The 133,620-nt window shown below is 35.0% G+C and overlaps 1 long non-coding RNA gene and 1 pseudogene across 1 annotated transcript; one reads left to right on the top strand and one right to left on the bottom strand.

The window, feature by feature from the left end:
• Nucleotides 1-39,180: 39,180 nt before the first annotated feature.
• Nucleotides 39,181-43,774, bottom strand: LOC129926744 (uncharacterized). The gene is made up of 2 exons (XR_008778465.1): nucleotides 43,562-43,774; nucleotides 39,181-41,462 (listed from the first exon to the last, which is right to left on the bottom strand). It is a non-coding gene; the product is annotated as an uncharacterized LOC129926744 (long non-coding RNA).
• A 2,156-nt stretch (nucleotides 43,775-45,930) lies between these two features.
• Nucleotides 45,931-108,011, top strand: LOC129926653 (dynein axonemal heavy chain 6-like; annotated as a pseudogene).
• The last annotated feature ends 25,609 nt before the right edge of the window (nucleotides 108,012-133,620 follow it).

The following is a 133,620-nucleotide window of genomic DNA, read 5'->3' as shown; positions in this document are numbered from 1 at the left end:
TTATTTTGAAGATATTGACTTTATTACCAAGTTAGTAAGGCTAAACCTGAGTTTACCTATCTCATAAATAATACATCAATCATAATCAGGCTTTTCTAATATGCATATATTTAAAACAGGTTTCCAAAAACTAAGATAACAGAAAAATATACAAAGTGTTATGTTAATATTAAAAACAAGTTTAATTAACATGCAGTACAAAGTCAAAAAAACTATACTATTACTTACTGTGCTGCTCAATATCTATATATACCAACTGCCTGCCTATTCTTTATTAAGCAAGCATCAAAAGAAACTTAAGTCTAAATTACATAAATTATAGCATTTGAAGCAATGTCTTTGGAAAAAAAAAATTGATCATCTTATCTTCACTACTTTCCATCACAACACCCTCACCTGTTCCTTTGTTGAACTGCTGGGGCACCACACACAATCTGTCAACTGTCCTTCACTTCGCTCACAAGGCTGTACACCTTAAGATCTCGTTCTGAACATTTTTAATGTGATATGAAGCTTGTGTTGAAACTTTGGCTAACAAAAAAAAGTTTGAATTCATTATTTCGAGATGCACATCAAGCATTATGAAATTCAACCATTATTATGCATATATTTTTAATTACAAAATGTTCTATAAAATCAGAAAATTATTCTTTAAATGTTATATAAACATTAAAAATATATTCTCAAATTGCATGCAAAAAAAAAAAAAAGAACATAACTGAAACATTAAAAAAAAAAAAACAAAAAAAAAAACAACTTGCTAGATCAGTAGTTCCACAGCTTTCCTGTTCCTAATTAGCATACTTCAAATGAAACAATGAATTTAAATGAAAAATGCATAAATCGCAATGAATGGATTACTTGCCTTAAATAACACTTTGTAGCATAACAATTTTCACATGTTTTAACTTCTGACCAGTTCCTCACAAGTGATGGTTATAATCATCTGATAACTAGACATTGATCTGAAAATGTTCACAAATTTAATTATGATAATGAATAAATAAAACATTGGACTATGAAATCAGAGTTGTTAAGTTTTTTTGATGATAAAATTTCAACTTAACTATTAAAAATAGATCTATAAAAACTATATGAAGCTTAATGAGTTATTAATTAACATAATTATTCTTTAAATAACTTCAATTAAAAACATGCTCAATTTGCATGCAATAACACAAAAGATAAAGCAACACACAAAAAAAGAATGAAACTTACAGATATTTGCTTTGCTAAATCAGTGGTTTAATAGCTTGCCCTTGCTTATTAGGAAAATTTTATGACAATGACATTAAATTTAAAATTGTTAAATTCTACCTTTGTCAATGACTACTTGCCTTAAAGAATGCCAGCATCCTTGATACACCAATTTTTTTAGCGTTTTTATTTACTGTCTGCTTCTCAGAGGCAATAATTTCTAGCAATCTGTTCCCTTTTTATATTACAAAGAAGAGATCTGTGTTTTGATCTGAAAAGAAAAGTTAAAAACTATTCATTACAACCATGGATGCAAGCAACAGAACCCCGTTTTGCCTGCAAGGGGGGGTCGGCAATCCCAAAAAACCTGCAAGCATGATGCCTCTTATACTTCTCGACATAAATAAAACATTGGACTATGAAATCAGAGTATAACAGAGTATATCAGAGTATATAACTATTAAAAATAGATCTATAAAAACTATATGAAGCTTAATGAGTTATTAATTAACATAATTATTCTTTAAATAACTTCAATTAAAAACATGCTCAATTTGCATGCAATAACACAAAAGATAAAGCAACACACAAAAAAATAATGAAACTTACAGATATTTGCTTTGCTAAATCAGTGGTTTAATAGCTTGCCCTTGCTTATTAGGAAAATTTTATGACAATGACATTAAATTTAAAATTGTTAAATTCTACCTTTGTCAATGACTACTTGCCTTAAAGAATGCCAGCATCCTTGATACACCAATTTTTTTAGCTTTTTTATTTACTGTCTGCTTCTCAGAGGCAATAATTTCTAGCAATCTGTTCCCTTTTTATATTACAAAGAAGAGATCTGTGTTTTGATCTGAAAAGAAAAGTTAAAAACTATTCATTACAACCATGGATGCAAGCAACAGAACCCCGTTTTGCCTGCAAGGGGGGGTCGGCAATCCCAAAAAACCTGCAAGCATGATGCCTCTTATACTTCTCGACATAAATAAAACATTGGACTATGAAATCAGAGTTGTTAAGTTTTTTTGAAGATAAAATTTCAACTTAACTATTAAAAATAGATCTATAAAAACTATATGAAGCTTAATGAGTTATTAATTAACATAATTATTCTTTAAATAACTTCAATTAAAAACATGCTCAATTTGCATGCAATAACACAAAAGATAAAGCAACACACAAAAAAAGAATGAAACTTACAGATATTTGCTTTAATAAATCAGTGGTTTAATAGCTTGCCCTTGCTTATTAGGAAAATTTTATGACAATGACATTAAATTCAAAATTGTTAAATTCTACCTTTGTCAATGACTACTTGCCTTAAAGAATGCCGGCATCCTTGATACACCAATTTTTTTAGCGTTTTTATTTACTGTCTGCTTCTCAGAGGCAATAATTTCTAGCAATCTGTATGATGTTCCCTTTTTATATTACAAAGAAGAGATCTGTGTTTTGATCTGAAAAGAAAAGTTAAAAACTATTCATTACAAGTTACAACACTCCTGTTTAAAATATAATTGGTTGCTAAATTTTTTAAACACTATTATTATAGCTTTTATATAGCGCTACTTTCATGCCTATAGCATGCTCAGAGCGCTTTGGTCCAATCTTATTTGTGGACCAGTGGGGGGGGGGGGATCTAGGAATTGGTTTTCCGTGCTGCAAGGTCAAGCACACTTAGTCTCTCAACCACGCTTCCCACTAGATCTAAGTTATATTTCTAGCATAATAAGGCACCATCTTTAATACAAAGGACTGTGAAGGTTATGGATAAGCAGACAGTCTTTAATACAAAGATTATGGATGAAAGACACCATCTTTAATACAAAGATTATGGATGAGTGATACCATCTTTAAAACAAAGATTATTATGGATGAGTGACACCATCTTTAATACAAAAATTATGGATGAGTGACACCATCTTTAATACAAAGATTATGGATGAGTAACACCATCTTTAATACAAAGATTATGGATGAGTGACACCATCTTTAATACAAAGATTATGGATGAGTGACACCATCTTTAATACAAAGATTATGGATGAGAAGCCTGCAGTATTTCACATGGCTATGCAGACCAAGTCGTCAATGCATATTTCGACACAAATGAACAACTTAAGACCTAAAATCTAAACTAAGTAACTAGTTATGTTATTAAGGCAGCATTTTCTTTTCACAAATATGATAAGTACAAAGTAAGACTAGGCCTAGGATACACTTGATGCAGGTAACAATAACACAACAGTAGTTAGATGTTTACTAGATCTAGAATTCTCTCTCTCTCTCTCTCTCTATATATATATATATATAAAGTAAAGTTCCCCTTTTAGACCTTGTGGTCTATAGGGCAGATGATGTAAAGGTCATCTGATTCTGTGGCCTACGGTTAACGAGGGTGTCATGTGGCCAGCACAACGACCAACCGCCTTTACTTTTCCCCAACTAATGTCAGGTACCCATTAGAGCTGAGTGGACTCAGAGGCGCCCAAGGATCCCGATATAAAAATCCCAGCCTTCACCGGGATTCAAACCCGGGACCCCAGGTTCAGAAGGCAAGCGCTTTACGGCTCAGCCGCTGCGCCTCCATATATATATATATATAATATACTATATATATAGATCTTTAGCCTAGAAATATATAGTAATAAATATGTAGATCTAGGCTTATAGACCACTAGAATCTCAATCTAGATTAGAGCTAGATCTATCTAGACTTCTAGATACTAAGAGTCTCTAGATCTAGATACAGATGAGCCGGTTATCGTTATCGTGACGTAAGCAAATTTACTTTATCTAAAAGGCCTATATTCCCTATAAGAGTGAATAGTCTATATCTATAATCCATATTATAGTCTATAGCCTATACATCTCTAGAATCTAGACATAAATTAATCATGTTATAAAAGTTATTTAATCTTTGACAGAATTACCATAAAGTTGATAAAGAGTTAGTTGCCAAAGCAAGTAAATATTGACTAGATAATAAGATGGCATTACTAAATTTAAATTAGATCTAGAAGACACTGCAAACATACCTGGAACCGAAGATTAGACACAAGGGACATAACGAGATAGGCAATAGATAGGATTAGCCTCATAGGAGCGTCCCATTTCATTTGAATGCTGGCAACACACTGAGCTCTATTCACTTCGACCGCACGTGACCAATAGGCTTCTGTGTCAAAACTTGACCGAGATTAGGTCTAATAGATTGGGATTGGCCAGTTTATCCAAGACATGTGCATTTGTTACATCCGGAACTAGATAGACCCACACTTTGACGTTTAGTTGCTATGACACAATAGATCGTTTAAATTACTCTGACCCGTGACCCCTCAATACACATACACACAATATACTAACCAGTGGTCGGCAAACTCGTCATCCAAAAGAGAGCAATATAAACAATACAAAATTGAAGTTTGATCAGAGTTAGTAGCCCTGGAGACACTTTTATTTGAAATAATTAGGATTTAAAGTACAATCTCGCGACTACCGTTACCTTTGTCTTAGGTTGGGGGGGGCTACATCAAATTAAACTTAGTATTATACCAGGGCCGGATTTACCTATAGGCAATACATGTTAGAACTATAACTTCCTCACAAGCTACGGTCTGCGGGCGATTTCTGTGCACGGACCAAAGGTTTGGAACTCACTCCCCATTGATCTCAGACAGACATGCTACACTAAATTCAAGAAGAACATTAATAAGACATATCTGTTTAAAACTTTTTATTTAGATTAGTTTGTGTCATTTTAGCTCTCCTGTTAAAGTTTGTAATGGCCTTGAGCCTACATTTTTTGTTTGTTAACTGCTCGAGTCGGGCATCGAACCTCGAGCCCCTTTTATAGGTAGCCAAGCAAAGTTAAGTTCAAGCGTTCTTAGTCTCTCGACCACGCTTCCCAGATGTGCCGACAAATTCGATGGTTAGATTACACAAAGGATTGCGTAATAACATGTCCTTTTTTTTCACTAAATTATTATGTTTGTTTGTAAAATGTTTTACATGTTTCGGATGTTCATTCAGAGTTGAAGATAAATTACTTCCTAGTCCAAACCGTCCTCAGGACGACGGGAGAGGGGAGCGGGCTGGGTTTGAACCCGGGACCATCGCGAACGACAGTCCAGCGCGCATACCGCACTACCATCCTCGTAAATAATCCCCCATCGTAAATAATTAATAACCATTCCATCAAATATTGACTATGTTTATGACGTTGTTGATCTTTTTTAAATTAGCATTACACGTTCGTAATAAAAATAAAAGAGCTGTCATCTACAGATCGTTCGTTATCTCTGCACAGTGAATAGTGAATAATAAGATGTTTTTTTTTAATCGGTAAAAATTGAAGCTTAAAATGTTTCTCTCTATAACCAACGAACTTTGTCATAGAGCAGAATATCTGCATCATAGATACACACACACACTCTCTCGCTCTACTTCAATTAAAAATTCTTAAAATGTGCGAAGATAAAGATCACTAGATACAATTCAAGTAGGCCTACTTTGCGAATTTCGGGAATTGTTTGCGCACTTAGTGATTCCTAATTAAAAAATCTCGTGATATATTTTTTTCTTTCAAAATTGAGACAAATCACAGACCTATAGGCCTTTATATTAACACCAATTTCTTCCACCTTTCTACTGTTGAAATGTAAACTCTTATTTTCCTAATGGAATTATTTTTGTAAGCACTTAGTTATAAAATTTGCTAAATCTACCTCACGTATTATTCATTCAATTGGAAATTAATCCCAAAATTATTCTATTATATATGAGTATTGTGTATTGGAATGATTGCATGCCAAATGCAATCTTTAAATTAAGCGTAATGAAGGATGGCGTAACAGAGACCCACCCCCTCCCCCATGCGCTATAAAGATCAGATGAGGCGCCATTTTGATCGAGGCGACAGAGAAAAACAACTGCCAGAAAAGAATACATTTGATTAGAGTAGCACAATGATCAAAATCACTCAGAAGGTTAAAAAGTAAAGTAGCAATACTACATGACACTAGCTGTACCATAATTTACAAACACGAAAGGTCATCTGTCTTCATCGAGAAGTCCATACAAGTCTAACTTTTAAAACGCTGGTTGTGAAGTCAATAGAAGTCTAATTTATAAAACGCTGGTTGTGAAGTCTATAGAAGTCTAACTTCTAAAGCGCTGGTTGTTAGGGTGTATGTGTTCCGTGTGTGAATGGTGTTCGCATTTGCATCTATATTGTTATTGTTACAGTAGTTACTTGAGGTGGTCAAAGACAAAGACAGTTCTAGACAAACAATTTCCATTTGATTGGATCAATAAAAATTATCTTGTCTGAAAGTTTTCTGAAAACAAAATAAAATACTCAGAAAGACAGCAGGGTAAAGCACATTACTTGTTCCACGTGCTAGGACAAATGTGTACAAGTGCTCCTTCTTCAATGGTGCTATTAGAGCATGGAATGGGTTGTCTGAATCAGCCAGGAAAAGCAATGACTTGGAAAATACTAAATCACTAATTAACTAGATAACTGGATTCTCAAAGGCCGCAATTTTCCTTTGAAGTAACGTCTGTAATTCATCAGATAAGACAGGCGCAGTCGACGAAAAAAAAAAGAACGTAGGCCTCAGAGAACCTGCTTTTTATGCATAAGTTGTGGCAAAATATGCAGGTCGCAACTGGGTCTGCTTTGCCACGTTAAATGGGGCATTCATCTTTAGTCACACTATCTTCGGAATCAAAGGCAAAGAGATGAGTACGTATAAAGTTACTATGAAGCAAGCAGCTGGTGATCTCGTATGATGTAACCTTTTCTCACTGCTCGCTGCCACAACCATGACCTCCGTGACCCCACAACACACCTGACCAGAGATTGATGTGCTGTTAATGAACAGATGCCCACTGTTGCAATAGGCCTACTTATCCATTCTCGCCCCATCTCTTCATTTGTGTGTGTTGAAAAAAAAGAGGGTGCGAGTCAACACCTACGAAATAGAGACGGAGGTCGATCTGCACGACTGGTTTAAAGTCCCCGAGATTGTGGGCGCCTGGCTGGATCTCAGAATTCAGGGTCAGGTCTAAACTTGTATCAACTACATGTTATAATAATGGGGAAATGAACAAAAGTAAAACATGTAGAAAATCGTTAGGAAGCATAATTAGACTTTTTTTTTTTTAAACTGAATTTGTGGAACTACTCAATGAAAGCAAACATGCTTTCTCTCCCTTGTTTTTAGTACCGGTATTATAAAAAGTATCTTTTCAGACCTCACCATTTGTAGGTCAGATGATGTAAAGGCCATTGTTTTCAGGGCCGGATTTAAGTGAGATCATGCCGGGCTATAGCCTCTATAAAAAAAGAAAAATATTACCGAATTATGACGGGTCTGAACTTTTTTTTTTGGTCAAACATTCTATTTGTATTTTTGCCACGACAATCTTAAGTCGGTTGGCAACATTGTCGTGATTAACTAGTGCCCGCTTGTTGCATGCTCATGAGTCTTTAATAATAATAATAATATGTAAATGTAGCTCCGGATTTAAGTACCGGTATTGTTATTCATAATAATCATATAAGTCTTTTTAAAGCTTTTCGAAAAAGTGTATGGGACAAAATCCTGCCCCGGGGCCTGGACGCATTTTAATCCGGCCCTGTCTGTTTAAAAAGCCAACGCTTAACGATAGTTCCATGTGGCCAGCACAACGACCAACCTCCTTTACCCCGCCCCATTAATGCCAGGTACCCATTAGACCATAGGAAGCCAAGTGCTTCACCACACAGGTATTTATCCCCCCCCCCCTTTAGGAGTTTTTAGAGCGGATAAAACAAAGTGGAGCTGGGGTTGTAGCTCATAGTGCACCCACCCACGTTCACCTGTGGCGACCAACTGACATTTATACTGTTACGAAGTGTCCAGTTCGGTTGACCCATCGAACAGTTCCGTCTTAGTCTTACAGGTCTTCCCGCGCCACAGACGTCTGCTAGTCTACCATCACAACCGTCTATGAAGTAATCTTCTATGCTTGAGATTTTTTTTTCTGGTTGCGCTACATCGAAGAAGGCGTAAGTCACGGAGAGTTCATAAGGCTGTCTTTCCACAGCCAACGTGATATGACACGGAGGTCACGGTCTTTCCCGAGCGGGTCCTTCGCGATCAGTGCAGAAGTCGGCTCAATGCAAAACATCGTGATTTAATATAGACCACGGCGACTCGTGCCAATAAGTTAATGGTCTGACCCACTGCTTTTTATTTTTGTAAAAAGAAACTAGATGCCGGCACTCAGTGATGGATTGCCTTACTTTTAACTATTTGTAAATTAATAATAAACGTTAAAATACAAGAAAAGCAATTTTTGCCCACATTGAAAAAGGTGCCGGTACGTCGTAGCGGTGCGTACCGTCAAAAGAAAAGTAATGGTCATACCATATCGCCCCCTTTCCCAAAATAAACTATTCCAAATCAAATCAAAATAAACTATTCCAAATCAAATAATCTTTTACCTACAATCACTGACTGGTATATTGTTAATTACCAACACTGATTCATTGCTACACTACTGATTACCTACAATTGTGTAATCATCCTCTTTTTTGAAGCAACGACTGTATTAGATAAGATAAGAAAGATATTGATTGGTACATTACCTAGTAGGCTATTTACAATCATTGATTGGTACACAGCCATAAATTATGAGCCGATTTTTTAAATCTATGTTTTTAAAGACATTTATTATAAACTTGTTATGTTGTCTCTGATTAGATATTCTAACTCCCCCACCCCTAGCGGCAAGACTAAAACTTGACACCCAGACATGACAGGAAGCAAGAGTTGTCTGCGTGGGTGTGCAGACGTCTGGTGGCCTTATTCTTTTCCCTACGTGTACTAGCACAAGGTCAAGGTTATTAATGGTTGGAGATGTCGTTGCATACTTGGTGTTGCTTTGCAAGAGACATGGAATCTTTCCAACCCAATAATATTACGATACCGCTACTACAAGAAATTGTAAAAATGTCCTATTTTAAATAGATCTATATTTCCCGGTGTTGAAAAAACGAAAACTAAATTTCTAATATGTAGCTTATTGCTATAACAATTAGATCTATAATATCCCCACACCTTTTTTCAAGTCTAGATTCTAGACTAAATCTAGGTCCATAATTTCCCGGGTACGCTGTTCTGCCCCATCGTGGCACCTGGGTGGAAACGGCTACTTGAGGGGGTAGCTAGGCTAAATGAATGGCGAAACATAACTCCTGTGGGGATGCCCACGGGTAGACGAGAGTCCACCTCTTGAACGGGCAGGGGTTGTAAAAAAAAAGTCCCCACAAACCTGTCACACATATATGCGCTGTTCATCAAAGGGACCGTTACATAAATGGTGAGTCCCCCACGGTTAGCTTGGTATAAGGAAAGAAATGGCGAAGGCTCCCGGTGTCATCGGCCTTCGGCCATGTGCAGCCAAGCATGCGTCGGGGGCCAAAGGCATTGGAAACAGCAATGCTTTACATAGGCATTGACTCGGGTCTCTCTCAAACAGAACTGTGTTCTCACAGGGGTTTTTTTTTGGCGTCCAAACAGGTTTTTTTTTTCAAACTTAGAGCTCGAAGAGCCTTTGGCTCAGCCCTTGGACATCATCAAGGTCCATAACTTAACACATAAATCAATCTTCCTAGCTTGCCATTATAAGATTCTAAATAAAGTGGATCTTGTTGCGCAACCTTATATTATCTTATATCTCAATATCTCAATCAAAACTAAAGTGTGCACGACCGATATTGAACTACTATGTAACAGTCTCAGGCTATACTACCTGCCGAGAGAGTTTACACAATTTTACGTCATACTTGAGTATATAAAACCCACAGCCAACACAGAGAAAGCAGAAAAACATATACCCGGTACTAAACATTGTACATATAATTGGGACAAAAAGTGCTGATGCTGTCCGACTAGTTATGGGAGATTTCAATCATCTTTCGTTAGCTCAACACTTGCCAACATAAAGTCAATATGTCAATTGTCCCACAAGGCACGATAAAACCTTGGACATGTGTTATAGCAACATAAAAATGGCCTACACATCTCGATTTTTATTTCCCCTCGAAGAGTCGGGCCACACTTACACCCGTGTACAAATCGGTTTTAAAAACAACAAAACCCGAAGTACAGTCCATCCAGTCATGGTCTGACGACGCTGTTTTACAGTCACAAAGTTGCCTGGAGCAAACAGATTGGGACATGTTTGTAAACAACTGCCCAGACAGATGAACTTACCACAACTGTTAATTCGTACATCCAGTTCTGTGGAAACTAATTTATCAACGAAGCAAATTAAAACATTCAGTAATAATAGACCCTGGACTTGGCCTGGATGACCAACATAAAACAAAACATTCCGTCATCGAGAATTCATAGAAGTCTATTTATAAAGCGCTGGTTATGAGTGTGTATGTGTTTTTCGTGTGTGAATGTTGTTCGTGTGTGCATCTATATCGTGCATCTATATTGTTATTGTACAGGAGTTGCGCTGAGAGTGTCAATTAAAGTCAAACTGAATTTCCATTCGATTGGATCAATAAAGTTATCTTACATATTAACAAACGTTCCTCAAAAAAGGAAAATAATTACGTCATATCACGTGTCAATCTAGTACCAAGCGTCTGCAGTCAACCCCGCAACGTGTCATACAGCCCAAAAGTATCTCCGTGCTTCAACACAGCCATCGCGTGTGTCCATTAGCGCACGAGTTTCTCGTCAAAATAATGTCAACATTGGCAAGACTGCACTGGGTCGGAAATAAGGGAAGTAATTCAAGACATTATAAGCCTGCTACCACTGTAAAAAAAAAATATGGCAGACAGAGAGAGCGATTAGAAAACAACAAAAAGAATGGACGTGCCTGTCTTTGGAAGAGATTTTATACAAAGCAAAGGACAGAGATGGAAGGAGGAAGACGCTTGACCGATCATGAGTGGTGCCCCAACGGGCTAACAAACCAAGGGATAGGTTGAGGTCAATAAAGGCGCCACGACAAATGGTGCAGAGACAGCTGGTTCAATGACACCGAGTTAATTCCAGATCCCCCTGAAGGTGGCGCCTCGGTAGAAATGTTAGTGGAAGCAGATAGGCGAACATCGGGTAGTGAGCCTCGCTTCTGTCCGTTTTTTTGTTTTGTTTTTGTTATGTGTTTTGTTTATGTTTTTTTTACTCTCCTTTTACTCTCCATGTTGAGAATGAAAGGTACACCTGACACACACACACCCCAGTCCCAGTCCAAAAAGTCCGACACGCCGTTCCACAAATGGGGCCGTCATCAGAGACACGTGGCTGGAGTGGCGGTCCCCGTGGTCTGTGAACGTGTGCAACTGGAGCTCCCATGCCTGTCCGTCAAATATAAAACGTATGTTAACTCTGAAGAAGATTCAATGACAATTCTTTGAAAACAATAATTAGTTCACTGGACAAAGAGTTTATCGACAAATGGCTCACGTGACAAATGGTGCGAAAAGCATACCAGGTCAAGACTACAACGAGAGAGAGAGAAATAGAGAGAGAAAGAGGGAGGGAGAGAGTGGGTCAAAGAGAGGAAAAAGGAGAGAAATAGAGAGAGAGAGAGAAAAAAGATAGAGCGAAGGAATGAGAAAGGGGGGAAGAGATAGAGAATAAGAGAGAGATTAAGGCTTAGAGGGAAAAAGAAAGAAAGAGATTGGAGCCCCACCACAAAGAGAATCTTTCGACACCTTTAGTCCATCGTACAAATATTCGTGTCCCTTTTGGTACTCGCCCAGGGTCCCATGCAATGCTGAGACGCCATTGATTAATTGCTCTGTAGTAAAGTTTTGTAGAAACAAAGGGAGGATAGTAGAATCAAAGCATACCGAACGACGAGAGAGAGAAAGAGAGAGAATAAGAGAAAGAAAAATATAAAGATGTTGACATTGTGTTGATGTGTTTGTATATAGAGCTATTCCCCTCGGTAAGCAAGCTCCTATTGTGTGTTATGTGTTATTAAAGAGTTTGATGTACCCAACATCGAGTGTTAGCGTCGCATATAGAAAATCTAATCGACCACCGGCGAACTATTGTTATGCAAAATATGTAGGTCACAGCTGGGACTGTGTATCCACGAGAAATGTTGCCTTCCTCGTTAATATTCGGACTCGAAGACAAGCCTTATTATTTTTATTATTATTTAAGCTAGCATGGATGTCTGGAAATTTAGGCATCGGATATTTAGGCACCCGATAATTAGACACTTTTTGACAAGGCGGAAAATTAGGCACTCTTTATTTAGCGACCTTAATTTTTGAACATAATTAAACAATTTTAACGGATATTTTATCATTAGGCTATGGGCTATCGTTGACCTAAAAATAAATATAACGATTCTTACTACTTTTCATGATACAAAAGAAAACCTGAAACAAAACGGGGAAAAAAAAATAATCATGAGAATGTGTGGCAAAAAAAAAAAGACTCCCAATTAAGAGTCATTATATAATATAGACATCACATGATTCAGGGGAGGGGAGGTAGAGATGATTCTCCGCTCATTGCTTCACCTCCATCACCAACCCCCATGGTTGTCGGATGAGTTTTTGAAATTGATAATCACGCGATTTGTGTACATGTTTAGTTACCAATGTAAATACGTTAGATTAAATAATATTATAAAATATTTATTATATATTATGTCGGAGAGTGTTGGTGATAAATATAATCGCTCTCTCCTCATCTACTTTAACCCTTAAGAAGTGCTCCTGAAAAAGGAAAGGGGGGGTCGTACTTTTGAAACGGGGAGGGGGCGGTAAAAATGTGGATGTTGATGATCGGCACATAAACCTTTATTTCTTGTGAGATAGTCGCCTGTGTAAGGGAGCCTGATTCATTAGTTATTTTTTTTTAAGAACTCAAGGTAATACTCATAGTAAGAACTCTACCGCTGAATGAGGTAGTTCCTTATTTCTGACCTACTTTAACCAAAGTCACGTGATTGTTGGACAACAAAGAGGAGAATAGCCTTGTCTTCTTATAATTCCATTGCTGTTGCTCCACTATTTTTACGAAATTTTACACTTACAAACATTTTAAAATATATAGAGTACATCAACGAACTCCCTGAATTTTCAAATAACTTTACAAATTTCATAAAGGGCCAAGAACTGTTTAAGGATGGGTTTAAATCAGGGGTGGGCAAATTACGGCCCCCCGAAGTGTTTTATGCGGTCCGCCGACGCCTAATTCGATCAGATGTTTCCACACATTACACATATAAAAATGCAAAAAATATTTAAATAAATAATTGTAAATATCTATAGATCTAGAAATTATTGAAACTTTTGATTCCTATCACTTATCACGAAGGGGCAAAATAAACATTGTCTTTAAACGTCATTCTAAAAAGTTTAAAGTAAGCGAAGATTATTTAAAATGGCAATATTTCGAAGCATTCAGTCAAAGACAAACACGGGCCAGTATTTATTCAATTCTATCAAAAACTGTGTTGAAAGTGTTGGGTCGGCTTGTACAAGATGGCAAGTGTAACAACTAACGGAGCTCGTGCTTTGACTAAGAAAAACAGGCTTTTTAATTAAATAAAGCATTGAATATCAAATATATTGTTGGAATTGATTTCTCAATGATCTTATTATTGGCACAGGGCCAGCCTTAGGCATAGACAAACAGCTTAGGGTCCCCAATTGGTGAGGGCCTTGCACTAACTACTGTTTTATTATTTAGAGAAGAAATAGCGAAACTTGTCCTCAATGTTATTGTTGAAGAACAATAGGTTTTTAATAAATTGAATATTTTACTGTTGTCACTTTGCCAAGGGCTTCCAATTATCTGCCGGCCATGACTGGCAGTTCCGAGAAGTACTTGACGATTTGGAAACAAAACATTCCGATGTTCGGTTACATCCGCTGGACTAGAAGAATATGGAATCTCAAGGAAGAAATAGTTAGGTTCATTGAAGGACATTGACTGTGTTACTAATATTTCTAATGAAAAGTTGAAGACAAACTTCATGCTTATCATTGGAGACATTGCAATGTTTTGTTTGCAAAGGAAATGAGTGAAATCGGGTCTTATCATTTTCCTTAGCTGAAAGGTGAAACTATTTCTACTGAAATGGTTGAAAGTACAAGACTTATTTGGATTCCTTTATTGTGGAATTTAAAAATAAATTTTAAGAATTGGAACTAGTTTTTATACCATCAGCTCACCATTTAATGCAGAAGCTGATTTAGCGCCAGATGACATACCTCCAAGCAAAATATGACATGAAAGAGTAATTCCAGTGAGTTCTTCCACAGAAGTTTCATGATTGCCAGAAGCTGTATTCCTATACTTATGAAAACTTTGCTGCGAAGCTTTCACATTATTCTGAACCTGATTTATCTGTGAACACGCTTTATTTCGTTTGTTTCAAAATTATCAAGTGTTATAACAGGCCGATGCTCACTGACTGTAATTTGACAGCAGTCGCAAGAATAAAAAAAACTAGTAGGCTAGTTCTACAGTTACAGATGCACGGATGTAAACAGTTAAATGCTTCACATTAAGTACAATTGTACATTTGTGGTGAAATGTTGTGATGTAAAAGGACAATACCAAAATTTAAAAAACTATTCATCAAATTAATTGAAGATATTGCTAACTTTTTTTGTAATTCCTCAATTGAGAGTAAAAAAAAAAAATTATGCGGCCCGCCAGTCCCCAATTGTTTTTAATGCGGCCCTCGGTAGAAAAATGTTGCCCACCCCTGGTTTAAATTATCAATCATTCAATGATATTTCCTTTATAGTCCACAGCAAGCGTCAACACATTGCCGATGATACATACAGAAAAAGATGTTTTTACAAACGTTCTTGTAAGATTAAAAAAAGGCTTGGTATAAACTACACAAAACACACACACACACACACGCATGCACGCACACACACACACACGTATATTTTTTTTTATTAATTTTTTATTTATTTATTTATTTATATTTATAGGCCTATATATGGGATAATATGCATATTAGTTGAAACATTGTTATTTTCATAAACTTCAGCTATTTTTTAACGTTATATGTATTTCATATTCCGCCAATCGTTAATACATTATGCACATCGATAACATTAAGAATCATTTTTTGTGTTGGCGGATACATGATGCATTATTATGTTATTAAAAGTTCTAGCATTTTTAAGAAATTCACAAAATGTTACATTAAAGTTTCAAAAATGCGTCGACGAAATAGATCTAGATCCATTTTATTACTTAGAAACCAAATTTAACAATGAAAGGGCGGGGTAAGACACATTTGACCTGTGTAACTGTAAGAGTAGATCTAGATTTATCCTTGACTATCACATGTGTTATTTGTTCGCTAAACAACTCAAGCCTATTACGCACAAGGAAAACTCATGGCAGTCTTTTTATCTTTTATAACAACTAGTCGACATATCGACTACATACTAGCCCTAGAGCTATCTGACCAATACACATTGGTCTGCTGTCCAACTTTTAGTGTTGTACTCAAGTTCAAGCTTGTTTACTTTTGGGCAGAGGAAAAAAAAAGGGGGGGAGATGAAAGTGTTACTTTTTTTTTTCTAGGACTGGTTACCCGAATGCTAAGAACTGTAAGTGTAGTCATTCATTGTAGATCAAGAAATCTTGATCTCAGTATGGCAGATTATAGGCCAACGTAACTATTTGTTTTAGTTGAAACTATGTAAAAAATGTATCTCTAGATTCTCCTGTTATTAACAAATTATAGTTTAGCGCTAATGAGTAAATTGAAACCACTAAATATTGACTTAAAACGCTTCAGAGTCCCACTACAAACTAACTAAAACTAAGCACGGTGCGCGTTGTATACACACAACCACGTGACTCGGGGGGAATTCGGAACTACCTCTTCCAAGTAGAATTGTTCATTTTTAATTAATATAAAAAGAGAGAACTATAGATATTTGGATTACTATTGTATATAAACTAAATACTTGTATTAGTTTATTAACATAAAAACCGAGACATATTGCCTATTGTTATAGCGATAACAACGATTGGTCTTGTTTAAACCTCGAAGTAACGCACGTAATGTCCTTTAGCCCCACCCCCCTTTTTTCCACGCACTCCCACTAAAAGGAGAGGATTAGTCGTGGGTAGATGTTGAACGTGGCCGTGAAAATTACGTAATGAGTCTCAAGGCTACACACTGGCGATGTAAGGAAAGTAGATCAGCATATAGTACAAATGGACGTTTGGGGAGTTCAATTTTATAGGCTTTGCAGAGCTTTCAAAAACTTTGGTAGACGAATTTCAGTTTTAACCATCATAATGTTAATAACAGTAATACAAGTAATAATATAAAGGAAATGCAGATAGTTAAATTTCATTGGGCAGTGTTGAAAGGGAAACGAATGTTTTGTTGTTGTTGTTTTAATCATATATATATGTGTGTGTGTAAGTGTTTGTTTAATAATGTGTGTATGAAACCTTTTTTGACTTTTTTATTTTTCATTCTAAAGAGCAAAAAAATTGTATGTGGTACTGAACATAAAAGGAAAATTGTAGTAAATAGGTCATATATTAAATTTGGTTTATGATAGAGAAGGCGGGGTTAAATTGGAACATCAACGATCTGCTATAAGCAGATTAAGTATCTACAAGAGACCAATATTCCATTAAAAAAAAACATGACATAGAAATGATTAACTCATCTGTCTTTTCGAAACATATTTGATCGTGATTTCTAGCCGTTTAGCAATTTCCAAACATATACATTTTATACAAATATTATATTACATAAATTTACATATATATTCAATAAAAATTAATTACCACAAATAATATTTGAAGGAGATAACACACCTATACACTCACACAATAGATCTTCACAAAGGGCCTACCCATTAACAATAGAAAGAAGGAGTTTTCATAAAAGAGATTAAGACTGTTTATAAAATATGAATACTACGTAAGTTGATCAGTATATTTTAATTCCTATAAGTAACGCGCATAAAACCTTCCTCCCCATTCCCACTCTAATTTTAACACCTTGGTATACAATGCTGTTCCCTGCCCTTAATTTCAGTGTGTAGCCTTGAGACTCATTGCGTAATTTTCACGACCTAGCTCAACATCTACCCGCGACAAATCCTCTCCTTTTAATGGAAGTGCGTGGAGGGGGGAGGGCTAAGGAGGTGAAGAAATGAGAGGAGAATCATCATTTTATAATGGCTCTTCATCCGGAGTCATTTTTTCCACACATTCTCGTGATTGTCATTTTCCCCCGTTTTGTCAGCTTTTCTTTTATATCAAGAAAATTCAGAAAGAATCGTTATAGTTGCTATTTTTTTTAGAACGTCACCGATAGCCCATGGTCTAAGGATGAAATATACGTTCAAATTTTAAAATTATTTTCAAAATTAAGGTCGCTAATTAAAGAGTGCCTATATTCCAGTGCCTAATTTTCCGTATTGTCAAAAAAGTGCCTAATTATCCGGGTGCCTAAATTTCCTAAATTCGCTAAACCGAGAGGGAAATAGAAAACCAGAAAGAAAAAAAAGAGAAAGAGAAAGATTGAAGCCCCGCCTCAAAGAGAATCTTTTGTCACCTTCAGCCCATCGTACAAATATTCGTGTCCCTAATGACACTCGCCCAGGGCCAGGTCCAGTGATGAGACAGTCTCTGATTATTTGTTATTGTAGTGATGCTATTTTAATTTTTTTTAAACAAATTTTTGTAGGAACCAAAGGAGGATACAAGAATAATTGCATACTAAACGACGAGAGAGAGAGAGAGAGAGACAGAGAGAATAAGAGAAAGAAAAATATAGAGATGTTGACATTGTGCTTATGTGAATGTGTTTGTATATAGAGTTATTCCCCTTGGTAAGAAAGCTCCTATTGTGTGTTGTGTGTTATCTAATATCGACTACCGGCGGACAATGAAGTGGCAAAATATGTAGGTCACAGATGGGACTGCGTATCCACGAGAAGTATTGCATTCCTCGTTAATCTTGGGACTCGAAGACAAGCCTTATTATTATTATTTAAGCTAACATAAGAGGGAAAGAGAAAAAGAGAGAGATTGGAGCCCCGATGATACTCGCCCAGCGCCCCGTCCAATGTGTTATTGTAGCAATGCTGTCCTCATTGTTTTTAAATAAATTTTATTAGAAACCAAAGGAGGATATTAGATTCAAAGCATACCAGACGAGAGAGGGATAGAGAACGAGAGACAGAGAGAAAGAAAGAGAGAAAAAAATAGACATGTTGACATTGTATTTATGTATGTGTGTTACGTTTTACGTTATATGGATGTATGCAAACGCGACATGAAGTTCAAAATCGACACTGGCAACTGGAAAGAGGTGGCACTGGACAGATCCACATGGAGAGAGAGCATAAAGAAAGGGTCACAGATTGCAGATGTCATACACAACAGAAGCAGAAAGAAGGGTGAAAATGCAACGGCGCCTGGTGATTATATATGCCCAACCTGCGATCGCAGCTGTGTATCAAGGATTGGCCTCTTTAGTCACACAAGAAGTTGCAAAGGGAAAAGATCGTCTCTCGAGACGTAAAATGCCACATGTAGTTGTTCCCCTTGGTAAGAAAGTTCATACTGTGTTGTGTGTAACCTGTGTTTTAGAGAGTGTGTTATGAAAGAGTCTCGTGTATCTAGCGTGCAGTGTTCTTTAGTGTTATATTAGGCTAATGAGTGTACCATTATTTTAAGCTAACAAGAGAGGGAAAGAGAAAAATAGATATAGAAAGAGAAAGATAGAGAGGGAAAGAGATAAATATATATATAGAGAGAGATAGAGAGAGAGATCGGAGCCCCGCCACAAAGAGAATCTTTCGTCATCTTCAGCTCATCAAACAAATATTCGTGCCCCTAAAGACACTCGATCAGGGCCTCACCCAATGCTAAAGTCGTCTCTGAAGACTGGCCACCCTTGAGAAATAAATTACAATTTACTTATTTTAAAGATTAGAAGTAGTAATAACATCTCCCAATAGAACTAGGCCGTCGCAATAGGACGAATTATAAAGACTCAAGAGATGCCTACATGCCAAAATGGAAATGTGTATTCCCAGACCTGGAAATGTGTATTTTGAGGGGCAATTGTGTATTTTTCTAAATATAAAGAAATATACTCAGGAAAGACTAAAATCCTTCAATCTCGTAAGATACACTAATACAGGCATGCAGCAATCAAAAAAAAAAAAAAAAAAAAATAACACAGTATAAGAGTTATATAAGACATGCTGTAAAGTTTTCAAAATATTAACACTTTTAGTCTTTGTCGTAGTTCATAGACTTTTCTAGAATATGAATAAGTTCTTTACATTTGGCAATGATGTTATGATCATGGTGCTTCTAGTGTTTTATTCCTGATTCCTTAATGGCACCAACAGAAAATTCATTTAAAAGAATATGACTTTATGCTAGAAGTGCATTTAGACTTAAACCAGATGCAATGGTTTGTTTGTCTGGATCTAGTGACATCTAGTTTTGTTTATGAGCGATTTCTTTGCAAGCTACCAGTAGAGTATGCAGACACCAAGCTACCAGTAGAGTATGCAGACACTGGACATTTTTTTCACATTTTTAAAGTATTCAAATTTTAATTTTCAAAATATTATTTGCAGACTCAACAATGAAAGCTTTGGCATGCTTTACTATCACCAATAAAAATAAATAAAGATTTGTTTTAAAAGACATACAATCCTAACTAGTCATTGAACTTGTTTCTAATATAGTCTGCTGAATTATATAAGCTCCCTAGCTGTTGCAAGATAAGGCTATTTATTCTAGGTTCTTATGCTTGAAAACAAACAGATGTGTTGAAGAAGGGCACATGAGATAAAAAAGTTAATGCTTTTTTCTGCATAAGCAAAGGCTTTTCTTTTGTGATCAAAGTAAGCCTTGAATATTCCTGATGTTATTTTTTGAATTCAGGCTTTCATAAGTAATGGAACACAGTTAAGATACTAGTGACTATAACTGTAGCTTTAGATCTTCCTACTTTCTGTAATTTTTTAATCAGGGCACATCAGTTTGATTCCCTTTGTCATGCTAAGGGAGAGAGAGATTAACCACCATTTTGTCCATTAAAACCTCTGCCCTACTCACTTTCATCTGCTGTATTATAATAGCTTACAAAAATCATATCTAAATCTAGAGCAGTGGTCTTCAACCTTTCTTGGCCTACCTCCTCCCTTTTTTTTCTTTCAAAAAATCTGCCAGCGCCCACTCTCTAAGAAAAACACTTATAAAAAAGGTTAAGAAGGCAAATTTGAACAAAATGTCATTTTTAATTAATTTTTATGCTGATGAGAGATGACCGCATGCCAAAGGTGATCTTCTTTGTTGCCCTCACTGGCATAGAGGAAAAATACCTGGTAGCAGATGTCCTCTGAGAGAGACAGTTAAAGAGCTATCACACAAAAGCTGCGGAACAAACATTTGAGACCTCAAGAAAAGCCATTATTGAAGACAGGCGCAAAAGACGGGAAGAAAACTAGAATAGACCGCCAGCAGACAATGGCTTTGTCTGCACAAAATTCTGGAAAATATGCAGGTCTCAACTGGGTCTGCGTAATTATGTGAAACACTGCTCTCACCCGTAATCTTCGGAATTGAAGGCGAAAACAGCCAATATTATTATTATACAAAAATGATGTCAAATAATTTGCAGTGATTACACACAAAAGTTAATCTCACTGTCATGACTTTCTTTCAAATCCTTAAGAATAACCCCCTTTTAAATATTTGGGCCTACTGTTTTTAGTTTAATTGTAAATTTAGTTTTATTCTTTTAATATAAACATTATTATTGCTGAATTCACTACAAAAAGAAATTAAGCTAATGGGAAACTTGTGCCTCCTGCAGTCTGACAATATTAGAAATTTCAAGCTTTAAATTAGCCAAAGCAAGGCAAAGGTCTCCTCTAGTCGCTACATCCAGTCTATTACTTTGCTTATTCATTAAGTTTTGTCACCCACTAAATCTTGGTTAACCATGTATGTTGATGAAAAAGTTAAAACATAACTCCATTTTTGACCACAGTTTTGGAACTTTACTGAAACATTTAAATGCAGCCACATCTCAGTTGTGGCTGCAGGGGCGAAGCTAGGAATTTTCCATCATTTGGGGGCCAGGAAGGCTTGAACTCTTTGGGGGCCCCTGCATTTTGCGTAATATTTAATTTATTTAATTAAAAAGACACTCATTTGGGGCCCCACAAAGTGGGGGCCCAGGAGATTTTCAAATTGTTCCCCCTCCTCCCCCCACCATAGCTACACCACGTGTGTGCCTTCTATGTTAACATCCCAGCGAACTTAAGTTTTAAGTCTAATCTCTTTTTTTATCATTTGTTTCACAAAACTGTTGAAAGATGAGATTATTTTTGGCATGGGTTTGTATTTTATTTACAATTTTATTTAATTAGATTCAAATAGAAATGAAATTGCAGGCTTAACTTTTTTGTGTATTATAACTTACTAGGTGAATAGTGTGAATAGGTCTGTTCTTTATTCTATATTACTATGAAGTCATTGTTGCGTTCAACAACTGATGGTTTCCTATATGTGGTCATTTATAAGCTACATAACTAGACAATTTTAAAATAATATTTCATCACTAACAGATGTATAACATGTTTTTTTTTTAAAAAATTTGTTTTAATCAATTTTCAAACAGTATCATAAGACTTTTAAAAAAGCTATGCATTTTTCTAAGAGGCTACCAAAACATATCCAGCTTTGCCGTTTTATGTTTTTAATGTTGTTTTAATAGTAGATCTTTATAATTGTTCATGAATATTGTTTTTAAAATTATTTTTTATATTGCTATATGTTCGTGAAGCCGACTTGGTTTCATAACCTCATCAGAAAATGCCGTCATTCAAAGTAGAACATACTTTTTATCTAGTGGCAATTCACTAAAACTCTTAGTAAGGCTGATACGCCGATAGCGTCCCCATCGGAGACCACTGGTGACTGATCTGGAGGCTGGGGCAGATTCATTAATGGTTTGTTGGTTTTAATGTGCATAGGGCCTATGCCATAGGCTATTTAATTTATAGCTATTTTAATAATTCTATGGAATTGTAAGCTAATGTCCTGAATGTGAAATACTAGAATCTAGAATTCTAGATCTACTACTAGACTAGTCACTAGACCTATATTTGCCCAATTTTTAAAGCTACAATGTACCTAGTCAGTTAAATTTAGCCTTTTTTTTAGGTTGATAAATAAAATACTAATACTTAGACTCTTAGTACTTACTTGTACTACTTGTAGCTTTTTCACAAGAGAGAGACACAAGACTATCAAGTATAATTCAGACAGACGTCAATTCAACCTACACAACTATAGTCTCCAACATCTTACAAGCAGCAAAAAAATACATCCCTCGAGGCCAAGTTAAGAAATACAAACCTTTATGGACACCTGAATTAGATAAATTAGTAAAAGAAAGAAACAATGGCCAGGAAGACTATAGAAAAAAATCCTACTAGAGAGAACAAGACAACGTACAACAAATTGACAGGGCTTATAAGATACAAAATTAAAACAGAAAAAAAGAAAAAGTGGACCACAACATGCGAACAACTAGATCTAAACAAGGATGGCCGAAAGGCCTGGACCCTTCTGCACCGGCTAGCAGGAAAGAAACAAATAACAAACCCCCAACCTATAAAAGGCACTGACGACATAATAACAGAAAACCTTAAAAAGGCTGAAACCTTCAATAAATATTTTGCCAGCATTAACAAGTCAAAGCCAAGAAAACAACTGGACCAGGCCTTCAGTAATATCTTAAAGAATGAAGAAAAAGCTCCAACAGTCAACTGTCAGATCTTTGACACTCCCTTCACTCTACATGAGCTCAATACTGCCCTAAAAAGCCTCAAGTCAAGAAAATCCCCTGGACCCGATAAAATAACAAATGAAATGATTCAGGGACTAGGACCACAGGCCCTAAACTGTATACTTAACTTTATCAACCATACATGGAAAACTGGAGACATACCACAGGAATGGAGAACCGCAAACATAATATCCATTTTAAAGAAAAATAAACCACCTGGAGACCCAAAAAGTTATAGACCAATATCTCTAACATCCAACATTGGCAAAATGGCAGAAAAAATGACCAATAACCGACTTTATTGATGGCTAAAAAGTACTTGCTCACTCCACAATGTACAAGCTGGCTTCAGGAAAGCAAGTAGAACAGAAGACCACCTCTTTCGTTTTATCCAGGACACAGTAGAAGGGTTTTATGAAAACAAGCACACTACAGCAGTATTTATAGATTTGCAGCAAGCCTATGATAGAGTGTGGAGAAAAGGTCTATTTTTGAAGATGAAAAAAATGGGCATCCATGGAAAAATGTACAGCTGGATCAGGGCATTCTTAAAAAACAGAACCATCCAAACCCGATTCGAAGGTGCCAGCCATCTCTAGTAAAAAAAGTTTGGAAGAAGGACTACCACAAGGTTCAGCCCTTAGCTGCACTCTCTTTCTAATCTTCATGAATGACCTCCCGGACCTCCTTCGGTCAATAAGGCACTTTATGCAGACAACCTTTTAATTTGGACTACAGAGAAATATCCAGTGCTGACTAGATCCAAACTAAATAGAGCCCTCACAACTATCTCCACATATTCAAAATTATGGAAAATGGAAATAAACAAAGAAAAGTCAGTTTATTCAATCTTTAGACACAGCAACAAAACAGCAAAAAGAAACTACATCCTAAAAATAGACTCTCAGCCAATAAATAAAGAAGAAAATCCAACACATCTTGGTGTAAAACTAGACCAAAGACTGTCTCTAAAACACTTTATGTCAGATTTAAAAGAAAAGGCATCACAAAGATTAAACATAATAAAACACCTAGCAGGAACATCCTGGGGAGCTGAAAAGAAAACCTTAAGACAGTTATACACTGGATATGTCAGATCTGTAATGGATAACTGTCTCTCCATACAAGTAGCTGCCAACAAAACCTATCAATCATCATTAGATACAATCCAAAACCAAGCCTTGCGGTTAATTAGTGGAGGTATGAGAACTACTCCCACAGCAGCCTGTGAAATAGACTCCAATATTGAACCTCTTAAGTTAAGGCGCAACAGAGCAGCATTAGAAGCTATTGAGAGATACAGAAGGTTGGAGGACGATCATCCAAATAAATTACTTACACAGAGAAATATGAAAAACAATAAAAAAAAAAAAAACAAAGGACTCTGATTCAACTTAATGACGAACTAGCCCTAAAACACCACCTACCCAATAACAGAGAAAAAATTACCAGGTTTTCAAACATTACACCCGGACTAAACTACAAACAACCAACCATCAAAACACATTTACTAAATAACACCTTAACAAAAGAATCAAATCCACTGGAGCTCAAAGTAGGCACGCTTGAAACAATCGAAAGCTATCAAAAAACTGCTATCCATATTTATACAGACGGATCGGCTTTCAAAGCTACCATCAATGCTGGTCTTGGTGCCTTCCTGGTCTTCCCTAAAAATAAACACTTTGAGATAAGCGCACCCTGTGATGATTACTGCTCAAACTTCCAAGCCAAAATTGAGGCAATTACCATAGCACTCCAGACAGTGGAAAAAAAATTATATGAAGGAGTGCAACCACCATCAGATATTGTTGTCTTTACAGACTCCCAATCTACTCTGCAAGCACTTAACAGCAGCACCTCAAACAGCCCAAGAGAGTTGACAACACTCATTGTGATAATCCCCCAGAAGATATCAAAATTAAATATCAATATTACACTACAGTGGATCCCTGGACACATTGGCATCATGGGAAATGAAAAGGCAGATATAATAAGTTATCAAAGGCAGGTTCATCTATGGAACAACCAGATAGACCTGTTAACTACCTCACCCTAAGGTCAATGTTAGTCAACAATCACAAAAAGGAGTGGCTCAACCAATGGGCATCAGGAAACACAGGCAGAGCCATGTACAGAGAAATGACTACGCCTAACAAACTGGAAAGTATTAAGTTCCTCCCCCGCAAAGAACAATCTACAATCTTCCAACTAAGAACAGGACACACACCACTATTAAATTACCACCTGAACAAAATAAACTCCACACAACTACCCCTTTGCAGACATTGCGCCCACCCCTTTGAAACCGTAAACCATATCCTCTTTGAATGCCCCTCCCTAATCCACCTTAGGCAGACCCTACTTCCACTACAGCCCAACATAACCAACACCCTTTACGGCAGTGCTGAACAACTGAAGAAAACAGCACACTTTTTTTTCCTTGGCACAGTCTGCAAAAGAGCTCACAGCTCAGCAGCAATAAAGCTGGCTAGAAGAAGAAGAAGTACTGCTTGTAGTAATACTAAAACTAAAAGAATTTAATAAATAGATCTAGATTCTAGATTCAAAATTTCAATCTAGATAATAAGATATACTTTGTGAGGTTGGAGTTAGATTCATATAATATATAAATATATACTCATACGACATAGTCATACTCATGATACTCAGGATACTGGTAGTGGTAACTGGTTCTACTTTTCTAGATTAGATCTATATAATATATATATATAAATATTGATACCAAATATAGACTCTCTAGTTCTATTAGCAGATCTAGTAATTCTAGTAGTTAGTATAGTAGTAGTAGTAGACCTATCTATCATAATCTATGGCTATAAAAAAAAATAGCCTATATACTAGTAAATACTACTATTAGTAGCAATTACTTATTACTAGGACTAGAGTACTAGAGACAGAGACACTAGACTTAGCTGAGACTAGACTAGATTTGACTAGATCTAGATCTAATCAAATCTAATCTAGATCTCTATATAAAAGTATAGATCTAGATATAATAATAATAGTATAGTAACAGTATAGTTACTAGATCTAGGTAACTAGTAGATCTAGTATAAGTATAGATTATAATCATTATAATAATTAAAGTCATTATAATTAATACTAATAGTAATAGTAATAGATCATCATCATGTAGTCAATAAATAATAAATATGAATTATTTATAAATCAAATAAGAACATAAAACTAAAATGTTACTTAACCTTGGTTAGGCCAATAATAGAATATGCATCCTCCGTTTGGGACCCCTCAACTCAAGAAAACATTAAGAAACTGGAACAGACACAAAATAGAGCAGTGAGATTCATAACAAACGAATATTCACATTTGACTAGAGTAACACCTTTAGTAAAATCACTAAATTTAGAAAGCCTTCAGGACAGAAGGCTCAAAAGTAAAGTAGCAATCATACATAAAACACTGAACCATAATCTTCAAATACAAAAACAAAATTTAATAAAATACTCTGAAAGACACAAAGATAAAGGCACATTCCTCGTCCCATATGCTAGGACAAATTTGTACAAATACTCCTTCTTCCCTAGTGCTATTAGAGCATGGAATGGGTTGCCTGAGCTAGCCAGGAAAACCAGTGACTTGGCAGAATTTAAGTCATTGGTTAATATGCATGACTAAATGCATGACGCGTAGGACGTAATCATCTTCTTTTTTGAAGTAACGTCTGTATTTTATAAGATAAGATAAGATTTATATAGATCTAGATAAAAATTAATTAAGTCTAGATGTAGTACTAGTACATACCATTAGATAACAAGTCTAGGAATAAGCTGACACATTGAAAGGTACTCCACTTTGTTGGCATCAGCAAGATCTAGATATTCTAGGTCTAATTAGTAATAATTAGTCTAGATGTCTAGTTCAGTAGTTGAAATCTTCGCGCATCAGCGCAAGAAAAGAAAAAGTTAAATATCGTGGTAAGATTAATCCATTTCCGGCATGGATGCACTGATCTATATAGTTCTATATGATTGAAACAACTTTTTGTTTTTGGTTTTGTTCTTTTTGTTTTTGTTAGTTTGTTGTTGTTGTTTGTTTTGTTTTTTTTGTTTTAATTTTTTTTATAAATTTTTATAAAAATTTTTAAAACTTTTTTTTTGCTTTCGCGGGAGGAATGCGTATTTCCTTTTCAGATGTTAAACAGTACTCGCGTGTCCATTTGCGTACAAAAATACGCAAGATACTTGTAGGCATCTCTGTGAAGATATATATTTTTTTTTCAATTTTGTATACCAAAAATTAGGTGATGCTTTCATTATCTGCTGGTGTGTGAGCATTTTAAATTACACAGACTAAGATTTATAAAAAAAAAATTAAAATCTAATTCTTAATCAGTAAAAAACAAAATACAAAAGAAAACTTCGGTGTATTCATAAAGTTGTTTCTGCCTTTTTTCAGAAGCTAAATCCTACTATAGAATTGTATAGGGCCTATTGATATTTTAATATATAACTATTAAATTTTTGACATCATTATTCTCATATTGTGTGTTGCTATGTCTCGCCTAGATTGTAATTTGGTTCTAGATGACAATTTCACTTTTTGTGAATCGTGTGAAATTGGGAGGGGAGGGGGGAGATTCATTACTAGTAGAAGTGGAAAAGAAACTAATTATTCAAACAATGTAAACTTATCGCGAATACCGAATAATTGTAAACAGCTGTATATGGGACGGGAGGCGAAGGAGGTGGAACTACACATTAATTCGGTGACGGGTGCAGATTTAGCCAAGCTATGGTAGGCTATTTAAAACAGAAAACTATGCCAAAAAGAAGAACTAGAATCTATTCAAGTTCTAAGATGATACAGGGTGAGAAGGGGGAGGGGTAGAGCTACAGAATAAATATGTAAGGCTTTCAAAATTTCAACTTTCAACGGAAAAGTCAGGAAATACACGATATAACAAAAGTATGATCTGTGATGTAATGGAATTAGCAATGTAATGGAAGTAGTCATGTAATTAATGTAGTGATGTAATGGAATTAGCAATGTAATGGAAGTAGTTAAGTTATGAACGTAGTGATGTAATGGAATTAATAATGTAATGGAAGTAGTTATGTAATTAATGTAGTGATGTAATGGAATTAGCAATGTAATGGAAGTAGTCATGTAATTAATGTAGTGATGTAATGGAATTAGCAATGTAATGGAAGTAGTCATGTAATTAATGTAGTGATGTAATGGAATTAGCAATTTAATGGAAGTAGCCATGTAATTAATGTAGTGATGTAATGGAATTAGCAATGTAATGGAAGTAGTTATGTAATTAATGTAGTGATGTAATGGAATTAATAATGTAATGGAAGTAGTCATGTAATTAATGTAGTGATGTAATGGAATTAGCAATGTAATGGAAGTAGTCATGTAATGAATGTAGTGATGTAATGAAAAGGATGATGTAATGGATGTAGTTTTACAATAATATTAGTTATGTAATGGAAGTAGTTATGTAATGGAGGTAGTGATGTAATAGGAGTAGTGATGTCAGTGACGTAATTATGTAATGGGAGTACTTATGTAATGGAAGTACTTATGTAATGGGAGTACTTATGTAATGGAAGTACTTATGTAATGGAAGTAGTTATGTAATGGAGGTAGTGATGTAATAGGAGTAGTGATGTCAGTGACGTAATTATGTAATGGGAGTACTAATGTAATGGAAGTACTTATGTAATGGAAGTACTTATGTGATGGAAGTACTTATGTAATGGAAGTACTTATGTAACGGAAGTACTTATGTAATGGAAGTACTTATGTAATGGAAGTATTGTTGTAATGCAAGTATTTAGAAAATGATGTTCGTTAAATAATGAGAATGAGGATAAAATTAAAAAGTCGTCTACTGAGAGTTTAGGCACCTGTTGTGTTCCTACACTTTTTCAAAAGCTTTTTTAAAAAAATACTTAGTAAAAATAATAATGTTTATATCTAAAAGCATGCCATTTTTTACATGAAAGATATAGAGAACTAGCAAATTTTTTGCCATTTTCCTTCTTTAAAAAAATAAATATACAAATATTCGTAAAAAAAATAAAATATTTTTGAGTTTATGGAGGGTAAGGCCCTGGGTTGACGCACTGCTGTAAATACGGAGCTGCATTTTTATATTACGAACACGCTACAAGCGGACACTTCTTAACCACGTCAGAATTGCCAACCGTAAGATTTAAAGTAGGCCTATAGTCGTACTAATGCGAACAAAAAATATGAAAGAAATGTTAACAACTTAAAGTTTCTGACCCGTCGAAATTGATATGTTTGAATCTCTATTGTGGGGGTCCCTTTTGCTCTTGCGGAGTCCCCAGGTCAGTAGCCCCGCCTGCCATCTCTGAAATCCGCCAATGTGCATTGGAGAGCTTATATCCTTGCCACTTCCGGTCATAACAACTTTAAAGAATCGGTAGGAGGAGTTCGTTAGCCTTGTCTGGCTAGGTAAAAGAAAATTGAACCTTTGCGGCTATATCTGTAGAATATTTGTATTACACAAATAACAAACTAGTGTTTAAGAGGGAAGACATATTAGGAACTCCATTTATTACGTAAACACAAGCGGTGTTGCACTGACGCGCTAGTGTGCAAATGTACATATAATACTATTATGTTACATCTCTCTTCTTTAATTCAGAAAATCTATTTTAGTATTTATCAGAATAACTAACAAACTAGTCAACTAAAAAGTCAATTCACAAATCAAGTCTCTTGGGTTTGTTAACTATTCTGCCTGAGCGTGTTACGTAAGGTTCATGTGGTCTAGCGGTGTTAGAAGAAGCAGTGTGTAGTGGCGGTTCACAATCTAGTGTAGTTTGTAATCTTGGACTCTCTAGATCTAGTGGTTCTGGTTGTTCTGAGATGTCATCTGGAAAGTCATAATTGTTGTCAAATCTGTTTGCTTTCTCAGAAGACTTTCTGATGTGTTTTCTGTTTCTTCTGTAGACCTTATTTCCACTTTTGACATTATATGATCTAGGCTTAGAATGCTTCGAAACTACTGTTCCTGGTTTCCACTTAGAATTAAGTTGCATTCTGACTGCCGTTCCGTCTTGTAGTGGATTATGACTCTTAACTCCTTTCCTCTTATCATAATAATGTTTCTGAGACTGTTTCTCGGAGTCAAAGTGTTTCTTCACCACCTTGAGATCTGGTGTCTTAGGTGTGAGTATTTCCTCGCTAGAAGGTAACAAATTTCTGGGTCGGCGTCCCATGAGTAATTGTGCTGGCGACAAATTAATATTACTCAGTGGAGTAGTTCTGTAGTCTAATAGCGACAGAAATTTGTCTTCGCTTTTCTTCCACAGTTTCTTCACAGTCTGAATAGCTCTTTCAGCCTCACCATTAGAACTCTGAAAATGAGGACTCGACATTTCATGCTCTATTCCGTATGATTTACAGAAGTTCAGGAATTCCCTTGAAGCCAACTGTGGCCCGCTATCTGACCTTAACCTTCTAGGTATTCCATGGCATGCGAATATACTCTTCATTGCTTCGATGATATCTGATGTGGTTTCCTGTGACAGTTCTTTGACATCAATAAACTTTGAGAAGTAGTCAACTAGAAGAACATACTTTTTACCCTCAAAGTTAAACAGATCACACCCAACCATGCTGTATGGAAGGTCTGGTGTCTTGGTAGGCATTAGCGGTTCTGACACATTTTGATTCTGATGTTCAGCACACCTGCTACAATCCCTAACTGTCACTTCAATGTCTGCATTCATGCCTGGCCAATACATGACTTCTCTGGCTCGCTGCTTACACTTGACTATTCCTAAGTGAGACTTGTGAATCAGATTTAGCATGTATTTACGTAAGCTTGGTGGCATGACTATTCTCAGACCTTTGTATATAATACCATCAGAAGTTGATAATTGGTCTCTTGAATCCCAATATGGTCTGACTTCAATTGGAGTCTCGCTTCTTGTGTCTGGCCAACCAGTCATAATTACTTCCAGAAGCATTGAAAGTTCCTTGCTTGTACAGTCTTTAATTTCACTGTATTTCGAATCACTTACAGAGATCATATGCACTGAATCATCTGTAAATTCACATGTCTGTGTATCAGTATTTGGTAGATGTGCACGAGAAAGTGTATCGGAGATAAACATTTCCTTGCCTTTTCTATAACAGACTTTCAGATCATACCACTGCAGTCTTATTAGCATCTTCTGTATTCTCATTGGTGCTGACAATAGAGGTTTCTTGAAGATTTGCTCCAGAGGTTTGTGATCATTATAAACTGTTACTTCTTTACCAAATATGTAGCAGTGAAATTTGCTTGTACTATACACAATTGAGAGCATTTCCTTCTCAATCTGAGCATATCTTGTTTCTGTATCTGTGAGAGCTCTTGATGCGTACGCAATTATACGGCCTTCCTGGAGTAATACTGCTCCCAGTCCATCTTTACTTGCATCACATTCTATCTCTACGTTCTTGTTGACATCATAATATGCTAAAACTGGAGGGTTTGTACAAAGACGTTTCAATTCTTCAAAACTCTTGTTTTGTTCATGATTCCATTGAAATTCTATGTCATCTTTTAGAAGCTTTCGTATTGGAGCATCTGCTTGACTTAGATTAGGAATAAATTTTGCTAGGTACTGAATTAAACATAGAAATCTTCTGATTCCATTTTTGTCTTGAGGAGCTGGCATGTCAATAATTGCCTTTATCTTTGCTGGATCTGGTTCTAAACCTTTCTCTGACAAGATATGACCCATATAAGGTACTCTGTTTTGCCTTATCTTGCACTTGTCATAGTTCAGCTTTAGATTGTACTTCGTTGCTCTTTGCATGACTTGTTTCAAAATGTGATCATGATGCTCAACATCTCTACCAGCTACTAGAATGTCGTCTATGATGACATATGCTCCTTCAATTCCTTGAAGCATTTCATCCATAATTCTTTGGTAAATTTCTGGCGCTGATTTGATTCCAAAAGGTAATCGTAACCATCTATATCTTCCCAGAGGTGTGTTGAAAGTTGTGAGAAATGAAGATTCTCTTTCAAGCTTTATTTGCATAAACCCTGACTTGGCATCGAGAACTGAGAATATCTTTGAATCTGGAATATTAGTGATCACATCTTCAATAGTTTTCATCGGGTGATGTTCCCGTCTGATTGCTTTATTGAGATCTTTTGGATCAATACATATTCTCACTTTGTCATTCCTGAACGAAACAACCATGGAGCTAACCCATTCAGTAGGTTCATGTACTGGAGTAATAAATCCATCAGCTTGCATTTCTTTAAGTTTTTCTTCAACTTTATTGCGTAGTGATGCTGCTAAGCGACGTGGTGGATGAATAACTCCTTTAGCATTTTCCTGTAACTGAATCTTGTATTCTCCTGGCAGTGTTCCAGTTGTTTTCAGCATTTCAGGAAATTCTCTTTGTAACTCGTCTTCTGCCTTGGATTCTATGCTGTCTATCCGTTGTAGTAGTCCTAAACATTCTGCTGTGTCACCACTCAAAATGTTCTCTTGACTAATGTCTACTACCTCAAACCTTGCTTTCACCTCTTGGATATTATTTTTCAAAGGTAGCACTACTGCTCCTAAAGTCTTAATAACATGATTAGAGTAAGACTTGAGCGACTTTGCAGAATAGTTTCTGCACTTTTGTCTTCCAAGGGGCTAGTTCTCTTGACCATAACATAATACTATTATGTTACAATATCCAAACATGGGAAAGGATTTGTGAGTCAACCCTAAAAAAAAAATAGGAGCTGATTACCCTTAGGCAGCATGCAGCATACAGTTCAACATTCTGGCAGAATGTGCGACGCCCCTAATCCCATATTGTATCGGCACTTGATGTTATTAGACACGTCAGCTACGTGGAGAGGGGGGGGGGGCTGATATGTGGGCGACATCGCTCCGAGTATAGCCAATGCCCAGGCTTTCATTTTATTATTTCTGACAGATGATCCACAGTCACTTTGCGACTGAAGGAGGCTATAATGTTTAGAGTACTGTATTAATATGTTATTGGGAAAAAAAGATACAAGAAAAAAAAAACAGCAAGAAAATGAATGATAGGGGCCTATCAAATCATTTGTATAATATTTTTTAGTTGAAAGCAGGTCTCTAAGCTTATTGACTTGGCGAGCTACACAAAATGTTAGAATCTCAAGGCGCGGGCCGCACAAAATTCCTTACACAATCTGAAATAATGAGGTTATTATGTAGAGCCTCCCCTTTATCACTCAGCGTATAAGACAATGTATTATGTATACAAGTAGGATAGTATATGTATGCATTTGAGATTTTTAAATATAGTACTCTGTTTTCTTATATTAATCAGACTGTCTTTTTAGTGATTATTCTAAAATAAAACACATTAAAATTGAAGTTAGCCTACATATATTTTTAAACAGTAGTTTGATTTTTTCTTTTTTTTTTCGGGGGGCGGGGAGTCAGGCGTGACCTCCGTGACTGTCGAAGGCGCCTGGTCAGGAGTCAGCTGACCCGTGACGACTATTAATGGGTCGCAAAATTTGGTTATTAGGAGAATTGCGTTTTAAGACGTTTGACGAATAATAGCCTATATTGCATATTGCTGTATATTGTCTGTCCACTTGCTACGGTTGCAGAAGGGAAAATACAGTATGTATTAGACCATAGCCAGTGGCAGTCTGTCATGAAAAAATAAATGTATGAAGTCATTATGAACATTAGTCCGTCTATCTCTGTCAGTTTTTCCTATGTTCGTGTGTAAAAAAAAAGAGGTAATCGCGGAATAGAAGGAAATAAAACTTGGGTGTAACTGTGTATGGAAATTAATGGGAAAATAATGGTAATAATTGTTTCGATAACTTGAATACCGCATATGAAATATTATATGCAAGGGTAAGACATTCTTGTTTTGTTCCCAGACCATGGAGCCTATCATCTATAACTCTAAAAATTTGATTGACCGAGCATTGTCTGGGAGAGATGCCATTCTTGTGAAGTTCAACAAGTGTGCAGAGAAAGATGGCCAGACTTATTTGTCAGAAGCAAAGAATGTGTTTGAGAAAATGCATGTTGGACATTTGAAATACCTTGTTTACTTTCCGTATATGTGCATTGTTTATTGTGTTTTTTTTTTGTTGTTGATTAATATATGGATGTGTTTTTATACTTGGGAACTTTTACTTTACTTGGTTCGCCCATTTTCTAGTGTAATTGTTATGATTCTGAATGCAAACAAATGAATGCTTTCCCCCCAACAGAATCCAATGCTCCTAGATCCTAAAGCAGATCGGGAAGAAGTCCGGCAATATTTGAATGACCTCTTAGAGCAAATGGAATCTGTGCAACAAAAGTCTAAGGCATTAAAAGATCGTCAAAAGGAGTTGAAGGTTCGTCTGAAGTTCTTTAAATGAGTGCAAAGTAGGTCATTTGTAAAGTAGTTCATGATGGTCGTAACAAGAGATGCGTGGATATCAGATTTCTAGTGTGCACCCTCCCCTCAAGAACTAGGTCATGACACCATTGCACAATCAAATGCGTCTTTTGGGAATGGCAACATCCAATGTTCCTTTTTTTTTTTGTTTGTTTTGTCAATTTTGCTCTTCATTTTTTTAAATTTCCATCCCGCCTCTTCGCTTGCACGCAAAAACTTAACAATCGTCTGCTAAAACTTCATTGATCGTGATGACCAACATTTTTTTTTCTCTCCATTACTATTTAATTTGTTTGTCCAGTAATTCGTTGTTCGTTTGCAGTCCATCAGTCTCTTCGTTTATTTAATTAACCCACATAGCTAAAAAGATCATTTACGGTTTAGGTGGAGGTGATTAAACTGGACTATCTACATGAAGTCCAAACCGAACTTAAAATGAGAGATGTGATGTGGACATGTATCGATCAATGGGACAACATCGTACAAAGATGGACAGAGGTCAGAAAATTAAATATTTGTAGAAGATAAATACTCGTTTCGATGTTCACAAGTTTTGTTTTATTACAAAGATAGACCAACCTGTATGGTATGGCAGCAACCAGGGTTAGGCCTATAACTCGGATCTATAGTGATGACTTTCCGAAGCGCTAATCATACGACTTTTAGTCAGCTATCCCAACCAGGCAGTTAATTAATTCTTCTCTAAATTTGAAAAACGATTATATTATTATTATTATTATAGCTTTTATAAAGTGCTACTTTCATGCTTATAGCATGCTTATATACGCTATGGTCCAATCCCATTTGTGGACCAGTGGGGAGAGGGGGCATCTGTAGATGGTTTTCCGTGCTGTCGTTAGGCGCTCAGTAAACACAACTCTGCTCGAGTCAAGTGTCGAACCTCGAGCCCCCCCCCCCCCCTAAATTAAAACAACAATTAATAAATAGTTTTTCATATTATTGCGTGAACTGCAGCGATGCATAACAGCCACTAGACACTCCAACTAAAGGATAATATTTTTTTAAGGAAATGTTTTGTTTTTTTAAGAATAAGAGATTGACCCTTTACAAAACAATTAGATCAATTATATATATATAACTATATATATATATATAGTTCGTCCATAGTAGTTCAATGATAACCACTTTTGTCTTCCAGGGGGCTGAGGGCTTTGCACTGGGGTTTTGTGCCTCCTCATGTGGCTTGTGAGACCTATGTGAGCCTGGAATGTTCGGCTGTACACTGTTCAGGTTATTCCAGCTGGAGCTAGTGTCATTGGCCTTGCTTTTCTTCTCTGGCGTTTTTCTTCTGCCAGCGTTGTTCTGTTTTCCTCAGCAACCTGTGCGTCAGTTTTCATAGCGCGACGCCTTGATGCTCTGTCATGTGCCTCTATCTCCCATGTGGCTGGGTCTATGCTGAACGCCTTCAGAGAAGCCTTGAGGGTGTCCCTGTTCTTGGGAGCGCTTTCCTTCCCTTAATTGGCCATACAGTAGTCGTTTAGGAATGCGGCGGTCTTCCATTCTGCAGACGTGTCCTGACCATCCCAGCTGGGACTGCATCAGGATTGTGTGGATGCTTTGGTGAGCCGCTCTTCGAAGGACTTCAGTCAGTATCTGGTATCTTGTCTTTCCATTTGACATTCAGTATTTTTCGATAATGAAATCGACCTGCGCATTGCCAAGGCCAGACGGTCTAAAAATGTCTGGAACAGACGATGTACCACAACAAAGACAAGCTAGGGAGCTAGGGATCTATGGAGCTATCATCCTCACTACATTGCTTTATGCCTCAGAAACGTGGACAGTGTACAGAAAACATGCTAATAAGAAACTGAACCACTTCTACATGACATGTCTAAGAAAAATACTGATATGTCTAAGAGCAATTAGATATTCATTATCAGTTCACAGCTAACTTCACATCCACTTTCACCTATCCATTGGTCTGCTGGGGCACCACACAAGATCTGTCAACCTTCTTTCTCCATTTTTCTTTGTCATTTGTCTTTGATAGAATTTCATTCTGATGTTCTTTCTGAAAATATTGAAACCTGCCTTTTTACCTGCCTGGGTGGACCACTTCGGGTGTCGATTTTGTGTTTTCACACAAACTGTCTTTGTAACCTTGTTTTAAAAAGTTGCCATGATAATGTTCTCTCATTCAGTATTTGATCATTTTAATAGATGTAGCTCTAGCGACTAGCCGCGCTAGGTCTAGAACAAAAACAAAACCTTTACTTATGTGATACTCGATTTTATTTTTAATGTTGTAATAAATAATATTTGGCCTGCATCACAATCCGGCCGTATTTATTCTTCATTGAAGTCTAATCTATATTTTTAATCTATATATGGGAAAGGACCAATGGCGAACGCTTTTGTGCCAGTTTTTAGTTTAGAATTTATAACTCCGCAATGGTTAAACTTATTAAAAAAATGAAAACATCTGCGGACTCCTCAGCTATTGGGCGATAAAACTAAATTTGACTCTTTTTTCCAAATCAGCTATTAAATTTATAATTCAAGTCAACTTACGGTAGGGGTCGGACCTAATAAGCGAACGCAATTTTCGCGGGAGTCATAATGAGCGAAAGGCCGTAAAAAATAGCGAAATAGCATGTTAAAATATAGGAAATTATGCTTCAATTAGCTCTATCATTTAACTTCTTCATGAAGCATTATAACTATTGTCCTCCTTGTGGCATTAGGCCTAATTTTTTTTTCACTTTTCTTGTGCTCCACATCTCCTTTCTCTGCTTGGAACTGATGTCTATATAGCCAACGAAACTTGCGATCAAATATTTTTAAAAGAAACTACAAAATTCTATCTCGCCTCCTCCCTATAGGCTAGTCCACGTCGTTTTACTCTCCATTTCATAAACTCTCGTTACTGCGACTATTTTTTTTAAGAACACATGTTCAGTGCACTTAATCACCATCAACTCGATCTCCCACACACACACATACACACACACGCGCGCTGATTGACCTAAAGGCAGATCCCGAATGCGATGGATTGATGGTGTATGGGAGGCAGATCTACAACAGCTTGGGTTTCAGGCATGGAGACGAAAGGCTCAGGAGAGATCTTGTAATTTTATACATGTATATTATATGGTAATTCTTATATTTATTACTAAATATATAGTTCGCATTTTTTCCGCTCCTGAGATCGAATATTTTCTCCTGGAAAACTATTGGAAATCTCCTGAAATCCTAATCTCAGAATGGTGGGGGAACCCTGTGAAAATGAATTCTGATCTTTTAAACATTTATACACATATTAATATCATTAATTAGTAACAAGAGGTTAACCAGCCAGTTAAAAAAAGGAGGACGGCAAAACAGAGGTCAACCCTCCCCCCCCCCCCCGTATAAGCCGTATAGGCCTAAGCGTTGTTAAGGTCAACTGAAGCGTCATTTCACCCTCACTGGCACAGAGGAAAATAACTGCCAGCATATGACCTCTGAGAGACTGTTGGAGAGCTGCGAGTCAAACATTTTAGACGGAAAGAAAATGCGGGAAAATATGCTGGTCATAACTGGGCGTAGTCATGCGAAACACGTAATGCTCTCATCCTTAATCTTTTAAATCGAAGACATTGGGTTAAGGTTAAAAATAGGCCTATTATTTTAATATTTCAGTTTACAAACAATAACAATAGATAAGACAAAAAGAAAAACAGATTAAATCAGTCATTAAATTATAATTAAATGCCTTTTTAAGCTTATTATAGGGGCTTTCGCTGAATAGGTTTTCAGTTAAAAGGGTCATTTTGAGCGAACACCCCATAATATATTTTTTTCAACGGAATAAATAGCCTTAGCTATTATAGCTAACTATTTCCTCATCTATTTAGAAGTACAATATGCAAATCTTTTTCGGCCAATGTCCATTGGTGCTTTAAAATCGCCTTAAGTTCGGACCTATTCTCGTTTATCCGGAAACGTTTTGAGAATGAAATTTCCATACATGTCAACTTTGACCTTCAGCTATGCTTTATTGTATGAGGGAAAACGAAAGTGAATATGTGGGAAATGTAGAAAAATGGAGTCTTTGTAATATAATTATTAGTTCTGCAGTTACTTTTGAAATAAATAAGAATGGATACAAATTACGGGGAGGTGTTCGCTTTATATGCCATTTCGCTGATGGGCCTTTCCTATATATCTAGATCTATATATAGAATCTGTCACAGATCGTAATATAAACAAGCATGGCGTCTGCTACACATGTTCAACATTTGTGCAGTTCTAGCTACGTTATCATTGAATGTGAGTGGCGATAGCAATATTTATAAAAACAACACCGAAAGTCTTAGTAAAAAATTACACCCTCACAAGACTAGATTGATCATTAGTATCATAATTATGAAAAGCCTAGATTTTAGTCTCTGCCTCTCTAGAGACACTAGAGTAGTCTAGACTATAGCTATGCGAAATTCCCGGATGTTGACAGTTTTACAATTGCGGGAAACCTGAGCGGCCATTTTTAATTTTTTTTTACTTTGAAAATTAGTGACAATGACTTTTTGCTTAATTAGTAAATAAAAAATGTTATTTAGGAATCCATATCGATTTTTTAGGTTTAAAATATACATTTTTAAATTAAAAAACTAAAAAAAAAAAAAAATAATAATTTAATGTAAATTTTTTTGGGGTTGAACTTGAGTGATAAAAATAGTTATTATTTGCAGAACTATTACAAGACTCGTATTGCTTCATTTACAAAAAAATATTGTATTTCGTGTAGATAATCCATTTTAACATAGTTCTAAATCATCTACATTGCTTTGTATGTCCAAGGTTTTTTTTTTCTCTTCATTTATGTGAGGTACCCAAAGTTCATTAATGTTAATATGGCGGCCAATGGGACTGACCTTGAATTTTTGCATTTACGTACACATCTTTGAATGAACAAATTGACACATTTTGTTCTATCATTATTTTTGTGTGTAGTATATGCATTTTTCTGTTACTTCTACATAAGATTTGAAATCTCTAGGCCCAAGGATTTTTAATAATAGCATTTCTGTCCTGCATGTAGTATCTACATTGCGAAAACAAAATAAGTTTCTAATTACAGTCACGTGACTACAGTGCACTAATTTGGCCTATTTTTTACTGTAGTCAGGTGTAAACAATAAAACATCTTCGTAATGAAAATGTTCTCTGGAATTCTAGATCTAGATTATAAGTATAGATTCTTCAGCCAGATCTACCTTAAGTGATAAGTAATAATCTATTGATTGCTCAAATGACTGCACAAATGTAGATTATAGATCTAATTTGTAGACTAATTAAATTTTAATTTATAAATCATAAATTGACATAGATCTAGATCTAATTAAATCTAATTATAATCATAGCTAGATGATAACTTCTTTTAACTAGATCTAGACTCTAGATCTAGATTAAAATTATAATAAATATAGAAAATAATTATAATTAATAGAATCTAAGAATCATATAGATAGAATGCCTTTCTTGCCTTGGGCCTTAGACTTATGACTTTTACTAAGTTATACTTAACTTATGGGCTTGGCCTTGAAAATACTAGGCCTAGATACTAGATCTAGAATAGATTCTAGATGAGTAGAGTCTAAGTGTAGACATTGTAGATATAAGTATAAGATATACTAGGTCTAGATCTGGTATCTTAGATCTAGATTAGATTGACTAGATTTATGAAGTTTTGAAATCAGATCTATTACTGGATCTAGACTTAGACTTAAGTTACAGTCAGTTACTGAGGACTGAGTGAGTTAGACTATTCTAAACAAGCTTTAGAAGACTTTAGCATCTAAAGTGACTAAAGAGCCTGCCTTTAGCCTTAGTGTAGACAGACTGTTGACTTTAAGTAACTATTCTAGACAAGCTTATGCTTAAGCTTAGACTTGACTTAGCCTTAGCCCTTGGGCAGGTCTTCGAGTAAAAATACTTTAATTTTTAATACTAAACTTTAGACTTTAGATCTAACTAGTCTTGTTTAGAAAGATAGATAGCAGATAGATAATATGCTAATTTAGATGGATTGAAAATAATCATCTAGATCTAGTAATGATATGCCTAATAAATATATCTAGATGTATTAAAAAGATAAGACTGTAATAAATCTAGTCCTAGAGTTAAGAGTAATTTATATAATCATAAAATAATTATTATCTATAAAAATCTTAGTCTAAAATAGTCTAAATTTACTATTTTTCTAGTTCTAGTCTTGTCACTATATTCTATGATCTATTTAGACTCAGTAGATACTCTAAAAAGTAAAAAAATAAAGTTTTCCCTTCAGACCTTGCGATCTATGGGGCAGATGATGTTACGGTCATCTGTTTCTTTGGCTAACGGTTAACAAGCAGGGTGTTATGTGACCAACTGCCTTTATTTTACCCAACTAAAGTCAGGTACCCATTAGAGTTGGGTGGACTCAAGGGCGTCCTAAAAATCCCGAAATTCAAAATCCCAGTCTTCATCTGGATTTGAACCCAGGACCTCAGGTTCGGAACCCAAGTGCTTAACCATTCAACCGCAGTGCCCCAGTATTTACTCTACTGTGATTTAAAAAAATAATCATTCAATGTGCAGATGTCTATCCTAGACTTTATAGATAGAAATATAGGAATAGGCAGTCTATATCCAGCTGTAAATCTAGATGCATATATATATATATATATATATATATATATATATATATAATACACACAGACACGCTCATGCTACACAGATTAATTTCTGTTTATAAATATTGTTAATCTTCAATAAATCAATCAGTAACAGAGTTTAAAACAATAAGGTATATAAAGGAAAAAAAAATAATACCAGCAAATATAGGTATGTTTCGTAAAATGTTCAGCAATACAAGCTATTTACAAGACACTTAGATATCCAGCCTCGGACGAATATCAAATTTTACTATCTGGTCATATCAGGCTCTGGCCGAATATCAAATAGTACTATTCGGTGCACCATTAATATATATATATATATATATGTGTATATATATATATATATATGTTTGTGTGCTACTGTCCAAGTCTCCTTCGTCAGTTCATGTGTTGTTCTATATAGCTTTGTTTTAGTTTACTCTTCAGTTTTCATTTATTTCTTAATACATATATAAAATTGAATAAATTAAGAAAATAAAAAGAAAAAAAACAAATCCCTTTTCAGATCTTGTGGTCTGTATGGCATGTGATGTATAAAACTAATTTCTGTGTCCAGCGCAACGACCAACTGTCTTTACTATTCCCCAACTAATGTCAGGTACACATTAGAGCTGGTTGGACTCATAGGTGCCCAAAGATACCAAAATTAAAAGTCCCAGTCTTCTCCAGGATTTAAACCTCAGGGGCCCTGGTTTTGGAAGCCAAGCTCAACCCTTAACCCTAACCCTTATCACTCAACCACCGCACCTTTACAAATTACTAATGCTTTAGCCAAAATGCATTTAAGATGATGAGATTTTAAAAAAATTACTTAAAACTTAGCTCAGGAGCTTACCCAACTCATGAAAAAGCAATAATTTAATGGTTTAAAGTGTGTCGTAAAGCATGACTATTACTATCATTCTAGATCTATCATACTATTATATTTTCAAGCCAGAAATGAGTTATATCTTGTTTGGTAATTTATAATAAAAGATTCGTATATAGAAATAAATTTCAATTAATATATTTGCGTAACCTAGTAATATGTAGCTTCATTATATATCATATTAACCCATCATCATATCCAGTGCCTTAATTACAAACTCATTATTTATCCCTCATCAATTACATCAACCTTCTTCAATACATTGCTTATACTTTCATCAAAAATAATAATCAATTGAATGTCTTCTGATTCACTTATAAGTTGGTGAGTGGGGCAACTTCCTCAGGTCCAGAGCATAAGGGGGGACCCGTGATAGAAGATTCCCTTGTTTCTCAATCATTTTTATGATGATTAAAGGCCACTAAATAATATTAGCACACTGGGGCAAAATCTTACAAGCTGCAAATTTATTACAAAACAGTACATAATGTAGTCAAGCAGCCAACAGTACACTAGCTACGTAAGGTACTATATTTTAGATGTTTGTAATAAAAAGGCTGACAGTATAGAGGGGGTTGAGCCAATAAGTGTGATCTGGAACAGTATATATAGTTTACGCTTACTGCTTCTTGGCCCATATATGGCACTGGCCTGGGGCAATAAGGTCATTCATTATTATATATCTTCAAATTTACATTTACACACACACAAAAATTAAACAAATTAATAAAATATATTTAAAAAGAAGTAAAAAAAACAAAACATCCTAAGCTTTTTTTTTTTAATTGGTTTTTTAGCTATCTGATAAACATTAAAGAAATGAAATATGTTTTTGTTCTATTTTCAGAAAACATTATCCTATGTTAACGCATCAAAAAATATGCTTTTTTTTTAAAGCTGTTTCACCTACAACAATAAACTATATATATTATTGTTTGGTAAATAACAATTGCTTCAATAATCTACAATTTAAACAAATAAAATAAAGCAAAATAAATATTTAATTGCAAAACAAAGCATTAAGATAATACCGGATAGTTAAGAAAATTAGAAAAAAAATTAATATAAATAAAATATTATACAACAAATGCTTTTAGTAGGCACATCCTATGCTTTTTTTTTTATATATATATATTTAGCTATGTAATAAAAATTAGCGAAAAGTTACGCATTTTTGTTCAATTTTCAGAAAACCTCATATAGTATGAACAAAAATGCGTTAAAAAAAAAAAATAAAATTAACTTCTTGAGCGTATAGATATAATCTATATATCATTGGAAAGCTCAGAACAAGTGCTTCCATAATGTATTATAAAGAATTTAAAAATCTAAAAATAAAATAATATTTTATTACAAAAATAAATTATAATAATGTCATTTTTAGTTGATTAAAAAAAGAAAAAAAAAAATCTGCAAATAAATTTTATAAAACAATTGGATAACTTAATTAAGCACATCCTAAGCTTTAATTTGATATATAGTTTTTATCAAAGTGATGAAAATTAGCGAAATGGCATACACTTTAGTTCGATTTTTCAGAAAGTCTCACTTCCTGGGATTCCATTGCTTCAATGTATAAGTGAAAACGCGTCAAATTTTACAACATTTTTTTATCAATTGGACCTATATTAACATTCTATACCTCGTTGGAAAGCTCAGAACAAGATCTTTAATAATTTACTATTAAAATTAAAAAAATAAAATTTCACAAATTTTTATCACATAGCTATAGACTACCGTCACCGTCTCTAGAGAGTACTAGCTACATTTACATTAGTACATTACTCAGTCATTACTGTGTGACTGTGTCATTACAATTACATCTATGATCTAGATCTAGATTGACTAGATTAGATCTAGATCTAACTAGACTGCTAGAGTCTAGAGGACTAGACTCTACTGTCTAAGTGACGTCTACTTCTACTCTCTAGACTAGAGTAGAGTAGTCTTAGGTCTAGGTCTAGAATACTCTAGAATCTAATCTAGATCTAGTCAATCTAGACCTAGAGGACTAGTCTAATGATCTAATCAGACTAATCTAATCTGATCTTGTCTAGTCAGTCTAGTGACTCTAGAGTCTAGATCTAGTCTCTAGTCTAGCCAGTCGATTGGCCAATTCCCTGCTTAGACCTAGGCCTAGGCTGGCTAGACCTAGAGATCTATTACACTATGACTATTATATTACTATTATTGTATTATACTAGAATCTAGTATTGCCTATTGGTAATTAGATCTACTATTTTAGTATTTATTAATTATTAGTCTAGATTATAGAAATACATTTCAATGAATTTCGTTGTTACTGACTCAACACTGATTGTAACATTTTGATGCAGTCAATCTAATGACTAATCATATGATCTATAATAACCTAGAATAGAACTTTAGATGTAGTACAACTAGTACTATATCTACTACAAGACAATCTAACTAATAAACTAGCCCTTTCATGGCTCCTGGCCTACCAAACTTATACAGTTTTATACAGCCCTAACTAACATAACTCCAGGCACATCTAATACAGCCCTATCATGGCTCGAATTACGGCCAATCTAACTGTATTAGTGTTATTTAATTAATACAGCTCTATTTTCACTCCAGGCCTGTTTAACTAATACAGCACTTTTCATGGGCTTATTTATATAATAATTTGACTCCAGGCCTATCTACCTAATACAACACTATTTCAGCTACACGCCTACTCCAGGTTTATCAGCTGGTCATATTTAAATCTCAAATAAGTTAAATATGGGAGAGCAATGGAATGGAGTAGCACAGTTATTTCTCTCTCTCTCTCTGTCTATATATATATATATATATATATATATATATATATCTTCCCTATAACATGCACATACGCCTACACAATAAACTGACTTTTAACCAGACTTTAGAAAACATTTTAAGTTCATTGATAACATGTGGAGCAGCTGTTCAACTATTCAAAGTCACAAGGATAGATATTAACGAGTGGCAGATGCATTTTCTTTTTGGTTCTAATAAGAAGGTTGCTGCAGTGTCTTTCATTTATCAGATGTCTTTGTAAAGATAATTCTGTTTCAAATGAAAATTAGGAAAGCTGTGTAAAAACAAAACCATTGTATTGTTAAATAAAAAGATTTACTACTACATATAGGAAACCCTTAATGTGAAAAGGGTAATCTATAAAATGAATGTCTGCATATGACTGTTAAGAATCTAAGCACTTCACTGTTAGGTGCACTGTCCCAATGTTTCCCTTGTTTATTTAAATAATAATAATAATAATTGTAAGCCCTAATATTTTTTACATTAAGTTTTTAAGTTTTATATATATCTAGGTTTAGCACCAAGTCATTGCTTGCATTTATTGAAATCATTATATTAGACATGCATATTGCAAATATTGCTATAGTTTATAAGATTTTAAACACAAAAAAAAACAAGATTAAATAAAAAAATATATATATATTTGCAATAAAACAATAAAAAACTTTTAGAATTGTGTATTAATTATTCCTTTGGTTGTGTGTGCTACCAGGTTCCATTCATGAACTTGGAACCAGAGGAGGTGACCTCCACCACTATGAAATACCTGAAGACGGTTCAGATTTTATTTTTTTTTTTATTTTTATAGCTTTTATATAGCGCTACTTTCATGCTTATAGCATGCTCAGAGCGCTTTTGGTCCAATCTCAGTTGTGGACCACTGGGGGGGAGGGGGTATCTAGGAGTTGGTTTTCCGTGCTGCCTTTAGGCGCTCAAGTAAACACAACTCTGCCCGAGTCGGGTGTCGAACTTCGAGCCCCCTTGTAGATAGCCAAGCCAAGCTCAAGCGCTCTTGGCCTCTCGACCACGCTTCCCAAAAAATTAAAAAAAAAAAAATAAAATTATCATGTCTAAATACAGAAAAACGTCACATGTGTATGCAATGTGAATAATAGGAATTAGAAATGATGCTAGAGATGCTAGAGAAAGGTCTACCACCCAATGATGTGGTCAGCATGTTGAAGAAGAAAGTTGAAGTTATGAAACAGAGAGTAGGTGTTTGTTTTCTGTTTATTAGAGGCGTAATTCCTCAATTAGGTTTGCTTCATTTAGATTTTTTAATTAACACATAAAATATTTTTGTCATGATACATTTAGATGTGAAGTTTTTAGCTATGTCACACTAGGTTTCGGGTATACTTTTGGATGTTTCCTTTGTTGTTATCACAATATAAATTGTTTTAGAGTGTGTCTCAGTAGCATTTCAGTAGGAAGTAAAGTTATTGTTGACAGCTTGAGATTTTCAATGGTTTCATTGTCATAGCATGTTATTGGGTTTGGTAGGCCTTGGTGGCACCCATCTCTTCTCCCAAAACCAATTATTTCTTGAGGCTTTCTCCAGACAATGGAAAGTATTACATGACTAATCCACTCATCCCTTGTTTAAGGTTGATGCTGGTTTTGATCTCCCCTTGGTATTTGATTTTCCTTTAGCCTGCCATATCTGGGGGGCATTCTTCTACTAGAAAAAAATTTCAGTAATGCCATATGAAGTTCGTAAATAATTCAGAATACTTACAACACAATTTGGGAAAAGAGAGGTGCAGGAGGAAGCGTCTTAATATCTATTGCAGACATAATTAAATAATTACATTCTACCCATACCCATGTGTCAATCTAGTCATGTAGACCAATACCCATGTGTCAATCTAGTCATGTAGACCAATACCCATGTGTCAATCTAGTCATGTAGACCAATACCCATGTGTCAATCTAGTCATGTAGACCTACATTTAGGAAGTTGTAGGACACATTCAAGCAGTCTTATAAATTTCACACATATTTGAGTTATTTAATTGGTCTATTAAAATTAAACATTGAAAATATAAAGTAAACAGTTGACTAAATATGAATAGTTTAATATTATGAAAGGGCGGAAGTTGATAGAACATATAGAATCAGAGAGTGATTGCAGGCTAGTGTAAGGTACAAAACAATAAAGTTCAATGAAATTTAAATGCAAATTTCTTTTTGATAAGACTTCCAAAATTTGAACAGCACAATTAAAATTTAAAGTTTTTTTTTCTTCTCATTACAAAAGTGGTGTGTTAACTAGACTGTTGGTAAATTGTACAATTCTTAAATTCATTTTATTCTTACTCTTGAAAAATGGTCGAGCAAAAACTTTTGTTATTGCATGTACTCACAGCTTCAGGTAATAACTGACATGAGAAACCCACATCTTAAAAAAAGGCACTGGGACTTGATCCAGGAAGCATTGAATTATAAATTTATCAAAGATGAGCCTCTAACACTTGGCCTGTTGATTGAGATTGATGCATTTGACAAGTCTGAAGAAATGATGGAGATAGCTGGCATGGCGTCCTCACAGGCAGCTCTGGAAGCCATTCTTAAAAAAGTAACTTAACACTAGTATTATAGATCTACCATTTTTGGTCATTTTTATTTAGATAATTCATTATTAAGATGAAAATTATCTTAGATTTTTAAGTGTTTTACATTTAGTCCAAATTCTAATCATGATTGTTTACTACTTCATAATTCTTATAGTAGGCTAATGAATGCATCATGATACTATTTTTAAAGCACCTTTGACAACCTTATTTTAACCACCCTTATTGACTTTTTTAAAAACCAACTTTGGTGACTTCATATACACCTTTTGGAGACCTTACTTTAGCAAGCACACTCTATGTTAAAGTTAGTGACTATGGTATTGATTAGTGTCACATTATTGTTTTATAGCTATCGTGACATGCACTAGTCAGGAATCACGTAATACAATGATTTATAGTGTTTATTATTTTTCACGTGGGAAACAAGGGTTCACAGTTGAATGGTGGGTAATAAGTCTCGTTCTGAGAGTTGACCACACGGTCAGAAATCAGTAGACGCCATGGACATAGTAGAAGATAGATGTTATAAGTATTTGAGGAATTCTCTTGGACTACATTATCAGTTTATGTGAAATATTACATGTGATTTCTTGATGGCTGAAATTTCCAGTATATTATGAACTGTTGTTTTATTTTAATAAATGTATATCTGTTACGTCGACTTGAATCAGTGAATTTTAATACATGTTGTGTTGTGCTAATTTAAGTAGACATACCCGACGACATGTAGAATATTACATTGAAAAAGATAAATTTACAATAAGTAATTCATTGTTTTGGTAAATTCCACTTAAAACAATAAGAAACTTATGTATCAATATCTTGCTCAGGTGGTGGATGCCTGGAAGCATGTGGAGTTCCCTGTACTGCCTTACAAAGATCAGAAAGATGTCTATATAATTGGGAGCACCGATGAGATTCAACAACTGTTAGATGATAGTAACATCAATATCCAGACCATTCAGTCATCAAGACATGTAGGTCCCATTAAAACCAAAGTGGAAGAATGGGCAGCTAGTCTCAGTTTATTTAATAAGACTTTGGTAAGTAGTTAGAAGTTTAGAATGTACACTTTGGTTTCTTATAGTTTTAATGTTTTTTGTTTGGTGTAATGCACAAATTGTAAGACAAATTTCCTTACGGATAGTAAAGATTATATATATGGCTCCTTTTGTCTCGAAAGGCAATGAATGCGCCCAAATGAGTCACTGGTTTTGGCTTAATCTTGAGACGGGGCAGAATCTGGTGTGGCTAATCAAACCAATTCTAGAACGGCAGACTTTGCCACAATTCGTACATGTGTATGCCTCTGATTTAGGGCTAGCAGACAGGGCAGCTTTCTTTTTATCCCTCTTGATTAAAGCCGCTTCAATTCTTTTGTTCTCAGCAAGGGTTGTCCCAGCACGCACAGTCTGTCTCCATGCACTCCGGTCTTTGGCTATGTTTTCCCACATACTTTCGCTGATGCCTGAGGCTCTCATGTCTCGCTTGCAGACATCTCTATATGTTAGTCTTGGGCGGCCCTTGGGTCTGACTCCTTCCACAAGCTCAGTAATAAGATATCTTTCGGGATTCTGCCATCTGGCATGCGGGTGACATGTCCGAGCCAGCGTAATCTTCTTTGTGTCAGGAGAGCATACATGCTGTTCATATTGGCCAATCTTAAAACTTCCTGATTGGAGACATGGTCCCTCCAAGAGATGCCCATTATGCGTCTCAGGCAGCGCAAGTGGAAACTATTCAATCTGTGCTCTTGGTACATGTATGTTGACCAGCTCTCACTGCCATAAAGGAGAGTGCTCACAACACAGGCGTTGTAGACTAGGATTTTGGTCGCTGTGGTCAATTTACCATTTTCCCAGAGACGCGCTTGGAGAGTTTTGCCAATGCTGTGGTAGCTTTTCCTATCCTTTTTGTCAGCTCGATGTCTAAGTCTAGGTTACTGACAATTGTTGAACCCAAGTAGGTAAATTCCTGCACCACTGAAAGGGTGTGGTTCCCAATTTGTATTATAGGTATTTCTGCGACGTCTTGTGCCAGGATTTCGGTCTTGGAGAGACTTATAGTAAGGCTAAACTCTTGACAAGCAGCTGCTAAGGCGTTCACTAGCTTCTGTAGACCTCCTTGTGAGTGAGATACGAGTGCCGCGTCATCGGCAAACAGCAGCTCCCTTATCAAGATATGACGCCTTTTCGTTTTGGCTTTAAGACGTGCCAGGTTAAAGAGCCTTCCATCGGATCTGCTATGGATGTATATTCCCTCTTCCAGGGATTTAAAAGCACTGGATAGTACGACTGAGAAGAAGATGCCAAATAGTGTAGGGGCCAGTACACATCCTTGTTTGACACCGCTCTTAATGGAGAATGGCCTGGAGGAAGAACTTTCAAACTGAACGGTGCCCTGCATATTTTCGTGAAAAGCTGACACTAGTTTTCTTAACTTATTTGGGCAGCCGATTCTCTCTAGTACAGCAAACAGACCGCTTCTGCTAACAAGGTCAAAGGCCTTGGTCAAATCAATAAATGCTATGAAGAGGGGCTGCTTTTGTTCTCTGCTCTTCTCCTGTAGCTGCCGAAGAGAGAAAATCATATCTGTTGTAGATCTACCTGCCCTAAAGCCACACTGCGACTCTGGATAAACACGATCTGCCAGGATCTGTAATCGCTTTAGTAATACTCTAGCAAAAGCCTTTTCGACTATGCTAAGCAGTGAGATGCCTCTGTAATTGTTACAATCAGAGCGGTCGCCTTTATTTTTATAAATTGTAACAATGTTGGAGTCTTTCAATTCCTGGGGGACCATTCCTTGTTCCCAGCACAAGCTTAGCAGTTCATGGAGTGGTTTGATTAGGGCATGTTTTCCAGCCTGAATTACTTCAGCAGGAATGCCATCTCCTCCGGGTGTTTTCCCATGTGCAAGCATGTCAATGGCAATGCTCAGCTCCTTTACTGAGATTATTATTATTATTATTCATAATGAAGTATTAAAAGTTTAGAAAGTCTTTCACTTTGTTGTTTCTCCCAAGGGTTCCTCCATCCAATGTTAAATATATATTTTATTAAGTTTCCTGCCCTGTATTAACCATGTTTGTTGCCTCTGTATATTTTTGGTTTTCCAGTTGATATTCAGAGGCCATGGTGGCTGATTGGTGAAACACTTGGCTTCTAAACCAAGAGGTCTCTGGTTCAAATCTTGGTGAAGACTGGGAATTTGAATTATGTATGATGCACCAGAGTCCACCCAACTCTAACTCATTTGTTGAGAAATGTAAAGAGAGTTGTTTGTTGTGCTGGTGACATGACACCCTCATTAAGTATTGAACAGAGAAACTGATGAACTTTATATCATCTGCTCTATAGATTGCAAGATCTGAAAGATCAATGTGTACACTTCCCTTAATCTAACTCAATGTTTTCCAAACTTTTTCATAAATGGACACTTTTACATTCTGAGTATTTAGAGGAACACTTTGCTTATTTTTTAAGAGAGGTTAGAGTTAGGCCTACTAGTTAATTATTCCAGTAGTTCATGGAACACCTATTCAGACCTCGTAGAACACATTTGGGAAACACTGATATAACTCTTCAATCCCGTCCTCTTTTTCTTTTTTTTTTTTTTTTGAATTGCTTTCCAACTATGTTATTGTTATTTTTATACCTTCTTACATACAATTTAAATCCTGTTTATTTTCTTAAAATATTAAGGTCCTATTTTTTTCAATTGCTTTTTGTCTATTTCAACACCTCTTACCTCCGTTAGAGAGGCGTGTGCTGACGTGTGGGCAGCCCAGCACTCGCAAATTTACCGCCCAGGCTTTCCCCCAGCAATGGAGAGGTCACTCCATCTCTGACAGTAATGTCTTTGAAAAAAGTCAAGGATTGGCCTCTTTAGTCACACAAGAAGATGCGAATGGAAAAGATCGTTTCTCGAGACGTAAAATGCCACAGACCTCCATTACAGTTTAAATCCATTTAAACTGTCTTTTATTCTATCAAACTTTTTGCTACCCAATTTTATCCCAATTCATTATACTACTATCCTAGATCCTTGTTCCATGGATTGCAGTTTCTTTCCCCTGTCTTTAATTGTGCCATCTCATTATGAAATAGATTTATTTTCCAGGAATCATGGATCAACTGTCAGAGGACATGGCTATATTTAGAATCAATTTTTAGTGCCCCTGATATTCAGAGGCAGCTTCCAGTGGAGGCCAAACTGTTTGTTGAAGTTGACAGATCTTACAAGGAAATTATGAGGAGAGTAAAGAAAACTCCTCTAGCTATACGTAATGGAACACAGCCAGGTTTGTTTTCAGTTCAATTTTTACTTCTTAGCCCTACATAATAAATATTTATTTCATTGATATAAAAAGCTATGGTAATATTTACATTGTATATATATATATATTACTGATTATGATTATGGCTCTTAATCTTCAAGTTCATTATTGTAGTGCAACCATTTAAATTGTAGAGCAAGTATCAAAATGTAGGAACAGGGTTTGAGAAATCTGTTGTCTGATTCTATTGAAGGTGTCAAAATGTCATTACATTTTTTTTTTTTTCTATTTCAGTAACTTTAGGAAGTATTTGAACAAAACATAAACAAATATTTAAATGAAACATTTCTACATTAAAAGTAATGAAATCTTTACAGGTCTCTGGGAAACATTTGAATATAACAATGAATTATTGGATAAAATTCTGAAATGTCTTGAAGCCTACCTGGAAACAAAGCGTGTTACATTTCCAAGACAAGATTTAAGCTTAGCTATATACAGAAATTATTGTTAAGCTTTAGGTTAGATTACATGCACTAATAGAATCAATGACTTGGTTAATGCTCTAATTAACATAACCTAACGCTAACATGAATGATTAAGTTAACACATAGGTACAAACAGTACACTAAAATCTTTATTTAAAGAAATGTCTCTTCTTTATGTCAAGAAATTTTCTTCAAAAAAACAATCACTTAGCTTAAGATTTATTTTAGAGTATTCACAAGCAATTTAAATTTTGAATCTTTTTTCCCAAATAGAATGCTTCCTTTGCTTTATAATTTAAATAATTTTTTGGTCCAATTTTCTCATTTAAACAAAATTTAGAAAATGCAGAATATTAAAAAAACAACACCTTTGGGAGCTTTGAGTTACCTATAGATGTAATAGCTAAGAAAGTGAGCTAGTGTTTTTTTTTAGAAGAGATTAGATTGTATTTTTGTCCATATAATATTTGTAGACGGCATAAATTTCTGTCTCTTCTAAGGTTCTACTTTCTCTCCAATGATGAACTACTTGAGATACTTGCACAGACTCAAAACCCATTGGCTGTGCAACCACATTTACGTAAATGTTTTGATGCTATACACAGACTAGAGTTTGCTGTGGTTGAGGGACTTCCACCTGGTATATTTATAGTAGCTTAATAGTGTCTTCATATTTTCCAACTTGAAAAAGCTTGAAAAAAATACAAGTAAGTTATTAAATTTATTTTTTAATTGCAGAGGAGGAGATTCAATTTACAAATGACATATTAAGCATGATATCACCAGAAGGAGAGAAAATTGGATTGGGTAAAGTAAGTAGCTTCTTTTTTTTTTGTTTAGGATTTTATGGCTTAGGAATTACACATACTTTTTATTAAAACATAGATCTGTTACAGAAACTGATTAGCTTTATATTTAATAATGTGGCCAAAGACAGGTGCAGAAGACAAAAAGAAAACTTAAATAAACCCAGGCTTTGTCTGCATTAGATTTGGCAAAATATGCAGGTCAATATTGGGTTTGCAAAGTCATGAGAACCACTGTGTTCACCCTGAATCTTCAGAATCAAAGACATTGCCATTAAATACATTTTATTATGGACTCTGTAAAGAACTACTTAACAAAAAATTGAGAGTTATGTTTTGTCATTGTAAAATGTAATGTGATTGTGACCTTAAACATTATATTTTCTTTCTACTAAATGCAACTATAAGCCTACTAATATTGGTATTAGGGACAATAACAATGAGAATAAATTGAGGTTGTGGCTTCAAAATCAAACTTTGTCAATGACTCAACAAAGCAGAGTCTAACGTAAAGAAGAAATGTATACCCCAAATTATGGAAATAGTCTACATTATGGAACAAATCTTTTTTTTTTTACCTACAATTCATTTTTTTTTTATAGGGCTTGAAGGCAAGAGGTAATGTCGAAGATTGGCTTGGAAAAGTGGAAGAAGCCATGTTGGCCAGCATACGACGATTGTGCAAAAAGTCAATCAAAGACTATGAGACAATGTCATTTCTTTCTTGGATTATGTCCAATGCTTCACAAGTAAGAAAATAACTTTTGTATGTCATTTTATTTGGTGTTAGCTTGAGAAAAGTATTAGAATTTCTCCATTCAATTAGTTTGAATGCAGAAATGATGGGTACTATTACTATTCTTTTGAAAACAATTTTATTATTATGTCTATATAATAGAATGCCCTTTTTTTAATCTATGCTATAAAATAAGATATTTTTTAGGTTTCACAGCTTTGTCTAGTTTATCAAGAGAAGTTCAACATTTTTTAACTTGACAGTTAGTTACACTACCATTAAAGACACCTTTGTTCTGTCTCTGCCATGCTGCAGGAATTTAAGTTTAGGCTTTAACTAATAATCTTCATTTTGGAAAAAATGTCTGATACATTTAAAACAAATCAAAAGCAGTTGGACAAAATTGGTGTGATGTTTGGCTGAGAGGCCAAAACCACTGAGCTATGGCTTGGCCACCAATCAATGGGGACTCAAGTTTGAATCTGGACTTAAGCAGAGCTATGTTTGCTGAGTGCATAAAAGCAGGAGGGAAACTTGTTTCTATGCCCCCCCTCTCCACTGGTCCACAAAAGAGATTGGGCCATAGTACATTGAGCATGCAATAAACATGAAAGCAATAACAAAAAGTATTGATTCTCAGAAAAATCTTTGACATAAAGGACAAATTATAAACTAGGAGGGCTAATTATAAATTAATAGGACACTAGATGTTGGTACATTAAATAATAGAGTACAAAGACACATAATTAACTATTTGGACAAATAATGGACTGTTAGAACAAATTTAATTTGTGAAATTATAAACAAGTAGAAGAATATAGGTACTAGCAATTCAAATTATAGAAAAGCAGAATAAATGTTTCATTATTTGGACAAGCTATTAGGTGACTGGGCTAAGTTATAAGTTATTAGGACAAGCTATTAGGTGACTGGGCAAAGTTATAAGTTATTAGGACAAGCTATTAGGTGACTGTGCTAAGTTATAAGTTATTAGGACAAGCTATTAGGCGAATGGGCTAAGTTATAAGACTGTCAAGAAAAGAACAAACAAAGACAAGTAAGATAATTAATCTCATATTGACCTCAGACTTTTGTATATAACAGAGCTAACCCATTTTAGTATTGCTCTTAATTGAATATCAAATTTGTATTTAGGTTGTTCTAACTATATGTCAAATGATGTGGACCCGTGATGTCACAGCTATTCTTAGAGACTCTCGAACAGTTATCAGGGGAATGAGGGACTTTGAACAAAGAAGCTTTACAGTAAAAAATTTTTATTTGATTTTATATTTCACAAAACTTATCTTTTCTACCATTATGTATCAGCACTTAAAATGTATCAGTAATTTCAAAGTGACTTTCTATCAATCTATCAACAGGAGTTAAATCTTCTAGCTGGGGCAGTGAGAGGAGAACTTCCTAAACTGGCACGAGCTACACTCTGCGCTCTTATTACAATCAATGTTCATGCACGGGACATAATTTCAGAAATGGTGAAAAAACAGGTCAGACATTTTAGACAGTAAACTGAAAATGTTTCAACACCTACAATCAACACACATTCTGTCTCTCATCTCCTACTTCTTTCATCAGCTTCTTTTACCAACTGTAGAAATCTGAATTTAGCAGCAACAGTTCTCTGTCAATACAAACATGGGCACACACTCCATAACATACATGTTTAATAGTTTTTAGTTAGCTCAGTGCAATGGAATCTATATTTCATTTAAAATGGGGGGGGGAGAGGATCTGTGAAGAGTGGCGGAAAAGCTTAAACTGCTGTGCTATCCATCAAAGGGGCTCAAGCTCATAACCCGACTAAGATCTGAGTTGTGTTTGCTGGGTTCCTGAAGGCAGCACAGAAATTTCTCACAGATAGCCCATACTCTCACAAAAAAAGAGATTGGACCATAGCGCACTACCATAAGCATGAATAATGAAGCTACAAACCAGCCTAAATCTCATTCATTCTCCTGACCTGAACTGAGATTGTCAAGATCTTACTACCCTATTTATTAGACCATCATTTTATCACTTGGCCATCTTATCTAAAATACAAATGTCAATTTTTAAAAATTTTTTAAATTAACTCCAAACATCTGACCCTCATCAAATATCAATGCCAGTAAAGAATTCTTTTAATTATTTTCAGAACTTTGATCCGCATTCGTTTATCAAAGATCCTTTACTGTTTGGTAATTTCATGAAGATGGGATGCCCACCAGAAGAGAAATTTTATGAGGATATATCTGACATGAACAAACTTCAACATGTTTTAGGGGAGGTAACAAACTGCTATTTAATGATTTCTAAAATTTATATTTTGTAATGAAAATTTCATATGAAAATAACAAAATAGAACAATAAAGTTCTAGACATTTGGAAACTTAGTTTTATACTTCAAATAGTTACATAGGTATAATGTTTTTAACCATTTCAAAAGTTATCATCAAGCACTTCATAGTCTAACCTCTATATTTTATTAAATCATCTAAATTAAAATACATCTTATATAGAACTCTACAAAGCTTTTAATACTTACTTATGTAGAAATTCCTTCTGTTTGAGACAGTATCTAGATGACCTTAACCTTACATCACCTAAAGAAATGCGTCTTGTGTTCTTTATGGATGCAATGGAACATATTACTCGACTAGTCAGGATGATTCAACAAGAAAGAGGCAATGCCTTATTGGTTGGAGTGGGAGGAACAGGAAAACAGTCATTAACAAGGTTCAATATTTAAATATCTATAATATTTTTACCAGATTGTTGAGTTAAAATAATCAGTTTTTTACAGTTTTAAAAGAACATTTATATATACTAGTAGATAAAAACACACCTAAGTATGTGATTTTTTTTTTTTGTGTGCAGATTGTCTGCCCACATGTGTAACTATCGCTGCTTCCAGATTGAGCTCTTTCGAGGCTATGACTATTCTTCATTCCACGATGACCTGAAAAAATTGTATGATACAGCAGGCATTCAAAATAAACCCACAATTTTTTTATTTACTGATACACAGGTTGGCAAAAGAGTTTATATATATATATATATATATATATATATATATATATATATATATATATATAGAGAGAGAGAGAGAGAGAGAGAGAGAGAGAGAGATACATATGTATGTATGTGAATATCTGTGTGATCATGTGTGTTTGTCAAACTATGTATGTGAATATCTGTGGGATCATGTGTGTTTGTCAAACTGTATGTATGTGAATATCTGTGGGATCATGTGTGTTTGTCAAACTGTATGTATGTGAATATCTGTGGGATCATGTGTGTTTGTCAAACTGTATGTATGTGAATATCTGTGGGATCATGTGTGTTTGTCAAACTAATGTGATACATATTGATATTTGAAAAATCTAATACTGGTACTATACTATATGGCTCTTTCTATTTGAAAGACAATGGATAAGCCTGGATGCGTCATCGGTTTTAGTTTCTTCTTGAGACTGGGCAGAATCTGGTGTTATTAAACAAGCCAATTCTTGAGTGTCAAAGTTTGCCACAGTTAGTGTATATGAATGCACCTGTTATAGGGCTATGTGACAGGACAGCTTTCTTTATCATCTTTTTGTCTCTAGCTGCTTCATTCCTTTTGTTCTCAATGAGGTTTGTACCAGTATGCACAGTCTATCTTTATGCTGACCAATCTTGGGAGATGTTTGTACCAGTATGCACAGTCTACCTTCACGCTGTCCAATCTTGGGTGATGTTTGTACCAGTATGCACAGTCTATCTTCATGCTGTCCAATCTTGGGTGATGTTTGTACCAATATGCACAGTCTACCTTCACCCTGTCCAATCTTAGGTGATGTTTGTACCAGTATGTCCAATCTTGGGTGATTCTTCTCCCACATACTTTCATTGAAGCCTGTGATCATCAAATCTTGCTTGGTTAGTCTTGGGCATCCTTTGGGTATGACTCCATTATCTTTTACATAGTGGTTGGGCTTAGGAAACTTTCATTTGGCATGCAAGTGACATGTCCAAGCCAACTTTTTCTGTGACATAATATTATAGATATTGTGTGTATTGGCTAGTTTCAAAACTTCCTGATGGGAGACACAAACCCTGCAGGAAAAGGACATGATGTGTCACAGGCAGTGCAAGGGTAAACTGTTTAATCTATCCTTGTGATGTATGCATGTTGACCAGCTCTCACTACCATTAAGAAGAGTTCACACTATGCAGCTTTTTTGGTCGCTGTGGTCAGTTTGGTATTTTCCCAGACATAATTAGAGAGTCTTGCCACTGCTGCAGAAGCTTTTTCTTGTGCAAGACTTGAGTCTTGGCGAGACTTATTGTAAGTCTGAACCCTTGACATGCAACTGCCAGAGCATTTACTAGTTTTTGTGATCTTTCTTGTGAATGATAGTTGTGCACCTTATTGTCACTGAACAGCAGTCCCTGATCAGGATATGCAGTTTCTTCATTTTGATGATAAGTCAAGACAGGTTAAAAAGCCATTGGATCTACTGTAGATAAAAGTAGATTGGTGTAAAATGTCTATTTGATCAGTTTCATAGTCATAAATATTTGATATTTAAATTACCTAAAAATTGTATATTGCATACACAAATATTCATTTTATGCCTATACTGAGATCATTAAAGGTAACAAACATTTTTAAAATCATTAGATCTATATGAAAACTTGATTTGTAAAATCCTGTATAGAACTATGCATATAGTACTTATTTTAATTAATTAGTCCATATTATTATGTCTTATTAAATATTTAGTGTTTATGCACTTTCTTTTTTTTTTCAATTAGAAACAATAGAATCTACATTTTAACTAGTTTTAGAAATTGTTTTTTCTTGCAATGCAACCCTTCTCCCATCCTCTTGGAATTTTTTCCAAAACAAAGCAATCCATTATCTTGAAGCCTTTCTCAGTACAATTACCTTTGACTATCTGTGTCTTGCCTTTATGGGTGTCCACTTAATTTGTTTAGATAACATTCCTTTACAAGTAGGTCACAATGATCCCCTCTAAATATGGCCACAACAAAATAACATCCACAAAACTTGTCTTACAAAAGATGGTGGTCAAATGCCTTGTCATCAATGTTTCCCTTGCACTAATTTCAATATAATTGACCATAAACATCAATAATCATACATGTGCACCACTGCTCAATAGTTTTTTAATGTGCTAGCTATACTACAACATAAAGACAGAAAAAAATATGTGAGTTTTGTCATCTTACAGATTGTGGTAGAAGAATTTCTAGAAGATATTAACAACATGCTGAACTCTGGAGAAGTTCCAAACTTGTTTGAACCTGACGAGTATGAGAGGTTGATAATAGGCTGCAGACCAGGTGCTAAAGAGGCAGGAATTCCTGAAGGAAATAGAGATGCAATTTATGACTATTGTATCCATTGTGTCAGGTACAGTTGACATTATTGTTTTAACCGTCAGGCACTTATGACCTTACTATATTTCATGTATAAATGACTCTAGACCTAACTGTATCCAGTGTGTCAGGTACAGTTGACATTATTGTTTTTAACCGTCAGGCACTTATGACCTTACTATATTTCATGTATAAATGACTCTAGACCTAACTGCATCCAGTGTGTCAGGTACAGTTGACATTATTGTTTTTAACCGTCAGGCACTTTTGACCTTACTATATTTCATGTATAAATGACTCTAGACCTAACTGTATCCAGTGTGTCAGGTATGTTTGAACTTTGAACTTGTACCTGGTCATTTGACTTTTCTTTATCCATTTTTCACGTTCATTTGACTTCTCAATGTTCCCTTATAACAGGTTCATTTGGCTTATTGTATTCACAGTCAGGTACATGTAGCTTTTGTTTGCATTCAGTGTGTCAGATAAGTATCCAACATATCATGGCTAATGAAACCAAAAATTGTTCAATCCTTTACCTTTGGAAACTGCCTTGTTCATTTGAATGTGTGGGTGTAGGATATCTAGCACCTGTTCATAGAAAGTCATTAATTCATTGTCATCATGTTCAGAGAATTGTGCTTGAATTGTGTCACTTGACTGGTGTGTAGCATTACATACATATGGTCATCTTCACCTTACCCTGTCATTTAGTCTGTCTGACTGTTGGGGCACCATAAACATCATGTTCAGAGAATTGTGCTTGTCACTTGACTGGTGTGTAGCATTACATACATATGGTCATCTTCACCTTACCCTGTCATTTAGTCTGTCTGACTGTTGGGGCACCATAAACATCATGTTCAGAGAATTGTGCTTGTCACTTGACTGGTGTGTAGCATTACATACATATGGTCATCTTCACCTTACCCTGTCATTTAGTCTGTCTGACTGTTGGGGCACCATAAACATCTGTTCAGAGAATTGTGCTTGTCACTTGACTGGTGTGTAGCATTACATACATATGGTCATCTTCACCTTACCCTGTCATTTAGTCTGTCTGACTGTTGGGGCACCATAAACATCTGTTCAGAGAATTGTGCTTGTCACTTGACTGGTGTGTAGCACTACATACATATGGTCATCTTCACCTTACCCTGTCATTCAGTCTGTCTGACTGTTGGGGCACCATAAACATCTGTTCAGAGAATTGTGCTTGTCACTTGACTGTTGTGTAGCACTACATACATATGGTCATCTTCACCTTACCCTGTCATTCAGTCTGTCTGACTGTTGGGGCACCATAAACATATGTTCAGAGAATTGTGCTTGTCACTTGACTGGTGTGTAGCATTACATACATATGGTCATCTTGTTTGTTTGTTTGTTTAAAATGTTTTACATGTTTCGGATGTTCCTTCAGAGTTGAAGATAGTTTACTTCCTAGTCCAAACCTCCCGCAGGACGACGGGGGATGGGAGCGGGCAGGGTTTGAACCCTCGACCGTCGATGAATCCGAACGACAGTCCAGTGCACAAACCGCACGACCAGGCAGCCATCCTTCACCATACCCTGTCATTTAGTCCGTCGGACTGTTGGGGCACCATAAACATCTGTTCAGAGAATTGTGCTTGTCACTTGACTGGTGTGTAGCACTACATACATATGATCATCTTCACCTTACCCTGTCATTCAGTCTGTTGAACTGTTGGGGCACCATAAACATCTGTTGACAGTTTTTCTCCATTTCTCTCTATCAGGATTAGAGTTTCTTCCGTAGACAGCCCCATCCATTCCTTAATGTTGTCCTCCCTATCCTTTCCTTTTTACACCACCTTCTTTATTTCCCTGGTACTGTTACCTGCAGACAAGTTCTTGCGAGCCCTGAGAATCTCACTGTACAGTCTTAACTTGTGTTTTTAATAGTGGTCAGAAGGTCATCATGGGGCTTGATTGCCATTGCAAATTATAATCCTGTTTTGGATTTCCAAGATTTCCAAGAAAATATAATCTTTGTATGTGATACAAGTTAACAACTTGTGCATGCATAGGTAAATATATATTTGACGAATGAACAGTCACAGTAAAAGTTAAAAGTTAGGATGGCTGCCTGGTCGTGCGGTTTGCGCGCTGGACTGTCGTTCGGAATTATAGACGGTCGAGGGTTCAAACCCTGCCCGCTCCCATCCCCCGTCATCCTGCGGGAGGTTTGGACTAGGAAGTAAACTATCTTCAACTCTGAAGGAACATCCGAAACATGTAAAACATTATTTTACAAAATAAAAAAAAAGTAAGACAAGATGATTAGAAGGCACTCAAGAATGAACTATTAGTTGCAGATTGGTTGAGAGCAATTAAAGTGAATTAAGAGTATAGATATCATGTTGTGATAGAGTCAACACTGTTAGCCCTTAGATCTTCATTTGGACATTCTTAAAAAGAAAACAAAAGCTGAGATTACAAAGGTGTTAAGGTCTAAAATTAATGTGCATAACTAGATTAACAAGGAATATCTGTAGACTGATAAGATACAAAAATTATTTTGATGGTTATGAAGAAAACTTTTCAGAGAAATAAATTCTTTAAGACTCTGTACTGTAATATTTTAATCCAGACATAATAAATTTGTTTAATATTATTTTCTGTAAAGATGCCCTTTAAATTTAATTGCACTTTATCGGTCTGTATTTTTTCCAGAAATAATCTGCACATAGTATTGTGCATGTCTCCGGTGGGCTCTGCCTTTCGATCAAGATGCCGGATGTTTCCATCTTTGGTCAACTGTTGCACCATAGACTGGTTCATTGAATGGCCGAAAGAAGCTCTTTTAGGAGTGGCACAGTCTTTCTTCAAAACCGTATCTTTAGGATGTTCAGATGAAATCAAAGTAAGTCTTACACTAAATTATTATTTTATTGAGCATTAGAAAGAAAATGTGATTCTCAAATATCTATGATCATTAACACTTCAATTGAAAAACTTGACTTGCATTTTTCTAGAAACTACCACTTAAAAAATATGAAGCAAACTAATCTTCAAACAAATAATGTTTACTATTTAAGTAAACAAACAAAACTCAATAGTTAAAATTGTTCTTAAAAAAATATTAATATTGACACTTAATACAAATAGACATACAAGAAATGTTTAATTTAGAGCAAAACAAATTTGAATATTTTGAAGCAAAATATTTTGTCAACAAGTTACAATTAAGTGTAGCATCTGAACCATTACAACAAGAAAGTTCTTATTCATTTTACATTGGTGTTTTATCAAAAGGACTTGATTACATAGGTTTGACATTGCTATTTTATTGCCCTAAACACATATTATATAGAGGTTCCTCTTTCTGAACTTGTGATCTATGGAGTCAGATGAATAAAACTTGTGTTGCCTGATCAAGAAGTATTTACTCCAGACTGTCATCTTGATGGTCCCGGGTTCAAACTCTGCCCACTGGCTTCCCCTGTCAACCTGAAGGAGGTGGGGGCTAGGAAATAAGGATATTCTATTTTGAAGTAACATCTGAAACATATTAAACAAACAAAGCTTATCTGTTTCTATAACCAAAGGTTAACTAGGGTGTCACGTGGCCAGCACAATGCCAACTGCCTTTTCTTTACCTATCATATATCAGGTACCCATTAGAGTAGGTGCACTCAGGGGCATCCAAAATTCATATATCAGGTACCCATTAGAGTAGGTGCACTCAGGGGCATCTAAAAATCATATATCAGGTACCCATTAAAGTTGGGTGCACTCAGGGGCCTCCAAAAAATCTCAAAATTAAAACTCCAAGTCTTCACTGATTTTCAAACTTGAATCCCTCTCATCAGTTTGAAGCCAAGTGCTTCATCACTTGACTATCATGTCCCACAAATTTTGTAATAGTTTGAGTATTTCATTTACAGGACAATGTATCTAAAATGTGTGTAGAAATTCATATGAGTGTTACAGAAATGTCAGAGATTCTTCACCAAGCTAAAGCGTCGTTACTACACCACACCCACTTCCTACCTTGAGCTGATCAACCTGTACATTACCATGGTACAAGAGAAAACAAGGTACACTAATTTCTTCTAAATAAATATAATTTGAAAGAAGTGATCATAAATTGCACTTCCTATTAAATCCTAGAATAGAAACTACCTTCTATTGTTCTAATATTTCAAAATAAAAATGTCAGTTCTTCCTTATAAATATTTTTTTATTAAATAAAGCCAGACTTATTTCACATTTTTGGATGTTATTATTGAAAAAAAAAAACATTTATCTTGGATTGTACTAAATCTTGCTCTTCCTTTTCGACCATTGCACAAATCTATCCTTTTCGACCATTGCACAAATCTATCCTTTTCAGAGAGACTCTTCTCAGCCCTTTAATCTTTCTCTATTTTTTTATCCTTAAAGTAATGTTCTTTTGCTTGACTTTGACATGAGTATATATTATTGGTTTAGAATAAGTTATTAGATTTGTCAAAAGAGGTTAGTTAAAAATAGCTAAGTTGTAGTAGAGCTGATGGCTGTAAATATAGTAAGCTAAATCTGGATATAACGGAAGTTTGATCTTTCTATCTAAGTTATGACTGTCACTAAATGGTTCATCTCCTTGGTTCTGGATGCACTGATATATATTGCTGGTGGCTAATTCTTAATGCTTATCCTAATTTAGTCATTTTTTGTGCTACTATTCTATAGTGCAGTTGCAGGTCACAGCTGGGACTGTGTAGCCATGTAAAATTTTGTACTCCTCATTAATCTTTGGACTCAAAGAAAAAGCCTTACTATTATTATAGTGTAGTTGTATTAAAAAGGGATAGTTCAAATGGTATCATTATAAGTGTCCACAGACATCAATTAGTTTTTTAGACATATTTTAAAGCTAGGATTATCTTTAGTCATAATAAAAGTAATATATTTGTTACTCAGACATCTTATAATGTAAGCACAAATCAGGATCAACTAAAGAATACTAACGTATTAGATTAGGCTGTAGAAAATGTTAATAGCTTTACTCATTGTCGCTGCCTGGTTCTGGTTGTAGGCGTGACGACGCGAATGTGTCCGAGTGTTGTAGATATTGCTGTAATGTTCTTTAATTAAGTACTTTCTCATACGCACTAGATTTGCAGGTGCGTGAGTACACTAGCGTACTGAACTCTCCAAGCACAAACGTTCTGAATTATTAATAAACGCTCTTGTAGCAGACAAGAATTTTATTACATATAAGATATAGATCACAAAAGATATTGGTGACTTCAGCCATCACAAAATATAAACCAATAAAATACTGGCTGCTCATGCCATGTAGAATAAGTAATCACATCAACGAAATGTTCACAATATAAGTCCGAAGAAATCTCTTAAGTTAACACTAGATCAAGTTGGTTATAGTACACGTTACAGACAGAGAAAATTATATTACAGCCACTCTCTGCTGGAGTTCTTCACTAACTGATTAATATTGACCCTTATTTTTGAGTCCCTTAAACTTATTCTCGTGTTCTCAGCACGGAATATTACAATAGGTGACTGAGTGTCACTTCATGTCACAGAGGTTCTAAAACTGGACTGTGACACTCATGTTGGTTTATTTAATATGCTTCTGTTGCATATATTTCTTGTAGTAATATTAAGACTGCTCGTGAGAGAGTAGCTAATGGACTTTCCAAACTGTTTTCAACCAGTGATTTGGTTGACAATATGAAGAAAGAACTTGTTGCCTTAGAGCCTGAACTTTAACAGAAGTCTGCTGACACTGCTGCCTTGATGGAAAGACTTAAAATAGATCAAGAGAAAGCTAATGTTGTAAGATGACATGTGGAAATAGGACGTTTCTATTTATAACATAATGCATTATTTTTGTGCATTCATCATTCAATTATCTTAACTATTTAATTTTTGAAGTTGGGACAAGTAATGTTGTATGAGTTCAAGTTTCATTGAATGATGGAATTTTAATAAATGATCATCAGGTGTATGGGAGTATTGGTAATTATTAAGAAAGTATAGGATGATTGCTGTCAAATTCTTATTTAGCTTTAGAAAAAAAAATATATGTATATATGTTCAAAGAGAGACAGAAATGAACTTTATATTATTACTATATTTGAAATAGGATTACAAAACTTGACTAAAGAAGTCAGAATGTTAATAAAGTTTACTTTAAAGAAACAATCATGTCAAAATATAATTTGTACTTTAAACTTACTGATTTTTAGTAGTAATATAGTATTGATGTTCCTTTTTAAATGTGGTCGCTAAGAAAATAAAATTGTACATAGGTCATTGTTTACTAATTGTACTTTTTAATGATACATTTGATGAACTAAAAGCTGTTTTGGCAATTAGTATTTTAAAAAAAAAGAACAAGCAATGGCTGAATAGTACCTAACACAACAAAATGCAAATGTACCTGATTCAATCAATAGATATAAAAGGGGTGACACTATTATGTAGATAAATTATAGTTGAGGTCTGAAGCCCTATGACTTTGTTCGGACTATTTATTGTTTGATTTGTAGGAAATAAGAAGAAAACAAATCTCTGCTTTTTTGTATATTATATTGAAATTCAAGGGCTATTAAAATTACTGTTCTTGTTTCAAATACCTGAAAAGTCAGCACCTCTAGACCATGAAAACATCACCTTCACTTATCCCTTAGCCTGTTCAACTGCTGGGACACTACACATGATCTGTAGACCATTTTCCTTTGTCTTTTGCCTTAAGTAGAATCTCTTCCAGTGACGGGGTTGTCCACTCTTTGATGTTGTCTTCCATTCACTTTCTTTGCCTTTTCTTCTTTTTCCTGGTATTGTTCCCTGAACAATTGCAGTGTAATAAAATTCACTGATAATAACAATTAAAAGTTGAGTGATTATTAAAGTTAATATCTGATGTAGAAACCAGTCAACATTTAAGAACATAAGACCTCCATCAGTATTTCAATGCACTAATGAGATTCTAGGCTGCTTTTGATCTATCTATTACTTTGTTCTGATTAGGCTCAGAAATTGCTGCTGTGGATTGTTTCAAACCTCTAATCAATATGAAATATTTAATATGTATGGATAACAGTTTCTTTCAATTTATCAATCAGGTTCAGAAACAGGTGGCTATCGATGAAGCCAAAGCGAAAACAACTGCTGAAGAAACTCAGGCTATAGCAGATGATGCTCAGCGAGACTTGAACGAGGCGCTACCTGCGCTGGAAGTTGCAGAGAAAGTAAAACATTTTTTATAAATTACAGACACTCTTTCTAAACAGAAGAGAGTTATAGATTAAGCATATCCATTTGTTAATCTAGTCATGTAAGTTAATAACAGACTTAAACTCACCTAAGTCTTGATTGTCCTGGATGATTCAGGCAACATGTTCCTTGCTGCAATAGCAATAGGGAAGAAACACTTGTACCAATTGTCCTACCAGATGGAATAAGAAATGTTACTTGTTACTTTATCTTTGTGTCTTTTGGAGTATTTCATTAGGTTGTGCTTTTGTATTTTTAAGTTATGGTTGAGTGTTTTATATATTATTATTCCATCCCATCCCAGTGGCGCTACAGCTCTGGCCTACTTCAACACATCCTTCCATTCAGATCTCTCCTGGGCCTTTCGTCTCCACGCTCTAACCCCAAATTGTTGCAAATCTGCTTCCACATCATCAATCCATCGCATTCGGGGTCTGCCTTTGGGTCGCCTGCCTTTTGTTTTTTGCCTGTATACGATTTTCGCTTCTCTGTTATCTGACATTCTTTCAAGGTGACCTGCCCAACGTAGTCTTTTCTTTTTATTTTGGTCACTATTGGTGGGTCTTCATACAATTGATATATCTCATGGTTAGTGCGTGTCATCCACCCTGTTTCATCTTGTATGGCACCATAGATTTTCCTAAGAATTTTTGTTCCCAAGTATTAAGTAAATGTTCAGATGTCTTAGTCTGTGTCCAGGTCTCACTTCCATGCATTGCTGCTGGTCTTATTATGGTTTTGTATATTATTTTCTTGGTTTTCCTTGAAATATGTATTATTATTACTTTACTTTTTTATCTTCTGTCTTTCACAAAGTGTCATTACATGACAAGGTGGTAGTTCCTTCTCTGTCATTGAAAAATGATCTCATTTTCTTTTAACTCAAAGACTGCTATGGAAGATTATCTTCATTTTGAAAAACAAGCCACACACATGGCATGAAAAGGTTGGGTATCTTGAGAGTTGCCCACTTTGATAAAAAAAAATTTTGTAAGAATGTTCTTTACTGATGACCATAATCTCCTTGTCTTCATTCTCATAATACTGCCATACACAACTTCATGCCATGAGGTGTAATAATAAATAGCATTTCACAGTCATGAATGTCAATTTCATTTTCTTTGTGGGATCTCTTTGAGAGTTGCCTATATATCACTTGCGAGCACTTTCCAGCTCACAGCTCCACATAAAATGTCATTTGGGGAGGCAGTTTTCAGGCAAAATAACTACATGTTCAACCCATCATAGTTCTGACCTTTTTGCTGTAGGATGAATGTGACAGCTGTAAGATCTTCAAATCTCATATGTAGTCAAACATTTTTTCCTGGTAATGTTCTTAGGCATCAGAGATGGGAGGAGTTCAGCTTTTTGATGTGACTGGAACATAAGGTCCTGGAATCTGAAGCATAGCAGGGTTACAGTATTGTCAATTTTTAATTTTGTAGAAGTGAATAGTCTTCTTGGCCATACTTGTTTTTTAAAGTCTGTGGCAAGCAACATGGAAGTATACCTCAGCATATAGGTTGGCATTTAGTTACCAAATAGACAAACATTTTTACGTTTACTAGTTTCTGGCCATCTTTAAAAATGTCTTGTTTCTTGGCAATTTTATTGGGAGGAGGTTGGTACAGAACTTTTGTCTTTGCTGCATTGATATTGAAGCCAAAGTTTTTGCCTTAGTGAAGAGGGTCAAGCTCTTTTGAAGACCCACTATATTTGAGGGAAGTAAAGTGCAGCCATACGTGAATAGCAGAGCTCTGATTTAATCATATTTGACTTTTACCTTGCTATAAGTCTCTGAGATTTGTCTGTTTTATGCTGTTTTTTTCAAATGTTAAACACATAAAATAAATTTGCTGATTTTAAATTTCATATTAACCACTTCATTCAAATTTTAAACACCTAATGTTATTGCACCCACCCCTTTAAAACCGTAAACCATATCCTCTTTGAATGCCCCTCCCTAATCCACCTTAGGCAGACCCTACTTCCACTACAGCCCAACATAACCAACACCCTGTACGGCAGTGCTGAACAACTGAAGAAAACAGCACAATTTTTTTTCCTTGGCACAGTCTGCAAAAGAGCTCACAGCTCAGCAGCAATAAAGCTGGCTAGAAGAAGAAGAAGAAGAAAACACCTAATGTTAAGTTAAATTTAAACTTAAAAAACTATATATATGTAAAGTAATGAAACTCTCAAAAAAGATCTGTATATAACCACTATGCAAATGAAGTATTGATAACTTATCACCCTAGAAGAGTTGATTGCTGGAAAGCACTGAAGAGTTTAATGCTGGGGGAAACAATAAATTAATTTTATTAAACTCATGAGCTCTACCACATTTTCTCATCTTCTTCATCTACTCAGCTTAGCTGTAGGCTCTCTGCAGTGGCATGCTGTTCTTCCCAGTTGTTCCACACTGCCTTACAGAGTGTTAGTTATTCTAGGTTGTTCAGCTCAATTAAATTGTGGCATTCTGAGAGAAAATAATTGAATTGACAGTCTTTTAAGAAGATGATTATGTCCTACGCATCATGCATTTAGTCATGCGTATTAACCAATGACCTAATAAGTCACTGCTTTTCCTGGCTAGCTCAGGCAACCCATTCCATGCTCAAATAGCGCTAAAAGAGCTTTTGTACAAATTTGTTCTAGCATATGGAACGAGGAATGTGCCTTTATCTTTGTGTCTTTCTGAGTATTTTATTAGGTTTTGTTTTTGTATTTGAAGATTCTGGTTCAATGTTTTATGTATACCTTACTTTTGAATCTTCTATCCTGAAGGCTTTCTAAATTTAGTGATTTTACTAAAGGTGTTACTCTAGTCAAATGTGATTATTCGTTTGTTATAAATCTCACTGCTCTATTTTGTGTCTGTTCCAGTTTCTTAATGTTTTCTTGAGTTGAGGGGCCCCAAACAGAGGATGCATATTCTATTATGAGCCTAACAAACATTTTAATTATGCTTAATTCTTTGTTTAATTTTTTGATAGTTAAATCAATAATCGGGATTCCATGGCAGTTTTTCATTTATTATAACACCTAAGTATTTTGCGTTTTTAGTCTGTGTTACTGGTTAACCATGAATAAGATAAGTGGAATTTATTTGTTTTAGTTTTTATAATAAGGCTCAAAAGTAAAGTAGCAATCATACATAAAACACTGAACCATAATCTTCAAATACAAAAACAAAATTTAATAAAATACTCTGAAAGACACAAAGATAAAGGCACATTCCTCGTCCCATATGCTAGGACAAATTTGTACAAACACTCCTTCTTCCCTAGTGCTATTAGAGCATGGAATGGGTTACCTGAGCTAGCCAGGAAAACCAGTGACTTGGCAGAATTTAAGTCATTGGTTAATATGCATGACTGAATGCATGACGCGTAGGATGTAATCATCTTCTTTTTTGAAGTAACGTCTGTATTATATAAGATTAAGATTAATAAGAATGACTCTGATCTGTTATGACTCTGTGCTTTCAGGCTTTGTTAGCACTAGACAAAAATGACATTGCTGAGATACGAGTATTTACCAAACCTCCAGAACTTGTTCAGACAGTTCTAGAAGCTGTTGCCATTCTCTTAGGCAACAAGTAAGTGGAATAAACAAACGAAACATTAATGTTTTATACTTGGTGAATGTCTAATGACCGTGACCTTCAGTAATTCATTGCACATAAATGTTGATTGCATATGCAATAATGTCTTTCAGGACAGACTGGGCGAGTTGTAAAGCCATGCTGGCAGACACATACTTCTTGAAAAAAATTTATGAATATGACAAAGAAAATGTCCCAGCCGCCAAGCTGGCTAAAGTCAGGAAATATACATCCATGCCAAGTTTTGTACCTGAGGTTGTAGCCAAAGTTTCAAAGGTAACTTATTTAATTGTCAGAGGAATAATTAAATTATTAAATTATTTCTAAAAAACTCATTAGACTGAGTCCCAAAAAGCCTGTGGAGTCTGGGAGCACATGCAGCGCCCTGACTGCACTTCCCTGTGGTGGAGGTTGTCCAGGCCTGAGCAAGCTATTATAGCACAGTGCCAGACAGGCCCTGTCCTGTTGGCTCATATTTCTCCCGGCTATGGCCAAATTTTGATTCACTGTGCCCCCGCTGCGGGGAAGAAGAGGAAACCCTGCCTCATATTCTGTTTGACTGCCCCAGATTTGCTGATTTCTGTCTCGACAGGTCTGGGAAACCCAAAATTCTCGACCTGTATGGTGACATTTATGCACTACGCAAGACAGCAGGGTTTCTGTCCAGGGCTTTTGCAAGAGAGGATTTGAGCCTCTCAAGCCCTCACTCTAATGGAGTTTGATGATTATGATTAGACTGAATAATGAAAAAGTAAAAAGCTGGCAACACATGCATTCAATGGACAAAAAAAATGGAGGATCTAGATTTCACAGAGGATATCTGCCTCCAAAAACTACAACATGCTCATTTAAAATGAAACAAGATCATTATAGAAGTGGAGAAAACTGATTTAAAAATCATAGAAGCACAACTACAACTTCAAGGAGAAAACCTAGTAGAAAGAGATGATACTGTCTATATTGAAAGCATCATAAGCAAAGAGGGATGATTAACATAGATGTTTAAAATTAGATCAACTAGGCTAGTCATGTGTTTAATATTCTACAGAAGATCTGGTGTTAAAAAAAAACACAACAAAATGTGAATGTGAAATCATTTCTTTTATTTGGATCAGAGACTTGAAGAGTAACACAGTCTAACATTCACCCACAAATGTTGTACTAATAAAATGATCTGTCTGATAAGTTAAGCCCACAGTATGTCAAAACAACTCCACTTTTCATTGAATGTTGTTTTGTTTTATTTTTTTTTCTTCTTTTTTATTTGCCAACCAGCAATCTTCTAAGCTGAAAAACAATTTCTGTATTTGGTGTGAAAAAAAAATGTCTATAGATGCATTATTATTTTTTTTTTAGTAGACATTATATTTTGTAATTACATTGTTTATGGAAAAGTTTCATAGTAAATGTACATCTTAAATCATTAACTACTTATCTGAAAATATTTGTGATTTAATGTTTTGAAGATTGTTATGACCACCGAGTAATGATGGAATGTTGTTTGATAAATCTATTCTTCGTCCAGGCTTGTAAAACTTTAGTCCTATGGGTTCGAGCAATTGATGTTTACTCTGCTGTAGCTAAACAAGTTGAGCCAAAGAAACAAGCGTAAGTAATTGGAAGTCATAGCATTAAATAATTAGCAGTCAAAGCATTAAATAATTAGCAGTCAAAGCATTGCTATTTTTTAAATCATTCTAGGTATAAGTAAAAAAAATATTCAATTATATTTGTTTTCTTAGACTCGTTTTAATATAACTTTAGTGGTCATTAATTAGTAAACTTTGTACTAAATCATAACGATGTCACTTTGACAGTGGAACATGGGATATATATAGTTTTATTACAGAAGTATATCTATAGTTGGTATATTATTATTACAAGATGTATTATCTCTTCCTTGTCAGACTGGCTGAGGCTCAAGATGTTCTCAATGAGGTTTTAAGTGTCCTCAAAGCTAAACAAGACCAACTGGCTGAAGTGGAGAAACAAATTAAAAATCTTCAGGCTGTCTTTGACAAGAGTATGGCTGAAAAAAAAAGTTTGGAAAGAAACATGGCTGTGACTGCTGCCAGATTAAAGCGCTCTTCCAAACTGACAACAGCCTTAGCTGATGAACAAGTAGGTTATTTTTAAATCTATGAGAACTATTATTATTATTATATTATTATTATTGCTTTTATATAGCGCTACTTTCATGCTTATAGCTTGCTCAGAGCGCTTTGGTCCAATCTCATTTGTGGACCAGTGGGGGGGGGGGGGGGGGGGGGGGGGGGGGAGGGGGTATTTAGGAATTGGTTTTCCGTGCTGCCTTTAGGCGCTCAGTAAACGCAACTCTGCCCGAGTTGAGTGTCAAACCTCGAGCCCCCTTCTAGGTAGCCAAGACAAGCCAAGTTCAAGCGCACTCCCACCAATTATTATAACATTAAAATATGATTCTTAGTCAGACTTGGCCTACTGTGCATAGTTTTTATAATATCAAAAATAAATTGAAAGGATCAAACAAAAATATCACCTAGAGGAATAAATTAATGATTTGAAAATATGTGCATTCATTCACTAAAACCATATTTCCATATTGGAGATAAGACATGCATGGCACACAGTCTTAGAACTGTGAGACTACAATGAATTTGTCACTTTTTGGTGTGATTTTTTTTTTTTTTCTACTTTAAAAAAAATATACATTTCAATAGCTCAACTATCTTTGAATCCCAAAACAACATCTCAATCTCATGATTTCATGTTGAAATAAGAAATGGGACATTACTTAAAAAATCATTTAGTTCTCATCTTTATCATTGAACTATTTATTCTCTGCTCCTTGAACTATTTATTCTCTGCTCCTTGAAATATTTATTCTCTGCTCCTTGAAATATTTATTCTCTGCTCCTTGAAATATTTATTCTCTGCTCCTTGAAATATGTATTCTCTACTCCTTGAAATATTTATTCTCTACTCCTTGAAATATTTATTCTCTGTTCTGCAAGGTTGTTAAAAGTGGTAATGGATATAAGCACTCCACTACCTAAAAAATACTTTCAATGGCTTTCAAATAGCCTCTGACAAACAGCCTCTACCAGTTGGATGTTAGATATGGGAGAATTGTTATCACTAACTGGGGAAAATGTGTAACCAGTGCCTAAACCAGTAAGCTTCAGGCTTAAGGGGCTCATTAGCCTTGGTTGGCTACCCACCTAGGAGAAGGAAAACTGAATTCAAACCTCTGGTGCCTTGCGGCTATACCCAAATATGTGAAAGGCTTTGGGAGTCTATCTTGAGGAAAAATAAGGAGCAGACAACCTTAAGGCAGCTTGCAGAGCCTGCACCACCGCTTTTCGCATTCTGTATCAGCACTTGCTGTTCCTTTGGATTCATCAGCTGTGCTGAGAAATTGGAAAATAGCTGTTTGGGTTACATTGTTCAAACCATAACTAATGCCCAGGCGTTCATCTCATTTCCATAGTTATTTTGCAACTGAAGAAGGCCATTGTATTTGTTCTCTTTCTACATCTTGTTTCTTATAGGTTCGCTGGGAGGAAAGTGTTGCCAACTTTGATGTACAGTTGAAAAATGTAGTAGGAGATGTTTTTATAGCAGCAGCTTGTGTAGCTTACTATGGAGCCTTTACTTCTACTTACAGGCAAAAACTTGTAGAAGGTAAGTCTAAACATCAAAAACAATGTACTTTTAAAATGTTTAGATACAGACACCTTTGAAAACTAGTACCATTAAGAGAGCAAACTGGTCGTGTGGTATGCCTTTAGAACTGTCATCAGTTTGAACCCTTCCCACTGCTGTCTGCTTTGGTTCTCAAGACGTTTAGATTGGTACATGATAATCTTAATTTCTGAATGAATGTCCAAAACTTAAAAAACGAAACCTTTATTAATGCAATGTCTGCTTATACCATATTAACTGATTGTTTTTTGACTAGCTTAAGTCTTGTGTTGGATACATAAATACATTTTTTAGACCTTTGTAGCAGCTTTTGATTCATTTCAGTTGTAAGTTTTCCTAATCGCCCATTAATCTTGATACATGACAACTAATCATCCTCAATAAGAAAATATGAATAGTACAAAATGAATTAGGTTTTGAAAATGGTGAAGGCTGTTTCTAAAAAATGTTTATAAAATGTTTTACATGTTACGGATGTTCCTTCAAAGATAAGGATAATCTACTTTCTAGTCCAAACCTCCTGCTTTCTGCTTTTGAATTGATCATTTGAGACTGTATACCTTCCTGGCCAAACATCAAATTATACAAACTTCTTGTTCTCATAACTCTTGAAAATATTATTAGGTCTAGCTTGATTTTTCATTATTTAGTTATGCTTTTCTCTCAGATATATGATTGAGTAGTTAGAAACAAAATATTTTACTTCAATTATTATTAACTTAGAAGGCGCGGTGGCTGAGCGGTAAAGGGCTTGACTTCCTAACCTTTGTCCGGGGTTTGAATCCTAGTGAAGACTGGGATATTTAATTTCAGGATCCTTGGGCGCCTCTGAGTCCACCCAGCTCTAATGGGTACCTGACATTAGTTGGGGAAAAGTAAAGGCGGTTGGTCGTTGAGTTGGCCACATGACACCCTCGTTAACTGTAGGCCACAGAATCAGATGACCTTTACATCATCTGCCCTATAGACCACAAGGTCTGAAAGGGGAACTTTACTTTACTATTATTAACTTAACTGTATCTTGTATTTCTCACATTTAATTATTTGTTAAAAACTTTTAGAAATATTTATATTAAGAAAGAACATTTTTAAGAAAGTAGCATAACATAACCTAAATATTACCACAACGACCAATTGATATGACTGAAATACTCTGATGTATCTAGCATGAATACTTAGATTCATTATAAGACATTTGAATGTATTTAATAATTTGGATACAAAAACTTTTCTACAGGTAGGACTAAACGATTGATTGAGCTTCAAATACCTGCAACAGAAAATATGACTCTGTGTCAGTCTTGGCAGATATATATGAAATTCGACAATGGAATGCTGACAGTCTGCCAAGAGATGCTGTGTCAATTGAAAACGCTGTTCTTGTAACTAAAGGTCGCAGGTGGCCTTTGATGATTGACCCACAAGAACAGGTAAAGTTTCTAAGTAAACAAATAATGTTTCTAGTATGTACTTGTATTGATTAAAGCTGAGTATTATTGTTGACACTTCTTTCAGGCCAACAGATGGATCAGAAATAGAGAGGCTCTAAATAAGCTTAAAATTATTAAATTATCAAATTCCAACTTTCTGAGAACACTGCAAGCGTGCATAAGAGCAGGTTTACCTGTTTTGATGGAGGATGTTGGTGAAGCTTTGGATCCAGCACTAGAACCTGTCTTGTTAAAACAAACATTTATACAGGTAACATTTTTCTATTACAACTAAACATTTAAACACTTTACTGTATACCAAAATTTTCTCTGTGTGTGTAAAAGCTGTGTTTGTAAAAGCAAAAAGGTTTAATGATGGAGTTATGTCTCCTGACTTGTTACAACTTCACATAATCTACCCTTGGACTCCAATATGTTTTGAGGGTTTGGTCAGTGCAACATTCAATTCATTTCACATAACACCCTGCTTGTTAACTGTTGGCCATAGAAACAGATGACCTTAACATCATCTGCCCCATAGATAGCAAGGTCTGAAAGGGGAACTTTACTTTTACTTAGCTCGTGTCTCATGTTTACAGGAAGTATTCAATGAACAGCGTTTTGGATGTAATCTTTAAAATTAAAACAAAAGTTAGTTTATCTTGTAATATTTCTAAAAGTAATGAAGTCTATTCACATGTAAAATATTTCACATGTTCCTTCAGATTTGATGGTAATTTCATCCTAACCAAACCTCTCGCTGAACTGTAGGTTATGAATCTGGTACTATTGAGACCATCGAACAACAGTCCAGTCAGCATATCACACTACCTGGCTGCCGTCAATGAAACGATAAGGAAAAATCTTAGCATGAATAATATTATAATAAATGAAATGACCATAAATAGAATCATGATGAATCAACTAGTAATTAATAAGATTATTATAAATAAAATCAGCATAAGTGAAATTATAATTGAATTTGTCATGAATGAGCTTAAAAGGGATTGGAAGGATAGAACTTGCAGTTAAAAACTAAATTTTCAAAGTGATACCCAATGTGTAGAGTTTTAGGCCAACATTCTGATTAAATAAAAATTACTTTTTAATCTTTTTTTTTCGTTGTCTTTTTTCAGGGTGGGCATGTGTTGATTTGCTTGGGGGATAGCGATATAGACTATGATCGAAACTTCCGTTTCTCTATGACCACCAAACTGTCTAATCTACATTACTTGCCAGAAGTCTGCATCAAAGTAACAGTTATCAATTTCACAGTCATCAAGAAAGGCCTTGAAGATCAACTTCTTAGGTTGAAAATTTCTTTTTCATCTGTTTTTTTTTTAGTTACATGCATTTTATTTTAGCTCTGGCTTAATATCCAAAGCATTCTTTCAAGACTAAATTAACCAGTCGAATTGTTAAAAAGATTTTTAAAAAAATAAGATTAGTTAAACTAAATACATTACAATTTTTATTACCAAAATAAAAACTACATTTATGTAAATGTTGTTTTATTGTTTTGATTATGAAAATAGAAATAGAAATTTTTTTTTTGGAATACAATCTGTTTTTAAATAGACTAATTTTCAATTAGGAACAGTAAAAATTTCAACTAGTTACATTTAAAAGGTCAGACATAAAAAGGTTGTTTTTTTTTCTTTTGGTTGTAGTGATGTTGTCAGTTTAGAGAGACCAGACTTGGAAGAACAAAGAAATGAACTCATCATGAGAATCAATGCTGATAAGAACCAGCTGAAATCTATTGAAGATAAATTCTTAAGTTACTTTTTGAATCGGAAGGAAATATATTGGACAATGAAGAACTTATCAATACATTGAATGATTCTAAGGCAAGTATCACATAGGCCTTGAAATGTGAGAGTTTCACATGTGTGAGTTTCACTTGTTTCCATTGGTAATGTGGGTGTTTATGACCATTAAAGCATCAATCAAATGTCCCAAGCACATCTTGAGGATCTCTCATTCCTTATATCTCTCGGCAGAAGTAACACAGCACTAAAATATTTTTTTTTATAATTCCGCTAGCAGAGTTTAATATGTAATAATGATCATATAATTATAATGTGATTTAGAAAACAAAGATGTAGAAGACTAGAAATCAAACAAAAATACCATTATGTTTTATTAGACTTGGTTCAAGAAAAAACAATGTTCATAAAGTTAAACAAAATTCTAAGATTAAAATGGGTCTAACAATGTTACCAGAAAATTATATCATGAGGGTGTCTACCAATAAATTTTACTGCTATTGGGAAAAAATTGGTTTTAGTTGCCAATTTAAAGTAAAAACATCAAGTAACAGTGTAGATACACTTGTTGAAATAAGTTCAGATGTAAAATGTATAGCAGACATGTATTAACTAGTTTTTAATTCTGATCAACTTAAAGAAAAATATTGAATGGTTTCTTGACAGGTCACCTCAGCAGTTATCAAAGACTTACATTGAATTGTTTCTTGACAGGTCACCTCAGCAGTTATCAAAGACTTACATTGAATTGTTTCTTGAAAGGTCACCTCAACAGTTATCAAACAAAGACTTGCTGAATCCGAGACAACAGAAGAAAAGATCAGTGTGGCCCGGGAGAAATATGGCTGTGTTGCTGAGAGGGGTTCGGTTATGTACTTTGTGGTGTCTGACATGGGGGAAGTAGATCCCATGTATCAATTCTCTCTCAAGTATTTTAAACAGGTAAAGGAATGGATAAGCCAATAAAATCATCACATTAGTATGTCTAATTTACATTCCTAAACCAATAAGTATTGATCTTAGTACCCAAAGTTGGTCTCTTTCAAATTGTAGTGGGCCCATGCATAAATGTAAAATTTTTAACTTTACCCATATTTACTTCATATACATTTTGCAAGTATTTAAAAAGGATATTGTTATAAATGAACTTATTGATATGGGTAAGGTTAGATGTGCATATGACACGCTCACACAGGTGACAGAAGCCATCTACTGCTAGCATTAAACCAGGATGAGGGATGGCCCTTCAGGAACACTCTACTTGAAAATAGGTTGTGATGTGGTCATGTGATTTGTCTAAAAAAGGTCTGGGGACATTCTGTCATTTCCTAGAAGGCCTTCATTGGCCCTTTATAAAGAGAAGAGGTGGCAGAGTCAAGATAGTCTGGTAGAGTCCAGTATGAGTTCAGGACAAAACAGATAGTCTAGTATGATTCAATTAAGTAGAGCAGTACCTTTTTGTAAGGTTCTCTACAGTGAAGTGCTTGTGCAGTCTTTCAAACTTCCAGCTGTACAGTATTTGACTTAGTTTATTAGAGTTGATAAAGTACCCGGCAATCTGAGTCCAGTGTTTCCAGGCAGCCAGATAGATAGTCATAACAATAAAAACAGATAATTTACTCATGTATAAGCACATGTGTTTTTTTCTCATATTCTTTGACAATCAGTATATGTCTTATCCAAAATATCCATTATTTACAGTTAAAGTTTGAAATACAGTGTCATTATTAACTAATTTAGAAAATTCATTATAAAATGTTTAGCTTCTTTGTGTATTGTGTTGCTGATGGGCAGAACCACTTTAAACATTACCCCTGTAAACCGATTATAATAATAATCTTTATTATCCATGAATGCTTTGCTAGATGGTATATTAGATGACAATGACGGTATATAAGATGATAATGACGCCAACCTGCAACAAATTTTAGCACTGCAGCTTTGGTTCTTGACAAGGCTAGATGGGATTCTTCTGTAAAATCCATTGTTTCTTTGTGATTAAAAGAATGAATTACAAGGTGTCAACATTTTTGTCATCTGTGCCTCTGTAATAAATTGGTAGGGTTCAAAAACAGGACTAGGCAGTAGTCAAAAGGACCGAGGAGCCATCTGTATGAGTATGAAGTAGAAATTAGTTTGGTGTATTTTTTAGAAAATCTGAAACAAATTTGAAAAATGAAATGATGCTAGAATAGGGTAGTTTTCTCCCCTACACCCACATTACTAATAAAATTTAAAAAAAAAAAAAAAAAAAATCTCCCTCCCCATCATCTGATTGTCTGAAAGGAAAATTGGTCCAGTCCAAAGTTAGGCAATCATGTCTGAGTTTAATTTGAATTTTAGCCTTTATTTTTCCAATGTTTCAAATGCTTAGGATTTAGTCAGAAACATCTTAACCATTTTATTATTTTAAAATTTTATTCAGCTATTTAACAATACAATCTCAACCAGTGAGAAGTCCGATGACCTTCAAACACGACTGGACATTTGCTTAGAAGAGACTACAGTATGTATTTACAAGAATGTTTCTAGGTAATTCTTGTATTGTTACCTGCATTGTGTCTCATGGTTTCAGTAATATTGACATTACTGGAATTGGTGTAATGCAAATAAGCACTCCACTGCCTATAAAATGCTTTCAATGGCATGTGGCATGCGTCTCAAATAGCCTCTGATAACTAGTCCAACTAAGATATTGGATCGGCTTGAACTGTTATCTGTAAAGAAGAGCACTGGTGCTTTAACAAGTAATCTTCAGGCAGGAAGGGGCTCCTTAGCTTGCTGGCTACCCACCTAGGAGAAGGAAAACTCTAATTCAAATCTCTACTCATTGCATCTATATATAAACATGGTGAAAGTTTTCAGGAGTCAACCCTGAAGAAAAATCAAGAGCCAGTGACCCTTTGGGCAGCTTACAGTGCTACACCCTGGCAGAGTCTGGGATGCTGATAAAATTTACTCCTTAACTTTATTGGCATTAACCTTCATTTGGATAGATCAGCTGGTTGGGAGGGGGGAGGACTGCTGCGTGTGTGACATGGTTCCAATCATAGCCTATGTATTCATCTCAATTACATGAGACCAGTAGTTGTTTCATGACTGAAGGAGGCCATAAAATAATCAAATGTATCTCATAGTGCCTCTAGTATATCTTGTTTTGTGGGTCATGCTTTATTTTAAATATATCTCATAGTGCCTCTAGTATATCTTGTTTTGTGGGTCATGCTTTATTTTAAATATATCTCATAGTGCCTCTAGTATATCTTGTTTTGTGGGTCATGCTTTATTTTAAATATATCTCATAGTGCCTCTAGTATATCTTGTTTTGGGGGTCATGCTTTATTTTGTAGTATGCTTGGTCCCCTTTCACATCCTTCAGATGCAGATGATGCAAAGGTCATCTGTTTCTATTACTGATGGTTAACAAGGGTGTTATGAAGCTAGCCTTTTCTTAGCTAATGTCAAGTACCCATTATTTATATTGTAAATCTTAAAGAATTCATTAACTATTAACTTTGATCTTACTTACAGATTAATGTGACATGTGAAATGAGATATTCCTCTAGTGATTGCTTTGATTTTCTTTCAGAGGTCTCTTTGAAAAACACAAGCTTGTATTTTCATTTTTGCTTTGCTCAGAGATTATGAAAACTGAAGGGGAAATAACTCCCTTGAAGTGGAATTTTTTTCTCCGTGGACCTATTGGAGGTATAGAGAAGGTACTAGACATTTTGATTATTATTTGTCTTCTTCTCTTATTTCAACTTCATTTATTTTAGGAAATGCCTTCACAGAAATGAAATGACTTTCTAGAGATCCTAGAGATATATAAATATTGTTACGATCTTCTCTATCAGGCCTTCTGCAAACACTGCCCAACAGCACAACACATCTAAAACATCAACTTGACAACAAGAGCTTCAATAAACAAAGTGGCGGTTTATTTACAATTACATCAACAACAGCCAATAAACACAATTGGCTACGGTAACTTCAAATGCTTTGCTACACTACAGAACTGCCTAACTAATCACAAGTCTCTCTAGCTCGTACAGCTACATTTTCGAGGACGCACTTCGTAGCACACAGTCCTTTCTGCTTGCTGTCCTGGACTCTACTGTCCTTTCTAACACACTGTCTCTCGTCTGTAAAGGCTTTGTGGTCACATGACCATAACATTGGTCATATTGCGTGCATTAGTACTAATGTCCCTTGTTCACCAGCCCTTGACCTGTGTGATTGGCCTGAATCATGTGTGTCAGTAGGCCGCACAAACATTAACCCTTTCAGTCCGCCACTAGGGTTATAGCATTGCCCCCTTCTCAGATTTGTCCGTCCCGGACAAAATCTACCTCACGACATGGGTGTTAGAGGTTTATCGACGCAGGTGGGGGTCTATCAGTGGGAATGGCAGTGGGCTTGCCTCTTATATACTGTCTCTACTGGCCTTCTAGAATCGGATGGAACGTTCTTGACCACTCAGAATGATCACAATCGTCATGACTTGCGTGCGTAATATTTACACACAGGTCGTTGTCGGACTGGCGTGTACTGTCACAGGTCACAGTTGACCGCTCGTCCTGCGCTGGACTGTGGCGATTTGAGTAGGCTAAAAACACACAGCACTACCCCCATCTGTGTCACCACCAGGTTTACAACACTGTCCCCTCCTTGGGAGTGTTACGATCTTCTCTATCAAGCCTTCTGCAAACACTGCCCAACAGCACAACACGTCTAAAACATCAACTTGACAACAAGAGCTTCAATAAACAAAGTGGCGGTTTATTTACAATTACATCAACAACAGCCAATAAACACAATTGGCTACGGTAACTTCAAATGCTTTGCTACACTACAGAACTGCCTAACTAATCACAAGTCTCTCTAGCTCGTACAGCTACATTTTCGAGGACTCACTTCGTAGCACACAGTCCTTTCTGCTTGCTATCCTGGACTCTACTGTCCTTTCTAACACACTGTCTCTCGTCTGTAAAGGCTTTGTGGTCACATGACCATAACATTGGTCATATTGCGTGCATTAGTACTAATGTCCCTTGTTCACCAGCCCTTGACCTGTGTGATTGGCCTGAATCATGTGTGTCAGTAGGCCGCACAAACATTAACCCTTTCAGTCCGCCACTAGGGTTATAGCAATATGTTATCATTTTATTATATACATTAGGAATAAAAAGTTTTAAATAATAGTACACTTGTATGGAATAGTGATTTTCTGTGACCGTGGCTGTGTATCAATGATTAGCCTCTTTATGCAGAAGAGAAGTTAAAAAGGGAAGATTGTAAATTTCAAGAGATGTAAAATGCTGAATGCCACAGAATTTTCTGTACATCTTAAAGATTGTAGCTTATTCAAATCAATTAGATTTGAGAGTTTAAATTTATATAACCATTGAGAATCAACACACTTTGTCACCACTGACAACTTGACATATTTATGGATTATTTAGAATCTCATTGAAAGAGGAAGGTTAAACAATTATAGAACACACAACTTCTATCAAAATAAAAACTTTTTTTCTTTTATTGTAATTAAAAGCCATTACATTTTCTACAGCAAAATGTCCCCAAACCAGAAAACACAACGTGGCTTCCATTAAATGTTTGGAAAATGGCCTGCAAGATGAGTGACACATTTGAAGACTTCCGTTACATCCATTATGATTTGGATAAAACACCTGTATGGATAAGACTGGATGAAGGCCCTGAGGTAATAATAATGATAACAAAATGCATTACCCATATAAAATATTAAAACAATCAGTCTCAATCAAACTGAAGGCTACATATCTTAATAATTAGGACATATCTTCAATAAAGATCATTTCATTCTTTGAAATCTGTCTCTTAAATCTATTTGTACATAATAATGAGAGACTTAACTCTGCAAATGCATTGTTTTTCTGGCTGATTTAGGCAACCCATTTCAGGCATAGGAAATAAATAGCACTTTTAAGAATTTGTCCTAGCATTTGGAATGAGAAATATGCCTTAATCACTTGTCTTATATTAAATTGTTTTATTGTGGTTCTAAATTATACAAAATATTTTACAGTTTGTGGCATAGTAACCATGGCACTAATGGGTTCCGTGAGCCCAGGCTCATTACCAATCTCTTAAAAACAAAATGTGTTTTAATGTTTTGAATTCTTACTTTTATTTCCCATTAATTCTGTGATTATAATTTTTAAATTGTCTGCAGTATATTGCCATTTGATAAAGAAACTGATGGGGCCTCCATGCAGGATGACTAAATTTAGTTTTGTCATTCTAGATTCATTGTTTTAATCCTGTGCCCAAGAGTCTCTTGCTACCCCTTCTGTTTACTCTGTAATGCTAGCCAAACACATTTTCTGTAATAGTATATAGCCTGGTGAGCCAATACACAAAAAGCGATGAACAATCAAAATAAGCACTATATTTCTTATGGTCATAAAGAATTCACATTAGTCTGAACACATTTGGATGAACCTATAATAAAAATCTGTCGTTGAAATCATTAATGTATACGGTGTACAGCTCTCTGTATTTTTAGTTCCAGTGTTACTGAATTAGACTCAGATGGCGAGTCCAGTCACATTTATTGGGTTGGTCAGTTCTTGGCTTCATATCAGGATTTCCTGACTACAAACTCACTCACGAAGCTCTGTTGCTATCTTAAAAAGCTGAACACATGGTCCAAACAAAGATCGTAAAATAAAGAGCAGATAGTTGCTATCTTTGCACCAAAAATGCAACAGCTTTTGTTGAACCCTATGGTGATAATATTCATGAGGTCGAAATGCATTTTATTGATTAAGCCAGTTACCTGATGAAAAAACAACCACAAAAGTGCAAACATAAAAAAAAAAAAAAAAAAAAAAGCAGAAGATGCAGATTAAGGAGACGCCCACAAAAATTAAGACTTAAGAGACAACCAGCAAACTTGGAGACAAAAGAAACAAGCATGAAGATTAAGACAAGAAACAATTAGCAGAAAATGCAGACATAAGAAAAACACCTTGAAGATACAGACATAAGGAACAACAGGCAGAAGATGCAGACATAAACCTTTAAATTCAAGAGTGTAAATTTGAGCCTCCAACTAGGAACAATTAAGTGACTTGGCATCTTTCACACAAAAATTGTAGTGCTTGTGACAATAACAAAACAATAGTGCCTTGTGACAAAAATAAAGTTTTTTATTTCACTTTCTCTAGTGGGTATTCCCATTTTACATAATGATTTATCAATCTATCTAAGCAATGGACATAAAGTTTATACAATAACTGTTGGAAATAAAGAAAATGAACAAGATAACAATTATTTTGGTGTATGATTAGTTTAGTTCTTTCCTTGTAAATCCTAGGCACAATTTAAACCGGAGGGGGTATGGGGTGAATGTTATGAAAATGATTTACTGTATCAGTTGTCGTTGTTATGTTAACGTATGCTTGTAACTCTCCATAAGAATGTGTTCAGCAAATATTAGAGATGTTTGTTGTGTAGTCATTCAGTGTATTTCGACTCTATTGTACTATTATGTTCCTAACAGGAGGCAAGAGAAAAAAAGTGTTTTTCTTTACAATAACTGTTACAGAATTTTAAAAAGGCTCATTTTATTAACAAGGATGTATATTATATTCAGCTTGACTTGGGCCTCTAGGTCTAGGTTTTACAATGTTATGAATGCAAGAAGCTTGTGAAAGTTTCTGCATTTTAGATAGAGTTAATGGAAATTGGAATGATCGCCTGACAGCTTTTAAAAAATTAATGTTTGTTAAAGTTTTCCGTGAGGAAAGGGTGAGTTTTCAATTAAAAGTTTTGTTGTGTGCCCAAATGAAAGAGCATCAGACTCACGTCTTACAAACCAGTACATAGACCTACTATTCTAATTGTGAAACTGGCAAAGGGGATCAAAGGATCTTGCGCCATAGCCTTAAGTTTTCTTACCATGGCCATAGTTTAAATATTAGATCTATGTTCTGCGGCACAGGTTCTCTGTAAAATCACATCACATCTTAGATCCCTGGGTTAGGGCTGTCAAATGGATAATCTAGATCTATGGCCTGCTAACCAAACTCCTTCCCAGTTAAAGGCTCATTCTGGCTTTTTACAATATGATGAATTAAAAACAATGCTTACACTCACAATGTTCAAATGTTTAAAAGGAGTTGATATTCTCTGTAACATGAATTAACTTAATGTTGAGGTAGAAAGACTAATTGAATAGATCTAGATCTAGATTAATCTAAATTGATACCAGGGTTATCCTTCAATGCTAATAGATATCTTGGGGCATTATTGAGATTGTTGATCCATTGAAAATGATAGAAAAAAGTAGCAGTTAGGATCAAAATAATCTTCTAACTATAAAGCACTGTGTGTAAATTTTTTTCAACGAAGATATTTTTCTTGGGTTTTATGTGAATAAAAATAAATTATATCCTTTTTGGATTTATTGTTAACTTTTATATTATTTCAATTCTGTTTGTATCCTAGACATTTGCAGTGACAGAGTTTGTTTCTGAATGTTTAGGGAAACAATTTGTTGAAAGTCTTCCTGTCACATTGCCAGAACTTTATGAAAGTATGTCTAAGACTACTCCACTGGTCTTTGTTCTTTCTCCAGGATCAGATCCAATGACATCATTTCTACGTTTTGCTAAAGATATGGGAGTTCATGAAAAGTAAATGCAGACATTTTTTCAATAAATATATTCATTAAATTAGTTTTCTACCATAATATAAATACCATAAATACCATAATATCTTGTACCTGGTCTGAAATTTCCCCAATGAGGTCTATATCGTCTTCAAACCTGAGATGGACAAAGGCTGCCCATATGGTCAAGTAGGAGTAAATCCTTCTTGAGTTTCCATCATAATATGCTTCAGAAATATGTTAATAAGAGCTGGAGAGAGAATGCATCCTTACCTCACTCCAATGGATGTCCTAAAACTTTCTCCAACTTTGTTGTTCAGAAGTATTGAGCTGTTTGCCTTAGGGTGTAGGGCTTTGATATTATTGATAATGTTTTTATCCAAGCTGATCTCCCCCATCACTTACCACATACCATGATGCCAAAACCAGTCAAACGTTGTTTTTTTTTAAATCTGTGAAGTCGTGTACCAGTTTATTTAGCTGTTAAAGACATTTTCTCCTTTAACAGTCTAATGTTAAATATATTTTTAAGAATGCTTCTACCTTTGCAAAGGACCTCCTCAACTTTTGAGTCTGTTGAAATTATTTTTAGCATTATTTTGCTTGGATAACTATTAGACTTTATCGTTCTATAGTTTTTTTGTTTTTTTTATTGTCTCAAGTTTTCTTTCTGGAGCAGTGGAATAAAAAAAAAAATTTGGTTCTATTCTTGTGGCAATGTTTTTTTTAATCCCATATTTTCTGGCAGATAGTCCTAAAAATTTTGTTATATTTGAGCCATTGTATTTTATAAGTTCTGATGGTATGTTATCCCTCTGATGATACGATAAAATACCATCAGAAGGATAGAAGTGTTACTTATTTGAAACCTATCAATTTTTTATTTGTTTTTATCTTTATACAGTTTAATTATATATTTAATAAATTCTTCTTTGTATAACTTTTAATTTGGAGCAAGCTGGCTGAGGGAAATTTCTGTGGCATTTTACGTCAGGAGAGACAATCTTTTCCCTTTGCAACATCTTGTGTCACTAAAGAGGCCAATCCTTGATACACAGCTGTGATTGCAGGTTGGGCATATGTGATCACCAGGTGCCATTGCATTATCACCCTTCTTTCTGCTTCTGTAGTGTATGGCATCTGCAATCTGCAATCCGAGACCCTTCCTTTATGCTCTCTCTTCTTCCAGTGCTACTTTTTCCCAGCTGCTTGTGTCGATTTTGAAGAGCTTCATGTCACGTTTGCATACATCCATATAACGTAAAACTGGGTGACCAGCGGCTCTCCTGCCTTCTATTAGATCACCATATAGAATATCTTGTGGAAGTCGATCTACTGGCATTCTACGAACGTGGCCAAGCCAGCCAAGGCATCTGCTGCTGATAACAGAGTGCATGTCCTGGCATCCTGCTCTTTGTAGCACTTCCTTATTGGTTATCTTATCTTGCTACCTTATTTTAAAGATCCGCCTTAGGCATCGGAGGTGGAAGACATTCAGCTTTTTTTCTGCCATGAGTAAGTTGACCAAGTTTCACTTCCGTATAGCAAGGTGCTCAACACACAGGTCCGGTAGACTAGGGCTTTAGTATTGTTAGTCAGCAATATGTTGTCCCACACTCTTTTCTGCAACTGTGACTTGGTGGCCATTGCTTTGGCTATCCTGTTGTTAATGTCTTTATCCAGTAGAGTATTGTTGGATATGATGGAGCAGAGATAGCAAAAGTGATCCACAATTTCTAGTGGTTGGCCATTAATGTTAACTTGAGGTGCAGTATTTGTGTTCTGGACTAGAATCTTAGTCTTGCTTTGACTAATGTTTAAGCCTAACTTCTGGCTAGCAGCAGATAGTTTGTCAACTAGGAATTGAAGCTGAATATCAGAATCAGCAACAATAGCTGCATCATCAACATACAGGAATTCCCTGATAAGTAGCTTCCTAACCTTGGTTTTTGCCGCTGCCTTGATACATTAAATAGTTTTCCAGAGGATCTTGTATGGAGAAACACACCTTCCTTGATGTCGTTGTACGCATGATGCAGTAGACAGGAGAAGAATATGCCAAACAGAGTAGGTGCGAGCACACATCCCTGCTTGACACCACTGCTAACCTCAAAAGGTGCTGATTGGGCTCCATTAAATTTGACAGTACATTTCATTTCCTCATGAAAGCACTCAATGAACTTCTGTAGTTTGGGAGGGCAACCTATTTTCCTTAGGAGTTTGAAAAGGCCACTTCTGCTGACCATATCAAAGGCTTTAGTAAGATCAACGAAAACGATGTAAACGGGTCTGTCTCTCTCTCTGAATTTCTCCTGAGGGAAATTTAATTATTATGTTATTATTAGAGCTAACGAAAGACATGACATTTGCTAAATTTTATTTATGTATGATTAGTTATTGCTTAATTACATTGTGGTTGTTTTTATTAAATCCTCATCACATTTAGAAAGTAATTTGTAGGTTTGATTCCTTATTTTAACTATTCACTTATAGTGTGAAATCAATTTCACTTGGCCAAGGTCAAGGTCCAGTGGCAGATACAATGATCAAGAATGCAACCAAATTTGGTGAATGGGTTTTTTTACAGGTAAGGAACAGAAGCTAGCATTTTTTTTTTCTTAGACCTTTCCAATTGTCATTTTCAAAAAGTATATAGGTAACTGTTATATTATAATCTCTCCTAGCCATTGACTAAACAGAAATCAATGTTTATTATTTTTGAATAAACATAGATTTTTTTTTCCCAGATTTATAAATATATTAATTAAAAATTTGATTGTATTAATTTTAAAAGACTTAACATTTTTTGCTTTAAAAAGTTATTTAAACCAAAACATTTAGTTTAAATTTAACTGAAAAATTCTTTTTAAAATTGCCATTTAGCCGCTTCATGGATGAAAGCCATGGAAGACATTATAAAAAATATCCAGGAGACCAGTTCACTTTTACACAGCAACTTTAGACTCTATCTGTCTTCAATGCCTGCCAAACATTTCCCTGTCAGTGTTCTTCAGAATAGTGTCAAAGTCACTAATGAGCCACCTAAGGGCATTAGAGCCAATCTAAGAAGGGCATTCATAGATATGTCAACTTCATTTTTTGAAGACCACCATAAGACTTTTTTGTTTTTTGTTAGAAAAATTTTTAATAATTAACAATAAATTCCAACACTATGATAGTATTGAGAGATGATAATGTAGTCCTCTGTGTTAATAGTAATAATGTTATTTACACTATGTATTGTGTATGGATTATTATAGTGTTGGTTTAATCCTGTGCACTCCCGGGGAGCATAGGGCCACACCTCTCCACCGAACTCGGTTCTGAGCAGCTTTCTTCATCTGCTGCCATGTCATTCCAGTACCCTCAACTTCACTGATGACTGACCTCTTCCAGGTTTGCTTGGGTCTGCCCACTTTCCTCTTTCCTTGTGGGTTCCAGTGCCTGCCTTGCAACATTGGTAGCTGGTTTTCGCATGGGGTGTCCTATCCAGCTCCATTTTCTTTTTGTGATGTCTTGGGCTATGGGCTTTTGTCTAGTTCTCGCCCACAAATTGATAGTAGTTATCTTTTCTGGCCACCTAGTTCCTAATATGCGGCGTAGGCATCTGTTAACAAAGGTCTGGAGCTTTTCCATATTTGTTATATTTGTTATTATAGTGTAGGTTGATTGATTTTTTAATTTAAAAATGACAAAAAAAAGATATTTTAAAGATTAGTAATAATAATGACTGACTGAACTTGTCTTATTGTTTCTATATAAATTAAACATTTTTTATAACAGCTCTGGGAATGGACTGGAGGAAGATCATTTTTGGCATTTGTTTTTTTCATGCTGTTATTCTTGAGAGGAAAAAATTTGGACCATTAGGCTGGAATATTACAGTAAGAGTCATGTTAAGACTGTAGAACTGGAATATTACAGTTAGAGTGTAGAACCATAATATTACAGTAAGAGTAATGTTAAGAACTGGAATATTATCTATTAGTGTAAGGACCCATTCAATTTTTTATTTTTTAATAGGTATTATTAAAGCTATTACATAACAGACATAAACTCAAGTGTTAAAATGACCCATTAATCTAAAAAAAAAGTTTTGAACAGATAGGTCTTAATATTCTTCTTGGAATGTAGTAGTGAAGCAAGCTGTTTGTCTGAGATCAATGGGGAGTGAGTTCGAAACCTTTAGACAAGCACTGAAAAGGCCCACAAACTGTAACTTTTGAGTGAGAAACATGTCACATTGAGTCCATGGACTGCAGGGCTCTCTGAGGGACATATGGAGTGATCAGTTCACTCAAGTAAAAGGGCGTTCTTAGTTTTGTAGTCGATTCTTGCATTCTTAGGAAGCCAATGGAGTGTACACAAGAGAGCAGTAGCAGAATCACTTCTTGTTTTTCATAGGACCATTTGTGCAGCATTGTCCTGAATTTGCTCTAGCTCAGCGGTTCTCAACCTTTTAAGGTCGGCGACCCCTTTTAGAATCCCCCACTCTGACGGGACCCCCCTAACAGCAATAGAAGAATAGAAAAAAAAACAATCTATATTTTCGATGGTCTTAGGCGACCCCTGGCAAATTGTCAATCGACCCCCAAGGGGGTCGCGACCCACAGGTTGAGAACCCCTGCTCTAGCTGAATGATGGTGTTATCCTGTATACCTAGCTGCTATCATGAGAGTATGAATATCACAGCTAACTTTTTTTGTTGACTCTGTTGTCAAATATGGTCAGATCTGGTCTAATCTGCCCAGCTGCAGATAGAGATCTTTGCAGAGCTAACTTATGTGTGGGTCAGAAGAGAAGAGTTGAGGCAGAGAAAACTCATATTAGCTTCATTTAAAGAACTAAGCCACGAGCTAGCACCAGTGCTCAAAATACTTTTTCAGGCAACACTTAATCAGGGTAGGGTACCTAAGATTGCAAACTAAGTGGATAAAAGAAACCTGGCAGTTCATGATGAATAGGGAATCTATACTCTCTACATTTGTCATGTAGTTTTCTTAATTGCTTTTGTCCTCTCTTTATTCATATTATTGCCATTACCACCTCCAGCAAAGAAAACCTTACAATCTGAACAAAGAAAAGGAATAGAAAAGCAATCTCAGCAACATGTGTCATGAAGTTATTTAAAAAAAATAAAAAGTTATTTATGTTAAAAAATAGATGGAAAAAAAACAACAGTGAGGCCCTAAAGAAAAAGCTTAAGAATTGTGTTGTTGTTTTTTCAGTGTTTCTATTGTTATTATTAGAACTTAATGTTTGTTTTTATTCCAAAAGAATCAACTTGTTTATTAAGGCTTGTCCCATTAAATTAATTATGACATGAAGCTGATATAAAATAATAAATTGACGAGAGTTGGCCTTAATTAATGCTAATTAGGCATGGGGCATCTGACTGTGTTAAGATTATTAAATTTCATTTAGTGCTGGATATTCGAAACTAAAAACTTTTCTCTAGTTACTAGGAAAAAATTTTGTTAAACATTTATAATTGTCTAACAACCTTTTTTTTTTTCGAGAAAATTCATCTACCTGGTATATTGAAAATACATTTTTTTACCTTTCCTTATAACAATTGTGAAAGACTATACATGTATAGAGTCAGAAGTAATTGAAGCGGGTTGATTACTTATATAATATTGTTATTAAATCTTATTTGGATAAAAGATTCCTGTCAGACATTAATCAACTGGCAAAGGAAGTTATGTACGGTATAAGAAAAATGTATTCCCTGTGCTGTGTAGAAAAAAAAAGAGAAAGAGATAAAGAGATAATCAATGTTTGAAAGTAATGACAGGCTGTATTATGGGAGTAGCTACTGTGATAAATGGTAGACTAGATTTGTTCAATTTAAAATAGAAAATTCAATTAGGGAAGAAAAAATGTGTTTTTGTTCAGTGCAGACCATCCTGGCAATGCAAAAAAGCTCTAAAATGAATTGGTGGCTCATGAATATAAAAAAAAAAAAAAAGACAATGCTCAACACACACACAAATATAATAAACACACATATAAAGTATAAATATTTCTTTTATTTTTTAAAAAAGAAAATGTTCAGCATCAAAACATGCAGCAATATGGACCTGTTAATTAAACAACTAATAAATCATAATGAACCTAACACAGTTAACAATAATGATATTGTTGTGTCTCTCTCCTTTGTTTCTTGATTGAAATCAAAACAGCTACCACCAATTGCGAGAATGTGGCAACTCAGATTCTAAATAGAGTGATACTTTATTGAGTCTAATGTATTACATGCCAAATAGTGTACTTTATTGAGTCTGATGTATTACATGCCAAATAGTGTACTTTATTAAGTCTGATGTATTACATGCCAAATAGTGTAATTTATTGAGTCTGATGTATTACATGCCAAATAGTGTACTTTATTGAGTCTGATGTATTACATGCCAAATAGTGTACTTTATTGAGTCTGATGTATCACATGCCAAATAGTGTACTTTATTGAGTCTGATGTATTACATGCCAAATAGTGTACTTTATTGAGTCTGATGTATCACATGCCAAATAGTGTACTTTATTAAGTCTGATGTATTACATGCCAAATAGTGTACTTTATTAAGTCTGATGTATTACATGCCAAATAGTGTAATTTATTGAGTCTGATGTATTACATGCCAAATAGTGTACTTTATTGAGTCTGATGTATTACATGCCAAATAGTGTACTTTATTAAGTCTGATGTATTACATGCCAAATAGTGTACTTTATTAAGTCTGATGTATTACATGCCAAATAGTGTACTTTATTGAGTCTGATGTATTACATGCCAAATAGTGTACTATTGGCAACACACAATTTCTAATTGAATAACTGTTGTACTGTTCTGATCTTGTACTGGACTCCACTGTGCTAGACTGTCTTGACTCTGCAACTCTCTCTCTTTCTTTATATAGGGTTTCTGAATGTCACTAGTCCTCTCTGGATGATAATTTCTTCACTTTCCTAAAGTAATTCATTTCAAAATATTATCTTTTTAGAAAAAAAAATGTATGTATACAGTTTTTCTTATAAATAAGTCGTATCTATTTTTATTTTAGTACGCTTTTAGTGATAGTGATAGAGAGTGTGCATTGCTCAACATGGAAATGTTTTGTAAAGATGGTTACATCCCTTGGAAGACACTGATCTATATAACAGGAGAGGTAGAGAATTGTGTGTATTGTCATTTGCGCATGAGATATAAATATTTTAGTTTCTTTCTAAAACACTAAGCCAAAAATATTTATCTCTTGACTTTTCATGACTTTGTTATAAACGTGTATTTAAAAAGAAAAATTTTAAAGGAAATTATTGTAATAGTCTGAGACAACTTAATTAATAATTTTGGAATTGACCAGACATGTATACCCACTTCATGTGGAGCGAAAATGACAAAACAGTGCACATTATATCATATATTCTATATGGATTTTGCTCAGCAGCTAGACATGCAATATCCGGCTTTGAGACCAAGCTGGATTAAAGGAGTAACAGAAGTGGGCTAAATTGAGTCAAGAGAGAAAAGTATCATTTTGTCATCAGACCACAGATGGCTCACATTGAATTATTATCACATTTCTGAAAAGGCAATTGTGCATTTTAACATTTTCAAACTACATACATCCATAAAAGACTTCATACATTAATCTATATTCGTTAATTTTCAAATTTTAGGTTAACATTTATGAATGATTATTTTTTTGTACAGTATAATACACAATTAGTTGAATGATTTAAAACTTCTTTTATCACCACAGATTACCTATGGTGGTCGAGTCACAGATGCCCAAGATCAAAGATGTCTAAGGACAATTTAAAGTTTTTTTTTCAGACCTGAAACCTTAAAACCAAAATATAAATACTCGGAATCAGGTAATTGTATGTTCAATATAAAGTACATTCTAAAGGAAGTCCTATTCATTTATTTGCGGCAGATGTTGATGTTTATTAGCAGGTTTCAAACTAGGACTAAAATAAATTGAGGATCTGTTTCCTTTTTTTCTTTTTATACACCATATCTGTGATCTAACCTTTGAAAGTAGCATCTTCGTACAAGTATTACTTCATTCAGCACACACACACATACACACATTGTCCTTAACACTGATCAACATATTTTGATGTAAAATACAAATATTCAAAATTGATTTCTCATCAGTAAGTTTGTATAATGTTCTACTAATAATTTGTAAAAGATTAAGATGCTGGTATAGTCAATAGCTAATGGCACATCAACATTATTTAGATCTCTATTGATTGTAGAGAAGCTGCAGGGTTTAGAAGCGTTGACAACTGATCAAAAAGTTTGTATTGCTATTAAGATGCATGTCATAGAGAGGGGTGTAACATGCATTTTAAAATAGTTGCATGGAGTGATCAAAGCAAAATTCCTTTTCAAAAATATGCAAACAAAAAACATACATAAATTATAACCAGTTACAGAATTGAAGTATGAGCCTAATCAAAATTGATATAACAAATTAGAATAAATCCATTCTAATCTGACTTCAGAATCCTATGCAACTTGAGCAAAGATTTAACATAGTGAAAGTAGATTTGATTAAGACTGTTTTAGTCTGTCAGGGTGAGGAACTTTTTAGCTCGTGATACATTGTTTATTTTACTATTCCTCTTATCAGCTGGCAAAAGGGTAAAAAAAAAAAAAAAAAACTTGGATGGACACAGATCTTGAAAACTGCTCTAACAATTTTCTTAGAAATTTACAGTTTAAGTATAACTAGCTAATTGGCCGCACTTGAAAACTCTGGTTTGACCATTATAATTTTTCAAAATATAAATTTCTTACAATTAACTTTGGTCTGGAGGTCCAGATAATCTATATATTGAATACACATACATCAGCAAATATTCCTGCATGTATTCATCAACAAGTTCAATAAATACATGAACTTTTTCAAGAACATTTTACATCTTTGAAACTTTTATTACTTGTATTAATATCTAGATCCAGTATTCTAGTCTAGGCTACCCTTTTTTTTAATATTGCCATGTCTGCATCTGTATCATCTAATTAGAATTTTATATATTCTGACTAGATTTATACATGCCCTTAACCTTGATTTATTTCAGGTATGGGGGAGAGGGAATTGTTCTTTTGTTTAAAATGTATTATTCATTAGTAATTAAAAGCAAAGTAATTGCTTACCAAAAGTCATCAGCCTCATAAGAAATAATGTCTTTGAGAAAAAAAAGTTATGTTGTTTTGTATTAAATACAATGGGCCATGGAAGGTAATTTTTTAAATTTAATCTATTTTTAATCTAAGGTATTTACTATCCACCTCTTGTCAAGACATTGGCTACTGTCAAGGCTTACATAGAATCTCTACCACTTATAGATGAGCCAGAAATCTTTGGGCTCCATGAGAATGCAAACATAGCCTTTCAGTTGAATGAAACCAATGCTTTACTTGGTAAGTCTGTGTTTGTTTTGGTAATGGTTGTATAGAAACAAAAACAGTTGCAATTGACTGCTATATACACTTACACTGGTTTTGTTTTGAAATACTTTAGTTAAGAATATGATTCATTGTCATATAATAAATTGTCATATAATCTTTTTTACACTGCTTTATTATGGCTTACAACATTGTAGCCATCAGTGAGTCTTATGCTCTATGGACAGACTCCTTTGCCACTTTTCTCCCTAAAAAGATACAGATTGTGGGTCGTTTAGAACTTGCTTTTTGTTGATCTCAGGAGAACCACATTTGATAATGTTCAAGAAGAACATTCAAACCAGTTCGAAACTCTTGCTTTATATATCTGTTTTGTTCACCTATTACCTTGAGCCTACTGTTTTGTTAGCAGCACTAATAAATCAATTGATTCTTCTTATTCAAATAAATCAACAAAAAAAGGGTGAGATGTTTGGAATTTAAGACAAAAATTTTTGTTCATGCAGAACTAAAGGAGTAAAACAAATTTTTATCTAGCTACAATACTTGATATTCAACCGAGAATCGTAGCAGCTGATGGTGGGATGTCTAATCATGATATTACTTATGAACTTGCTGAGGCTGTCCTGGATCAATTGATTGACAAACTGGATATTGAAAGAGCGAATCCCAATATGTTTACAGTACGTACCAATATTATTAGTTCCAAGTAAAAATGGTAGTTTTTAAATCTTAGTACTTACTTTACTTAGAGTCCATCACCCCTATTGAAGTATGGGCCACCAGCAATGGATTTCCATATTCCTTTATCCTGGGCCATCCTTTTAATTCTTAGTACTTACTTTACTTACAGTCCATCACCCCTATTGAAGTATGGGCCACCAACAATGGATTTCCATATTCCTTTATCCTGGGCCATCCTTTTAATTCTTAGTACTTACTTTACTTACAGTCCATCACCCCTATTGAAGTATGGGCCACCAGCAATGGATTTCCATATTCCCATTTATTGGGCCATCCTTTTAATTATTAGTACTTACTTTACTTACAGTCCATCACCCCTATTGAAGTATGGGCCACCAGCAATGGATTTCCATATTCCCATTTATTGGGCCATCCTTTTAATTCTTAGTACTTACTTTACTTACAGTCCATCACCCCTATTGAAGTATGGGCCACCAGCAATGGATTTCCATATTCCCATTTATTGGGCCATCCTTTTAATTCTTAGTACTTACTTTACTTACAGTCCATCACCCCTATTGAAGTATGGGCCACCAGCAATGGATTTCCATATTCCCATTTATTGGGCCATCCTTTTAATTATTAGTAGGCCTTTCTGTTTCTAATATTGTTAGTGATCCTATCATTCCATAATTCCTAGTATTACATGATAGTCTTTTAGTTCTTGTGATGCTTTAGTGTCTAGCTTTATATAGTAGTAGTTCTTAGTTTTTTATCATGCAATACCTAACATAATAGATTGCTCTCTTGGCATGCAATAATACCTGACAGTAGATTGCTCTCTTAGCATGCAATAATACCTAACAGTAGATTGCTCTCTTGGCATGCAATAATACCTAACAGTAGATTGCTCTCTTAGCATGCAATAATACCTAACATAATAGATTGCTCTCTTGGCATGCAATAATACCTAACAGTAGATGCTCTCTTATCATGCAATACCTAACAGTAGATTGCTCTCTTAGCATGCAATAATACCTAACAGTAGATTGCTCTCTTAGCATGCAATAATACCTAACAGTAGATTGCTCTCTTAGCATACAATAATACCTAACAGTAGATTGCTCTCTTAGCATGCAATAATACCTAACAGTAGATTGCTCTCTTAGCATGCAATAATACCTAACATAACAGAATGCTCTCTTAGCATGCAATAATACCTAACATAATAGATTGCTCTCTTGGCATGCAATAATACCTAACATAATAGATTGCTCTCTTGGCATGCAATAATACCTAACATAATAGATTGCTCTCTTGGCATGCAATAATACCTAACATAATAGATTGCTCTCTTGGCATGCAATAATACCTAACATAATAGAATGCTGAATGTGAAAACTACTACATTATTAAAAGCTTCTTATTTAAAGAAAAACAACATAATAGTGCATACAATATTTTTTAAAATATCAAAAACCATGTTGTTGTTTTTTTCAATAATATTAGATATGCTTAGTAGTAATTGACAAATTGATTGCGAAATATTGTTTCTTTATCCACTAGCCTGACGCCAAAGGTCGCATAAACTCTTTAACCATAGTGTTGATGCAAGAAACTGAAAGATTCAATAAACTGCTTATAATAATCAAGGTACATGTTAATAAGATTTAAATATAGAATAATTAATGAGTATGTTTTATATTATAGTATACAAAGACCTTACTGATATTATAAAAGGTTTAATGTAAATGAAATCTGAAGTCTAGATTTATTTAACGAATAGTTCACGAGGCGAATTACAAGAAGATTGCTTATGATATGATATTGACACAGAATAAGTTCCCCTTTCAACTTTGCAATATTTATGGCATATGATGTCAAGGTCATCTATTTTGCTGGCCAAGGTTAACAAGCAGGGTATCATGTGGCCAGCACAATGACCTACCGCCTTTACTTTCCCCAACTTAAGTCAGAATTTGGATTAGAATTAAATTAAAATTAGAATTTGGTGGACTCAGGGGCGTCCTAAAATCACAAAGCCAAGCACTTAACCACTCAGCCACCGCGCCCTCAATATCTCATGTAGTGAAATCAAAAATTCTTAACTGGCCGTTTCTTGTAAAAGCAAGTTGGTAGCTCCATTCAATTTTCTAGGCTTTCAATGCATTCAACAACTTGAAAAAATTATTCTGGAATCCTTGATACACTACAATGAATCTCCACCCTGGGATGAAAGCCCTCTTCCTACTATAAGGGACCATATTGAAAACATAAAAAGAAAATCTGACTACAGACCAACAGAGCTCAAGGAAATAGTGAATTGTTTTCTACAAACCAATTATCCTAGCAATCAGTGGATCAGAGTTTACAGGGACAGCTCATCCCATAAAGCCACCACAAATGGAGGAGCTGGAATACTCATTGAATGGCCAGATGGAGGAAAACTAGAAAAATCCATTGCCACTGGAGAGCTCTCTGACAGTCACAGAGCAGAAAGGGGAGCACTAGCACTAGCTGCTACCATGCTAGCAAATCATCCACACAGTTCCCCACACAGTCAGATTGTCTTTCTAACTGATGCGAAAACAACCCTCCAAAGCTTGCAAAACTCTGATTCCTCTTGTATTAAAAACCTCAGAACAGCACTTACAAAGCTCAACAACAACAGCAAAAAAACTGTTATTCAATGGATACCAGAATAGAAAATACCCAGCAATAACTGTTGGAATTCTCGTGATAATGGTGAAATGATAGTAAGTCAGAGCTTCATTTTAAGAGATAATTTGGTCAAGTTTTTTAAAATTTATTTTTACTCCTTTAGACATCATTAGAACAACTGAAAAAAGCCATCAAAGGTTTCATAGTGATGAGTGAGGAATTGGAGAATGTATACAATGCTTTTTTAAATAACCATGTAAGTAATTTATTGTTTACATTTAGAATGAACGTAGATCTATCTGTTAAATTTTAGTTTTATTTTTCCCGAAAAACTTCACACATTTTATTGGAAGCTTCAACTTAAAGTCAGCTTCTCTTATACAAATTTAGTTCAAAAAGAAGATAATAATTCCAACCTGAATTCATCCTGTTACTCACTGGCTCATGTGAAACCTTTACCTTTTACCTTTACCTATCCCTTAGTCTGTTGGACTGTTGGGGCACCAGGGAAGATTTGTCGACCGTCTTTCTCCATTCCTCCCTTTTTTTTGCCTTGTTTAGAACCTCTCTCAATGGCAGGCCCGTCCATTCTTTAATGTTGTCCTCCCATCGCTTTTTCTGTCTGCCTCTTCTTCTTTTCCCTGGGTTGTTCCCTGAAGGAAGGTCTTTGCGAGCCCCGTAGATCTTGTAATGTGGCCAAAGGTTTTAAGCTTTCGTCTTTTTACAATAGCTAGCAGGTCGTCATGGGCTCCAATCGCTACAGTAACCCTGTCTCTTATTTCTTGGTTTGTGATGCGGTCTTTGAATGTGATGCCTAGGATCCTTCTGTAGCATCTCAATTCCATTGCTAGGATCCTCCTTTCAAGCTCTGCATTCAACGTCCACGACTTGCAAGCATATAAAAATGTGGCCATGACCAGAGAGCGCATCAGTCTGATTTTGGTGCCGAGGACTAAGCCCTTATCTTTCCATATTATTTTAAGTTTTGAAAGGGCTGCTGTGGACTCCTATTCGGGCCAATAATTTGGGTTTTGTTCCCTCATCTGAGACAATATCTCCGAGGTATTTGCAGCTTCAAATACCTCATGTGAAAAAGAGCTTAAAATTCTTTTTTAACTCATTGTTTTTCTTTTCCTTCCTTCCTTTTCATTCTCAAATTGTTCTTGGAAATAAAGATTATTTATATTAATTTGTTCTAGCATATGGAATAAGAAATGTGTCTTTAGCCTTGTGTCTCTGAGTATTTATTATATTAGGTAATGTTATTGTACTTGCAAGCTACAATTTAGTGTTTTAGGTATTACTCCTATCTGTAGTTTCTTTTCTAGTGTTTTGTCTTGAAATTCCTCTAAATGTTTAGTGATATCCTAAGGTGCTAATTTAGTTTAATGTAAGTATCCATTTGTGATATTCCTCATAGCTCTATATGACATCTTTTAGATTCTTTATCTATCACATGTTGAAGGATCCCCCAAATTAAGATGCAATTTTGCATAGTGGTTTAAGGTGAAATAGAATTTTATTGTGATATTACTGTCTGATTCGCAAACATTTATGATAAACTATAGTCTTTTTTGATTTCTTTATTATGTCAATATGGGAATTCCAAGATACTGGTAGCTTTTCATTTATTTAGGTATTTTGAGTTTCTAGTCCTCACTCTTCATTCAATGTATCATAAGATTAAACATTCATCAAGTCAATATATATGAATTGTTGTAGTGGTGTTTCTTGTTTGACATAATTGATTAACTGTGTCAGGGGGCCAGGACAGATAAGGCAAGGCTTTAAAATACAGCCTGACACATGTATGGATCAACTTTCCATTCATTATGTTTTTTCTAACAAAATCATTGTTGTGTAAATTATATGACTTACTCAATTTCAATAGATTTTTAATTTGGTTAGGGTTATTTCTTTCTGTTTGTAAAGCACAAGTTTCTTGCTTTATAGCAAGCTTCTTGAATTATAGTCCAATTCCTTTTATGGATCAGGGGGAGACAATGGGTTGCCTTTAGGCACTCAGCAAACACAAGTCTGGTCAAGTTTGGAATAAAACTCAGCCCCCCCCCTCCTCTCGATGGGTTTCCACAGAATTCTTGTTACTCAGCCACACATCTCACATATTATAACAAAAAAGAAAAATAGAACTTCAATGAAAATAAATTATTAGAACTTCAATGAAAATAAATTATGGAATATCTTAAATCCACTTTGCTTACTAATGGTTTAAACTAATCCAGAGTTTTTCAAATCACTAATGTGTTTTATGTAACAATAATAATCAAATAGTTTTAACGATATGTTTAGAAGCACTTTAGTATATTTGATACACATTTTGATACTCATTTTCAGGTCCCAGAATTATGGGCCAGAAACGCTTATCCTTCGTTAAAGTCTTTAGCATCTTGGGTTAAAGACCTGATAATGAGGTGTTGTTTTATTGACAATTGAATCACTAATGGACCTCCTAAGTCTTTTTGGTTGTCTGGCTTCTTCTTTCCACAAGGTTTGTAATTTTGTTGGGAAGTTGTAGATCTAAATGTCAGATACTTACAATATCTTTTCACAAAGTTTTATGTGTCCTATAAACATCATGAAAATGTGTTTGAAAATAAATTACTGTCTTTTTGGAGTATTATTTTTAAGTTGTAACATAATATGATTGGGTATGACTTTATTGCCCTATATTAAAGGATGAGTTTTGATCTTCCCATTTATGATCACATTGATTTAAGGCAACTGCAGGTGATTGCTGTTAAAACTAAAGTGTCAAAACCATGTCAGGAACAAGTGAAATATAAAAAGTACTTTTAAAAACAAATAGCATTACTTATTTTGAATCAATAATCTAATTCATTTTTAACAGAGCTAGACTAATAATAATAAACTTGTGCAATTGGAAATACTTTAATTAGTTGTTTTTGTTTATTGCCACTTTAATGCTAATAGCTTGCTCAGTGCACTATGATCCAATAAGTTTCTGTTGGGGAAGGGGTTGAATCTGGGAGAAAGTTTTGGTGCTGCCCTTTCAAAACCAATTTTTTTTTTTTTTAAACTAAGAAAGTTGCTTGATTCTGTATTTGAAATGGAGGTCTCAAGTATCTAGGATGGAAGGCTAATGTACTAGTCACTGAGCTGTTCAAGTACTGATAAAAAAATAGAAGGTTTTACAGTCTTAAAAAAAATGTGTCACCTTATTCTCTACACAAGGCTTATCTCACTTTGCTTAGTACATTTAGGACTAATAATGAGAAGGCTTGTATTTGAGTCTCAAGGGGGAGTGCAGCATTTCACTCGGCTAGGCTGTCCTAGCTGTGACCTACATATTTTGCCACACCCAATGCAGACATAATTGTTGTAGACATTGCTGTGATCCGTTTAGGTTCTCTTTCAGTAGTCTACGTCTGTCCTCTGTAGATTTCCTTTAGATCTCAAATTATGTATCCTTCTGCCTTTGTAACAGACCTACTGCTGTCTTGTTCACAATAAGCCTGCTGTCTGGTAATTAACTGCCTGGTCGTGCGGTTTGCGCGCTGGACTGTCATTCGGATTTATCGATGGTCGAGGGTTCAAATCCTGCCCGCTCCCATCCCCCGTCGTCCTGCGGGAGGTTTGGACTAGGAAGTAAACTATCTTCAACTCTGAAGGAACATCCGAAACATGTAAAACAAACATTTTAACTATTTGCTTAATTTTGTGATTGATTCATGTGTTGTCATCAACAATCAATAATTGTGCTCATTTTCAATTTGGTTTAAGAATGGGAAGTGGAAGAAAAATGTGTAAAAGATTCCACTTGTACTTAGTTGGCAAGCATTTTTTTTTAAACAGTAAAAAAAAATAATTCAAAACTTATTGAAGACTATATCTTCTATTTATTTACAGGTTTCTTGACTGGAACTCTTCAAAATTTTGCTAGAAAGTACAACCAGCCTATTGATCATCTCTCATTCAAGTTCATTCTCCTGCCATATTCTAGAGAAGAAGCACTAGTAATGGAGCAGCTGCGTACAGTTAAAAAGGGCGAAACAATACCTATGGATCAAAATGTAAACTCTTAGTTAAAATCAAATTATTTCTCTAATAAATCAACATTTATTTTTAAAACAATGGTTAAATCAGTTTACGAAACCAAAATATAGAACTTCAAAATTAAAAACACTAACAAATGATCAGACTTGATATGGAAATATAGGAAGTATAAAAAAAAATTAGAGAAATTTAATTAAACTTTTGTTGTTTTCTCCTCCTCGTCCTCTGTCAGATTTTAATTTTATCATAACATAATGAGGAACCTAAATGCTTCCCAGGGGGTGTGGTGGTCAAATGGTTAAGGGCTTGGCATCCGAACCTGAGGGCCAGAGTTCGAATGTCAGTGAAGGCTGGGATCTTGAATTTCAGGATTTTTATGGGCGCCCCTGGGTGCACCCAACTCTGGGGAAAGTAAAGGCCGTTGGTTGTTGTGCTGGCCACATAACACCCTGCTCGTTAACCGTTGGCTTAGAAACAGATGACCTTAACATCGTCTGCCAGTGTAGAAAACATGGTCGGAAAGGGGGAAATTTTTACTTTACTTAAATGTTTCCCAAACATGTTTAATTTTTAAAAAAAAACAGCATATCTAGTAAACTTATATTTCAATCCTATCTATTTTCAGTTGGATGTTCCTGATGATGTAGTGCTTGTACATGGACTCTATATGGATGGTTTTGCCTGGGACTGGGATCACATGACTGTTGGTGACCAATTGAAAGGCCAGATGCAGGCAAAGTAAGAGCTCATAAAAAAAGGCCACATTGGCATTAATGTTTGCAACACGATCTTATTAATATTGTATACAACTTTCATTCAGCTACATATCATCTAGCAAAATGAACCAATACTTAAATACTCTTAGATGGGGCAAACTAATAGCCTGTAAAGCCACAAACTTGACATGTATTGCAGTGTGTGTCTTGTAATGGATATAACAAACAAAATGTATTTTAGTTAATATCTACTTTTTCATTGTATTCAATGTTTAACTGTAACTCCTTCCTCCTTTCTACTGTCTGAATAGAAGCCATCTAACTTCTACTGACTGAATAATAAAGCCATCTAACTTTTACTGACTGAATAGAAGTCATCTGTCTTCTACTGACTGAATAGAAGCCATCTGTCTTCTACTGACTGAATAGAATTTGTCTGTCTTTACTGACTGAACTGAAGTCATCTCTCAGTGCTCGTTGAAGTTCAAAAAGCAAGTTTGAAAACATGTTTCAACTATAAAAAAAATGACTGACAAAATGGAAGATCCAAAATAATGCAAACAAATATTGTTAGACTTAGAGAAAGTGATAACAGAAATGAAACCAAGAGTGTCCTAGTCTCGTCACAATTTATGTGAACATGACTCTTATACACACTACAAAAAATTCAGCCTGAAGAAAAAAAAATAAAATTAACTCAACTACATAGGACAATGTAATTTAGAAATGCATTCCCTGGAAGATGAAAATCTGAACCAGCGACACAGACCCAAGAAGAATAGTTCTAAAAAATGTTGTTCAGATCTGTGCTTTTCTTCATAAGAAACTGGCCTCAAGCTAACCTTATAAAAGTGTAAAAAGAACTAAGCAGTTTGAAACATGTAGGACTATTTATGACCTCCATCAATTGACCGTAATATAAAAAAAAAGAAACAACTTTCTGTTTTGATAGTCATATTGAGGGGAACAAATCAGAAAAAAAGAAATTACTGCTTTCATTATTTCTATACAAATTGAGTCATTTAATTCTTTGTTTCTAAATGATATCCAGTTTGCCTGTAATGCACATGGATCCTCGCCTAGACTATGAACCAGATTTATCTCTCTATCCAGCGCTACTCTACAAAACAGCTGCAAGAGCTGGCACACTTTCCACTACAGGTAACAAGTTAACAAATTTCTTTACAGCTGGGATCAATGTTCTCACAAAACACTTTCTATCTTTTGTTAACTCCTACCATAGCTTTCATGGGCATGTCTGGTTAAGTCTTGCTACAGCTCTCACAGGTTTATTTTCTCCAAGACCTAACTTGTTTACTTTCAGATCTAGCTCTCACTTGTTTCTTCTTTGTACATCTCTCACTGATTTACTCTGTATATAGATATTGTTAAGGCTTCCGCACGGTGTTGATTCTTTGAAATATAACTAGTGTAGATCTACGTCTGCCTGGAAGTAACACTGAACTCAAACTACTTCCGTAACACCGGCGAAAGGCCGAAACAATCAAAATATGTAGTCGACGCTGATGTTGGTCTACAAATATATTTAATAATCAAGAAGGGAATCGTCCGATGTCAGCTATGTCCGTAAATCTGTATATCTATGTTACTGCTCTACACGAAGCGTCTTCTTTTTAGCGTCACTTGGAGCGTTCTTGTTTTTTAAAGATCTGTCACGTCACTTGTCACTAAGTAAAACTTTCCCCTTATTCCCGAAACAAATAACTAAATCCTAATCATGTCATAACAATGTACAACATTTTTTTCTGTTCATAACAAGATTGGTTAAATATCAAGATAGATTTTTGTGTTCATAGTTTCTGTAGCTAGTACAATTAGTCTTTCTGTGAATAAGAAGAGGATTCCTGAATTTCTCAATCATTTCTGTGTTGAGAACATCCTCATTTGCACAGCTATTCATTCAAAAATGCAGAGTTTGGACATTTTTTTTAAGTATGGACACTGTTGATTTGAGATGTAAAGGATCTTACTATTACATGTGAAATTTTTCTTAGGAGGCACAGATCAAAAAAGAGTTCAGCTATTGAATGTGTCAAGACTATAGAGACCATGGCTTATAAAAGTGAGGGAAGAACTGTGGACTTTCAGCTTTGTTGATGCTGAGTCCTCGCCTTGGTCCTCCTTGTTCTTGAAGTCTACCAAATGCTGCACTAGCATGTGTAACACAAGTTTGTTTAATCATCTATATTAGCATATATTGTTACAGTGCTCCCCAACTGGACACATTATTGCATGTTGACTCTTTGTTTTAATACATTGTGGGTGTTCCTTTAGAAATGAAGATTGTTACCCCTTAGCTCATTCCTCCTGCATGACGGCCAGCTGGCAGGCTTTGAACTCGGGACTAGGTTGATGACAATCCAAAGTGCATACTGCTCAACCTATCAATCAATGACCTGACATCAGGTAGTTTATGGTCATAGTATTTCTGGTTCCATGCCTACTGTGTTTGTGAAGCCAAAATGTGTACAGGGATAAGATCTGCTTCATTTGAGGCATTCAGGGTGCAAGCATCAGTCCATAGCAAATCTCTAATGCAGACATATTTTAGTCTTCAGTCTCTGTGTGTTGAATAGAGACCTGCATCAGAGAGATATAAGATGTCATAGTATTACTATAAGGCTTCTAGCCGTGTTGTTTGTGTTTCAGGAACTCTCAGATTTATTCATTGGTTTCATCAAATCAATAATGGTGTTTGCATTTTGGCTGTGCTAGTCACAGTATATAGAGTGCATGTGATCTTTCTAGTGGTTTTCCAGTGTAAAGATTGTATTTGAGGTTTGCTTTCTGTTTTTTTTTTTAGCTTTAGTACATCCATTGGTTTAACATGATTGGTTTCCTGAAGCTGTCCATTTTCTTTACAGCTTAGTTTTAATATATGTCCAGATCTCAGCTCAGCACATAGTTTTTGTGATTGCCTGACAATAGTTAGGTATAGATCTATTTGATGCCACTGCTTGGGATACATTCAAGAGAACTGAAAAAGTGTATATGTTATGATTATAAAGTAAGGTAAAGTTCATCTTTCAGACCTTGTGGTCTATAGGGCAGATAATGTAAAGGTCATCTGTTTCTGTGGCCTATGGGTGTCATGTGGCCAGCACAACAACCAACTGCCTTTACTTTTTCCCAACTAATGTCAGGTACCCATTAGAGCTGGGTGGACTCAGAGGCACCAGAAGATCCCAAAAAATTAAAATCTGTCTTCACCAGGTTTCGAACCCTGGACCCCAGTCATCCACCGTGCCTCCTATGTTATGATTATGAGCTGAGCGTATTTCTAATAGCAATATGCCATTACTTCTATAAAATGGCCGATGACATGTTTGCCCAGAAAATGACTTCAGGTTGTCCAATCAGATTATGTATTTCAATACTGGTATAGTAGGCTTATCTGGTTTATTTGTTTGTTTAAGTTTGAGTAGAAGCTTTCTTTGATGTAGTATGGGTTGGACCTACTGTACTTTATAGAAAGCTAGACATGTTTCCTATTCTTTCCTATATGTTGACTGAAACAAGAGATGCACTATTTTGAGAAATGATGTTAACAAAATGCTAAAACAAAAAATAAGAAACTGAAAAAAAAATCAACCATTTAGTAGTAGAAATTACTGAATTTAAAATTATGATCAGGCTTCAGTGCCTGCTTTGAGCATTTATTTTTTAATTGCTTGCTTTTAATGTCTATTTTTTTATGTTCTTATTTCATCATAATTAATTTTATTTTACACTTTTTTTTTCTGATTTTAAATAATAAGCATAAAGTTATATTTATATATTATAATAGAAGGCTAAAATAGACAATAATTTATTAGGGTTAATGACGAAATGTGTTCACATTGACATTTCTAAGATTACCTTTGACCATTCAATAGATTGGTTTTTAATATTAAGTAGATTTAAAAAGTGTTTTATTTGTGTAAGATTGCAGCATACAAAACAGATTGGCTGACATCTAGGGGTGATTTTGTGTTTTAGAATATTGTTATTATTGATTCATGTAGGGGTAATTGTGTGTGCAATCAACTGACACTGATAGCACAGGCCAGAACTCGGTGAGTGGTCTACTGTGATGAGGGATGACACTTCAGGAATGATCTGTATTCTGAATACTACATATGCAATTCATGATGATAGTCTTATGATCATCAATCACTTTCTAGAAGGTCTTTGAGAACCCTATATAAAGAACAAAGGTGTCAATCTAGATGATTCATGATTGAGGGTCTCACGATTCATTGTGAAGGCAATAGGAAACAGTTAAATCCAGGATGAGGTGGAAAGGCCTGTAGAGTTTGGTACAGATGTATAGAGGCTTAGACTGCAGTACAGTTATTGTTCAGTATTGGCTGTGTATTTATTAGACATTAAAGTGTTACATTATTTGGAGCCTGAGTTGTGAAATTCTTTAAGTTGGTTATGTTGTGTTGGCAGAAATCCTGGATAGAGTCGTTATAATATTATATATCCTTTTTTTTTGTGTCATTCCTTTGGAACTAGCAGCTGCCAGGTGAGGGGCTTCTTTGTGGATGACAAGATCTCCTAACCAAGACCATAGCTTCAGGCTTTGATTTAATAACCCTATAGATGTAGTTTTATAATAACAGGCAGTAATATTCTTTATGCAATGATGTTAGGAGCCTCTGCCCTGGTCTATTATATTCACATTTTTAGAGAAAATTAAAAAATAAAAGTTTTTTTTTAGCTGCTGCACCCTAGGTGTATAGTATGATCTATAAATATTTGAACTCCACTGTTTTGACTTTGCTTTCCTTGTTTGTTTCTTTGGCAGGACATTCTACTAACTTTGTTGTAACTGTCCACTTTCCTTCAAGCAACACACAAGATTACTGGATAGCCAAAGGTGCAGCACTCTTATGTCAAATTTCTGATTAATTTTGCTTACAGATAAGTTGTAAAGCATTTAACAATAAAAACAATGTCCATTACAAATGGTTCTCTAGTTATTACTTTGTGTTTGTTCTCCTGTTTGTTTGTTTGTAGGCTCACACAATGTTAGATATGTTAGTGAGCAACTTTCTTCTCTGATCACTATCTAGAACATGTTGTGTTCATATCACTAAAATAAAGTCTTTAACTACTTGAAGATAATTATATTTTTTACCACTATAAAAATGAAGTAAAAAATTCTTTATAAAAATTTCTATTTAGTCATAATAAAATACAATTTTTATACATTGAGCTTCCCTTGACACATGAAAGAAAATAATATGAGACTATGTTTCTATACAGTTGAAATTATATGATCCAGGCATTCAAATCCACTCTCATTCAGTTAGAATCACATTGCATAGTTAAGCAATAAATTATTCTCAAGGTCCGCAAAGCTGTAATTGTTGGAAGTGGTAATGGATATAAGCAATCCACTACCTATATCTGCTTCCTAATGGCATATATCTCAAATAGCCTTTGACAACCAGTCTAATTCATGTGTGGCTCATATATTTGAGTCCGGTGGAAGTTGGTTTGGTTCTTAGTGGGGTATAATACCATGCCCCCAACTGTAGAAAATCAACTGATTATGGGTGTGATACTAAATGTATAGAGCAATGAGTACTGGTCATTTAAAGTATAAATATTTATTGTACTCTGGTCATTCAAAGTATAATAAATAAATATTTATATCTATTTATATTCAACTTGAAGGAGATGACACAGAAGTCGACTCTTTGATAATATTATTATAGACTGCACAAACTAGTAAGCTTCAGGTAGATGGGGCTTGTTAGCCTTGGTGAACAGGATACTGTAGAGAGACTTGAATTGATGCATTCATGACTACATAACTTATTGTATTTAAAGGCTGGTATACTATAAATATAATAGAAATATGGAGTGTCCCGGCTTGGCCTCCGGTCTTTGCATAAAAGAAAGTGTAGGCTATCATGGTTCCAGTTAAAAATCTTACCTTTCCTAATTTTTATATTGAGGATTAACAAAACTCCCATGGATGCCAGGAAAGGTTTGAACCCTTGATTTTCGAGACACATATCACTAGACAATATCCCACGACCAGGCAGCCATCCGTAGTTTCATAGCTCACACTATGCACAATAATAAATGTGATATATTATTTATTGCATATATATATGTTTGTGTTTCACATATGTTGGCTTGAGCATGTTTGTTTATTAAGTGGAACATTTTTTAAATGGTTAATTTAATTTTATTAATTTATGGACTATCCAGCCATATATAGGCCTGCTACATTTAGTGAGGTCTTGTCTTCAATTGTTTGCCTTTATCTGTGCCAATAGAAATTTCCTGTTACCAAAATCGTCCTTACCCAAAATAATTTTTTTCAATTAAATCTACCTTTTAAAAGTTTCTTAGCTTTTACAGACATTTAAGCCTAAAAGTCTTTTGGAAATAGAAATCAATGGATCTAATTTAATGCGCTTGGCAGAGCACGAAAATAATATAGGGGGGGAGTGAAGCTTGATCCTAATAAAATGACCATATGTCCATGCGACCAAAAAAAATTAATGCAACATTACCAATACCAGGCAAGGTTGACTCATCCAGCTGCACAGTCATACAATAGGTCAGCGTGTGTGTGTGTGTGTACTGTATCGTTATGAACTGTTTTGTCATTCGTATGTAAAAAGCCTTAGTGTTCTATATAAGGTTATTACCATTGTGTTATTCCACTGCAAAGTCTATGTCAGTGATGATAAAAATGTTAAAAAAAAAAAAAGGGACACGAAAGGTCATCTGTGGTAATCGAGAAGTACATAGAAGTCTAACTTATAGAGCGCTGGTTGTAAGTATGTATGTGTTCCGTGTGTGAATCTTGTTCGTATTTGCATCTATATTGTTATTGTTACAGTAGTTACTTGAGGTGGTCAGTTCTAGACAAACAATTTTCATTTGATTGGGTCGATAAAAATTATCTTGTCTGAAAACAAAACATAATAAAATACTCAGAAAGACAGATGGGTAAAGCACATTACTTGTTCCATATGCTAGGACAAATGTGTACTAGTGCTCCTTTTCAATAGTGTTACTAGAGCATGGAATGGGTTGTCTGAATCAGCCAGGAAAAGCTATGACTTAGCAAATACTAAATCACTAATTAACTAGCATAACTGTATTCTCACAGGCCGTAATTATATTTTCTTTTGAAGTAACGTCTGTAATTCATCAGATAAGACAGGCGCAGTCGACGAAAAAAAAAAAGAACTTAGACCCCAGAGAACCTGCTTTTTTGTGGCAAAATATGCAGTTCGCAACTGGGTCTACTTGGCCACTTTAAGGGCAGGAGAAACACTCAAAAATGATAGTTTTTGGGGGAAAAAATCGATTTCTAGTTTTTACATGTTTCAAATAGTTCAATATGTTTTGCACGTATTTTACTAAATGATAACATTGAAAAAAAAAATTAATATGTAAAAAATACATTTAATAATGGTCATCTTTTCATAATAAGAGCTGAAAATGACCAAAATACCAATTATTTTTACTTGATTTTCGTTAACAATAATTAAAGGGAGCCCGCCATGTTTAGCCTCATTTAAAATAAACATTCTGTCATCGAGAATTCATAGAAGTCTATTTATAAAGCGCTGGTTATGAGTGTGTATGTGTTTTTCGTGTGTGAATATCGTGCATCTATATTGTTATTGTTACAGTAGTTACTTGAGATGGTCAGTTCTAGACAAACAATTTTCATTTGATTGGGTCGATAAAAATTATCTTACATATTACAAACGTTACTTCGAAAAGGAAGATAATTACGTCATATCACGTGTCAATCTAGTACCAAGTGTCTGCAGTCAATCCCGCAACGTGTCATACAGCCCAAAAGTATCTCCGTGCTTCAACACAGCCATCGCGTGTGTCCATTAGCGCACGAGTTTCTCGTCAAAATAATGTCAACATTGGCAAGACTGCACTGGGTCGGAAATAATAATAATAATTTTATTTATAAAGCGCTGTTAACAAACAAAATGTAGGCCGTGAACTGAAAAAGCACGCAGACCGTAGCTTTTGAGGGAGAAACGTGGCACTACTAAAAGCGTTGAGTCCATTGAGCGCAGGGCTCTCTGGGGGACATATGGAGTAATCAGTTCGCTAAGGTACAAGGGCATCTCATTGTTATATATACACTGATGACAAAGTGTGGCGACCTTGTAATCGATTCTCGCTTTCACGGGAAGCCAATGGAGCGCGCGCAAGAGCGTAGGAAAGTAATTCAAGACATTATAATAGGTTAATGAAGGCCTGCTGACCACTGTTAAAAAATATATTATGGCAATACCATTATGTCCTCAGTACTTGCAAAGTCCTTCATTCAGAGAACAATACCAGGAAAAAGAAGAGGCAGACAGAGAAAGCGATTAGAAAACAAACATAAAAGAATGGGAGGTGCTTGTCTCTGAAAGGATAGACAGGGATGGAGGAAGACGGTTGAGCGATCGTGAGTGGTGCCCCAACGGGCTAACAAACCAAGGGATAGGTTGAGGTCAATAAAGTCGCCACGACAAATGGTGCAGAGACAGCTGGTTCAATGACACCGAGTTAATTCCAGATGACCCTGACCTTAAGGTGGCGCCTCCGTAGAAATGTTAGTGGAAGCGGATAGGCGAACATCGGGTAGTGAGCCTCGCTTCTGTCCGTTTTTTTTTTTTGTTGTTTTTTAGTTGTTTTTTTTTTTTAAATGTCTTTGTAACATTGTTTTTTTTTTTTTTTGGTGCTTTTTAAAAATGTTATTTTTATGTTTTTGTTATGTTTTTTTTTTCAATGTTTTCCAGTGCCTAAAGAGAGAATCTTTAGTCACCTTCAGCCCATTCTACAAATATTCGTGCCCCTAATGCTATCTTCATTTTTTTTTTAAATACAGTTTTGTAGAAACAAAGGGAGGATACTAGAATCAAAGCATACCAAACGACGAGAGAGAGAGGGAGAGAAACACAAAGAGAGAAAGAAAAAATTAGAGATGTTGACATTGTGTGGATGTGTATGTGTTTGTGTGTAGAGTTATTCCCCTTGGTAAGAAACCTCCTATTGTTGTGCGTGTTATGTAAGAGTGTGTTATTAAAGCAGTGTTTCTCAAACTTTTTTGTCTGGCGGCACAGTAAAAAGAACTACAAAAGTTTCGCGGCACACCATGAAGAGCAACAGTTGTTTTATAATAAAAAGAAAAAAAATATATTACCTGTTTTTAAGTAATATATTTAATGTTAAGGGTGTGCCTGTTTTTGAGAGCAAATGTGATCTAATCGAGGCTCCAGAGTCGACAAACAAACTCACATTTCATCGTCTATTGTAAGAAGTCTCTCTCTTTTCTTAGACTTGATTTCAGTCAGTGCTCAAAATCCAAACTCACAAAACCATGAAGATGCAAATGGAAGAATTATTTTGATTGCTTTTAAACTGATTGCAGGATATAACTTGTTGATTGAAATCTAAAACACATCCAGGCTTTTCTCGGCAAAACTTGACTTTAGAACGGCATCGTTGTCAATGAACGTTGAATGGTGTAATACTGGGTTCTTACTTCCTGAAGTACTCTAGACACGCGACAAGACAAACAGTATACGACTGACTCAAGTCCATTCAGCAGACAACATGAAGTTTATTTTACTATAATAATAATATACTGCACTCCTTGTTAGTGCTACATTAAGTCAAGAAATAATAACAATCCTATCCGCATAACAGCGGTATCAAAAGTATCAATCATGTCTGTCAGTCACAAATCACGTCCGCATCTCAGCGGGTAACAATAAGAACAATTACTACTAGTGACACTGGAGCTTCAACTATAGATATCCATTGAAATACGAATAATACCTTAATATTCAATAAGCACATAATGAAATCAACTCTCAAATATAATTAATCAACAATCATTAGTCCATCGACTTTCATGCTATATACATATATATACACCAGTCCAGGAAGAAACGTCCAACCTTCCTGGACCGGGAGCAAGACCTTACTGACATGACTTGACTGAACTCAAAGTCAACTTTATTCATTCTACTTCCTGTTTTCTACATCAGGAATTCCACGTGTCTTTTAAACTCTTTACATGACGTGAACTTTAGATCATGCAATGTCAACTAAGACTGTGACAATCGTTGCTTTAAATCAATGAGCTTCTCTGCTTCTTCAGTTGTCAAATTTGTAGCTTCATTGTTTCCAAATGGATAACTGACCCATCCAATCCATATTCATTACTTCCAAGTGTTGAAAATTAATGCCACAATGCTGACTGCAAGTGTGTCAAAGTGTCCAGAATTTCGGGGGTGATTTCTTTAGTTGAAGCACATTCATTGTAAGTAGGAAAGCAGTCGAAGACTCCTTTCGAGATCTTACTTTGCCACAAAGACAATTTTTCACCAAATGATTCAGTTTGAGGATGCAGTAATGATGGTTTCCGATGGTCCTTGAATTTAATTTGTCAAATAAATCAGAGAGAAACGTCACATTAACCACCAGATCTCGTCATGAATAGAAAATCCAACTTGAAAGCAATCCCTTTTCTGGCAGCTTTAGGTACTTTGTAAGTTTCTTAGCTTGTTTATTTTGTTGAGCCCTGATGTTTTCAAAAGTATTTCTTCGGTTGCGCTTTTACAGCTGGATATTTAGTTTCCAAGTGTCTTTTCAATTTGCTAGAAACAAGCGTCTCATTCGACAGAGTTGCATTGCAGATCAGACAGAATGGCAATGGTTCAGAAGATATGAAACCATATCTGGTGTAATCTTCTTTGTACATTCGTTTGGTTCCTTGCTTTTCATTTAACGCTTTCGCAGTTTCATTCTTGCTAACGTATTTCTCCATGGATAACAATGAATAAGGCTTATTATTAATTTGTTATTATTAGCATACACCTAACCAATTTACTTGAAACACATCGTTTATTATTATCGTTACCAATTCGAGAACTGCTGTGCGTCTGCTAAGGCGGCCAACATTTTATTCATTATAATAATATATGTATAGTGGAAATTCCATAGCCTGAATAGCTAACACCCCTTTCCGTCATAATGGAAAGATCCACTACTACTACTGGTCATTGCAAGTGGAGATGTCATCGCAACGTAAAATCAAAATTTAATAGTAGGCAGACCTGTGTAACGCTGCACGTGTGGCGTTCTAAAAACTCCCGCGGCACACCTGCAAATCTTCGGCGGCACACTAATGTGCCGCGGCACACAGTTTGAGAAACATTGGTGTAAAGAAAGGACAGTTGAGTCCAGGACAGCAAGAGAAAAACTGTGCAGTACCTTGAGAGTCCTCGAAGATGTAGCTGTACGAGCTAGAGAGACTTGTAGGGATTAGTTAGGAAGTTCTGTTGTGAAGAAAAGCATTTCAGTTAGTGTAGCCAATTGTGTTTATTGGCTGTTGTTGATATAATTTGTCATTAAACCGCCACTTTGTTTATTGAAGCTCTTGTAGTCAAGTTGTTTTAGATGTGTTGTGTTGTTGGCAGTGTTTGCAGAAGGCCTGATAGAGAAGATCGTAACAATATAAACACACACATACACAATCCATATTAAGGCCACCATGTGAAAAACAAATAAGCGAAAAGTTTCGCTAAATACTCAGAACGTGCGAAGTGTTTGGGAAACACTGCACTAGAGACACAATAGCGCTGACTTTGATCTAGGTTTTCCTTCAGTGGACAGTGACTTGAAATTCCCATCTTAAAAATTAATATATGAACAAGAACACATAAAAAAATACTTTTTGAACAAAAAAACTACAAAACTTTTTGACCAAAACAGACAGAGTTGATATAAGCTTTGTACAAAAAAATGTGGGGGGGGGGGAGTATTTGAAAATCCCCACGCCCCCCCACCCCCATTTGAGAAAGCACCCAAATTAGTGTGTTTTTTACATAAAAAAAATATTACGCAAAATACAGAGGCCTCAAAAGAGGTCAAGCCCTGGGCCCCCCAACGATGGAAAATTCCTAGCTACGCCCCTGGTGGCCGCCTGTTCGAGTGATATGCACTTCAATGCTCGTCGTCAATGACGTCATCCCCCCGACGTCACGCATGAGGTTTGGCCTGGAATGAATGATCTTCATTTCAAAAGAAGTGTCCGAAACTTTAAAAAAAAACCCACATCACTTACACAATAGACCTGTTATTTACAAAGCGTATACCAAATCTTGTCTGTAAAAAGTTTGAACATGTCATTTCACCCATTCTCATTCTTGGATCAAGTTGAGTGAAACTTTTGCACAATTATTCCTTGGCGAAGAAAATACATGAATCAATAACAACAAAATTAACAAATTTGTACTGGGGCGTGGTGGCTGATTGGCTAAGCGCTTGGCTTCCAAACCTTGGGTCCTGGGTCCGAATCTTGGTGAAGACTGGGATTTCGAATTTCGGTCCACCCAAATCTAATGGTGACCTGACTTAATTTGGGAAAGTAAAGGCGGTTGGTCATTGTGCTGGCCTCATGACACCCTGCTCGTTAAGTGTTGGCCATAGAAACAGATGACCTTAACATCATCTGCCCCATAGATCGCAAGGTCTGAAAGGGAAACTTTCCTTTTACAATATTGAAATTTATAGTTGCGAATGTGGAGTTCTTCCCCATACCATAGAAAAGCTTTTTAAAAAGTATTTTCATATTTTGCCTTTTTTATGTTCCTATTCTTGTCCAGATAGTGTATCCAGTACTTCTGAAAGACCTTTTTGTTCCAGGTAATTTGCATTGCTGACGAGGAGCAAGATCACTCAAAGTAATCTATGTGCGTATTCTGAAAACCAATATGTTCATTACAAACTTAAATTCCTGTATCTAAATTTATCTATCACAATGACTTTTTCAATGAAGAAACATTTTTAAACGAATCATCTGAACATGTTAAAAGTTAATAGCGTACACAAATTCTACGTTCAAACTATGTCAGCATAGCCTAGGGCCTGGCCTAGATTATTGATCTATATTTGTTTTGTTAGTATTCCTTCTTACTTAGATCGATCTCAAATTACATAATTCGAGATAATTTAAAATTTAAAGCGAAGACCAGAAAGTGAGAACTTAAAATTATAAATATGAATTACAAAAAAAGATTACTTCCGCAAGTAGTTTATCTTATTGACGTCTGAAACACAAACATGGCAAGCTATAGAGTCAATATTTAACCATTTGACAACTAGAGTGGCCGGGAGTCGCCGCTACTGGTAGTCAACTAGCCGGAGGAAATTCCAGCTACCCGTCGCCTCAGCGTGGCCCTCCGGTGGAAACGTCTAGTGGTGGAAACTAGATAGTTTAAGTACGTGTAGCGAACCAGGCCCGGTCGGGCTTCCCTGGGTGAGCTTTTGTTTTGTTTTTTTCTCTCACTCGGGGTTGGGATGGAAAAAACGCCCGGAACCCAGTCCAAAAAGTCCGTCACGCCGTTCCACAAGGGGGCCGTCATCAGTGTCCCGTTAGCTGGAGTGGCGGTCCTTGTGCGGAACAGTGGCGGTTACAGTATTAGTATAGGAATATGAGACAAGCTCCCCGCAGTTAGCATTGCTTTCAGCCACTTGTAGCGAGTGGGGCCCAGGAACGAGGACGGTGCGCTGTGTTGCCTACACGTCACGGTCCGGTCTGGCCCAGTCAATCGATATGGCCGTCTACCGTTGGGAGCCCTCAGACAGGACAGGGGTAAAGAGCCCCACGTCGAGGCCTGGTAGTTAGAAAAAAGACTTTTTTAACCACCAATGGGATAATGGCGCCTACGGCGCCGACGCCCTTCTGGACAACTAGAGCGTGACCTCAATGTCGAAGGCGCCGACTAGAGTCGCCGATTTTGGGTTGTTTTGTTTACGCATGCACTGCTAGTTTTTAAATAACTATACCTTTACTAACTCTGACCTAGAAGAGCGATAGTGAAGATGTTTATCTGTATTCCCTGCAGCATGTTTGAATGGATTTTTAAGATTTTTTGAAAATTACTTTTTTTTGCTAGCCTTTAAAATGGAACATATTTAGGCTTATGTGTAGGCTTTAATAGAATAAGATTCTAATGGGAATATTAATGTTTCAGCTGTAGAATATGGATATAAATAATGATTGGGGTAAGTATAATTTAGAATTTCAATTGAATTTAGACTAATTTAGAGTTATTTTACAATTTTAGAGTTTTAGTCTTTAGTCTTTTAGATTTAGAGACTAGAGAGAATCTAGATCTTGGTCTCGACTACTTTAACTTTAGTACTGACTTAGGTCAAGTTAGGACTAGGCTAGGTCTACTCAGCTCAGGGTCTAGACTACATCTAGATCTAGAGTTTCAAGAGCCATTTCAAGCCATTTGTATTATATTGTATAAATTTGTTGAATTTGTGTCTCATTTGACAAATTTGAGTTCAGAACGTTTTTTTTTAGTAGTGAAAATGAATACAAAAAATTGATGCTAGGCAGCTAGATTAGATTTAGATAGATGAGTAGATTAGATACTAGATCTAGATCCAGTATTGAATATGTTAGATCTAGTGAAAGTGAAACGGGAGATTGGAAGGCAACTAGATCTAGATCTAGATCTAAATATGACGTGATATTTTAATGTTTTTGAGCTCTGAAGGCCTATTTATGACTTAAAACATGATGAAAGAATCAGTGAATGATCATCATAATAATTAATAATAATATCATTCAATGATGCTGAATGTGAACCCTAGGTCTATTGTATTTTTTTCTATTATAAAAAGAATGTTTTTGACATTTTTGTTAGGTTTTATTAGATCTAATTAGTTTTTTCCTGTGAAATTAGTCATAAAATTGATTTTTTAAAATAACTGATACATCAGAGTTATATATCCCTTCTCTAAGCCTGTCTTCGGTGATAGATAGTTTCTGACAACTGTTTAGTGGTGAAAGGGTTAATATAGACTATTAAAGACTAGATCTATAATATAATAATATATAGATCTCTAGAGATAGATTAGATTGATTAGATCTAGATCTATAGAAATCTATACTAAACTGACTAAATGGTATAATACTATTATAATGTGTATAAGTAGATCTACTGACTAGATGACTACATTGTCTAGATCTATAACTAGTTAGTAGTGTAACTATAATTTAATACTATAACTATAATAATGTAATAAAGTATAGACTCTATAAGTACTATATATAATATAAAAATATAGTATAAATAATATTAATGGACCTCATTCACCAATCGTAAATAAACACATTTAGCCACGGCATAATATTGTAATATTGATAAAACAATAAAAAATATGTATCACATGACAGCCACTATGGATGGCATACTTTGTATAGAGGATATAGATAATCACGTGGCTAAATGTTGTTTGTTTACAATTGGTGAATAAGGTCCATTAACTATATTATAATTTTATTTAGTATGAAAAATTATAGTATAAAATAGTAGTATTTTAATTTAGTACAGTCTAGTGACTATAGTGATGGTATAGTCAGACAAATAGTATAGACAGATACTCAGATAGTGTGAGATAGTCATACTATTTTAGTATTATAATTAAGTATAGTCTAGTGACTAGTCTATAGTGACTATACTCAGACTAATAGTATAGACAGATAGTGTGAGATAGTCATAGTATAATTCAAAACAGTTGTTAACACTGACATCCTCAAGGGCTTTGAGTCTTAGATAATTAAAATCTTTCGTGTCGAAGCGACAATAGAAATCATTTAACTCGTTGGCCAATGTTTTTTCGTCTCTTGTAGCAAGATTATTTTTAATTTTGACTTGTGCTCCTGCCATTTTGTTCATGATGCCCCACGCCTGTCTCATGCCACTTGTATTAATTGAGTCTTCCAGCTTGGTGCGGTAGTTTCTCCTCCCTTCCTCAAGAACGACGTTGAGATTTCGTGTCAGAGCAATTTTCCTTGTCTGTCCATCGCCACTCATAAATGCTCTTTTCTTTTTTATTATTTCCCGTTTTATTTTTGCAGTGACCCATGGTTTATTGTTGCTGTATATCTTGATGCTCTTAGTGCTGACACACATGTTTTCGCAGAATTTGATGTAATTTGTCACTGCGTCGACCCATTCTTCCAGATTGGAAGTGGTCTCTTTAAACAAATTCCAGTCAGTGCAGTCTAGACATCCCTGTAGTTTGAGAATATTGTCTTGAGTCCATTCTTGAACGTTTTTTTGAATGATTTTTCCTTCTTTAAGTTTTGTACGGTAAGTAGGCAGCAGTTGTATTGTTTTGTGGTCCGATGATCCTAGTGGTGGCTTTTCACGAGATGTGAATGCTCCTTTGATGTTACAATAACATAAGTCCAGAGTTCTGTTCTCTCTTGTCGGACATGAAATGTGTTGATAGAAGGTGGGTAGGTCAACCTTCAAGGTGCATTTATTAAAATCACCCAGTATAACTACTGGTGCGTCAGGTGTCCTCGTTTAATGTTAGCGAAAAGGCCTTGGCTATGTTTTATCACGCTCATATCTGCAATATTTTAAGTTTCAATATCACTGCCTGGTATGGCAATTAAAAATAGGAATAAACTTTATAGAATCCTAAATGCTGCTGGCAAAATCATTGGCAAAAAACAAACCCCATTTGGGCAGTTGTTTGAGACAAACATCTCTAAAAAAGCTAACAAGATCCTCGAAATAAAGAATCACCCTTTGTGTCAGGATTTTGTGATTTTACCATCACAAAAGAGATACAAGACACCGATAGCAAAGACAAACAGACACAAACGCTCTTTTTGTTCCCCTGGCAATCAAATCATTAAATAAGAACAATCTGGTATAAACTTTGTCACATGTAAATTATGAGTGAGTCTGGTGTGTATGTACACTTTGGTTTCTTATAGTTATAATGTTTTTTGTTTGGTGTAATGCACAAATTGTAAGACAAATTTCCTTATGGATAATAAAGATTATTATTATTATTATTATGATAATAATGACTATTGTGATTGTCTAGATCTATAGTAATATATTTTATATAAATAATAATAAATTATAATAGATCTTTTATAAACTAGATCTAGAGTAGTTTATGCTATTTGGACACCTATAGGCCAAAATTTCAAAGTTTGACTTTGACAGCGCATTATTTGACAATGGTTCGACATAGAAAAGAAATAAGTATCAAAATCTTCTTAAGTTTAAGTAGAATAAGGATGACTACTTATATTTGTACCCCTAACCTATGTTTGTTATTATATTTAAGGGCAAAGAGGCCGTGTGTTTTCATTTAATGCAGACAAATTTGACCCACATTATTTTATTCCGGAGACCATAATTTATTTCAGACAGTCTCTATATTTAGGCATCAATAAACTCTGATTTTAATTCTATATTAACATTAACAAAATTTTTGTTTTTTGTTTATTAAATTAATTTAATAAATTTCTAATACAGATGATCATTTGTAGTATAGTACAGGTTAGGATAGCCATTCTTGCCTAAATAGCTGAATCCTCTATATTCTCTCTCTATAAATCTATCTAGTAGGTCTAGATCTAGGCATTTAACTACATTCAATGTACCAAGCTCACTACAAACATTTGCCCATTTATTCTCTATGAAAAAAAAAAACAATATATATTCTCTCTCTATAAATCTATCTAGTAGGTCTAGATCTAGGCATTTAACTACATTCAATGTACCAAGCTCACTACAAACATTTGCCCATTTATTCTCTATGAAAAAAAAAAACAATATATATTCTCTCTCTATAAATCTATCTAGTAGGTCTAGATCTAGGCATTTAACTACATTCAATGTACCAAGCTCACTACAAACATTTGCCCATTTATTCTCTATGAAAAAAAAAAACAATATATATTCTCTCTCCATAAATCTATCTAGTAGGTCTAGATCTAGGCATTTAACTACATTCAATGTACCAAGCTCACTACAAACATTTGCCCATTTATTCTCTATGAAAAAAAAAAACAATATATATTCTCTCTCCATAAATCTATCTAGTAGGTCTAGATCTAGGCATTTAACTACATTCAATGTACCAAGCTCACTACAAACATTTGCCCATTTATTCTCTATGAAAAAAAAAAACAATATATATTCTCTCTCCATAAATCTATCTAGTAGGTCTAGATCTAGGCATTTAACTACATTCAATGTACCAAGCTCACTACAAACATTTGCCCATTTATTCTCTATGAAAAAAAAAAACAATATATATTCTCTCTCCATAAATCTATCTAGTAGGTCTAGATCTAGGCATTTAACTACATTCAATGTACCAAGCTCACTACAAACATTTGCCCATTTATTCTCTATGAAAAAAAAAAACAATATATATTCTCTCTCCATAAATCTATCTAGTAGGTCTAGATCTAGGCATTTAACTACATTCAATGTACCAAGCTCACTACAAACATTTGCCCATTTATTCTCTATGAAAAAAAAAAACAATATATATTCTCTCTCCATAAATCTATCTAGTAGGTCTAGATCTAGGCATTTAACTACATTCAATGTACCAAGCTCACTACAAACATTTGCCCATTTATTCTCTATGAAAAAAAAAAACAATATATATTCTCTCTCCATAAATCTATCTAGTAGGTCTAGATCTAGGCATTTAACTACATTCAATGTACCAAGCTCACTACAAACATTTGCCCATTTATTCTCTATGAAAAAAAAAAACAATATATATTCTCTCTCCATAAATCTATCTAGTAGGTCTAGATCTAGGCATTTAACTACATTCAATGTACCAAGCTCACTACAAACATTTGCCCATTTATTCTCTATGAAAAAAAAAAACAATATATATTCTCTCTCCATAAATCTATCTAGTAGGTCTAGATCTAGGCATTTAACTACATTCAATGTACCAAGCTCACTACAAACATTTGCCCATTTATTCTCTATGAAAAAAAAAACAATATATATTCTCTCTCCATAAATCTATCTAGTAGGTCTAGATCTAGGCATTTAACTACATTCAATGTACCAAGCTCACTACAAACATTTGCCCATTTATTCTCTATGAAAAAAAAAAACAATATATATTCTCTCTCCATAAATCTATCTAGTAGGTCTAGATCTAGGCATTTAACTACATTCAATGTACCAAGCTCACTACAAACATTTGCCCATTTATTCTCTATGAAAAAAAAAAACAATATATATTCTCTCTCCATAAATCTATCTAGTAGGTCTAGATCTAGGCATTTAACTACATTCAATGTACCAAGCTCACTACAAACATTTGCCCATTTATTCTCTATGAAAAAAAAAAACAATATATATTCTCTCTCCATAAATCTATCTAGTAGGTCTAGATCTAGGCATTTAACTACATTCAATGTACCAAGCTCACTACAAACATTTGCCCATTTATTCTCTATGAAAAAAAAAAACAATATATATTCTCTCTCCATAAATCTATCTAGTAGGTCTAGATCTAGGCATTTAACTACATTCAATGTACCAAGCTCACTACAAACATTTGCCCATTTATTCTCTATGAAAAAAAAAACAATATATATTCTCTCTCCATAAATCTATCTAGTAGGTCTAGATCTAGGCATTTAACTACATTCAATGTACCAAGCTCACTACAAACATTTGCCCATTTATTCTCTATGAAAAAAAAAAACAATATATATTCTCTCTCCATAAATCTATCTAGTAGGTCTAGATCTAGGCATTTAACTACATTCAATGTACCAAGCTCACTACAAACATTTGCCCATTTATTCTCTATGAAAAAAAAAACAATATATATTCTCTCTCCATAAATCTATCTAGTAGGTCTAGATCTAGGAATTTAACTACATTCAATGTACCAAGCTCACTACAAACATTTGCCCATTTATTCTCTATGAAAAAAAACAAAAAACAAACAAACAAATTTAATATAAGATCATTAACATTGATGTCCAAAACTGGCTGTCTGAAATAAATTTTGGTAAAGAAAATTGTAATTTAATTCAAACACCCTATTATTTTTGTTGTATAAAATCAAACAACTTGGCTTATGAATCAAATAAAACAGCTCCAAAAACAGAATAAGTATTGCCGGGCTCATTAGCACAGATAGCAAAATATAGTCTTAACCCTAGGAAGAGGTAAAGTCATCATAGGAAAAACAAAAACATGATGTAGACATTTGAAATTCTTTTTTCTTTTACATAAAAAGACAACTAAATGGAAGGACATTGGGTCAGAATCATTGGAAATGGACATGCTAGTTTCATATTAAATATCAAAATAAAGATTTAATGACCACAAAAACAGCTAGTGTCCAAATTCATGTAATGTCCAGATTAAATAAACTACTCTCTATATAATTATATTAGATCTATATTACATTATTAGTATATAGATTCTAGTTTCTAGATCTATCTCTCTATATATATATTTATATCTCTAGATCTAGTATTTGTGGATGGCTGCCTGGTCGTGCGGTTTGCGCACTGGACTGTCATTTGAATTTATCGATGGTCATGGGTTCAAACCATGCCCGCTCCCTTCCCCCGTTCTCCTGCGGGAGGTCTTCACGTCTGACCGAAACTATGATATCTAGATCTATATGGTGACTATGACTATGAGTAAACTAAGTGACAGTCTACTAGAGTCTAGATCTGAATCTAGATCAAGTATTACAGTAAGACTACGGTATTAGTGACAGTAAGAAAGCCAAAGTGCTGCCTGTAATCCTGTATTGTTGCATGATGTAGAATCTTAGTGCATCTAGAAATCCAGTCCATTCCTGTATGATTTATGTATATGATGATCAAGTCATGTATATTTATCACATATGATGTCAAGATGATGAGATTTATCACTACATCTAGATCTTATTTAACCTATTCAATACAAAATAGTTATTTTGAAAGAAATACTTAAGACATCGTAAAATATGAATAGAGCAAATATTTTTTTTGTTTTAATGTTGTCATTATTTTTCAGTCATTTTGCAGGAAACACTTTCCATCCATCCATCCCAATGGCACTACAGCCCATGGAGGGCTTTAGCTGGCTTCAACACATCCCTCCATTCAGATCTCTCCTTAGCCTTTTATCTCCGTCACTATCTGTGGGTCTTCATACAATTGATATATCTCATGGTTAGTACATGTCCTCCACCCTGTTTCATCTTGTATAGCACCATAGATTTTCCTAAGAATTTTTCGTTCCCAAGTATTTAGTATATTTTCGGTTGTCTTTGTCAGTGCATACACTGCAGCTGGTCTTATGGTTTTGTATATTATTTTCTTGTTTTTTCTTGATATTGTTTTGTTCTTAAGTAAATGATGGGTGCTATAAAATGCTCTGTTGCCTCCTGCTATTCTTTCCTTTATTTCTGTTTAGTAGGTCATTTTTTAAATCAATTGTACTTCCTAGATATTTGAATGCTTTGACATTTTCAAATTTGTGATTTATGATTTTAATATATGGTCCTATCTTTTTGATTGTCTCTTGTCATTGCGATGTACTTCGGTTTACTGTCATTGACCTCAAGTCCTGCTGGTCGAGATGCTTCTAGTTGTGTGAAAAAACTAGCAATGTCATAGGTTTCTTTACCCAATAAGGCAATTCATCTGCATAATCAAGGTATTGTAGAGGTTAGCTGTATATCGTCCCTGTTGGTTGTGGAACCATATTTTCTCTCCTGAAGTATTTAAAAAGTTAGTAATATTTCCCCTCGTGTTTATGTGTATATTTCTTATAACTCTCCAGTGTCAAATTGAAAAGCATGCAAGTTAGTGAGTCACCTTGTCTTAATCCTCTTTTAATTTTAAATTCCAGTGAGTGTTCTCCTTCTATCATGACTTTACTTTTTGAGTTATTTAAAGTCATATGTATAAGTCTTGTCAGTTTGTTAGGTATTCAAAAATTTTGTAGAGTGTCATATAGATATTTCCATTTGATACTGTCATAGGCCATTTTATAATCTAATTAGAGTTGGTGGATAGGTATGCTGTATTCAAGGCATTTTTCTAGTATACATCTTAGTGTGAAGATGTGATCAGTTGTGGATCTATCTGATCTGAAATCAGATTAGTAGTCACCTAAGATTTCTTCTGAGTATTTTCCAAGCCTCTTAGTTATAAGCCTATCTTATCTTATCTTATATAATACAGACGTTACTTCAAAAAAGAAGATGATTACGTCCTACGCGTCATGCATTTAGTCATGCATATTAACCAATGACTTAAATTCTGCCAAGTCACTGGTTTTCCTGGCTAGCTCAGGCAACCCATTCCATGCTCTAATAGCACTAGGGAAGAAGGAGTATTTGTACAAATTTGTCCTAGCATATGAGACGAGGAATGTGCCTTTATCTTTGTGTCTTTCAGAGTATTTTATTAAATTTTGTTTTTGTATTTGAAGATTATGGTTTAGTGCTTTATGTATTATTGCTACTTTACTTTTGAGCCTTCTGTCCTGAAGGCTTTCTAAATTTAGTGATTTTACTAAAGGTGTTACTCTAGTCAAATGTGAATATTCGTTTGTTATGAATCGCACTGCTCTATTTTGTGTCTGTTCTAGTTTCTTAATGTTTTCTTGAGTTGAGGGGTCCCAAACAGAGGATGCATATAATTCTATTATTGGCCTAACCAAGGTTAAATAACATTTTAGTTTTATGTTCTTATTTGATTTATAGAAATTTCTTTTAATAAATCCTAACGCTTTGTTTGATTTTTTTGTAGTTTCATCAATATGTGGATTCCATGACAGTTTTTCATTTATTATAACACCTAGGTATTTTGCGTTTTTAGTCTGTGTTACTGGTTTACCATGAATAAGATAAGTGGAATTAATTTGTTTTAGTTTTTTTGTTACTCTTAACAACTGACATTTTTCTGGGTGGAAAGACATGCTCCAATTTGATTCCCATTTCTGTAATTCATCTAATTCTCTTTGTAAAATATCTGTGTCTTGTGTTGTTTTTATTGTTCTATATATTATGCAATCGTCTGCAAATAATCTGACTTTTGTTCCTGAAGTAATGCAATTTGGTAAATCATTTATGTAAATTAAAAATAGTAGTGGACCCAAGACTGTTCCTTGAGGTACACCTGAGTTTACTGTTATCGGTGTTGATTTAGAACCATTTATTATTACAGTTTGTTCTCTCCCTATCAGAAAGTCTTTAATCCACTGATGCAGTGGACCATTAATGCCGAAATATTTTAATTTTTTAAGCAAACTATGGTGGTGAACTTTGTCAAAAGCCTTAGAAAAATCTAGTAAGATAGCATCTATTTGTTCACTATTATCTAAACCTTTTGAAAAATCATCAATTAGTCCTATTAGTTGTGTTTCACATGATCTATATTTCCTAAAGCCATGTTGGTATGGTGTGAGGACATTATGTTAGTCTAAGTGGTTTATGATGTTGCTACATATTATGTGTTCTAGGATTTTACATGTGATGCTGGTAAGTGATACTGATCTGTAGTTTCCTGGGTCAGATTTTTCTCCTTTTTTAAATAGGGGGGTGACATTAGCTTCTTTCCAGTCCTTTGGTACTCTGCCCTGGTTAAGTGAAGCCTGAAAGAGTATTTTGAACACTGGGGCTAGCTCATTACTTAGTTCTTTGAGTAATCTAGCTGGAATACCATCAGGTCCAGAAGCTTTATTTGGTTTGGTGTTGGCTAATAGTTTTTGAATTCCATTTTCTTGTACTACTATATCTTCTATGTTGTCTACTTGGTTCAAATTCAGTAATATGTCTTTGTCTCCTGGGGCTGAGAATGCTGATGCAAAGTATTTGTTTAGAATGTTTGCTTTAGTTTCATTATCATTATGTATTATGTTATGTTCATCTTTTAATGGCGCTACGCCTGTTGTTTCCATTTTCTTAGACTTAATGTATGACCATAGGTTTTTGTTGTTATCTTTAGATATTACATTGTTTATGTATTCACTCTGCAGCTGTCTGCTTACTTTTTGGGTTAAGTGTTTAATTTTTATATACTTTTTGTAAGCTCTTTCTGCATTAGTTTCTTTAAATTTTCTATATAGGTTTTCCTTCTGTTTACAAAGCTTCTTTAGTCTATTATTAAACCAGCATTTATTTATTTTGTTTGATGTGTATTTAGTTGATATATGATTTTCTATAATGCTTTTAAGATGGTTTTTAATGAAATTCCAGAGGTCATCGACTGGTTGGTTAATGTCTTTTTCTAATAAGAATGTTTGTTGAAAGTTTAATGCAGCTTGGTGTAGTTGTGTTAGGTTACATTTATTCCAGAGTAAGATTTTTCTTTTGGGTTTTGTATTGGCTACTGCTTTTATCTGACTGTGTATTTTTATGATCTCATGGTCTGATAGACCAGGGATAATATCATAATCAACTACTAATCCAGGTCTGTTGGTTAAGAAGAGATCTAATGTGTTGTTTAATCTAGTTGGCTTTTTAATGATTTGATCTAAACTTAGGTTGTGTAAAGTTTCTATGAAAAGCTCATTTATGTCCTTAAGGTTTTGGTGTTTATCTATGGTTAGTGTTTTCCAATTTATATCAGGTAGGTTGAAATCACCCATAATCTAAAAAACTGCATTTTTATTTGTCTCTTTAAGTGTAGTAATCTGATTACATAGTTCCTGCATGTATTCTAAACTAGAATTTGGTGGTCTGTAAATGCTGCCTATTATTAGGGATGTTGAGGTGGTATTAATTTTACAAAATGTTGATTCTATATTTTTTGAGTTAGGTAAGGTAATTTCTTCTGCTATAAGAGTGTTTTTTATTGCTAAAAGAACTCCTCCATGATTATCAGCCCTATCTTTTCTAACAATTTCATAATTACTATTGAAAATTTCTGCATTATAAATTTCAGGATGTAGCCAAGTTTCTGTGCCTGCAATTATGTCTGGTTTCTCACATTCTAATAAAATTTCTAAGTCTGCTGTTTTGTTCCTAATGCTTTGAAAATTTATTACTAAGGTTTTAAGGTATTTTGGTGTTACTTCTTTAGTAGGTTTGTTTAGTGAGGCTGTTGTATTAATTTTAGTAGATTTAGGTTTAACAGGAGTGGATCTGGCTAGTGGTTGGTGAGTTTGGTTTGGGATGGTGTTTACGATGTTGTATGGGTTAGAAGTGTCTGCATCAAAGGAATCAAACAGTCCTGATGTAAACTGAGGTAACCCACACGGTACACAGTGCCATGATGCATCTTTGTTGCCTAAGGCATAATACACAGGTGTATTCATATGGAGACATGATGCATGGTACCATTCATCGCAGGTGTCACATTGAATGGCTTTCTGTTTCATGGTGCATACTTTTTTGCAGATGTTGCATCTATCTTCAGATCTAGGCCCTGGATTTGACTCTACATCCCCTGCTATTAATATTAACAGTGATAGGTATTTATTTCTGCTGTGTCTGATTGAGAACTTCCATTTGTGATGGGTAATCTTCTTTAGTGTTATGGATGTGTATGTTAGGTTATTTTTTAAGTTGCTTTGATCTAAAGTGTGATGATTGATTATGACTGTTGTTTCCTTTTTAAGTTTAGTGTTGACTAAGGTAGATCTAGACAGGACAAGCCAGGATCTTATAAGTCACATTTAGTAGAGAGATTCCTCTGTAATTGGAGTACTTTAGCTTGGATCTTTTTTTGTGTATTGGGATTATAAGAGCTATTTCCCATTCTGTTGGTATTACTTCTTCTTCCCAAATTCTGGATATTAGTCTGTGTATTTGGGAATTTAAGTCTTTTCCTCCATATTTAATTAGTTCTGCTGTAATTTGGTCCTCTCCTGGTGATTTGTGATTCTTCGTGGTCCTAATTATTTCTGATGTTTCAATGAGTGTTGGTTCTCTAAGGGATCTGGTCCTCCAATGTGGCAGTTCATATACTCCATTGTCCCCTCAAAGTATTCAGCCCATTCCACAATCAAAGAATTCAAATAATTCAACCATTTTACTAGAAATAGTTTTACCTTTCAGCATAGGAAAATGTCAAAATCAGTTTTCACTTGCTTGCCTGGAAAAATGGGAAAGTTTTGTTTGAAAAGATTTAGCATACACATACATTTCATGTGCATTACCTTCGAAGAAAAATCAGTTTGAGTCTTCCACTCTTCATTAGAAATATTAGTAGCAAAGTCATAGTCAATGTCCTTCAAGGAACATAACAATTTCTTCCTTGAGATCGTATATTCTTCTCAATATCTTGTCTATGCTAAGCCAGCAGACAATACTGTGGTACCGATCATTGGAATGTTTTATTTCCAAATCTTCAAGTACTTCTCTGAGTTTGAATCTTTGACTGGATCTTTAAAATATTGCAAATAAGAATTTACGCTACGTTTAGTTTAGGCTTTTTAGAATGATGTGTAGAGACTATTTCTTTCACCTCTTCATTATAAGTGATAAGAATCAGAAATTTCAATAATTTATATAGTATAGATATTTAAAATAAGTTATTTTTTATATATTTGCATTCTTTATATGTATAATCTATGAGCTCACCTAATTTCTGTAGGTATGCGCGGGTCGCATAAAACAGTTAGGTGAGCCTCATGTGGCCTGTGGGCCTTAATTTGCACACCTCTGATCTAGTATATCCTATCCATGTCTCTTATCTATGAGTATATGATCTATTTGATTCTGGGTGTTCCATCGAGTGAGATCCAGGTTACCTTGTGAATACTCTCATGTTAAAATTTAGTGTTGCAGATAGACATTCCTTTTCCTGATGCAAAATTCACTAATCTTATGCCATTATTGTTGGACTATTCATGTAAGCTTTCTTTGCCAATTGTTGGTCTGTATGCTGGTTCTTTTCCAATTTTTGCATTAAAATCTCCTAGGATTTATTTTGATGTCCTGCTTTGGTGCTTCATCATAAATTCTTTCCAGTCCATCATAGAAGGCTTCTTTTGTGTTATCATCTGCATTTTCAGTAGGGGTATGGACATTGATGAATAATATGTTGAAGAATTTTCCTCTCAAAAGGTAGTGAGCAGAGTCTATTACTTACAGGTATAAATCCAATGACATTACCTGCCATTTTCTTTTTACAGCAAAACCTGTACCTAAGTTGTTAGTGCTTCCACCACTATAAAATATAGTATACTCCTTAGTTCTGAGAATGTCTTTCCACCTGGTTTCCTGTATGGCTACAAGTGGTATCCTTTATTTCTTTTTAACACTTCAGTAAGTTAGGCTAGCGCACCTGCTCTATAAAGGCTTTGCACGTTCCATGTTGCAAAACAAAAATCATGTCTTTTCCAGGCCAAGGCTGTTTTCCTTTGAGATCTGTCCAGGTTTTCTTGTGAGTAGAAGCTTTCATAACAGTATTTGTTTTTTATATGACAAAGTAGTTAGGGCTGCCCCTTTCAGCTCTCTGGATAGCTGCCTTTATTTTCAGGTAAGGTGTCATAGCCTTCTGATTCTCTCTAACAGGCCTTCTGTAAACACTGCTCAACAGAACACATCTAACTCATGAACTTGACAACAAGAGTTCCAAAATAATGTGGTACTTTAAAAACAAACAAATAACATCACATACTACACAATTGGCTATAGGATACACTGACTACAAATGCTTAATAAACTCAAAATTGCCATACTAAGCTCTCTCTCTATCTCATTCTGACCTTGTGACTGCTTCACTCAAGGATTCACTATCCCTAGACCGACTTCACGGTAGACTGACAGTTTGGTCCCCAAAAATCACATTGGTCATATTTATGTGTAACATTCATACCAGTACTGTCCCTTGTACACCAACACAGTACGCTGAACTGTTTTACTGGCCTGGGTCACATTTGTCAGGTTATCACAGACAGTTAACCCTATCTCATCTTTCAGAAATAACCATTTCTTCAACCAAGCCCAAACTTCTCGCTGGATGGCAGAGGATGAGCTTGGTTAAAACTTGGAACAACATCTAGATGACAGGATGGTTGCCTGGTTGCTGGTCCTGGGTTCAAACTCAGCCTGTCATCATCTCCTGCAATCCTTAGGCTTGGATAAAATACATTTAAAATTCAAATCTGAAAGAATATCAGAAACATGTAAAATACACAGTCAGCCTGATCGATTACCATATGAACAGGCAGGCATCCATCTGTATTTCTAGTATTCAATTCAATATAATATATCAAAAACTATAGCACTATTTTTAGGCTATCTTTTAGATTCTGTAGAACAGAATATGACATATTACACAGCACTATATCTAGGCTACAAAGCACATATTCCAAAGCACAATAATTGAACTCAAAAACATTTAATAAATGAGTTGCCTATCTCTTTAAATAAGTCTCAAGTGTCTCACATTAATGTGATCTCTAATAACACAGCAAAATCTAATCTGTTTTTTTTTTAACTATCACTCAAGAGGATGCTACATATGATGTCATCTGTATTTTGTTGATGTTGCAGTTCCTTTATCACTGCATCTCTTTGTGTCAATTTTCAGATTCATTTAGTTTTATTTTCTGTACGATTGCTGATGCAGAGCTATAGCGAGTATCACAAACTTTTTTGACTATTTTTATTAGAAGAGTCCACTTTCTTCTAGACACATTACATAAGCAGCAATGTTTTCATTAGCTTTTTCACATTTGACATTAAGAACTCTAGCAATTGTTATTATTATTCATATTGTCTGATTTAGATCAATAATATGTCTAATCTGGGTCTGTCGAGTTTGTGTTGATCAGAAGATTGATTGTTTCTGTACACATAGTATTACTCTTATTAACAGACTTACAGATCTTGACATATGTTGGGAAGCATGGCCCAGAGGCTAAGTACGTTTGTGTTGGCTACCTATTAAGTGGGCTCGAGGTTCGACACCCAACTTGAGCAAAGCACCTAAAGGCATCACGGAAAACCTTCTCCCAGATTACCCCCCCCCTCCACTGGTCCACAAATGAGATTGGAACATAGCGCTCTGATCATGCTATAAGCATGAAAATAGCGCTATATAAAAGCTATTAATTATTAATTATATGTATATTCCAAAGAACAATAATAAATAAATCTGTGTGTGTCTATGTGCTATGTAGCCTAGACTAGATATAGTGCTGTGTAAAATGTAATATAGCCTAAATTTTTTTTTATCAGAATCTAAAATATAGCCTCTAGAAATTGTGCTGTAGAGTTAGTTTTTGACAGAGTGTGAGTTAAATTGAATAAATAATTAGTTATAATTAAGTGACCAAGTATTCTCTGACCCAGTTTCTTGAGTTAATAGCTTGCCTTATTTTTTTGTCAGTAATAAACATAAATATACATAGGTTTACATGAGTTAACTTAAGTTTTCTTTTTGATTTCCTTCCTTCAAGTATCTGCACATTCAGAGAGGAAGCAGCAGCTCAAACTTCAACATTTTTGAGTCTTTCAATTTTGCTGTTGTCACGTTCTCCACTGTTGGCTATGGAGATGTTTCCTCTGACATTTGGCTGGGCTGACTCTTAATGATTCTAACCATTTCCCTGGCATTTGTTTTTATACCTAGCCAGGTAATCATACTCAAGTCTCATAATCTAGTCTAAGTATTTTTAGGATTAGTTCATAATCTAGCTAAGTATTTTTACAGTTATTTCATAATTTTGCTATGTTATTTTATAGTTCCCCTTTCAGACCTTGTGATCTATTGGGAAGATCATGTAAATGTCATCTGTTTCTGTAGCCCATAGTTAATGAGGGTGATATGTGGCCAGCATAATGACCTACCGATTTTACTTTTCCACAACTAATGTCAGGTACCCATTAGAACTGGATGGAATCATAAGTGCCATATGATTCCAAAATAAAAATCCCAGTCTTCACCAGGATTTGAACCCAGAACTTCCCCTGGTTCGGAAGCCACTCAGCCACCATGTCTCAATGTAATGTTATATAGTTGGGCATTATCAAATAAATAATCTTAATGTATTTCATAATCTTATTAATCAATCATATACATATTTCATTATGAAGCTAAGTTAATAATATTTTGTAATGTCTCTTAGTTATACCTTGTTCTTTAACTATACACAAATAATCTAGAAAGGTACACATGGGCATGTATTTGACTTGGCCATTTGACATTATAAATATTTATTTTCATCAGTATTTAAAACTAATCTTTGCCTTTAGATGTGGGATCTAGAGGCTAAGTACGCTTGAGATTGGCAGCACGGAAAACCTTCTCCCAGATAACTACCCCCTACTGGTCCACAAATGAGATTGAGCCAAAGCGCTCTGAGCATGCTATATGCATGAAAGTTGCACTATATAAAAGCAATAAATTAATTAATTAATTAGTTGAAAATTTTGATTTTAGTTATCAAAAAAAGTGTTTCTTTTAAAGTTTTTTTTTATGTTCCTTGAAAAATGAAGTTTATGTAGTAATCCAAACCTCCTCTAGGGTGGTGGGGATCCCAGAGTGCATAACATATGACCAGGGAACCATGTAATAAAAATTAGTTACAAACATACCTGGGAGCATGGGTGCTGAGTCGTAAAATGCTTGGCTTCCAAACTGAGGGATCTTGAGTTCAAATACAGGTGAAGACTGTGTTTTGAACTTCTGGAATCAAGGATGCCTTAGAGTCCACTAAACTCTAATGCCTACCTCATATGGGTTGCCTGAATCAGCAAGGGAAACCAATGACTTAGCAGAGTAATTCACTGA

Source organism: Biomphalaria glabrata, chromosome 6, assembly GCF_947242115.1.
Source record: "Biomphalaria glabrata chromosome 6, xgBioGlab47.1, whole genome shotgun sequence".
In the NCBI taxonomy this organism is placed as follows: domain Eukaryota; kingdom Metazoa; phylum Mollusca; class Gastropoda; family Planorbidae; genus Biomphalaria; species Biomphalaria glabrata.
The sequence above is the reverse complement of the archived record's forward strand: the minus strand, read 5'-3'. Positions and strand labels throughout refer to the sequence as shown.